Source organism: Schistocerca piceifrons, chromosome 6, assembly GCF_021461385.2.
Source record: "Schistocerca piceifrons isolate TAMUIC-IGC-003096 chromosome 6, iqSchPice1.1, whole genome shotgun sequence".
Taxonomy (NCBI): domain Eukaryota; kingdom Metazoa; phylum Arthropoda; class Insecta; order Orthoptera; family Acrididae; genus Schistocerca; species Schistocerca piceifrons.
The window spans coordinates 186,219,582-186,363,760 of NC_060143.1; positions in this window are offsets into that span (position 1 = coordinate 186,219,582).

Below are 144,179 nucleotides of genomic sequence, written 5' to 3' on the forward strand. Positions count from 1 at the left end.
CTGTCGGTTAAATTTCACGTCTGTAGCACGTCATCTTCGTGGTGTAGCAATTTTAATGGCCAGTAGTGTATGTAACATGAGACCTGATACTCAAGAGAAGGCAGGATTCAGTTACGATTGTGGACGGGGCCGTAATCAGTTACTATTGGTTGCCTTTTTCAGGTACACATTTCATTTAAAACATTAATTTCAGACGCAACAACAACAAAAAAAACACCACACGTTATAAATGAAGGAATAAACAACTGTGTAAATAATAGTGTTTTCAGTGCGTTACAATTTAGCAAATCACCATAAAACAGATACAAATAATGTTTGATAAAAACAAGCCACTGTGATCACGGCTGAAGGCCTTACACGCCAGGAACGGCAATTATATAAAAAGTTTAGAAACCTGCTGTAAAACAGCAAATACAAGCAACGGTTAATTAAAAGTAACAAGCAACTGACCACCAAACGGGTGAAATATGATGATGGTAACCTTGTAACACAACTGTTATAACCAGGAATAACACAATAACCTCTTCAGTCTCGTTTATTAAATCACAAATCACTTTTTAACAATTATGTTAGCCAAGCGTCTACCCAAGCTCACACTCAGAAGTAATGCATAATTAAAATTTGGTTATACCAATGTCCAAAAGTGCATGGTGGGGTGCACGTTCCGTAATTATTCCCAAGTCCAGTGAAGTTCAGTCTCTCCGAGTGAAGTCGCAAGATTTCCGCCGAGCAGCCAGGTAACCTCGAGTGGCGGAGAGTCATCCAGAAGCAGCTGGAACACGGCGTACTGCACTTCCCGATGAGAACTGTCGTTTGCGGCGGCGGCCGGGTTTATATAAGGCTTGCTAGTTAATGGAGCCGTCGGCTGGGGTCGCTGTTTTGCAGGGAAAACCAATCGCAATGTTTCCTGGCGTAACCAATTGCTGTGTGCTGACAAACGCGCGCGCGCGAAGGCGGCCAGCGATGGTAGCCGCGAGCCGCCCGGAGAGGTGCGGCCAGCGATGTATTTCTCGGCCACGTAAGGGAGCGTGCGTGTGAAGACGGCTAACGATGGAAGCAACGGGCCGCCCAGAGAAGTGCGGCCAGCGATGTATTTGGCGGCCGCGTACTGGAGCGCGTTGTTCGGTGTTTGTTAGAAGTGGTGTATACCACAACAACCTTTACACTGCTAGATTTATTCCAGAAGGCGGCCGGAACTATTAACTAGACATACATAAGCATTTATGTAGGCATTACAAGGTATGATAATAAATAATACAATAATAAAACCCAAGGACCAGTCACAAAACGGTGCTCCAGGAATGGACATCTGAGAAGGTCCAGCGACAAACATCACGAGCGATGACATAGGCAGCCAAGAGCTGCATTCACTTCACAAGATGGTAACTCAGACTAGTGGCAGTCCAACGAGTGACTAATGATAATCTTACTGAAGCTACCTGACGTCCGATAAGCAAAATGCAAGAACGGAACAACACGCCAAAGCCGGAACTGGCGGAGTGCACTACGTCCAGAAAACTGTGCTTAGAGCGCCCAGAACGAGAAAGGAAACACTACCACCAGAGTAGAAGAATCACAAACGTCCTAAAATCAAGAAAGCTGTCAAAACTACACGCCTTACCAGGCAGCAGGGGCAAGGCGAGGAAACACATTGCTGTTACATACACTAATCCCCAGGGCAGGCAACTGGGGCGTTAGCGGCCACCAGGCAGGAAAAATAACGGTGGTTGAATTTAACAAATGGTAACAAGCTGAACGCAGTAAATAGTAATAAGAAGTCGAGGAAGCTAATCAGATCCGCTTTCCCCAAGCACTCCCCTCGCTGCTCTTTGCCTCGGCTACACTACGAGCTGCAACATGAACCCGAGTCACTGGAGAATCGTGAGATGTCACAATGTTGGAGGTTTCCCTACTTGAATTTAAATGCTCTCATCTTAAAGCCTGCAGGATCTGAGTTACGACGAGGTCGTGCACCCTCGTGACCATATCCGCCGCCCGAAGTGGCCGTGCGGTTAAAGACGCTGCAGTCTGGAATCGCAAGACCGCTACGGTCGCAGGTTCGAATCCTGCCTTGGGCATGGATGTTTGTGATGTCCTTAGGTTAGTTAGGTTTAACTAGTTCTAAGTTCTAGGGGACTAATGACCTCAGCAGTTGAGTCCCATAGTGCTCAGAGCCATTTGAACCATTTTTGACCATATCCCTTCCATCCAGCAGCCCATGCGTGCCGCCAGCAGTCCCGACATGTTCTCTCACTGCGCGGACCTGGCTCCTCCTGAGTGCCCAACCGAACTGGCCACTCACCCGACCCGGAAATACAACGACGTCGTTCCAAAGATAGGGTAACAGTTACCACATATCGAGATCCGCCGCTGTTGCCACTAGCGGACAGGCAACTCTTGCGAAACCGAGTGGCGCCAGTCAACACGAGAAGAAGACAAACAACCGCAACCATGCCAACTAAACGATACCGTCTAGCCTCCAACAGAGGACTGAAACCTACAAACAGCACCAACGTGAGTCGCAGCACAGCTCATAACTTTTGTACGAAACATTTCTTTTGTTTCATGATAGATGGCGCTGTAATCGGCACACACGAATTAGGGGTGATAATTGTAATACGGTAATATTTCACAAACGGTAATATTTCACAAAAATACACATACAGTTAGGGAAATAAACGTACATTAATTGATATCTGAGAAAATGGTATCATGTTACACCGTGTACCCTCCCGCAGTGCATTATTAGACTACATTTAGCGCTACCCATGAACAACTACGTGGACGTAGTAGTAATGTATTCCCTTCGAAAAGCTTGATTTGAGTGAGTCCCCTGGCCTCTCAATATCTCGGGGTGCTTGATTAGTTTGCCTCCCCTTGCTTCTCACAAGTGTTTCAGTGCAGAAAATGTTCGAAATGTTCTCCATTGTTTCTAATGCGCATTGCAGCTCTGTGAACGACAATCCGACATGTATTAGTGTCTCTGCGCTAATGCTTCCACATTCATTACGAATTCGCTGCGCATATCTTCGGGGGTTGTTGGTACATCCATGTAACCTCTCTCTTTTAGCCATTCCCACATGAAAAAATCTGCAGAATGTGACATCTCCTGGCAAGACATACACAAAATCATCGAAATATATGTGAAAAAAGAAACATTTATCTCGATTATTATTATTATTATTTGATCTCTGTGTGAACGGTTGTCGATTATGTAGACTGTGTAACAAGGAAATAATCATTTTTCATTTTTATGTTTGTGCAATAATTATGTATCTATATTTTGCAAATAACGTCTGTGGTCGCCGAGTATAGAAATCTAAGCAGACAATGATAACTTAAAAAGATAACAAAGCTGCATGTTAACTTGCCTATAAATAGAGGAAGTTGAAACATTAATTTCTCTGTCTTTTTCGTAGCCGTCAAAGTTGTAAGAGCCTGTAACGCTCGATTAAATGCTTGGATAGCTTTATTTTGTCCCTTGTTCGAGTAAGACGCCATTGGAGGCTGATGAACGTAAAAGTTGTGTACCTTAGATTTATGTTGATTTTTAAATATAGAAATTGTTAAAAATAGTTGTAGTAATTTATTGCTAGCTTGCTCAATATTTCATTCCACGTTTTAGCCGTTTACAGCATATTTAGAATTTTTCATGACGCAGAGCTGTGCACAGATTGCGGAAGCCGCTGGCACGGGAAATTCAGTTTAAATTAAATGAAAGCAGTTTTTCCGGCCGGAATGGCCGTGCGGTTCTGGGCGCTGCAGTCTGGAACCGAGCGACCGCTCCGGTCGCAGGTTCGAATCCTGCCTCGGGCATGGATGTGTGTGATGTCCTTAGGTTAGTTATGTTTAATTAGTTCTAAGTTGTAGGTGACTGATGACCTCAGAAGTTAAGTCGCATAGTGCTCGGAGCCATTTAAACCAATTTTGAAAGCAGTTTTCCCGCAATTAAGCGGACAGGTAACGCTACATTAAAATTATTTCTTTCAGCTTCCCGGAGACCTCAGAGGTGACTGGTGGATTTTATTATGTCATTTTCAGGTGGACATGGGCAACTGCTATTACAATATCAGTGACGTAAATAATTTAAGTAAATAGGAGCAATAAAATTTTACTTGTGTGATATCAGAGACTGCTGTGATGAAACCTGTTCTGGCTAACAATACAAAAACCAAATTTCATTTTTGGTTTCATGCTCTCGTATCAGTCGTGGCAATCAATAGTGTTCCTATATTAAAGAATCCACCGCAGCTTTTACGTTTAGCGAATATACACACTGTAATTTTTGTACGTGTAATAAGAGTAATTTTCAGCGCGTTTCAGAGATGGAAGTAGCGAAGGACATGTTTAATTTCACACTTAGTTACAGTAATGATTTCGTGCTCCATTTATAACAAGCCAGATCAAGGTTATATAAAAATAGTTTGCAAACTAAGGATCATACGGGCACGGCGTCTCCCCACGTAATAGATCAAGGTGCACGAAGTTAAAATACTTTCAACTACAGAAACTAATAGTCAGAATCGCATTTTATCAGTTGTGCTCGCAACAGTAAGCAATACACAGTTCATTAAAATGTTATGCCATGTAAACTGCGTATAAAGTCAAAAGCGCGTTGGGGATTACGCGACAAGGCAAATCGGGTGAAGGTGCGGGCCACGTTTGAGGTCCTCTTCGTCCAATCCATCGACCCTTATAGTTTCGATTCAAAACTTCTCGAGCTAGTCGTGAATAATGCGCTGGGCATCCATCGTGTTGAAACCCCACATTGTCTCGTTTGAAGTGGAACATCGTCCATTAGCCCTTTCACGCCGGCACAGCGACTGTTGCGTCGCGCGCTGCGGGCGAGCGCCAGTACCCCCCCGGCCGTGCCCGCTGCACGGCGCATTTCTCGCGCTCCCCGCTATGCTACTCTGCCATGCTTTCACACTTGTGGTGTTATCGGAATCATTGGACTTTATACTATATATTTATTCGGTAAAATATTTATACAAATCACACATGTTTCTGATATTGTTGAACTAGGTCTGTGCACAAATCCAAAACTGGGGATGTCAATGGAACAGCTGGAGCATGCCACGTGTACCTGATATAAGAGCAGCTGCTATATGTGTTTCATGTTCATCATCAGATTCGGACGATGATTCGCCTTCATCTCCAAACCAACGACCCAGTATGAGAGAAAGAGCTTCCTCCCCAGTATATGGCTTCTCTGCCATTTCACTTCTACTAGAAACTAACTGAGGTTAACAACACGTCACTTCAGATTAGAAACAATGCGGCAAATGAGGAGCGCGACTCAGGCGAAACCAACTCATTGAAACTAAATACAACTGTCGTCTAGTGGCTCTGTTGTTAACTACAGACTCTGAACAAAGCCACTCGATGGTGCATGGGTCAAACTTCCATACGAATCGAGCGCAGTGAAGCGGAGAAATATGACGCGAGGCGGGATTGTTGCAGCACATCACCGGATGAGCGGCAGATCCGTTCCCATAGCGAAACTGTTAGTATGAGTAAAACATTATCGACAATGTCGCTGTGCAGTTGACCAGTCAGATTACCTTCTATAAAGTATGGGCCAATCATTTGCGTACCCGAAATACCGTACCACAGTTTGACACTCCACGGGCGTTGCCGTTCAACTTGCCTTACCCAGCGGGGATTCTCCACTGACCAATTAGGTATATTACACTACTGGCCATTATAATTGCTACACCAGGAAGAAATGCAGATGAAAAACGGGTATTCATTGGCCAATTATATGATACTAGAACTGACATGTGAATACATTTTCACGCAATTTGGATACATAGACCCTGAGAAATCAGTACCCAGAACAACCACCTATGGTCGTAATAACGGCCTTGATACGCCTGGGCATTGAGTCAAACAAAGCTTGGATGGCATGTACAGGTACAGCTGCCCATGCAGCTTCAACACGATACCACAGTTCATCAGCGAAGTGACAGTCGTGTTGTGACGAGCCAGTTGCTCGGCCACCATTGACCAGACGTTTTCAATTGGTGAGAGATCTGGAGAATGTGCTGGCCAGGGCAGCAATCGAATATTTTCTGTATCCCGAACGGCCCGCACGGGACCTGCTACATGCGGTCGTGCATTATCCTGCTGAAATGTGGGTTTTCGCAGGGATTGAATGAACGGTAGAGCCACGGGTCGTAACACATCTGAAATCTAACGTCCACTGTTCAGAGTGCCGTCAATGCGAACAAGAGGTGACCGAGACGTGTAACCAATGGCACCCCATACCATCATGCCACGTGATACTCCAGTATGGCGATGACGAATACACGCTTCCAATGTGCGTTCATCGCGATGTCGCCAGATACGGATGCCACCATCATGATGCTGTAAACAGAACCTGGATTCATCCGAAAAAATAACGTTTTGCCATTCGTACACCCATGTTCGTCGTTGAGTACATCATCGCAGCCATGGTCCCCGAGCTGATAGTCGAACTGTTCCTGCAGATGGTTTTTGTCTTGCAAACGTTCCAATCTGTTGACTCAGGGATCGAGACGTGGCTGTGCGGACTGTTACAGCCATGCGATAAGACGCCTGTCAACTCGACTGCTAGTGATACGAGGCCGTTGGGATCCAACACGGCGTTCCGTATTTCCCTCCTGAACCCACCGATTCCATATTCTGCTAACAGTCATTGGATCTCGACCAACGCGAGCAGCAATGTCACGATACGATAAACCGTAATCGCGATAGGCTACAATCAGACCTTTATCAAAGTTGGAAACGTGATGGTACGTATTCCTCCTCCTTACACGAGGCATCAAACAACGTTTCACCAGGCCATGTCGGTCAACTGCTGTTTGTGTATGAGAAATCGGCTGGAAACTTTACTCATGTCAGCACGTTGTAGGTGTCGCCACCGGTGCCAACCTTGTGTGAATACTCTGAAAAGCTAATCATTTGCATATCACAGTATCTTCTTCCTGTCGGTTAAATTTCGCGTCTGTAGAACGTCATCTTCGTAGTGTAGCAATTTTAATGGCCAGTAGTGTATATCGCTTCACTTGACGACGATTCGTAAAATTTGATTCATCGGTGAAAATATCTGTGAAATGAAATTATCATTGACTGCCAGTTGTTCCTGAATCCAGTTGCAAAAGTTTAGGCGATTGTTAAAATCGTCACCAAGTTGTTTTTGATGCAGTGATAAATGAAATGGATGTCATTTCTGTGCATGCCGTATGCTTAGAACACTTCTTTGCGAAATTTCTGAACCTCATGTATTTTGTCGAGAACTAATGTGAGGATTTGCAGCAGTCACAGCTAAAACATTCACTGTGTTATTTTCGTTTGACACAGGCCGCGGTCGGACTCTTTCCCCAGGTTTCACACTTCCCGTTTCAGTAAACAATACTGCGAAACGTCGTTGCAGACAGAACATTCCTATCAGGGAACAGAGTAGCGTACCTCTGACGAACTTCAACAACATTTCTGAGACGTGGGACTTAGGGAAAGCAGGGAAACGTGTGGACGGGGCCTAATCACTTGCCGTTGGTTGCACAGTAAACACATACACTTTATTTAAGGAAATAATTTTTTTAAAAACAATCATTTTAAAAAATTGACTGGAACACAAGCTACACCGACGGCTGAAGGCCTTATTCATAAAGAATTCAAAATTATTTGTCGGCTGAAGGCCACAAGCAATACTTCAGAACAATTAGCGGCTGAAGGCCTGAAGTACGTTGAAAATACCAAATAATTTTTAAAACAATCATTAAAAAATGGACTGTAACACAAACTACACTGACGGCTGAAGGCCTTATTAAGAAAGAATTCAAAATTATTTGTCGGCTGAAGGCCATAAGCAATAGGAATAATTTAACAAAATATTATTTTTAACAATTGACACAATCAGACCAAATAAAAAAGGGAGTGATCAATAGACAGTGTTCCAAGGATCGACCTGAGAAAAGTCCCTACAACTGCATAGGCGGTGAGACAGGCAGCCAGGAGTTATGTTCACCTAACAGGATGGCAACTCAAACTAGGGTCAGTTTAAACGCCGATCAATCCTCTTACCAAATCCACCTAAGATGGGATAACCAATACCTCGATAGAATAACAGTTAGGATCGTCAAATGACAAGCATTTAATTACACAATTTGGCTCCACCAAATCCTAGTGCGCAGACAGGGCTAAGACCAAACTGCCTGTTCAAAATTTGACTAGATGCACATTGAACCGCAAAAGACAATTCGACAAACAACTGAAACAATGCTAAAACAGTCACTGCACAGCAACAAGATGAACTGCGCGTACACATGAACGCTAAGAACACAGAAACGGTCGACAGGCCAGATACACGTCGTCCACTGAGACGACCGACTGAACGATCAACCATCCGTCGTTGCCAATCAAGTCATGCAAGGGAAACGTCGGAGTATAAAACCGCCAACTGACAGCTTGATGGCATGAAGTCACTTCGACAGGCGGACACACACACAAGTGAAAGTTACACTACTTGAATATAACGAGCCATTCAATTTAAAGTCGCTGAATCCGGACCTCGACGTGGTCGTGCACTCTCGCGACCACATCTTTGCGTCGGGAAGTTCATATATCGCCAGCTTCCTCGGCGGGTACTGGCGCTGTCGGACCTCACTGCTGCTTCGTCCCAACTGAACTCCGGTACACGACGACCCGCAGATACTAGAGGTCGCTCCAAAGATACTCGCTATCGATAAACGCCTCTGCTGCCACTCTCGGACAGACAATGCGAGCAAACGTAGTGGCGCCAGTGAACGGGCAAAGAAAACGAGAGGTCACAGTCCGAATACACGACGCCTAACTATCAACGGCACAAAACACGAGCCGGAGTACGGCTCTATTTCTATGAGCCTCAAAAGTACGCGGGAATGATATCGACTCTTTCTGTAATCGTTAACATCGTGGAACAATTGCGACGAGACGTGTACAGTCCGAACCATTGAAGGGGAGGGGAGGAGGGGGGGGGGGGGTTCTGATGAAAGCTGGGTCGCATCGGTGCCATGGATAGCCGTTTGTTGGTCAGCAGATGGCCAGTTGAGGGACTGCTACCAACCTGTATGGGTGCTTGAACACTAAACCCATAGCTGGTGATGGTCTGGGATGCAATTTCCTATGACAACTGGAGCACTCAGATGGCTATCCCTCGCACCCTGACTGTACGTCAGTTTGGTGATTCGACCGGTAGTACTGCCATTCACGAAAAGCATTCCATAGGATGTCGACTTGTTACCTTCACCTGTCCGATCACGAGATCTGTGTCCAATCGAGCACGTTTTGGACAACATCGGACGACAACTCAGATGGTTCAAAGGGTCGTCAGTCCCCTAGACATAAAACTACTTAAACCTAGCTAACCTAAGGACATCGCACACATCCATACCCGAAGCTGTATTCGAACCTGCGACCGTAGCAGCAGCGCGGTTCCGGACTGAAGCGCCTACGACCGCTCGGACACAGCGGCCGGTGGACGACAACTCCAGCGTCATTCACAACCAGTTTCAACTGTTCTTGTATTAGCCGAACAAGTGGAACAGGCATGGACTTCCATTCCACAAACTGACATCCGGCACGTCTATAGCACAATTCATGTACGTTTGCAGGTCTGGCGATTACAGCGGTTATAAATGTACCAGCATTTCGCATTTGCAGTCACTTATTTCGGGCTTACATTAACCTCGGATCTGGCAGCGTTAATCATTTCAATTTCTTACCTAGACAAATGTATTCCCGAAATGTCATTATTTCACGGTAATTACAGGGTGGCGCACTAAATGTGTTACCATTTTGTATTTGAATATAAACTTTATTCTCAATCCAATGTGAAAGGAATATGTACTACAATGAAGAGCCGTCCATGGAGATTTGATCCAACTCAGCACATGCTCAATATGTCCACCATTTCGTTTCCTAACTTCCTTCAAACGAACACTGAAGTTAGTGATTACCCTACGGCACATGTATTCCGTAATTTCACTGCAAGCTTGATGAATAAGTCTTCTGAGCTCCATTAAATCACGTGGACGTTTCGGGAAAATTTTCTCCTTTAGGTACCCCCAAAGAAAAAAGTCACATGGATTGAGGTCTGGACTATTGGGGGGCCAATTTTGTCCGTCATTGAAGCGACCTGGAAACCTGAGTGAAACAATCCGCATGTCGAAATGCTCGTGTAAAAACTCCAACACAGTGTTTGCAGTATGTGGCCTTGCTCCATCTTACATGAACCACTGCGTGTTGAAGGGCAAGGCAGTAGCAAGTAGCTGTGGAATGAAGCTATTGCGAAGCATGCTCAAATAACGCTCGCTGTTCACAGTTTCTTCAAAGAAAAAGGGTCCAATAAGTCCTTGACGATGTAATCCTCGGAGCATAATGTTGTCGTTCATGAAGCACTTGTGGGTTTTCAGTGGCCCAAAAGCGTACATTTTGTTGGTTAACCACACCGTCTAAATGAAAATGCGCCTCGTCTGAAAACCAAACGTTGTTGAGTGTTTCTTCCCTATCCTCCGCCCACTGAGCAAACAGTAGTCTCTGCTGCGTTGGTTCTTCAGTGAGCTTCTGTGCACAGGTCATCTTGTATGGGTACATACGGAGGTCACTTTTAAGAATGCGTTGAACGGAGAGTCTTGATATTCGCAGTTGCACTGCTGCCTTTCTACACGATTTCCCGGGACTTCTCTGTACAGCGAACAAACTGGCTTAGGCCGAGGTCGCTTCGCTTCCAATACTGTTCCTCCCTGTACAAATTTATCGTACAACCTGTGGATGGTCTTCTTGCAAGGGACCCATCGTGTGTTAAACTGTTGTCGGAAACGCCTCTGAGTCACAACAAGGCTTTTCGTTTCATGAAAAAATAACACAATTGACGATCGTTGCTGTGTCGTCAGTCTTCCATTGTCAGCCATTGATGCTTACTAGTCTCCTAGCGGCAGTAGCGTGAATTACACGTCTTTTCGTAACTCATTTGTTTTTCCAAGCTCTGCTGGTACTGCTGTAGAGATCCCAGCGGATTATCTTTTTTCCGTCATTGTATTTACAAATGTTGGACAAAGCACAACCTTATGCACAGGAGCAACAAAAGCTGCACAAAACTGCCTTTGGCGGTCTTTTCATGTGATTCTATAATCAGTCACTAGAATGAAGTACTGACCAACGTACCCTATCCTCTAGGTACAACATTCTGCTCTACACGAAGAACACTCAACTTCAGTTTGACGAGAAAGCATGGCAATGATGTAAAAAAGTTCTGAATAATGGTCTGGTCTAACTTAGAGATCAATGACAAACTAATCGAATAATTCAGTCTGGGTTGCTGTCGGTAAACGAATATAAAATCAGGTTGTTAATAGATGTAGACTTTGATCTATGACTTCTCAACTTAGATCACTGACAACGGCGCAGCAACTGGAAATGCTGCGATTGAGACTTGTCGGCGACTGCCCGAGTGATGTGGTGCAGCAGCTACAATCTACAATCATTGAATCAATCTATATTTGCGATCGGCATGGCGGACGAAGGACGTAGTTACATTAGATATTCCAGTCGGAAGTTATACGGGACAATTTGAATGTCTTATGGTGAAAGCACAAAAACGTTCCTATTATGCGCGCCATCGGTGTGGCAGCTGACCATGAGCAAGTGGCGCCACGCAAGGTACTGTCTAGCGTACGGCGTTCTCTGTTTGTACTCGAATCGCTGTATGCCGTACCAGACGGCAGACAAAGCAGAGCTTTGTCGAACTAGTAGCTACTGCACATTTCGCCCATCATCACTGGCAAGATAAAACTAACACTGCGTGTTATACATTCTTGTATTATCATACTTCAGCAAAATACAAGATGTTTTCGAAAAAAGACCGAACTTTTGATTCAGCGCGTCAACCGGCAGAGTGAGAACTCTGCGGCTACTGAACGCATGTAGCGACAGGTCTAGACAACTGCCGTTGGCCTTGTTTCTGTCACCATTAATAGTCCGAAGAGAGCAGGCACACAAGCTGTTAGTCAGGCCGGCCGGTGTAGCCGAGCGGTTCTAGGTGCTACATTCTGGAACCGCGCGGCCGCTACGGTCGGAGGTTCGAATCCTGCCTCGGGCATGGATGTGTGTGATGTCCTTAGGTTGGGTAGGTTTAATTAGTTCTAAGTTCTAGGCGACTGATGACCTCAGAAGTTAAGTCGCATAGTGCTCAGAGCCATTTGAACCATGTTTTTTTTTTTTTTTTTTTTTTTTTTTTTTTTTTTTTTTTTTTTTTTTTTTTTTTTGCTCAGAGCCATTTTTTGTTAGTCAGGTTATTGAGAAAATGACAGTAAAAGAGTCTGAAGAACACGGTTTGTCTGTGAAATTTTGCTAAGAACTTTTATAGAAACATTTTGATTGGTTAGTTAAGAGTATGAGAGAGATGGCAGAGGGGAAGAGGCCTGTATGAATCGGGCGCAATGCTATGAGTGGTTTATGCAATTTCAACGGAGCACAGTTTCGGTTAACAGATGATGACCATGTCGAGAAAGTTCGTGCTGCAAACCACGAAAACCGTCGTTAAAATGTTCTAGAAGATGCTGATAAAGTGGTCATCAGAGAAGTATCACTTCATCCAAATTTAGAGCGATTAGCAGTCTGGGAATGGTAAAGAAATTGCAGATGTGTTGGATGACGATCAGTTTTTAATAATGGAAGGAAGACTAGAGGAAAATCGTGTTCATAGGATATGTCGACCTGGAGAAAGCGTTCGACACTGTCAAACGGAGCAAGATGTTCGAAATTCTCAGGAAAACAGGGGCAAGCAATCAGAATATGCACTACATCTCCGTCATGTTTCTGATGTAAAAACTTTACTGTAGCCCTGATCCAATTTGGTTAGCGTTGGACTGCACCACATACCATAATAAGGAAACTGCGCAGTTCTTTTAATACCTTGACGAGGGTATTTACCTGCTGGGATATTTTATGGGCGGTAATATACCCATAGCTATCAAAATAAACCAATCCGAAGATGACTAAATAATTGTGAAACGTGTCACTGGGAAATAAAACATTTTAACCCTGCAACCAAGACTGCTTGTTCCTTCATAAGGAATAAATCATTTATTTTACGATAAGTATATTGGGCTTAAGAAAGAAGGAAGCCATTAATGCCGAGGGGGGCCAAGTTTTTCCCTTGTCGTTCCCCTTTGGTGAACGCCTTTCCTGCAAGGGAAAAGTATATGAAGGCAGACCCGATGGACAGCGTTGAGATGGGAGTGGACCTTGTCGAATTCCGTTCTGGGGAATGCCTTTTATGAGGAAAAATGTTTACCGCAGACAGACTGAGCTGTGTGGAGTAGCCAGTCGGCAGTACTATTGACAGGTTATGTTATGGCGTACTCTGCATGATATTATTTTGTGCTGTCATATATACCTCAGTGGAATACTGATGTTTATTAATGCCTCTGGATATAGAAATTGTCTCTGGCAGTTTTTAGCTTTGGTTGCAAAATTTACCGGTTTGAATGATGATATTGCGACAGTCGTACAATTTGGCTTCAAGCAAGTTTAATGAAGTCGGTGTTTACGACGCCATTTTCATGTCATTTTAACCACAGTATGAAGAACTTGCAGGATTGGTTTTGCTACCATATTCTCAAATGGACTGCCCAGAACCAGACAATTTGCAAACAATTTATCTGTTGTACTTGAAAAAGAAGACCCAAATTTAATTCAACACATACTGTGAACAAGTGAGTTTTTGGTCAATGTGGAGACATTAATGTCTTAAGTTTGTGACTTTAATTTCAAGTACCCATTTCATTTTTTATTATATCCCACATCAAAATTTATCAAAACTGAATGCAACAGCACCAACAGTAATTTCTGTGTTACAGACAAGTTATTGAGACAGAATCATCTTTGATGGGTCACTTTGTTGCAGCACTTGAGTGAAATTTGTTTACATCAAATCATTTTCTTAAAGTTTCAAGAGTACGTTAACTTCATTCAAATGACAAATACTAACCTTAAATAGTTTTCGGAAAGATTTAAAATAACGAAGTTAAATATCAAACACAAGAATTTTAGGAGGAGTAGCTGAAGGTGAGTTTAATCACGATCCCTATCGCGTTGGTGAATGCAGTCACTGTGTTTATTTGGAAAACACAAATTACCAGAACGAGAATTCAAGGTAAGCAGTGTAGTGCTAGAGAATACTTTGTTGCCAAATACAATGATCCAATATAGGTCTACTGAACGCTTCAAGAAAGTTGGACAGCGAAATTAAAATCAGTCAGGTAAATACTCGGTAAAGATTAGTCAAAGAGTGCATTATAGCATAACATAATGTTCAAAGTATTGATATTGTTGCTTGGATTCGAGAGTCCAAATTTAGAGAGCTGTAGTCCTAGGAAGGTCAATCTGCTTCACAGACGCGACCAGACTTTCGTAAAAAATGTATAAATAAATAAAAACCAACAACGGAGCAAGAAATTCATACCGTCAAATCACTCAAAAACAACGAAGCAAGTGGTGAAGACTCCATTACAGCAGAATTCTGGAAATTGTGAGAAACAAGTATTAGAAATGATCTATAACGGCTTTTTGTGGATTGGAAAACTGAAAAGATTTCAGAAGAGTGGAAAATAGCATTAATCCACTCGTTACATAAAAAGGGAGACAAACAAAATGTCAGCAGTTACCGAGGAGTGTTACTTCAGACAGTGACAAAAAAAATATTATCAAAAATTCTTCTGGACCCAGTTGTAGGAACTTTTATATAAAACAATTGGATAATTATCATGGAGGTTTTAGAAAGGAAACATCCTGCACAGTTCAGATTTTTAACTCAAATCAATAATTCGCCACCTAATGTAAACCAACAAACTTGTGATAGCATCATTTACTGATTTTAAAAAATCATTTGAGTCTGTAGACACTGAAACGAGAGACAAAACCATTAGAGAATCTAGTGTTAAACCAAAATCAGCTAACATAATTCATGAAACTTTAACAAAGTCTACTCTCAGAAAGGTGATTTTTAAAGCTGAATTTATGGGAGAACTATCTCAGCGATTTGAAATAAAAACTCGAGTTAGACAAGAGGATGGTTAACCACCTTTATTGTTTAACTGATTTCTAGAAAGAATTGTAAGAATGTGGAATTTGGATCTAAAGAATCACAAAATTGAAACAATCCTTCTACGAAGGAAAACAAATGGAACTAAAGTAAAATCCCTGGGTTTTGCAGACGATTTTGTAATACTTAAAGGAAATCTAATAGACCGATTTATTCAAATAAATCTTCTGAAAGAAACAGCAGATAAAACTGTCTCAAAATTTGAGCTGAAAGAATAAAATTGACGACAAACATGAAGAAATGCACCAAAATTCATACGTACACAAACAGGTGAAATAGAGCGAGTAAGTAAATTCAACCGTCTTGGAGAAACTGTACAACAGAATGGGCTAGAAAAATTTTCAGTGGATATAACAGTTAACGAAACTGAGAGAGCATATGGTTTGACGAAGAATATTTGCAACAAGAAATCCATATCTAGGGAAATCCATATCTAGGGAAACAGAGCTAAAACAGTATACCACAGTGGTACGACCTTACTGTTTATATGGATGCGAATACCTAACAGTGAGAGAACTGAGGTACTTGCAAGATGGATAGTTAGATGAATTATAAACTACAGATTATTGGAAAATGAGAAGTACTGAAGAGATCTACGGAAATACAGAGAAAATATCAGAAACAATAGCTACAAGAAGATTAATATTTTTCTGTACACCTCCACCGAATGAATGGGAACAGTTTCACGAAACAAATATTCCTGTATTTCTGGTTGGTTGGTTGATTAGATTCAAGGGACCAAACAGCGAGGTCATTGGTCCCATAGGATAAGGGAAGTCCGTTTCCTTTCAGGGAACCATTCCGGTATTTGCCTGTATCTGTGGATGAAGTAAGCGACAGTAGCATGGATTACAGAAACAAGGAAAGATCTAGACAGAAACAACAGCAAAGTATCGGAAATCACAGAAATCTTTGAGAATAACATATGAAATTTAGAAGGCTTTCAATGCAGAAGAAAGAATAAATTGGGAACAACATGGAAAGAAGAAAAAGAAAAGACATCATGGCAAAAAGATGAAGCATTATTGGAAAAACAGAAATTAACAAAAAAAGAAGAGGAACTTAAGTTCTTACGTGATCCTAGTTGGTCAATACGAAAATAAAAAAAATAAAAAATAAAAGAATTAAAAAATAAAAACCACATAAAGAGAACAATATGTTTTGAGAACTAGAAAGAGGGCGATAGGGTTCTTGTACAGTAAGTAAATTTCATTTAGTCCAAATCGGTCATCACTGCCAAAATAGAAGCCATACGGAACCTTACTGCCAACATACACTACTGGCCATTGAAATTGCTACACCAAGAGAAATGCAGATGATAAACAGGTATTCATTGGACAAATATATTATACTAGAACTGACATGTGATTACATTTTCACGCAATTTGGGTGCGTAGATACCGAGAAATCAGTTCCCAGAACAACCACCTCTGGCCGTAGTAACGGCCTTGACGCGCCTGGGCATTGAGTCAAACAGAGCTTGGATGGCGTGGACAGGTACAGCTGCCCATGCAGCTTCAACACGATACCACAGTCCATCAACAGTAGTGACTGGCGAATTGTGACGAGCCAGTTGCTAGGCCACCATTGACCAGACGTTTTCAGTTGGTGAAAGGTCTAGAAAATGTGCTGGCCAGGGCAGCAAACGAACATTTAGTGTATCCAGAAAGGCCCGTACAGGACCTGCAACATGCGGTCGTGCATTATCCTGCTGAAATGTAGGGTTTCGCAGGGATCGAATGAAGGGTAGAGCCACGGGTCATAACACATCTGAAATGTAACGTCTACTGTTCAAAGCGCCGTCAATGCGAACAAGAGGTGACCGAAACATGTAACCAATGGCACTCCATACCATCACGCCGGGTGATACGCCAGTATGGCGACGACGAATACACGCTTCCAATGTGCGTTCACCGCGATGTAACCAAACACGGATGCGACCATCACGATGCTGTATACAGAAATTGAATTCATTCGAAAAAAGTGACGTTTTGCCATTCGTGCAACCAGGTTCGTCGTTGAGTACACCATCGTAGGCGCTCCTGTCTGTGATGCAGCGTAAATGGTAGCCGCAACCATGGTCTCCGAGCTGATAGTCCATGCTGCTGCAAACGTCGTCGAACTGTTCGTGCAGATGTTGTCGTCTTGCAAACGTCCCCATCTGTTGACTCAGGGATCGAGACGTGGCTGCACGAGCCGTTACAGCCATGCATACAAGAAGCCTGTCATCTCGACTGCTAGTGGATATGAGGGCGTTGGGATCCAGCACGGAGTTCCGTATTACCCTCCTGAACCCACCGATTCCATATTCTGCTAACGGTTGTTGGATCTCAACCAACGCGAGCAGGCTACAATCCGACATTTATCAGAGTCGGAAACGTGATGGTGCGCATTTCTCCTCCTTACACGAGGCATCACAACAACGTTTCACCAGGCAACGCCGGTCAACTGCTGTTTGTGTATGAGAATTCGGTTGGAAACTTTCCCCATGTCAGCACGTTGTAGGTGTCACCAGCGGCGCCAACCTTGTGTGAATGCTCTGGAAACTAATCATCTACATATCACAGCATCTTCTTCTTGTCGGTTAAATTTCGCGTCTGTAGCACGTCATCTTCGTGGTGTAGCAATTTTAATGGCCAGTAGTGTATTTCAGCGGTAATTCCAGCAGCTATACGGACATTGGCAGACGTGCATATCGGCCAATGGCTAGTATTTTGAGGGAGTATGTGGAGTTGTTTAAGTGTACGTCGTGGCCATACAGCCTTCGAGCCGAAGACAACAAAGAAATGAAAACAATTGTTCGCCATGTTACGTGGCATCTTATGAGACATCCAGGTTCTTACGAGTGCCGACTCTCCTGGTGTTATTATGACTGGCTGCAAATGGAATATTCTCTCAGAAACGGTTACTTCACGGCTCGCTTGCGTGATGACGACGCTGCATCGACGTGATTATGTGGGAACCAATAACGCAGAGACCAGCCGTTGCACAGGGCGCCCGTCCCAAGTCCTTGTGCCGGGCTTCGCTGCGCAATATGCCGCGCCGCGCTGCGCCCGGCCGGACTGGAGGGTAGTCGGTCCACAGTGCATTATTTCGTGGCTGTACACACAGCTGGCTCCCTTGTGAGCAGCGGGTACCACTCAAGATAAAAGTCAAACTAATTAACTTCTCGCGGATGAGGGAAAAAATGAGCTCCCTTTGAAAGACTGCGTTCCATTTTTAGCAAAAAAGCGGGCGGACCGTTACTGGATTGAAACGTTGGTGTCTTAATGAGATCGCGTCGGAGTTGAATGACGTCATTAGAGTTTAGTTTCACGCTTAATTCCTTTTCGCCCTGAAAGGCAAGCAGGAACGGGAATGGTGAAAGATGACAACAGGGAATGTAATAGTACATGTGCCTAAATCCACCTGGGGGCAGGCAGTGATAATATGGGTGTGGTAGGTTCCTGTTGTGTTCAAAACAGCCCTTTGTATAAAGGAAGATCTGTCTGATAGGGGAACTATACAAATAGTACTGACATTGTGGCATATACTGGAACGAAAGTGCGAAAATAGCGTACAAAGCGGAAGATGCAATCCGCAAGTAACCCCTTAGGTTATGACCAAGCCATTTCTTCGCTATTTCCTTCCTCGCGTGATCCCGGAACACGTCTCTGAAATTGAAAAATGAAGGGGAAAGGCAGCACTACTGCAAGGGCGGTTAAGAATTTAGTTGTCCGAAGTGAAGGAAGGATCCGTGTTAGCGACCTACCACGGCACTCAGTATCAAACTGACACCAAGTTTTGATTTGGAAGTACCGTTTTCTTTTTCTTTTTGCATGTTTCGTTGTTTCTGAAAATACATTTGATATATTCGGGAAACAAATTTCTCAGGTTGACACAGGTATGCTGTTCATGCGATTGAATTTTCTTATTGTTTTTGTACTGGCTGCCCAGAAATGTAAGATAAGTAATAACGCGATCTGTGATGTAATTATCATTATTTGACTCATTAAAGTTGTCACGCTGTATGCGCATCAGCCATGAGGATAAAGGAGCTACAGTATTGTCACGTTATCCCGAACTTCTTTGATTTTGTTTTAGGCAGCTGTAACTAAAATGGAAATTCGTCCAAAGTTGATGAAGTTATGGAGACTCTTCCTGTAGTCTACAGGAAGAAATGAAGAAAAGTTAAAAAGGTTCAACGTCCCATCGACAGTCATGTCATTAAAGGTGGAACACAAACTCGGATTACGAAGGAATGGGAAAGGAAACCGGCCGAGCAGTTTTCAAAGGAACTACCCAGTGTTCACCTGGATCGATTTAGAGAAATCACGAAAGTCCTACCTAAGGATGGATGGACGTGGATTTGGACAGTCGTCCTCCCGAATACGAGTTCAGTGTGCTAATCTGTGTTAAACATTTGAGAAACGAGTAGCCTGTACAGATTTTTTGCTGCATGTGTAGCGTTCATTAAGCACTACACGTCACCAATAGTGTCTGTACTCAAAGCTGGAAGAGGAAGTTGATTGCCCCTTACCAAACACAGCGTATTCGATTTGACTCGCCGGAGCAGTTGTGACCTGTTTCATCAGATACGAAAGGGTATCACCTTATTCATTGTCTTCCAGAGATTATAGCAAAACCCGGTCCATGCTGCACAAGTATTTTCGAAACTTGTTGAAACAACACTTCCGCAAAGAACTAGACTCTCAAATAATTTTACAATATTTTATCGCGAGACGGTCTTCACAAAATATATTCAACAATATACAGCAAACATTAAGGATAATTGCTTGTAATAACATGTACTAAATGTACTCTAAATGCTTGATTTGCAACGGGAATGGTTTTCATGAGATATATTTACTTAAAATTTTGGTTACTTTTCGGTTGTCGTATGTTTACAAATGCTTCAAGAATCTTTTCCCGTTAGAACTACCATTATACACAGCATTCAAATATAGCTACCTTTACTTTTCCAAGTATGTACTCTCGATTAACCAACTTCCGACAGTAAAAGTACAGAATTTTTCTGTTAGATACCACCCTATGTGGCAATAAGAGCAGTAATTGATGAAAAAGTATAACATAGTATGTCTAAGATAAAATAAACCCCAATCTATAAGCAATATGTAGTCGTATTACTCTTTCCCGTAGCCCGATCTTTCTATGACTTCATTAATGCTCACAACTTCAGCTGTTGTTTGTTACTTGAATGAGCTGTGAGCGTCTTTCCGTCTTTCTTTGAACTTCTGAAGTAAATTGTCCTGCTCATTTAAGTTGATATATGAAATATTTCTCGAACTCTGTTACTGTTGCTAGAAGTTGTATTTAGAAGTTTATAACAAAAGAATGATCCAGTGACTATGTTTAAAATTGTAGTCTTAGTCTTTCAGTTCGAACTCTGGCAGCGGTTGAATACATTTAGCAGGAAATGAATACTAGCCAGCAAAATATATGCAGTGAAGCGCGACAGAAATTGATATTCACATGCGTATTCAAATACAGAGACATGTAAACAGGCAGAATACTGCTCTGCGATCGGCAACGCCTATATAAGATAACAAGTGTCCGGGGGCAGTTGTTAGATCGGTTACTGCTGCTACGCTGGCAGGTTATCAAGATTTAAGTGAGTTTGAAGGTGGTGTTACAGTTGGCGCACGAGCGATGGGACACCGAATTTCCGAGATACCGATGAAGTGACGATTTTCCCGTACGACCATTTCACGAATGTACCGTGCATATCAGGAATACGTTAAAACATCAAATCTCCGGCATTGCTGCGACTGAAAATAGATCCTGCAACAACGGGATCAACAACGACTTAAGAGAATTGTTCAACGTGACAGAAGTGCAACTCTTCCCCAAATTGCTGCACATTTCAGTGCTTGGCCGCAACAAGTGTCAACGTGCGAACCGTTCAAGGAAAAATCATCGACAGGGGCTTTTGGAGCCGTAGGTCCACATGTGTACCCTTGATGACTGCACGACACTGCTCTCTTGGACCCGTCAACAGCAACAATGCACTTTTGATGACTGGAAACATGTTTAAATAACTTACGGGTTTGCTACCGGGTGACGCCGTCGACCACCGCCGATATTTCGACAGGAGCACACCCTACCATTCTCAAGGCACAAATGCATGGAGGAAGCAATGTGCAAGCGAGTTTAATACCTCGGTTCACAGAGGAGAAACAAGGAAGACACCACACACAGAACAAGTGTCAACACAGACAAAGATAACCAACATCAGAAATATCGATAGTGACTATTAATCAACAGGTGAGGTAGCACTAATTCTGTCCCTCTGTTTTTTGATGAAAGACAGAGCCGGATTCCAAGCAGCGTTTAAACAAAATCCACCGTCTCTGTTTATGAGGTTGCTGGATACTTTGAGTTCAACAGCTTTCTTAATAACACTATCCCAATAGCTTGATATGGAAGCCAGAATCTTCATATTGTTGTATTCCATAGGATGACCGGTGTCGAGGCAATGTTCTGCAATAGCGGATATGCTCGGCCGTTGTAAGCGTGCGTGACGCTTATGTTCAGTACACCGGTCTTCCACAGTCCTGATTGTCTGACCAATATCTGACATGTCACAACTGCAAGAAATACGATAGACAGCAGCCTTACGCAAACCACGATCATTTCTTACGGACGCCAAGAGGGCCTTAATCTTAGAAGGTGTTTTTCGATCACCTTTTGTTGTTAGGGAATTTTCGGAGAGTTCACCGGGAGTTGGCATCCTGACTCGAGGTATGAAGTTGCGGAAAACTGCCCAGGAGGAATCGTCTATTGGCTGGCACGGATATGTTGTCTGCCAATGATAAAATATGGTGACAAAATTTCAGCACTCCGCAAGTGCGACACAGGAGAGAGCTGGAACAAAACCGATGAGGTGGAGAGTGGAGGAACCGTCTCTCTGATTGAGTGATGAGATTCCGTGAATGCATTCGGTGGACTTTTTCAGTGGAGTCACTGACTGAGCAGTGAAACTTCGTAATGGTCGTTTTGAGACTTAATGCTGGAACTTCGTCTAAAGACTTGGTGGTCGTGACATAGTCTGCAGGTTCTTTTTGAGCTGATCCAACCCGTACTTTAATCTACTCAATGTTGTTCTGATTGTCATTCCAGTCTTTGATCGATTTAATTTCAGTCCAGTGCTTATTCTCACCAGCATTCGCCTTCTTTTCTGAAGCCACTCATCTGTCCCGTAATAAGTGTTTTCTTTGCAGTCTCATTCGAATAGTGATTAGAGTATTTATTCTGCTTGCAACGAGTCATTCTTTTGACCACGATCATCTGGTTCAAAACCGACTCCTTGGGTGCCGCCACTGTAATTCGGCCGCATGCAAATCTTCACCCCTTTCAGGGAACCGAACTGTCGTAACGCTATTACCAGAAAGCCCTGGCTGCGGAATGCGATGCTAATCGTCTCGACCTGCACAAAAGGAACAGGCCAATGAACAGCCGACAGCTGTCAATCATCCAGCCAGCCCAAGGCGGGCGCAGGCACAGATCGACTTTCGCCGACGCCAACGCCGCTCATCCGACGGCTGATTCAAGACTTTGGTGATACCTAACTGACAAGTTATTTGTTCAAAGCTTTTTGGCTTGTCTACGCAACCCGAGAGCCCAGGGACCCTGTCTTCAATGACGTTTCTGGATTCTTTCTGTTGCTTTAATTAACTATTTTCATGTGTTCATCTGCCAGACGTTTCTATATTTTGCACACATTAATTGAAAAGTGTCATTTAGCTTCATTTATTATGATCAAGCCAGCCGCCCAACATACATGAAATCAATTAACTTTTCCCTTCCCTCCTCCCCCCTGCCCCCGTCAGAATTACCCATTAACCTCGTCGGGTCTATGTCAGGCGAGTCACCATATTTTTACCACCCAACGTGGGGCTCTGTATTTCGAGAATTACTACACTGTCTTCCAGTTTTCGAGAAAGCAGTATTATTTTTCCAGAAAAATGGAACAATGTTCCACACGACTGTTCAGTCACTGTCTCGTTTTCATGAAGCGTTCATAGGAGAAAGCACAAGAGGCAAACGTTTGTGGCCACATGTATTTTTGGTATTTTCACCTAAGCGAATATTCGAAAACGGAAGTATACCGTAACAGCCCAGAAGCGGTAGATCAACTGAAAGATAAGGCAGTGTGGTGAAACTACCGAGGTTACAGTCCTGCGTAGAAAGAGTCTGAATATGATTTCACGAGCACAAACAGGTGTAGAGGCGTAGGGCGACTTTATCAAAAAATTAAGTAATTCTCTTTATTGCTTCTAGTTGAAGTTATTAAAATTATTTTCTGGTTTTGAGTAAAACAATATCTTTCTGTGACTGAATGTGTTTCTTAATGATATAGGGTCGCTTTTATTTGGACATACAGCTTTTCTTAATACGAAACAGTGCAAGCGTCCGAAGATTGTTACTGACAAGATTTCACCAAACACGAAAAATCGATTTGACATTTTGAGGTGAACTGTAGCGAAGGATATGGATAGCATTTGATCAGACAATAATTTCACTGTTCTAATTGTTAATTAACACTACAAAAACAGTCTTTGTATTAACCAAGACTGTTTTAAAAATCAGAGACAACGCAACCATATCTTACCAGCGGACAAATACAGTCGACGTGCTGAAAGGCATCAGTCAATCGAGCTTTGGTATAATTTGTGGTTTTTACCTAGCTCTCCACAGTTCGTTTTCTCTGCCTGTGTTTTCTCATATTGTTCCGATGCAGGAACAGAAACAGAGTGTTACATTTTCGTTTGACATTCAGCACACCATGTACCTCCAACCACCTTCGCTAAACATTGGTGATCGTTGGGTTGACTGAATATGCGGGCAATTGCAAACACATGTAACTGGTTGAATTCGGGTGGACTTTCTTGACTCTGCTTTGCAGCAGAAGCCTGAGAGCAGGAGCTAAGTTTTGCTTTCAAAGTTGCGTGGAGGCGCAAAAGAAGGTTCTCTCAAAGAATCAGTACGAATTTAAAAAATCATACGTGTGGACAATAGTTCGAAAACACTCGATGAAGGAGAACATGTAGATTCCGTCTTCTTTGATTTCTGAAAGAGGTTTGTCCCTGTACACATCGACGACCTATAACCAAACTATGATTACGCAAGATATCCTCGCAAAGACGCAACTTTCTCTATGAACTTAAGATTAACAGATTACAATGCTTTATACTGGGTGACGAATTTTGTACAGAAACGAAGTAACATGAAGTGTGCCTCATGTAACCGTTACGGAAACTCTAATTATCTCGAGATATACAAATGGTTTATCAAATGGTTCAAATGGCTCTGAGCAGTATGGGACTTAACATCTGAGGTCATCAGTCCCCTAGAACTTAGAACTACTTAAACCTAACGAACCTAAGGACATCACACGCATCCATGCCCAGGGCAGGATTCGAACCTGCGACCGTAGCGGTCGCGCGGTTTCAGACTAGCGCCTAGAACCGCTCGGCCACACCGGCCGGCAACAGTTTATCATAACGGTTTATCACATAGTGTCATCGGCAGTGCGAAATTTTTCGTTGACGATGCTGTTATCAGCAATAAAGTATCGGCACTGGACGATCGTTAGAAAATGAAGAAAGACCTGGACAAAATTTTCCGTATGTCACCTCTTATCAATATCGATGGAAATAAGATAATGCCTATCGCGAAGGAAAGAACGCGACATTATCCGATTACAAGACAAGTGACGAACATTTGGAGCACACACATATTAACGTATTATTGGCTACTTTACGTGAAGACTGCTGTTCTTAAGGGGATAACTGTCCGCATAGGAATATCGCTGGAAGCTGCGAACCCATCCGGAAGACAGACGAACACCTAAAGTTGGTCAAGGTTGCTGACAAGAAATGCTGTAACAAGCAATAATTTACGGGATATCATGTACATGTGTACGTAGATACTAGTAAAAGAATTATCAAAAGCGACTAGAACAACACAAGAGCGACTGTAGAAGGGGACAGTCAGACAGACAGCTGTTGCGGAACATGCTTTGCAGCCAGAAGACCACCGGATTCGATTTAATAAGACACAAGCAATGGCAGCCACATGCGCAATACAGGGAGGCCTTAGAGATTACTGACCACCCCAGTAATTTTAACTGCAAGGAGGACGGGGTATAATTGAATAATTTCTGGCTTCCAGTGTTGAAGAAGCTGTATGCCACTCTTCCATCTCGGTATGATGACTACAGCGGACGACAGCAACTGACAATGGCCAATTGATTACAAGTATTCACAACAAATGACGTGTCACCTTTGCGCAGTAGCATGCGGAAGCGGAATATACTTCATTCAGTAGCGAGGCAGGGTGTGCATCGGGCCTTCAAAACGCTACAACCATTCTGGAAGCTGTCTTCCACAGACGAGGAGGTAATATTGTTTGCCCACATCATAACAGACTGGAATAGTTTAATAAGTGTGACACGACCGCAAAATATTACATTTTAAGTTTGAAGCACGTAATATCGTTTCATTATTTAGGTGAAATACTAAGAAGCGATACGAAATGGTATTAACACGCAGTCAGTAAAAGAGAAGCTGAATGGAAGAAGTAGACTTGTTGGAAGGAGTCTGGGAAATAATAGCAGATCATGTACAAGACGTTAGTGTCAATAATTCTAGAGTACTGCTCTACCATTTGGCGTCATTATCACGTTGGCATGACAACACACATCGAACGATTTCAGAGGGGCGCTGCTAGGAACATAATAGATCTGGATAGTCCTTGTGAAAGTGTAACAGACATGGTCTAGAAACAAAAATGGGAATATTTGTAAGAAAGGGGTCGTGGTTTTCGTGAAACTCTGTTGAGTAATAGTAGAGAATCACTATTCAAGGAAGAGTGTGCGACAACCATTCTGCTGTCACCATCGTACATATCGCGCAATAATCATGAGGCTACAGTAAGAGGAATTCGGGGGCATACACAGACCTACATGGACAGTCATTTCCCTTAAGCTGAACACGCATGTGGAACAGGACGGAAAATCGCTAATAATGTACACTCCTCCAAACAGTCTGTAGCAGCTTGCTTAGCATATACAGGATGTGTAAAGTACAACTGGCTCGGAAAATATTTCACGCGCCTATAAAGGCAACCCAACATACATCATCATCACTAGGTGTGGCAGGACACCCAGCTACACCATCAGCTCTAGGTGTTGATGATGTTACTTGGGTTGCCTATCTTCAGGTGCGTGAAATATTTTACAAGCCAATTTCATTACCCTCAACCTGAATGTGTACGTAATCAAAAATATAAATTAGATAACACAAGAAAATCCTGGCACACTCTACGCACAATTGTTGCTCGGTGATAAAAGAGACAGTTGAGATCCGTTTGTGTCCAGGAAATTTGTGGACATACCTGCTTTACCCTACTGTGGACCATGGATGAAGGTTCTGTCAGTGGAACTGAGTTCGAGATAGCGACACAGACTTCATGCGGATGCATTTAGCAGCCTTGCCGCCACTTCTCCGTTGTCACAGCTGATGCTGAGACGTCACGAGCCGTTGGTGATCTTTCCTAAGTGGTCAGATCCCTATGCAACTGGCTACGGAGAAACGCCTGGTAATCATCTATCTGACGTCCGTGGGACGTAAACCAGTATTCATGTTTTTGTGTTGAGGACGCCACAAGGATGTAATAATTTTCAAACGTTTTGCTTATTTATCAAGAACTTTATATTACTGATTGTCACCGCAGAAAGCTCCTTGATTGCACTGATATTTCTGTTGGTGAAAGAGGAAATAACTCCATACGTTTCCACCACACAGCCATTCACACACACACACACACACACACACACACACACACACACACACACACACACAGATACATACACTCATGACGGAATAGAGAGGGAAGGGGAGGGGGGAGTAGAGAGAGACGTGCAGACAATAGGTGGAACGTAGGGTGGGAAACGGAAGATTTCCTTCTGCGCGCCGAGCCAATTTGCATTCAAATTTGTATCTGAGAATTCAGGTGCAAATGAAATTGAGCGGGATAGCTTGTGGGGCTGGATCGCCAGCGGTGTTCTGGAAAAATTCCAGAATAGTAGGCATATGCCTGCATCCTACACATCTGTACCCACATACAACATGCGTAAAACACTGTACGTTGTATACTGGAGAGTCCTTTGTACCATTGTTAACAACTTTCTGTAATAATAATAATAATAATAATATGTTATGAATACACCAACACGAATTCTTTATAGACGAATGGAAAAACTGGTAGAATCCGACCTTGGGGAAGATCAGTTTGGGTTCCGTAGAAATATTGGAACACGTGAGGCAATATTGACCTTACGACTTACCTTAGAAGAAAGATTAAGGAAAGGCAAACCTACTTTTCTAGCATTTGTAGACTTAGAGAAAGCTTTTGACAATATTGATTGGAATACTCTCTTTCAAATTCTAAAGGTGGCAGGGGTAAAATACGGGGAACGAAAGGCTATTTACAATTTGTACAGAAACCAGATGGCAGTTATAAGAGTCGAGGGGCATGAAAGGGAAGCAGTGGTTGGGAAAGGAGTGAGACAGGGTTGTAGCCTCTCCCCGATGTTATTTAATCTGTATATTGAGCAAGCAGTAAAGGAAACAAAAGAAAAATTTGGAGTAGGTATTAAAATCCATGGAGAAGAAATAAAAACTTTGAGGTTCACCGATGACATTGTAATTCTGTCAGAGACGTCAAAGGACTTGGAACAGCAGTTGAACGGAATGGACAGTGTCTTGAAAGGAGGATATAAGATGAACATCAACAAAAGCAAAACGAGGATAATGGAATGTTGTCGAATTAAGTCGGGTGATGCTGAGGGAATTAGATTAGGAAGTGAGACACTCAAAGTAAGAAAGGTGTTTTGCTATTTGGGGAGCAAAATAACTGATGAGGGTCGAAGTAGAGAAGATATAAAATGCAAACTGGCTACGGCAAGGAAAGCGTTTCTAAAAAAGAGAAATTTGTTAACATGGAGTATAGATTTAAGTGTCAGGAAGTCGTTTCTGAAAGTATTTGTATGGAGTGTAGCCATCTATGGAAGTGAAACGTGGACGATAAGTAGTTTGGACAAGAAGAGAATAGAAGTTTTCGAAATGTGGTGCTACAGAAGAATGCTGAAGATTAGATGGGTAGATCACATAACTAATGAGGAGGTATTGAATAGAATTGGGGAGAAGAGGAGTTTGTGGCACAACTTGACAAGAAGAAGGGACCGGCTGGTAGGACATATTCTGAGGCATCAAGGGATCACAAATTTAGCATTGGAGGGCAGCATGGAGGGTAAAAATCGTAGCGGGAGACCAAGAGATGAATACACTAAGCAGATTCAGAAGGATGGACGTTGCAGTAGGTACTGAGAGATGAAGAAGCTTGCACAGGATAGAGTAGCATGGAGAGCTGCATCAAACCAGTCTCAGGACTGAAGACCACAACAACAATATCATGAATACACCGTCCGTTCAAAAAGTTCCGAGACTGATTGTGTTCCTGGAGTATAAGTGACGTCCGCAGCGATATATGCAGATGGTCATATTCTGTCCGGAAATTGTAACCGTTGCAAATACATATTTTGTTGCGGTGAAGACTGTTTTAATCTATTTTTAAAGTATTTTAGCCAGATTTCTATTTTTCTTAACGAAAAATGTTCTCAAAAATTACAGATGTGCACGTGACCAGTGAGTTGTGAGCAGGCAATGTTAAGTGGTGGACGTGTGGCCATAATGTGTCAGTGTTGTGTCACAAATCGCAAAGTAGCTACGTCTCTAAGTCGAGTGTTAAAAAAGATCTCCATAATGTTTCGAAGAAAGGAAAGGTGTATGCAAAGTTTGTTCCACACAACTCGACTCACAGATAAAATTCTATGACGCATGGACGACTGTCGTGATTTGATTGAAATGAAAACCGAGGAAAATGTTTTCTAGATAAGATCATCAGGCTTGATGAGACCTTATGTTACAAGTAAGAAACTACTACAAAACGACAAAGTCCAGAATGGTTTCCAGACGTTTCGCCCAGGTCGAATAAAATGTGAATGTGACGAGCGAGCAGGACAACACTCCAAAACAGAACTTTTCAGTTTCACATGGATATATGAACGTTCTGTGCCCTGTACCCTACTTTTTTGTGGGAGGGGGACACTTTTTTTTATTAATCCAGTATCGAAACTTTATATGGTATTTCAGAGGTGGTAGTTTCATTAACTAGATGTAAGTAATTTCCTCGATATATCTTTGACGAATATGAATAACGACATCCACCGGAAATGATTGGTGGAAGTACAAAAGGAAACAAATGTGCAGAAGGAGACTGATCCAGAGACGATCGAGAAATTTATATTCAGAAAATATCGAGATTCCAGATTGAAATGAAATGATGATTATGAGGTGCCGTGTTGCAGTGTTGTAAAGTCAGCACCATAACTTTTAAAGTTGTTGCTTAGCATCAGCTCATGTCGCTATACTCTTGTGGTCAATTTTGCTATTGTGTAATGGGTGAGCGGCTATTTCGCTTCCACACACCTCTGGTAGAAATATTCTTAAGTCTGGCTGTAATAAATGGTTCACTTTTTCATTCTGCTTTGTCTATCAAAACTCCATATCACCGTTATCTTTTATTTTCAAAATAATACCACCCTGCTTACAAAGAAGTATAGCTAGTTGTGTAGGTGGATTAAATAGTAACGCAAAAGCTGGAAGGCGTGTTACATTTCGATCCCGGCCATCGCTGGAGATTTCACCAGGTGACCCTTGCTCCCTTTCGCCGACGCAAAACAGTCGACGGTCGTCAGCAGAGACGTCGTCGCTAATGAAGATCGATACGCAGGAGAGCCGAGATGGACCGCAGAGGGATCACTGATTAGGCCGCGTATCAATCCAGGCAGGCCGCGACGCGGTGGCTCTCCAGAGCTCTCGCTGCTCGGGATCCACACGGTAACTGATTAGCTAGCAGCTCGTGGACGGGGCGTGTTCTAAAAGTAACAGGAATAATTTGGTAAATTCACGTGTTGCGTTAGTGAGGTTCCCGCATATTTTTCATTCCTGTCTGGATTAGGCATATCGGAAATTTTGTCTGTTGTCAACTGTCCAAAGGTTTTGGTAGTATCAGTGATTAGTTACTTTGTATAAAAGGAATGAAGTGAAGCAAAATTTTAGAAATGTTAAGTATTGCTTTTGGTAGGTCTGTTGTGAGTAAAGCAAGGGTTTACAATTGGTATAAGCATTTAGTAGAAGACCTTGAAGACGTTGAAGATTGGGGACTTATGACCTCAGCAGTTAAGTCCCATAGTGCTCAGAGCCATTTGAGCCACGTTGAAGATTATGACGATCTTGAATCCTACACACATCATCAAATAGTGGAAATAGGGAAAGAAATAGTTTCACAAGTTGACAACGGAATTTTTTCTATAGGTAAAGGGCTTTTGGTGTATTTTTATTTGCTGATTTAAAGTACTTAGAATGTTAAATCATGTGCTACTTTGAGAGAAATTTAGGATTCCTTGAAGTATGCGAAACGTAATAATGCAAAACGTCATAATGCCGACAGTATTGCTCTTCGAAGATTTGCAATGCATCCTGCAACAAAAACGTGTTTAGTTTTAAAGTCTATAATACAAATATCTGGAAACAGGCTGCAACGTGCAGTTATCTTAATATGTAACCACATCAGTGTGTTGACTACTTTCCCTCTACATCAATCGATCACACAGACAATTCGACCTAATGCTTTTTGCACCACTAAGTTAACTACGCCTGTCAGTATACAGTAAAGATTTTAAGTCCACGCGTGCATATCTGACCTAAGGGAAAATAAACGTTAATGACTTGCTCTTGGCACTTGTACTTGGAGGTAATATTCAACCTAAAAGCATACCACTTCTAATAGCTACAATTGTTAGTCTGCAAATGACGTAAATACTGATGTAATGTTGTTCAGTACTCCTCTCTCAGTCTCGAATAGAAGTATTTGCGCTTATGCCCGTTGCACCAGGTATATATGCAGCGTTATTGTAACGTTAAAACCAGTATGTTTGTTTTACAAATCGTTTTTCACTCAAACTTCAACAGCGAATGATATATCGACCGGTGCGTACGTTTGCTTATTTCAGGGCTTCAAGAGGTTATATTAATTTTTCTGAACACGTCTTATACAGGGTTATTACAAATGATTGAAGCGATTTCACAGCTCTACAATAACTTTATTATTTGAGATATTTTCACAATGCTTTGCACACACATACAAAAACTCAAAACGTTTTTTTAGGCATTCACAAATGTTCGATATGTGCCCTTTTAGTGATTCGGCAGACATCAAGCCGATAATCAAGTTGCTCCTACACTCGGCGCAGCATGTCCCCATCAATGAGTTCGAAAGCATCGTTGATGCGAGCTCGCAGTTCTGGCACGTTTCTTGGTAGAGGAGGTTTAAACACTGAATCTTTCACATAACCCCACAGAAAGAAATCGCATGGGGTTAAATCGGGAGAGCGTGGAGGCCATGACATGAATTGCTGATCATGATCTCCACCACGACCGATCCATCGGTTTTCCAATCTCCTGTTTAAGAAATGCCGAACATCATGATGGAAGTGCGGTGGAGCACCATCCTGTTGAAAGCTGAAGTCGGCGCTGTCGGTCTCCAGTTGTGGAATGAGCCAATTTTCCAGCATGTCCAGATACACGTGTCCTGTGACGTTTTTTTCGCAGAAGAAAAAGGGGCCGTAAACTTTAAACCGTGAGATTGCACAAAACACGTTAACTTTTGGTGAATTACGAATTTGCTGCACGAATGCGTGAGGATTCTCTACCGCCCAGATACGCACATTGTGTCTGTTCACTTCACCATTAAGAAAAAATGTTGCTTCATCACTGAAAACAAGTTTCGCACTGAACGCATCCTCTTCCATGAGCTGTTGCAACCGAGCCGAAAATTCAAAGCATTTGACTTTGTCATCGGGTGTCAGAGCTTGTAGCAATTGTAAACGGTAAGGCTTCTGCTTTAGCCTTTTCCGTAAGATTTGCCAAACTGTCAGCTGTGGTACGTTTGGCTCCCTGCTTGCTTTATTCGTCGACTTCCGCGGGCTACGCGTGAAACTTGCCCGCGCGCGTTCAACCGTTTCTTCGCTCACTGCAGGCCGACCCACTGATTTCCCCTTACAGAGGCATCCAGAAGCTTTAAACTGCGCATACCATCGCCGAATGGAGTTAGCAGTTGGTGGATCTTTGTTGAACTTCGTCCTGAAGTGTCGTAGCACTGTTATGACTGACTGATGTGAGTGCATTTCAAGCACGACATACGGTTTCTCGGCTCCTGTCGCCATTTTGTCTCACTGCGCTCTCGAGCGCTCTGGCAGCAGAAACCTGAAGTGCGGCTTCAGCCGAACAAAACTTTATGAGTTTTTCTACGTATCCGTAGTGTGTCGTGACCATATGTCAATGAATGGAGCTACAGTGAATTTATGAAATCGCTTCAATCATTTGTAATAGCCCTGTACATGTACTGCACGTTCGTCGCCAAAAAGCAGCAGCGGACAATCTCAGGCTATGACAAAGAAGTGTATTTACGTATGTAACTCACTTCTTGCGTTTTGGTTTTTCTGGAAGAAAGGACTAGGTCAAAAGGGATCGAAAATCATTGCTAACGTTAACATATCCAACATAATTTATTAAATTCACAACTACTATAATTAAAGCAGATCACATTGATTAAAAGAAACAAAAGAATCAAGTGCCGATTTCTGAGACTTTCCAAATAATTTGAGGCTAAATTAAATTTTAAAATTCATCAATTATTGAAGAGTGTTAATAAAGAAAAAATTTCGTGATTCACGTATTTAATCGAACTGAATAAAACTAATCAATAGGAAAGAGTCTTTAGTGACTTCAGGCAAGAATTTAAAAATAAGTTCCTAAGGTTCTTCCTTGGGAGAATATCGAATAACAGAAACTAGCTCCTTGCTGACCCGTAGTTGAAATGTGGCCGCAATTTTACAAGCGTGAAAGAATCAGGAGGAGCAGCGTCACCCAAAGACCACCCGAAAAGATACATCGCGACTCCTTACAACACGGGCTAATTTCTTACCACAGTAAACAATTTTACACAAAGGCAACAAAATGTTATACAAATTTGAGTAAAATTTCAGCCACAAAGGGAGGCTACGACACTCAACTTAAGAAAACACTGACCAAGCGGTATCAGTAAACAGTACATCCAAAACAACAGCTTAAGGCCCCTGGGCGTAAACAGAAAAGGACTAAGGTTGGTTGGTTGGATTAGAGTGGAAGGGACTAAACTATAAGGCCATCAGTTACTTTTTGAACACGCCTCCTCACGTTGTACACTTTTCGTGTCTTCTCCTTTACTTTAGTCTTCTTGTTCTTCGTCTTGCTCTGCATATTTCTCTATTTCTCATAATTACTTCTCAGTCATATTTCACACAAACACAAGACTATCTAGCTCCAAGGCTATATGTCGAAGTTAGTATTTGCAAGTCTTGATGGCTGCTATGTATATCACCGTTTTCATTTCACTGCATTGGAATGTGCCTCCGAATTCAGCAAAGAGCCGGCCTTGGTGGCCGAGCGGTTCTAGGCGCTTCAGTCCGGAGCCGGGCGACCGCTACGGTCGCAGGTTCGAATCCTGCCTCGGGCATGTATGTGTGTGATGTCCTTAGATTAGTTAGGTTTAAGTAGTTCTAAGTTCTAGGGGACTGATGACCTCCGACGTTAAGTTAAAATGGTTCAAATGGTTCTGAGCACTATCGGACTTAACATCTGAGGTCACCAGTCCCCTAGAACTTAGAACTACTTAAACCTAACTAACTTAAGGACATCACACACATCCATGCCCGAGGCAGGATTCGACCTTGCGACCGCAGCGGTCGCGCAGTTCCATAGTGCTCAGAGCCATTTGAACCATTTTTCAGCGGAGCAACACGTTTCGTCACCGCAGGAAAAAATGAGTTATGGATCATTTTGTCACCTGTCTACTTTATTTTGAAGACCCACATGAAACAAACGGTTTAAGGGCTGACATAGAGCAGTTCACAGAGTAGCCTGCTCTACAAATCGTAAAATATTTTGTGTATTATAGACGTAGATACAGACCTTGTAAGGTAACAGGATGAACATAATCGCTGCAGTAACAGTAGAACCGTAACATCTTTCTGTATGTAATATTTAACTTTAAAAGGACTTGTACAAAATCGGGTTATTCGAATTGTTCAATAATGATCATTAAATTATGTGCCACATGTTGTATGAATTTGGCCAGACATTGCGGTTGAAATCTAGTGGTGAGTTCGTTATAATTACTGCGAAGTATCATCATTAATTCACAAAGGCGAGTAGAGAACGAGACCCTGAACATTCCCGACCTCATACATCTTAGAAACTGAGGAAAGAATGAGATTTTCACTCTGCAGCGGAGTGTGCGCTGATATGAAACTTCCTGGCAGATTAGAACTGTGTGCCCGACCGAGACTCGAACTCGGGACCTTTGCCTTTCGCGGGCAAGTGCTCTACCATCTGAGCTACCGAAGCACGACTCACGCCCGGTCCTCAAAGCTCTACTTCTGCCAGTATCTCGTCTCCTACCTTCCAAACTTTACAGAAGCTCTCCTGCGAACCTTGCAGAACTAGCACTCCTGAAAGAAAGGATATAGCGGAGACATGGCTTAGCCGCAGCCTGGGGGATGTTTCCAGAATGATATTTTCACTCTGCAGCGGAGGTAGGAGACGAGATACTGGCAGAAGTAAAGCTGTGAGTACCGGGCGTGAGTCGTGCTTCGGTAGCTCAGATGGTAGAGCACTTGCCCGCGAAAGGCAAAGGTCCCGAGTTCGAGTCTCCGTCGGGCACACAGTTTTAATCTGCCAGGAAGTTTCAAACTGAAGAAACGTACAATAGCGTCCAGGATAGCGATTACGGATAACGAAAATTCATGAATAAGCTGACGACTGGAGTACGTTAGAAGTAAGGTGCAAATTAAGTGAGCGCTGTTCAACTCATGAAAGAAGACGATGGACACGGACTGCAGCCTCATCATCACGTATCACGTTGACTTTGCTGCTATCCCACCTATGGCCATGACCGAAATTATAAAAGTTAATACTTGCAGTTATGTTTAATGTCCTAATACAATAAACATAATCACTCATGCAACTTCACTTCAAAACTCTCTGACGGAATATGTGTATTAGCAACTGAAGTATACATTATTGATGTTCCACAATAATATTTGTTTTATAGTTTGTTGTGAACTAGCTTTCGCCCTTTTAGCCCACCATCAAATCGGATAGTTTACACTTGTCAACGGCAGTTTATAGCTGTGCAAAATTTTTCAAAGACATGTGACCTTTCATTACTACATATCTATACGAAAACATAGGAATAATCAAATACACAAAAAAGATATGAGGAAATGAACCTTATATTGTACTGAAATTGGCTGCTGCAACTTTGGCGATGTTAAATAGTGAAAGTGTAATTCGGCATTAATGACTTAGTAAGGATTCAGTGAACAGGCGTTTATTGATAGGCAGACTTACAAGTAATGTTATTTTTCCGTGTTTATTTGCTGTATGGAGAACAATAGATTTCACGTCATAAGGATGACATTCATTCACAGCATGTTCAACTAAAGGTGGAATCCTGCTTTTTCAGTCTCCAGAGCCTTTTATGTTCTTCACTGAAGCTGCCACAGCCGTACCATCATACGGTTTGCGTCAAAAAGTAAAGAAAATCTTACAAATTCCACTCTCTTCAAAAGGTGGAATCTTGTCTTTATTGCTGAACAGAATGTAGCTACAGTATTCCTGCAGTACGAAGCTGGTATATATGTCATGGATTTTACATTGTTGGCAAGTACCTGTCAAGTCCTGCCTACACATAGTACTATCAACCTAATGTGAATAAGTGTACGTTACATGTGGTGAAAAAAGCCTTTGTACGACTGTCTTATTTAGTCCGGATTCATAATCCATGATCTTCTGTGTTATTTGTTAGTTATATTCCTAGTTAAAGATCTAAACACATTAACTGGAAACCTTGAATAATATTTTCAATATAGTTAATGCATGTATGTCTATTTAAAATCGAAAGTTCCGTGATGCATTGCACAGAGCAGCTTTCTATGAGTTTGAATAAAAACCGCAGTGCACCATTATTGCCAGTCATAGTGATGTGATGTGCACAAATGAGGTGAGATGTATATGCTGATTAGACTATGTGAGTGAGTGCTTTTAATTTCGTCTTACTAACTCTACATGTTTGAAGCTGATCGGTGTGTCAGGATACGAGAGCGTTATGGTACAGATCATGATTTCACCGTTCCATTATTTTGTTTTTTCCTTCCTTTTTTTCCAGACATCAAAGTGAATTTTGAAAGCGTTTCTGGAGAGAAAGTATTTGAGCTTAAGTATGAAGCAATTACGCTAATGTCTCCCAACAAAGAGCACAGTATTCTCAGCCACACACAATATTAACTGGTCCATGTAACAGCGAAATTGTTTTCAAAAGCTTATAATTTGCTTGTTGAGTAATTACTAGCTCCAAAGTTACTGACTGTGACTACAGACAGGCTTAAACATATGCTGGTACATTCTGTATTTTCATTGACGTCATCACATAATTGGTTTGTTCTGTTCACCGATATCGACCACCATCGCCCATCATCAGAATAATATAAGCAACGTCAGAATGGGCTCCAAGTAATGTTATGTCGGACTCATTATTTCTAGGTCATTGCTGCCATAGCGGGTTCAATTGCTCTGATGATGGTCGTTAGTGGACGAAACCAGCGAGCAATGTTAAACTTTCATTTGATTGCTTCAATAAAAAGATTGACCTCTCATTCCACAGTTTTTGTAAAAGAAAATTAATACAAATTTTAACGTTCAGGATTTCTCAGGGAATGTAGGGAAAATGTTTAAAAAATATATCAGTTATAGTTTTTTGAGTAATCTTCTTTGTAGCATTGCATACCTGTGAAAATGCGCCTATGTGGATACGTCCACCAGTACAAAAACATAAACGTCACCAAACAGAAACATTTTAATACTAAACAAATGCTTAGCAAAAAGAGGTATAATAAAAAACGCCCAACGCTTAAGACAATGTGTTCCCACATTACAAATTAATGTCTCACAGTCAGATACGGAATGAACGGGAGCATTTTTTATCTCTATTGAAGTATATATTCAGTTGGCATTTTCATATACGACGTACGGATATCCTACTGTGGGAAAGCTTACATGTTGTTCTCTTCATATTTCAAACTGGTCAGTAATTATTTATCAGGATATTTAATGTTAATTACGAAGTTGCGAGCACTGAAGATTACTAGAATATGAATGCAATTTAGAATTATACGTATTGACACTCGTAACTCCACATAATCGCCATACAGTGAGGGCATCGTGAGCCAGAGTAGAGAAGGACCGCACAAGGATACGTGATGTCTTGTGATATCGAAACTATCGGCGACTGGTGGCCAGTCCTATTTTTTCCCGTTTAGAGCCATGTCTATTATAAGTAAAACCAATGAGCAACGTTAAACCCTGTTCAAACTCTGCTTTCTAAATGTACAACGTAGCGTAATGAAGAGTTCAATTTACAAAAAAAGATGGTCAGCCTCTCGACAATATGTCATGTTTTTTTTCTAAAAATAAGCATCACAGCCTAATCATAATGGATCGAAATTAAGTCACTTTTTGACATACGAGTACACTCTCTTTGACTATATCGAGACTAGTTGCGGAAGAATAACTAAACACGTAAGTCGCCAACGTAATAAACGCATAATTACTTGAAAATCATGACCAACGTGTAACATGTCTGTAGAATGGCGTATGACTCGGTTTTATACACAGTGAATATACCTCGTAGAGCTGGGAAAAATTTGTACTAGAAGAATGGAAGGCTATAGTTATCACGGAACGTGCAGAGCATATGGAAGTGTTAGTCGCTAGAAACATTTTTCTTATCTTCCACGATTCTGTCAAGAATCGTAACGTTACAAAATGTTACTTAGTGTATGTTCGTAAAGAGGTACCGTATTGGTCACGTCATCATTTCCAACACAAATAAAGAAATTTTCTGAAATATTTGTAAAAAGGCTTATGCTATTTTATTCCAGAGACATATAATCGCTGCGAAAGTGAGATATTTTGTATGAATGTCAATAAGAAGACGATATTCACCGTCTTCCTCTCTTTAAATGTGGGAAAAATAAAGCCTTGGAACGTCTTTATAGTAGGTGCTCAGACTGTCACGTGAGACCGGTAGCATAAAACTGATGATTTTCATGCGTTTCGTACAGTCTACGTTACTGTTTTCCACAGAAAATGCGATACCGCATTCTGGACCCCCCCCCCCCCTCCTTCCCAACGCCCTAAGACACACACAACAACAGGTGACACCATGTCTAACATTCCACAACCCCCCCTTCCCACCCTCCCCTCCCCCCACTCAACTCCATTTGACAGTCACCCCATCACTGAACAGTGTGCACCTCGTTTTAAGTGAATTAAATATACACTGAACCGCTTAAGATTCTGTAAGTCTGTGAAAATTAATTGTGGAAAAGTCCTCACTAAATGACTTGTAATGTATTTAAAGCTGTGTTAAATACGGGTATATCGATATAAATTTCGCTTTTTGAAATGGAACGTTTCGCTCTTCAATATCTGATTAGTAGATTAGGAGGAATTACATTATTTAAAATCTAGGATTTATCCATTTTGAACACGGAACCGGTAGCTGCTCTGTACGAAATCATTGTTGTTATACGGAACTGTAGTGTGAAGCTGATAGGCGCTGCAACTTGACGAAACTAAGAGAGTCCACTTGCAAAATGAGTAAAGTTAAATCTAAAACTGACACTAATCACACTTTATTACATGTGGCTGGACAGATTCACCAATAGGAAGCTAAAGGAGGTCGCATCTAAGGATGTTTCACACACTATCTACGGTAACAGTTCTGCTCTTTTTTCTGCCTCTGCCAGGTATTGAGGCATAAAGATTGTTAAATAATAATTTTACTATTTAAAAGACATTTTCACAGTTTCAAGTTCACGTTCTTAAATATCACATGAAGGGCCAGTTTTCGACTTACTGACTATAAATTTTCAAGTGCAGTAGGTGTCAATACATTGTACTATCATCTGATTATAAAACGGCGGACGTAGCCGATCCCAGAGCGAGCACATAACTTGCAAGCGTCAAAATTTATACTTGAATACTCACTGAGTGCAGTAACAGTCTTCTTGATACTAATACTACTTTATAGGACACGGTATCTGCTCGCTTCCGTTTTTGAATACCAAACTGATCCCTCTGTTCACGCGAGTCAAGTGTTGCATACGAGTTGCTTCTTACTATAAACATAGCCGCTTGTAAACTGAAAAAAAAGACATATTTCCCAACTGCGAATAACTGCTTATAAAGTAATTCTTCTTTTTGAACAAGGTCATATAGACTGCTCAATATAATCCTAGTTGATAACTTGGTTTACGACGGCATTAACCGAAACGATGTTGTAAACAAAGGCATGTATTAAGCGACCTAGAAATATTTATTTACAAAATATCCACAATGAGTGCAGACTCGCTCAGAAAATTTATTTCCTTGATTAATAAATTTTTAAAACATTTTCTACATTTTAATGACGTTCACGTACCACAAAGGTATTTTCAGTAGACTGCAAGCCAAAAACATTTGTGTGACTTCACAGGGCCACTACCTATGCATCTCTCAACATGGCTTATTGTTCTGCCTGTCAGAAAGTTCATCTCACATCCACACCGCTACAGACAGCAAGATTTATTGTGGAGTACTGCTCATTATGAAAGTTTCTGAGTGCGTAGCTAACACTTGTGCATACACTGAACCGTATCCAGTAGTATCGTTTCATGAGGTAATGATTTCCTATATGTAAACTGAAGGGGGATCACTGCTGTGAGCTGCAGTGGGACATTAAGCGGAATCAACGGCGACGAGCGAAAATATGTACCAGACCGGTATTCGAACCCCGGGCCTTCTGCTTACTTGGCTGATGCGATAACCACTGCGCCATCCGGGACATCGCGTTATTGCAAATGCACGGACTGTCCGGGCACGCATCACGGCCGAACCACACTCCCACTGAGTGCCACATATACGCAGTCACTGTCCATTATATTCCCGTTCGCTACTCAGAGATTACCACAGGAACATATCTGAAATAACAGACACCACGCACTCATATAAGTAATTATTTCCGCCTTACATTCAAACAAAAACAGAAATAATTAGAAAAGACAAGTGGTTAGAAGTTTTCTTACCCCAATTTCTCCTAATAATTAGTTGCACTCCTTGCGGGGCCGATGCATGAGCAACATCTTATTTCTAATAAAATAATAAGTTCTGCCATGTAGTCAAATTGCAGTCGCCTCTCATGCAGTGGGGCGACGACATCCAGGGGCCCAGACCGACATTTGCCAATAAGGAGACTCTTGGCTTGTGCGAGAGCGGCTACTCGCTTATGTTTGGAATTTTCTGTGATGAGGAGATTTTGAGGGCAGTCACATCTCACGCCATGGGGATGGTGACGATCCAGGGCCTTGTCTGGCCGTTACGTATTTAAGGTGCTTTCTTTTCTTTCGCGGGGGGAGACTTATCTACTATCTTTGAAATTTTCTTAGCAGGAGAACTTCGTGGCAGTTCGGCCCCTGGCCTGTTGGTTACCAGCGAGACTGTCTCTTTTTTTCGTTGAGACCCTTGGCTAGCTACTCGTATTTTCTGTTTGGAAGGTGAATTGCGATGACCATCTCCTCTGTTGTCATTGTGTGACAACAGGCCGTGTGCATTAACTGGCCAATGCTAATCCAGATGCTTTTATGTTTTTCGCGGGGACGCCAAGAGTAGAAGGAAGTAGAGCCTTTCGTCACTCTGACGCTGATGGTGGATCGGGGAGTGCTACTTCGCTCCGGTGATTAGCCTGGGCAGAAAGTTTAGAGGCAGCTTCAAGTAGGCACTACTGGTTTTATGGGTCCTACCATACAGAAGATTAGATGGGTATATCACATAACTAATGAGGAGATATTGGATAGAATTGGGGAGAAGAGAAGTTTTTGGCACAACTTGACAAGAAGAAGGGACCGGTTGGTAGGACATGTTCTGAGGCATCAGGGGATCACAAATTTAGCGTTGGAGGGCAGCGTTGAGGGTAAAAATCGTAGAGGGAGACCAAGAGATGAATACTCTAAGCAGATTCAGAAGGATGTAGGTTGCAGTAAGTACTTGGAGATGAAGAAGTTTGAACAGGATAGAGTAGCTTGGAGAGCTGCATCAAACCAGTCTCAGGACTGAAGACCACAACAACAACAACAACAGCAACAACAACAACAATACTTTGACGCTTCACGTATTTAGTACCACATAAATGATTTGTTTTTCTTCGATTCTAAGTGAACAATACCTCAGTGAAACTTTATTCACATGCTTCCACGTCATTGATCATTACAGTGCCAAGTTTGTATCATTAATTCCTTTGCAAGCCTGATTACTTCCCCCCTCTCGCAGCATGATCATTGCAATTACTTGTCTAGTATCAATGAATGTAGATTCGAACTTGATCCCTGGAGAGAACATTCTTCGTTTCGTTTCTCCAATACCAAGCAGCCCACTCAGAAGAGTCTAAAGTATGGCCCCAAAGTCTGCTACTGTTTTCTGCTTTTTGCACCTAAATTTTCTATCTATTAAGTTTTCCATGTGTGTACTGATGAGAGTGAGTGGAATTTTTCTATTATTTCTGTAGGTAAGTAATCTCTGCTCCTACAAGTTAATGATTTGGAAGGATGATACCAGTTGTTTATCAACGAGGATCATTTTATTTTAAACCGTTGGGCGAACACTGAACTGCGTAACGGTGTTAGAATTAATGGGGAGCGCCCTGACTACTGAAAGTCCAGCCGGCTTCAAACATCAAAGCGACAAGTTTCGTCGATGCTCACGACAGGCATCTTGCAACGTGGAACCAAATTACGATAAATCGTAATGACATGTCAGTGTCGCTACAAGAGGATGTATTTGTGGCGGATTGCTCTTTGTGATTTATAGTGGTCGATGAAACATTGCCTCCTTTGTCTGGGACAAATAAATGAGACATTTACGTCACCATATTTCGTAGTTCATCATTCTCGATGATGGAGGTCAGAATGCAAGACTTAGCGGAGTGACATCTTCCACTAAAGAAGTTATTGGTGCCATTACACTATTGGGATGCGTGGAAATTCCTTCCTTTTCGTTTCTCCCGTTGCTAGAGTATTTCAGAGACTGTTTCTTGTCAGTTGATTATTGACGCCTTTTCCGTAGCTCCCTTAGAAACCTGAAGAATATCGCTTCATAACGCTTAAACAGTTCTATCTCTTACATTCTAATTATTGTAGAGACGTGTTTTGAACACTAGTGATATCTATTACCTGAAGTAAGGTATAACAATCTTGTCGTATATCTAATTAAAAAGATTAAATTTATCTCTGAATAGTGGATTCTGAATTCCCAGACAAATAAACCAGATTTCCTAAGGAAAGGACCAGTGTACTCACAAAGAAAGGCGAACGACGATTCCTCCGAAGTTCAGAAAATATTTGAGTCTTATAAAGCTCATTAATTAAGAGCCGAGGGGAGAAAAGATGGCTCTCTTTAGAAAGCTCTCGAAATCGGTTTGTGCAAAACTTCTCCATTAAACCGCTTTTTTGTTTTTTCTCCTCTGGGACGACCAAAAGTCTGAATGATTAATGAGGGTGCGATATGTTTTGTTTTCCTTTTTCCCAATTACAGATTATTAGGAAAAGTCTCGAGAACTCTTGCTGTTTCCGGGATGAAATTACAACTGATTACCATCGTATATAGCACACGAAAGAAGACATTAGAATGTGGCTTACTGCACAAACGTCAACTTATAATTAATGCAACCACTTTTTTGGGCTTTATTCTTCCATGAACTGAGTCATCTCAGTTCATCTGCGAATGACCTAGGTGATGGTAGTAAAAATCTCTCCCGGAGAAAGAAAACGAGTGTGCACACTGGATTTTCCAGCTTTGAGAATAAGTGCAACTGCAGGGAACTCACGGTCACTGCAGGAAGCCAGACGTACCGCTGTGACACGGTATTCATGTTACCCTTCTGTTTCAGCGTTTCCGACGTGCTGGCGAATTTTTTCATGGGGAATGATTGGCCTAATCTTGAGCATATACGGTTTGTGTTTTGAGCGTTTATAGGGGCATGAGTACGATAATAATCTGCGCTGAAGCTTATTGCACTTGATAGAATGTCAACTCACTTATTAGTCATCAAAAACAAGGACCATCACGTATTTGAATCATTTCATCATAATTCGTTTGACCTTAACCTATTGGGACTCAACCAGGTGGCATACTGATAAGATAATGGACTCGCATTCGAGAGAACAGCGGTCCAAATGCCCATCCTTTTATACAATTTTTCCGTGGTTTCCGTAAATCGCTTAATACAGGGGCCGGTATTGTGTCGTTGAAAAAGATACAACCGATTTCCTTTCGCAATTCGAGTTTGTCCTTCGTCTCTAATCGACAGGAGTTTTAACCCTAATCTTCCTTCCTTTATCAGTTCTTCTTTTCATTCATTGGACTGTGGTTTCATCCAAGTTATTACTTTCAAAGCCACGTTTCGAGACGATAGTGCTTCGCCCTAGACGTCATATCAGTGTTTCATCACGACTGCGATATCCGGTTATTTATGGCAAAGTATTTCCTCAACATGGAGGCAGTTTTGGGATGTCTTGTGCGTCTGTCATCTTTAAGAGAAGTTCATCCGGGTTTGAATCCATCAATTAATTTCAAAATAGTTAAAAATGAATGGCATACTCCGATAAACCTTCATTAACTCTGAATATAGATTTTACAGTCCACGTGTATACTGCCTGTCCACAGTCTCATGTGTGCTGATGAACTGTTCGTCCGAGCACCTGATGAAGACGACATTGTCCAAACTTGGCAGCGTACTATGAACTGCCAGTACACTCGTGCCCTCTTAGATCAGCAAATACGCCGCGAGATATCGAAGACTCGTAACATTTAATTTATTTTAGATGTCTATAAACCGTCAGAGACAAAAATTTTCAGATGAAACATTATTTCAGTTTATCCATTTTAACGTACACATACAGCACGGAGAGATATAAAATGTTATAGCCAAATCTACTCCAGAGGTAATGTTAACAGGCGAGTGCCGTTATTATACCAACATAGCAGAAACAAAAGTTGGTCACTATCAACACTCTACGTAATTTCATCCTACAGTTGTTCACGCGATCAACGTCGCCTCTCTTTCAAAGCTCCCGTTTCAGTTCCCTGCTCACCACCCTTACCAACCGATTATAATCCTAACAACTCTTTTCTGTATTTCTTTTCATGTTTGTGTCGTCAAATTATAATAAGTTGCATGAGCATTTTGATGCAGTTTGCCTTACATTTTACCAGAACTATTCAAAGATAAAAACAAACACCTCGAGAAATGCATGCTGCAAATTAACCAAACTACTGGTATGTCTTGCACAAGAGTAATCCACAGGAATATAATTTTCATGTTCTTTAAATTATATTATTACTGAATAGCCAGCAGAATCCTTAACTTATAAACGTAAGCACATGTCTGTATGTTTTACTTGTATGGATTACTCTACTGTAAAAGCTGCAATAGTTTGGCTTCTCTGTTTCAAAATGTATGATTCAGACACTAATGTCCTAAGATACAAGGCATTCTCTAATTCTGACCCGCCAGCAATTAACGGATTATTTTCCAATATTTTGTGAAATTTGTTCTTATTTCATATATTATTGTTAATGTACTGTATGAAATATTTTATTATGCCCTTTCGTGTGCCCTTAAGCAATCTTTGGTCGCAGATTGTCTGATAGACAACAAATCAATTAAGTCTGGCAACATATGTAATGTGGCTCTCATATTTACTGTCGATAGTCTTACATTGTTTGGGTGTATGTGCATCTTTGATAACAAAATATTAACTGCTGTTAGTTGTCAAGTTCGTAATATGACATTTAAAGTTGTCACGTTAATGTGAATCCATACACAGAGTAAGGATCGAATATAATGTCTACTTCCCAAGTGTAGCGCAGAAAAATTGGACAATTACGAAGTGTAGTACGAAATATTACACTTGTAAGTAGGAATTTTGCACTGCAAGGTGTTACGTTAATATGAGGTGTGTAATGTGTTAATTATACATGGCGAGGTAGAGATGTGTGCAGATAATGTGAAACTCTTCCACGTAGGTTATAAGGGTGCTCGAAAACGACAAGTCGTTGAAAGTATTAGTCCCACGAATTAAATAGAGATCTCTACATTGCAGCCTACTATGGATAATGTATTCTTTTATTCGGCATTTGAACGCTGTGGATCCCCATAAAAACAAAATTTTATAACGAATTTTCTTTTAAAGATCCAGTTGCATGAAGTGCATTTATTACAGCAATCTGTAATGAAGGCGAGGGACAGATGGGTCGCAGGAGCTAAAAGGTAATTTATTAAAGTCACCGGGTATTCCATGCGACAACCGTTTACCATCTGCTCATCTGACGATCGTTCCATGTAACTAGCCGATCAACAGGAATCTGACAGATATGTTGCGACTGATCTTGGATTAGAGAGACTCGCACATATGCCGACGCGTTTTACAGTGCCTGAGACCATTAATCAGTACCTTCCTGGAACACTCCATGCCAACCATGCGAATGCGGAAGTGACGGATCGAAAAGAACATGCTATTACGCGGTGTGAGGCCTTTTATTGGCTGTGTAAAAATCTATATAGGGCTTATTAAGAATTCTTGCGTCTTTATGATCCTCTTAGGTTTTTCAGTACTGGCTGAGGTAGTGCGTTAGTTAAAACAGCAGAACAGATTTCTGGAGGGTGGCGGCAGCAGTCAGGTTGTTTGTACTTCCCTAAGCCGACTAAGGCAAATGCTTAAATGATTCCTTTGAAAAGGACACTTCCGATTTCCTTCTCCATCCTTCTGCAGCATCATAGAGGTTTGTCTTCAATAACTTGCCCCATTAGTCTGCCTTCCTTCCATCCTAAGCTGCTTTTCTGTTATGTCTCAGAGTTCGTCTTGCGTTGTGCTGTCGTGGTCCATCGGCTTACTGACGCTCCTTTTGATTGACAAGGATATCGCGGTTTTTTCTTCTGCAGTGTCTCGTCCTGCTTCTTTGAGTAGCTTTTCTTTAGATGACTTAGCTCTTGACAGAGACTTCACAGATCTTTGCCTTACGTTCTCCTCGGCAGATGGCGGCAGTTACTGTAACGTAGTTCTCTCAGATTCAGTTGTGATTTCCATCAACATGCGTTTAGATGTGAAGTTGGTCCTTTGGTTAAAAAGACAGCAGTTCCATGACAGGTTATTGGAGAGGCTGACCACCGTCAGTGACAGTTCGGGTATTCTTATTCTCGTTTTCTAGCGAACGCTGATCAGTTTTTGCTTTTGATGGCTGTAAATTCTCATGCACTTTCTGATAGCTTGTTGGAGAACAGCATATCAATTCTTCCAGTCTCATTAATTCTTCTGGTTTGTTGTATCCACGATTTGGCCACGAAAGGTGCAACCACGAAAGGAAGGCTTACTTCGAATGTCTTGCGTCCTTTCAGGTTGCAAAACCCTGCTCTTCCGCAGAACAATAGTCGTCGCTGACAGTTTCTTCTTTTATTTTACGCCTATAGTTCCGTAAGACCAAACTGAGGTGCAATCGACTCGGTATATGAAATCAATACCATAAAAGTTAATAACAGACAAAACTATATTTTGCTCTAATCCTATTCAGGCAACGTATTGCTGATTGTATACTAACACAGTCAGCAGTGCGACATAGGAAACCTGCTTTGTTTTTACCAGCAACTCCCCAACAAAATAGAAGTAGTGGGGCATAAGGATATTCTTCAGTTCAGACTGGAATGTGCGTGGGTTTTCTGCTAAGATATTTCATAGTTCTGATAGCTTACTGAAAATGAGTGCAGCAGCGTCAGTGAGGGGCTATCCAGATGCAGACTGGATTTCTGCCCAGTATTAACTAAATCAGAGCTGCTAATTCTCGGAAATAACCTCGTATTGTTAACAACAAACGACATTAAAGAAAATCTATATTGATAGCTAATGCCAGAATCCCCACCCTCCTAGATAGGGGTACACAAAAGTTTCGCGAACTTACACCACGCATTTCTCAAACGGTCCGTTTCCCAGCCAAAAATACCCTTCGTGAATGGGAAGAGTCACCCCTGAATATAATCTCTTCCGTCGTAAGTGAATGAAAATAAGCAAATCAGACTAATTGTCGTGTTAGACTATCACTCATTGCAGATACTGCTCTAATTGCAAGTACTGCAGTTACCAGTGTTTGGGCAAGATCATGAACATGGTCTTTCCATGACTGCTTACCATTTAGCTGAATGCCTGTAAATCTCGATTCTTAAGACTCAGGAATCATACGCTGTTCTATCTAATTAAAGTATTGTTTCAGTTGAATTGTGAGTTAGAAACTGTAATACCTGAGTCAAAGTCTTTGTCAGTTTCGTAACACATACACGTGCCGACATCTCTTTACGGATGCGAGGTCGTTCATTTTTCCTATCTCGGTCCTCACCGACTTTAGCTGTATTATCATTCACTTGAGTTGCCGATATACATTAACGGACTTTCAAGAAGGGATAGGGTTTCCAGAAATTTTCATTTGTCTTATAGACCTTATCTTGTGGTAAAATGATGAACAAATGTTTCGGCCACTACAGCAAATGGCCTTCAGCAACATAATAATGCTAAAGGGGCAGTACTACAGGGATTTTCTGGTTAGAGGCTGTTAAGTTTTCGAAATTCTAAAGGAAAAAATAGTTTGTCACGTGAGTCGGGTTATTGAGAATGTTGTCCGGCGCTATACGTGTGCTGATTAATGTTTAGGTAGTTTCAGAAGGTAAAGTTTTATGCCTTATGAAGTACCGGCAGATTCTTCTATACTGTTTGCTGAATGGCTGTGTGGGCAAGATGTGTGTGTAACCTCTACTTTTTAGAGTTCTTAAGACAAAATGCATCTAAATGCTCTTTGAAACTTTTTTTGAAGCTTCTGCCATTTTTTCCAGTGTAGAAACTTAGACACGAGTTGCACAAATGATTTTCTTGGCACTTGACATTTTTCTGAAAATTTGAAAGCTATGCTTTTGATTTTTATTAGAGATTTTCAAGTCAAGATACGTAATGCCATCTGGTGTTTCATCTGCTGCACTCAACTGAATATTGTAATGCAATTTATTTTCCTTGTCTGTACTTAATAATTCTTTTACTGCTCTTTCAAAGAGAACTGCAGTGTCATGAACATAGTATTACTATGTAAGGTGTCAGGCAAATCCAACACCTTCCATGAAAACCCTGACATGATAGCAAATCCGACAGTATGTCACATAGCTCCAAATAAATCCTGACATTAAATTAACCAAAGTAATACGATCAACGAGTGAGCAAATGGAATACCACAGACTAACACAAGAACGCCTAAATGCATGTCATACCTTCCCACCGTGAAACAGACGCAGTTCCGAGGGGAGAAACTTGAACAGAAGCCGAGAGCAGAATCGTGTAGGCTAGGAGGCCCTACGATAAGGGACGGACACCCACGTCGCCAGCTGACCGCCAAAACCACCCCCCAGCCCATGCTAAAGATAGAGCCCTCCAGAAGAACAGTATAGATCTTACGATAACAGTAAAAGAGCCACACCAGCTGCAAGTTTTAGTGTGAGACTTTTTCGCGTCTCTGCTACGTTGAAAACGTTAAAAACACTGCCCGACCACGAAAAGTATAACGTTTCTCATTGGATACACAGAATGTTTGTAGGCGGAGCTTAGGGTTAACATTGGGACCCTGATTGGTCAGTTGAAAACACAGCCAGATACCTTTTTTTAAACCAACTTCGGTAAATTGTAGTAAGGAGAAGTTAGGGGAGAGTTGCTTCTGAGACGGCGAGATGTGTGGAGCTGTGCCGCTCACCCCCGCCCCTGACGCTGCCTAAACACCGACAAGGTAATGAACGCACGCGATGCCGCATTTCTGAGCGCATAAAGCTTCACTCAGAACTGCAGAAATCTCATCTGTTACACCCCCGTTTTGCGTAATACTAGTGTCGATCATCAAATAAAGCTCATGGTATTCACATTTGCTATGTGAAGTCAAAATCTGAAACGCGATGATTTTTCTGTTATATAATTATTGAGAAGCCACATCAGCCACTGTAATTTACGACAAGTTAAATAAGTAGTTTAAGATAATTGAGGGTCACTATAGGCCATTTTAATAGTTTTCTCTTTTGTGAAACTTAATTTAAACCTAAATTATAGATGTGATATGGCATAGGTCATCCTTCGATCAATTGTAGAACTTGGAAACCCATTCAGGGAATATTCGTTCATATTTTTGTTGAACGCAGTTGGTTTTTATCATCCTGTATTAAAATATTTCCTTTTATCAATAGTGCAATTTATAAACAATGTTTTGTGAGTAGAATAAAATTTCCAATGGTGAACTTAACTGCTTTTTCGACGTTATTTTACCAGCTAACTAAAAATATGAAAGTCATGGACCCTTTCCACTAAATTTAGTTAGTATTAAGATTCTTTTACAGGGAGTTCAGTGCAGCTGACGCTGAAATCATTAAGTATTTGATTATATCATCGCTAGTCTCACTGAACTCTTCTGAACTCTACATGTCATGTGTGGTCTGGCGTCTCCTTAACAGCAACAGGTCCGAGGTTCAAACTAGTCAATTCCCTAAAAAACACGCTCAGAGCGTCGTTGCGCGAAAGTGGTAGGGAGACACGATATAAAACAAACAGAAACCACGCAGAATGTTAGAACTAAAGTAGATTATCTTTCACCTGTGTTTGAAATTTAAAAAAGTTCTTTTTAAGACTTAAAATATAAGTGTACCAACAAGCCTACAAGACTACTTCCTATTCCCAATTCCTATTCCTCATTGTAAACCTGGTTTTTAACAGGTTGTGGTTGTATGATTATATATGTTCTAGAATCTGTGGGTTGTTGCATGTTTTTGTGTTGTGTCTTATCATAATGATCGGATTAGTTACTGGTATACCGTTATACACTAAAGAGCTAAATAAACTGGTACACATGCCTACTAGCGTGTGGGTCTGCGATGAGCACACAGAAGTACGTCAACACGGCATAGAATCGACACGACTAATGCGACTAATGTGTGAAGTAGTGCTGGAGGGAATTGACAACGTGATTCCTGCAGGGCTACCCATAAATCCGTAAGAGTATGTAGGGAAGGAGATCTCTTCTGAACAGCACATTGCAAGGCATCCCAGTTATACTTAACAATATTCATGTCTGGGGAGTTTGTGGCCAGCGGAAGTGTTTAAACTCTAAAGATTGTTCTCGGAGACAATCTGTAGCGCCTATGGACGTATGGGGTGTCGCATTGTCCTGCTGGAATTGTCCAAGTCCGTCGGAATGCTCAGTGGACATGAATGGTTGCAGGTCATCAGACAGGAGGGATACGTACCTGTCACCTGTCAGAGTCGTATCTAGACGTATAAGGTGTCCCATATCACTCCAACAGCACACGCCCCACACCATTTCAGAGTTTCTATCAGCTCGAACAGTCCCCTGCTGACATGCAGGGTCAATTGATTCATGAGGTTGTTTCTATACTCATACACGTCCATCCGCTTGATACAATTTGAAACGAGACTCGTTCGACCAGGCACCATGTTTCCAGTCATCAACAGTGTAGTGTCGATGTTGACGGGCCCAGATGAGGCGTGAAGCTTTGTGTGGTGCAGTCATCAAGGGTACACGAGTGGGTCTTCGGTTCCGGAAGTCCAAATCGATGATGTTTCATTGAATGGTTCGCACGCTGACAGTTATTGATGGTCCAGCATTGAAATCTGCAGCATTTTGCAGAATTGCTGCACTTCTGTCACGTTGAACGATTCTCTTCAGTCCTCGTTGTTCCTGTTCTTGCATGATCTTTTTCCGGCTGCAGCAATGTCGGAGATTTGTTTTACCTTATTCCTGATATTCACGGTACATTCGTGAAATGGTCGTGCTGGAAAATCGCCAGTTCATCCCTACCTCGAAGATGCTGTGTCCCATCGCTCATGCGCCGACTATAACACCACGTTCATACTCGCTTAAATCTTGATAACCTGCAATTGTAGCAATAGTAACCGATCTAACAACTGCCCCAGACACTTCTGTTACACAGTCGTTGCCTACCGCAGCGCCGTATCCTGTTTGCTGACATATCTCTGTATTTGAATACGAATGCCTGTACCAGTTTCTATGGCACTTGTGTGTGTAAGTTGACTATATCACGAGATGAAAATTGACTTTTTGCACGAACAAGGATATCTATTACGTTACTGATGGGCTCGTAACTGTTCTTGGCAGATAAAGTAAAGCTTCCTGGTGATTTCATCACTTGAACTGTTGCTCCATACTGATCATAGTGCCATCACTTTTTGTGACTAGCTTAGCACAGTCTTTCTGCAGCAAGTTCTGACAGAATCACTCTCGTCAAGCTCTGGCCACATTTGTCCTCCCGTTTCACTTCGCATGAATAAATCTATAGTTTTGCACACTAAGGATAATATTTAATGACAATCGACATCCAAGATATTTTGTAACTCTTTAATGATGAAATGGATGTGTTTTAGCCCCCTTAGTATTATATCTAGTCTCACGCCATGTTATCTTTTTTTGAAGTTTCACAGGCATTATTTCTGCTGTCTAGTCCAGTAATTGATTTGTACTCGGGAAAAGCATACAATAGAAGCAGTAACATCTTCCTTATCCTACATCGTGAACAATTTCGGTGAGAGGTATATGCGTGAATGAGTGATTTCAGATGTACAGGTGGATGTCATAGAACTTCCCTTCCCCAGAGCATAGTAGTACCAACCTCACTAAGTCCTTTCCAACGATATTCATTAACATATGTTCAGTAAAATACTATAGATTCAGAGCTTACACGCTTCATTTTAGTCTGTCCGATTGGCTAGATCCACTCAACGGAGTCTAACTCCAATAGCCACCTGTGGGCTAGTTTTGTAAGGCACTCATGTTCCAGCCATCGACTCGTGGCTATCTCTGTTCTTCGTAGCATGGTTCTTTGTAAGTTCAGAGTACTTTATGTTTTTTAGACTGTAGACTACAATGAGGAAACCAACACGCTAAAGTCTGTTTAGTAAAATTATAGTTTCCTTGAAGATCGCATTTTAACTCCAATAAAATTTGAGGGTGGTGCTCTTACTTGTGACTGGGCTTTGTTCCTGACCCCAATTAGGCCACGGCCATCAGCATGTCCTATTTGGTTAGGTTCTATGTTTTCGCCGCTGTCTAATAATCAATGCATGCTACTTCGCAGAGTGCAGTTTTTACCTGAATGTGTAATATGAATGAAATTTCTCAGATATAACAGAGTTAGAGTATCGTGAGTGATGGTGTACCTGTGCTGATTTACAGAGTGTTAAGTCCCCTAATCATTCTCTTAGTTGCCTACAGCAGTTTACTGACAACATTTGCATCCGATACCCGCAGGATTATAGTGTTTCACTGCCATATTTTCTAGGTTGAGCTTGTTCTTTGCGTGGTTCCAACGATCTCGTGTAACTGAATTGGTGATTAGCTGTTACAGAACATTCTGGTCTGACTGGGTTAGGGTTATTCAATAAAAACGAGACCCTATACTCATGGTATCATTTACTTCATCTATATCTACATCTACATCTACATGAATGCTCTGCAAATCACATGTAAGTGCCTGGCAGATGGTTCATCGAACCGCCTTCACAATTCTCTATTATTCATATCTCATATAGAGGGCGGAAAGAACGAACACCTATATCTTTCCGTACGAGATCTGATTTCCCTTACTTTATCGTGGTGATCGTTTCTCCCTATGTAGGTCGGTGTCAAACAAATATATTCGCATTCGGAGGAGAAAGTTAGTGATCGGAATTTTGTGAAATGGTTCCGTCGCAACGAAAAAAGCCTTTCTTTTAATGATGTTCAGCCCCAATCGTGTATCATTTCTGTGACATTCTCTCCCATATTTCACGATATTACAAAACGTGCTGCTCTTCTTTGAACTTTTTCGATGTACTCCGTCAGTCCTATCTCATAAGGTTCCCATAGTGTTCTAAAAGAGGACGGACAAGCGTAGTGTAGGCAGACTCCATAGTAGGTCTGTTACATTTTCTAAGTGTCCTGCCAATAAAACGCAGTCTTTGATTAGCCTCTCCCAACACATTTGCTATGTGTTCCTTCCAATTTTAGTTGTTCGTAAATGTCATACCTAGGTATTTAGTTGTATTTAAAGGTCTCTGTTGGATTCCTTTCATGTTAATTTCTTAAATCTGTTGTCATTTACGGCATAAATTCCTCTTCTAAATTTACTGTCGTGTTTCTGACTATCTGGGAGGAGACTGAGCAGTGAAACGTGTTACTTTTACACATAAACAAGAACGATCTGTCACACTACTACACTTTAAAACACAGTTTATATGTAATTCATGTCACACAGTCTCATACGGAACCCACATCTGCGTTCTTTTATATACTGTATATGATAAGATACTGTCATCCCCCTTCCCTTCTGTGTGAAAGAATGAATGAGCAAATGTATTTCTAGTTGCATGCTGGATGGTAGCAGACAAGCCTGTCTGCTAGAGAACAGTAGGACCAACGTCGGAACAGGTAGCTACGCTTTCTGAAAGCAAAGAGGTTTCTATCCTTAGTACAATCTTGTCCGTCCCTTGCCAAGTTGGTATAGGAAGCTGCCTCTCTGGTCACTTCCGTTTGTATTTGTGAGGCACCCCTCAGGAAGGGACCACGGCAGTCTGTCCGTGGCGAGCGTCTGAAGTGGTAAGATCTCCGGCTAAGCGCGTGTCTGCTAAGTCCGTAGGACAATGCATTTCTTAAGTTCAGCCTAACTGAAAATTTAATCACCTTTATTTCAGGTTTATCTCTAAAATATCTAATGTTATCTTAAATTGCAACGCAGTGTGATTCGAGTGTGAAGTTCAGAATTTATTCCGGTAGTTGCTTTGTCACTACTTTGTGAGTAAAGTGGAACCACGTGTTGATCAGTAACTCTAGCATCATCATTCTTCAATGCGAATGTGCGTGAGATTATAACGTCTCGTCTTGACAATATTTTTCAATATAGCAACTTTTCTTTATGTTCAACCCACATGGGGAGTACTTTGTGAGACCAGTACCACGTGCTTATACAATTGTTTGACCCATCAGGTTAATAGTAAGACGATAGTAACCAGTGCGAGGTTTTTCTTTTGTAAATTGCTTTTCGATCTAATTTATTTTAATTATCAAATTTATTGTGGAGTTACACTCTTTGTGTAAACCAAGTTGACCACGTGAAGCATGTGGTGTAATCATCAAAGTAGCCCTCAGCTATTCTTTTCGAGAAGATTTCACAGAGAGTTAGTATGAATTTAGTATACCAGTGTGTGGTACTTACATGACGGGCAGGATTGTGCTATGAACGTAATTTCTTTGTGTGTAAATTGAATCGGTTGGTTTTGATTAATTTCCTCTTGCATATGTTTCAACGTTCTTTGTGTGTTATTTTATGTATGCAGTGTTGTATGCAGTCTCCCAATCTTGGCTCCATATTTGATGTGTTCTGTAAGATTACAATCTCACATTTTCACAATCCTAAATAAGGCACCAGCTTAGTTACGACTCAAGTTTAATATGCTGAAATTTCAATGATCAATGTTAAAATAAATTTTCAAATATAAACTGATTTATTTCTTTTTATTTAAATTCTCTTTTTTATATATATATCACCGGTTGTCGTATGAGTATTAAAAGATTATAAGTAATGTTAGTCTGGTTGGGAATTTGGTAAGCTAGACTGAATTCCTGGTGAAACAGTTGTGCAGTAATGCAAGGTTAACTTCCCCAGACAGCTCACAGCTTTTAACCCACTTTTATTGTCTATCTGCACCGCTTTCAGAACAAATTAAAAAAAGAAAAACATTACACATGGCGACCCTGTTCTGTGATTCCGCTACACCCTGGAATCTCTGAAACGTTAGATTGCGAGCGTTGTATAATCTTAATTTTTTTTTTCCATGCAGCGCTCAAACAACTTCTGCGTTGTTTTTGAGCAGACTTTCAAAAGATTCATGGCGTTGTTGAGCAGCGTTGTGTTGTTTGTCTTGTTTTGTTTTCTATATTTGTGTGTTTTATATGTATGTGTTTTTCTTCTCGCTTGTAAATTGCGCTGACTTCGAGCAAAGATATAAATCTGTTTTGCGTGTGAAAAACTGTGTACTAGGTTGGGTACCTTCCGTGTGACTGTCGTAATTTTTGGGGGATAAATTTATTCTGATTAGTGTGTTGCATACCGGGTATAAACTGAACTAATGCAGACACGTAACCAAGCTAAAAGTAGGTGGTCCAATAACTTAATGGAAAACAGGACGAACGGGCTCACATCAGAGCCAGAAATTAATTTGCCTCCAACTAACCAAATTGATTTGGCAGAACTCATGAAAGCCTTATTGCAACAAAATAAAGAAAACGCAGAGAAATCTGAAAAATCGATCTGAGAGCTAGGCGATCAAATGACGCAAAAATCTGAAAAATCATTCCGAGAACAAAAAGAATCATCTGAAAAATCGATCCGTGAGCTAGGCGAACAAATGACGCAGAAATCTGAAAAACCGATCCGCGAGCTAAGTGAACAAATAGACGAAACTAATCCAGCCGTAACTAATCCAGCAGACAAATAAAGTCGACAAGTCGATGCAGATAGTGTCCGATGATATCTCACAAATAATAAACAATCTAGCAAGTGAAATAAAAAGTGATATTATGAAAGAATTAGGCCGTACATTTGAACAAGTCGATGACCGTCTGCAAGCCTTAGAACAGGGCAAGCGGAGTCGCGATGCGGAATCTAAAGAGAGCGAAGAACAGCTACTTAGGAATTTCCAAGCGCTGAGAGAAGAATGCCAAAGAGAACACCAGCAGGTACTCTCGAGGGTCCAAGAGGCGGAAACGCATTGTCCCACGTCCGTTAGCAACACAGTAGCGGACAACAGACAAGCGATTCACGCACTGGAACAGCAAGTAGAACAATTGAAGCAGACTGGGGTGGAGGACAACAGACAAACACATGATAAGATTGCGGCATTAGCGGACATCGTAGGCACGATGAAGGTGACGGAAAGCGAGAACAATACTACACCAGTAGCGGCCGCAGAGACCGAAGAAGGGCGTTCGCTTCTTAGATTTCAGAAGGGACCGTTTGAAGTGAACAGGCAGCACAAAGCTGTAACAGGCGAATTACAAGAACGCGAGGCGCATCTGGAAAACCGCATGGCGTGTGATTACGAACTCGCCAATAGCACTAAAAATAGCCGTACGAACAGTGCAGAGAGGGACTCCGGCCATGAGGGAGATTTTGACGACAGGGAAGAATGTATTTTGAGGGGCAGACATGAGAAAAATAGAAACATTCAAGGGCCTCGCCGGGAGGAAATGCGGGGATTTGATTTCAAACATTTCCTTATGGTGAGAAAGTGTGAGATATTTCGAAATTCGCAAAAAGGAATACATCCACGAGCATGGCTCGAGCAATTTGTGTTCTGTCTTCCCCCCGACTGGGCAAGTTCACATAAGATAGAATATATGTGTGGCTATTTGGAAGACGAACCGGCGATTCACATGAGGTCGGCAGTGCGTCACTGCAACTCCACTCGGGAGTTTCGACAAGCCTTTCTCTCCGCCTATTGGTCGGAAGCGGCACAAGATAGGGTCAAGCATGGCATAATTATGCTGCCAAATTTGAACCAGTCTAGTTTTGGCAGACCAGCACTCCTATTCGACCACATGCTGCAGGCGAATCAATTTCTATACGACCCATACGGACCTGTGGAACTAATTTGGATATGCATCACCAAATTGCCGATGCACTTGCGCCACGTCATTCTTGCGGGACGATGCAAAGAGGACGTGGAAACGCTTAAGACACTTGTCCAGGAATTGGAATATAATACAGCAGAATGCCCGCCTAATCAGGCACAAAGTTATTACGGGGCACAGCAGTGCGATCGCAGTCGTGGCCATAGTACTAATCAACGGCGTGACTGGTCGTCGCGACGCGAACGGAACAATATTTGGGACCGGCCGTATATAAACTGGGGTAACAGTCGCGAACACAGGCGGAACAACGGAAATGATCGAGGATGTGGACAGGATCGTGAACGTTACAGGTACGGCAACCAGAATCGATACTACGATGAATACGGTGGGAATAGGACTGTAGGCGGAGCACCTCATGATGTTGAAATTCGGCCGGCTAACCCTAGACATAATCCAGCAAATGGAAATGAACAAAACCGGCAATGACAAACGATCAGCGCAGAAGGCGCCCAATCGGAACAAATGAGCGACATGGCAAATGAGTAGAAAGGACAGTGAGAAGTAGAGAGGACGATGAGGAGAAAGAATCGATTAGCTTAAATTTGTGATGTATGCATTTTGAATAATATGTTGGTAAAAATAATGATAAATATGTTTCTATGTGATTGATTGAAGTGATGTTTTTAAATTTTTTTCTTTCCTTGTGCAATTAGGATTTAGTTTGGTTCAAATGTGAAGATAAAAGGTTTCTTTGTGAACGAGTGAAATGCTGTTTATGTTTTTCTTGTGTAAATTGAAAAGAGTCGCTCCTGAGAGAAGCAAGATCTGTGTTGAATTAATGCAAAACTCAGGGGAATATCCGATCTGTGGGTATTATGGGTCTGGCAAACCCAGGTCCCCAGGTGTTAGTAGCCTTGTTTCCGATTTTCTGCTTTCAGTGCTACTATCTATCAATTACTATTCTATATCTGTCAGTATAAATGAGGATCTCTTACTATAGTATGCGTGCTGTATGAATATTTTAAGACAGGAGAACTCTGAGAAAGGAATGAGTAAGTTTAGAATCTTGAAAACAGGATTCAATAATACGATTGTTTAACAATTGGCTTCCCAAGATGCGATGATATGTTAATATTGATGATACATGTCTTTTTTGTTCTTTATAGCTATGTAAAGTGCTGTCTGTGGATTTCGTCAGTATATTGATTCCCTTCAAGGTGAAAGAAGAATTGTGGGTTGTGTAATTTATGTGGCCCTGAAATATTATTGTGGTAGTCAAATACGAGCAGTTTTTTCAGCAAATGGAGAATGGAACAGAAATATGGATCCTTTCTGTAGTCTTGATTGATGTTGAGCCAAAGCCTGAAAAATTATTCTGCGTTAATACTTGTCCTAGAAGAGCGACGTTTATGTGTTTTGCTGATGCTGTGAGCATTACAGCTTACTGTTTTCGCTGGTGCGGGATGCACTGCAGCCTATATGATTTGTACTGATGAAATTTCCCTCTTGAAGGTAGAGGAAGATTAAATAATTTTGATTAAGGGACCAAAGGAAAGCTTGGTTTAAGGTAATAAGGATGAAGCAAAACATTTGTCATTTAAACTACAGGATGATACGGATCTTTTGTATCTGTTGTAAGTTCAATGTGTTAAGATGAATCTGTTTTACAGAATAGAGGAGACCACAATTTTGCCATTCATGAGAAATGAATCCAGAATAACCACCACAGGCGAAATAACTGATTTGGAAGCGAAAGGTAACTTAAAGAAGGAACGAAATGGGTAAGAAAATGTAGTATAACCTGTGTAATGAATATATTTTTACCCTGCTCAGAGTCATCTGTGTGATTAATTCTTGTGATAACGTAATTTTCGATGAAATTTTCTTACTGTTTTATGTGTGAATATATGAGTATGATAAATGTATAATTGTGAGTCTCTTATCAGGTGTGCCAACTGGTATAAATGTTTTGGCGTGCAAATAACCATTGTTGTTTTTACTGTGTATGTTTAAGGAAAGTTTCTCCATATTTATCATGTGACAAGACATGTGCCACGAGCGTCAAGAAGAGGACGAATTAGAACAATGTGGTAGTGGTATAAACACTGTGTTGAAGTAGCATTGAAGTAGCTTGTTGGATTAACTAGTAGTGGATTGAAGAAAATTTTGAGTAATTCATGTTTATGGGTAGTTAGTCTGTAGTATAGACAACAGGTGTGCATGTGTGTGTGTGTGTAAACAACATGTGAACCCTGTGCTGTCCTGACCTATACTTCCACAAGGCATAATCCTTTTCATTTTAGTGAATTAATAAGTAGCATTTCATTTATTAAAATGCAAGTGAACCACTTTAGTGATGTGGATTTAGATATTATATTGTCAGTTCATTTTATTTTTATTTTTATACTGTCAAGTCATGAACCATGGACCTTGCCATTGGTGGGGAGGCTTGCGTGCCTCAGCGATACAGCCACAACGGAGGGGTATCTGTTGAGAGGCCAGACAAACATGTGGTTCCTGAAGAGGGGCAGCAGCCTTTGTAGTAGTTGCAGGGGCAACAGTCCGGATGATTGACTGATCTGGCCTTGTAACATTAACCAAAACGGCCTTGCTGTGCTGGTACTGCGAACGGCTGAAAGCAAGGGGAAACAACAGCCGTAATTTTTCCCGAGGACATGCAGCTTTACTGTATGATTAAATGATGATGGCGTCCTCTTGGGTAAAATATTCCGGAGGTAAAATAGTCCCCCATTCGGATCTCCGGGCGGGGACTACTCAAGAGGACGTCGTTATCAGGAGAAAGAAAACTGGCATTCTACGGATCGGAGCGTGGAATGTCAGATCCCTTAATCGGGCAGGTAGGTTAGAAAATTTAAAAAGGGAAATGGATAGGTTAAAGTTAGATATAGTGGGAATTAGTGAAGTTCGGTGGCAGGAGGAACAAGACCTTTGGTCAGGTGATTACAGGGTTATAAATACAAAATCAAATAGGGGTAATGCAGGAGTAGGTTTAATAATGAATTAAAATATAGGAGTGCGGGTTAGCTACTACAAACAGCATAGTGAACGCATTATTGTGGCCAAGATAGACACAAAGCCCATGCCTACTACAGTAGTACAAGTTTATATGCCAACTAGCTCTGCAGATCATGAAGAAATTGATGAAATATATGACGAGATAAAAGAAATTATTCAGGTAGTGAAGGGAGACGAAAATTTAATAGTCATGGGTGACTGGAATTCGTCAGTAGGAAAAGGGAGAGAAGGAAACATAGTAGGTGAATATGGATTGGGGGAAAGAAATGAAAGAGGAAGCCGCCTTGTAGAATTTTGCACAGAGCATAACTTAATCATAGCTAACACTTGGTTCAAGAATCATGAAAGAAGGTTGTATACCTGGAAGAACCCTGGAGATACTGAAAGGTATCAGATAGATTACATAATGGAAAGACAGAGATTTAGGAACCAGGTTTTAAATTGTAAGACATTTCCAGGGGCAGATGTGGGTTCTGACCACAATCTATTGGTTATGTACTGCAGATTGAAACTGAAGAAACTGCAAAAAGGCGGGAATTTAAGGAGATGGGACCTGGATAAACTGAAAGAACCAGAGGTTGTAGAGAGTTTCAGGGAGAGCATAAGGGAACAATTGACAGGAATGGGGGAAAGAAATACAGTAGAAGAAGAATGGGTAGCTCTGAGGGATGAAGCAGTGAAGGCAGCAGAGGATCAAGTAGGTAAAAAGACGAGGGCTAATAGAAATCCTTGGGTAACAGAAGAAATATTGAATTTAGTTGATGAAACGAGAAAATATAAAAATGCAGTAAATGAAGCAGGCAAAAAGGAATACAAACGTCTCAAAAATGAGATCGACAGGAAGTGCAAAATGGCTAAGCAGGGATGGCTAGAGGACAAATGTAAGGATGTAGAGGCTTGTCTCACTAGGGGTAAGATAGATACTGCCAACAGGAAAATTAAAGAGACCTTTGGAGAGAAGAGAACCACTTGTATAAATATCAAGAGCTCAGATGGCAACCCAGTTATAAGCAAAGAAGGGAAAGCAGAAAGGTGGAAAGGTGGAGAGGGTTTATACAAGGGCGATGTACTTGAGGACAATATTATGGAAATGGAAGAGGATGTAGATGAAGATGAAATGGGAGATAAGATACTGTGCGAAGAGTTTGACAGAGCACTGAGAGACCTGAGTCGAAACAAGGCCCCGGGAGTAGACAACATTCCATTAGAACTACCGATGGCCTTGGGAGAGCCAGTCATGACAAAACTCTACCATCTGGTGAGCAAGATGTATGAGGCAGGCGAAATACCCACAGACTTCAAGAAGAATATAATAATTCCAATCCCAAAGAAAGCAGGTGTTGACAGATGTGAAAATTACCGAACTATCAGTTTAATAAGTCACGGCTGCAAAATACTAACACGAATTCTTTACAGACGAATGGAAAATCTGGTAGAAGCGGACCTCGGGGAAGATCAGTTTGGATTCCATAGAAATGTTGGAAAACGTGAGGCAATACTAACCTTACGACTTATCTTAGAAGAAAGATTAAGAAAAGGCAAACCTACGTTTCTGGCATTTGTAGACTTAGAGAAAGCTTTTGACAACGTTAACTGGAATACTCTCTTTCAAATTCTGAAGGTGGCAGGGGTAAAATACAGGGAGCGAAAGGCTATTTACAATTTGTACAGAAACCAGATGGCAGTTATAAGAGTCGAGGGGCATGAAAGGGAAGCAGTGGTTGGGAAAGGAGTGAGACAGGGTTGTAGCCTCTCCCCGATGTTATTCAATCTGTATATTGAGCAAGCAGTAAAGGAAACAAAAGAAAAATTCGGAGTAGGTATTAAAATTCATGGAGAAGAAGTAAAAACTTTGAGGTTCGCCGATGACATTGTAATTCTGTCAGAGACAGCAAAGGACTTGGAAGAGCAGTTGAATGGAATGGACAGTGTCTTGAAAGGAGGATATAAGATGAACATCAACAAAAGCAAAACGAGGATAATGGAATGTAGTCAAATTAAATCGGGTGATGCTGAGGGGATTAGATTAGGAAATGAGACACTTAAAGTAGTAAAGGAGTTTTGCTATTTAGGGAGTAAAATAACTGACGATGGTCGAAGTAGAGAGGATATAAAATGTAGACTGGCAATGGCAAGGAAATCGTTTTTGAAGAAGAGAAATTTGTTAACATCGAGTATAGATTTAAGTGTCAGGAAGTCGTTTCTGAAAGTATTTGTATGGAGTGTAGCCATGTATGGAAGTGAAACATGGACGATAACCAGTTTGGACAAGAAGAGAATAGAAGCTTTCGAAATGTGGTGCTACAGAAGAATGCTGAAGATAAGGTGGGTAGATCACGTAACTAATGAGGAGGTATTGAATAGGATTGGGGAGAAGAGAAGTTTGTGGCACAACTTGACTAGAAGGAGGGATCGGTTGGTAGGACATGTTTTGAGGCATCAAGGGATCACAAATTTAGCATTGGAGGGCAGTGTGGAGGGTAAAAATCGTGTAGGGAGACCAAGAGATGAATACACTAAGCAGATTCAGAAGGATGTAGGTTGCAGTAGGTACTGGGAGATGAAGAAGCTTGCACAGGATAGAGTAGCATGGAGAGCTGCATCAAACCAGTCTCAGGACTGAAGACCACAACAACAACAACACTGTCAAGTCATTTCACTTTTATGTTTTATATTGTCAAGTCATTTAACTTTTATTTTTATATTGTCAATTCATCTAACTTTTTTTATTTAAAAAAAATTAAGTCTCACTTTTGTTCTTAAAAATTATGAAAGACAATACTAAGTGGTATTATGTATGACATTTTGTAATCACATAACATAACTATGATCAACAATTTCTGTGAATGCAGTTGAGAACGTGAAAGCGAACCAAATAAACTCTTACGTGACAGCGGGAGCAGCGAGGAGGAGGGCTAGTTGTAAACTGGTGGGTTTCCCAACAGGACACACTGTCAACCGGGCCACTTCGGGAGTGCGATCGACAACAAAAGAAGGGCACGCAACAAACACTTTCCCTTGCACCTGGAGCTAATGGGCGGCCGCACCAGTGCGACCCTTCGTGGAGGCAATGACCTGAGTTGGGCGTGCGGTCCACCGCTCGGAAATCCATCTGCTGGCAACGCACCACACACACGCGACCGTGGCGAGACAGGTGCAGTGAAACGACAGAAGACAGGGGATAAAGGGGCGTGGAGCCTTTTGACAGGTACTGTCCAGAGAAAATGGCAGACTTCAACGACGCCTATCTACATTTCATAACGCATGCCCACTGTCAAGCGACAGTAAATCATAGTTCGATGCTCTCTGGTAGCTAAGGGTGGCACAAAGAAGAGCCATTAAGTGTCATCCTTGCCCAGGAATATCAACCTGGCGTGTCAAACGAGGATACCGCACGAATTTGACAACACAAACATGGAACCAAATCGAGATGTACGTGACACAGGCCACCAAGAGAAACTTCATGAGAGGGCAGAGACGGCAGGATTGCACGCAACAGATGGACGAAAATCCCTGACAGCTGCGGCGACGAATCTTCCCCCTCCCCTTATATTGTGCCTCAGAACAGTGGAACTACTGAGTGTGTCAGTGAACAGTCATTATCCGGTTCTTAGTTCAATGGATATACGTGTGTTTCTGTCAGAGAAACTTTGACTCGTGTGTTTTGCAGGGGTTCGATTTATTGGTGTTTATTAGACTGACTCTTGTATTTCGCAGGTGTTCTGTTTATGGTCTTTTTATAGACTTTGACTCTTGAATTTTGCATGTGTTTTATTTATTGGTGTTTTTTTTTTACTATTGTACTTTCAGAGCTGTTTTATTTCTCAATGTTTGTGTGTGTGTGTGTGTTGTATTAGATTTGTGATATTTTGTTTCGTAAATTCATTCCTGTGGCATTGCTTCGTTTATCAGTCAGATAGCTATTCATGCTCATTGGACTGTGATCGATTAGCCATTGCATGGGGCATATTTACAGTGAGGAACCCCTTAAGGGTAACAATCACATAATTAATTGTAGTTTCAGTATAATGACACAGTGATCATTGTTTGCTAACTAACTGAAAGATAGTAGAGTGATTAAATTAGTGCCACAAAGTTATTTTAATTCTACAAATTATTAGTTTTATAAGATATAGAATTTTTTTGCGATAACCACTTTGTAAAACATGTTTTTTTTCTCCTATCACTTTTTTTGCTTTTGCGGATTGTGCATTGTAATGTTCTGCTATATAATACCGATGTTATTTTCATGTTTTTTTAATTGCTGTGCCACCTTTGCTATTTTCGTAAATTTTACTTGTTAATAAACAGTCATAAATTTTCCTGTGATCAGTTGGCTCTTGCAATGAGCAAATACTGGTGAACTCCATAAGGGTAACAACCAGATATTGTTTTCATATTAATGACACAGGGACCATTGTTTTCACTTCCTGACCGAATTAGGTCTACACGATCTTTTAAATAGGTGTCACAGATTGTACTCTTTTTCTGTTTGAAATTGGTAGATTTTAAAGACTTGTTGAAAGTATTGTGTTTTAGCAAGTAGCTGGTGACCTTTTCCCTCTTCTTTAGATTTTTGATTTAAGTAGGGTGTGAAAAGCCTGCTTGGGAATGTCCTAGCATGGCCAGAAAATTCCCTGCACAGTCTTTTCCCGGAGCGTTGGGGTTATGAAAGGTCTCTGTTGGATTCCTTTCATGTTAATTTCTTAAATCTGTTGTCATTTACGGCATAAATTCCTCTTCTAAATTTACTGTCGTGTTTCTGACTATCTGGGAGGAGACTGAGCAGTGAAACGTGTTACTTTTACACATAAACAAGAACGATCTGTCACACTACTACACTTTAAAACACAGATTATATGTAATTCATATCACACAGTCTCATACGGAACCCACATCTGCGTTCCTTTATATACTGTATATGATAAGATACTGTCATCCCCCTTCCCTTCTGTGTGAAAGAATGAATGAGCAAATGTATTTCTAGTTGCATGCTGGATGGTAGCAGACAAGCCTGTCTGCTAGAGAACAGTAGGACCAACGTCGGAACAGGTAGCTACGCTTTCTGAAAGCAAAGAGGTTTCTATCCTTAGTACAATCTTGTCCGTCCCTTGCCAAGTTGGTATAGGAAGCTGCCTCTCTGGTCACTTCCGTTTGTATTTGTGAGGCACCCCTCAGGAAGGGACCACGGCAGTCTGTCCGTGGCGAGCGTCTGAAGTGGTAAGATCTCCGGCTAAGCGCGTGTCTGCTAAGTCCGTAGGACAATGCATTTCTTAAGTTCAGCCTAACTGAAAATTTAATCACCTTTATTTCAGGTTTATCTCTAAAATATCTAATGTTATCTTAAATTGCAACGCAGTGTGATTCGAGTGTGAAGTTCAGAATTTATTCCGGTAGTTGCTTTGTCACTACTTTGTGAGTAAAGTGGAACCACGTGTTGATCAGTAACTCTAGCATCATCATTCTTCAATGCGAATGTGCGTGAGATTATAACGTCTCGTCTTGACAATATTTTTCAATATAGCAACTTGTCTTTATGTTCAACCCACGTGAGGTGTACTTTGTGAGACCAGTACCACGTGCTTATACAATTGTTTGACCCATCAGGTTAATAGTAAGACGATAGTAACCAGAGCGAGGTTTTTCTTTTGTAAATTGCTTTTCGATCTAATTTATTTTAATTATCAAATTTATTGTGGAGTTACACTCTTTGTGTAAACCAAGTTGACCACGTGAAGCACGTGGTGTAATCATCAAAGTAGCCCTCAGCTATTCTTTTCGAGAAGATTTCACAGAGAGTTAGTATGAATTTAGTATACCAGTGTGTGGTACTTACATGACGGGCAGGATTGTACTACGAATGTAACTTCTTTGGGTGAAAATTGAATCGGTTGGTTGTGGTTAATTTCCTCTTGCATATGTTTTAACGTTCTTCGTGTGTTATTTTATGAATGCGGTGTTGTATGCAGTCTCCCAATCTTGGCTCCATATTTGATGTGTTCTGTAAGATTACAATCTCACATTTTCACAATCCTAAATAAGGCACCAGCTTAGTTATGACTCAAGTTTAATATGCTGAAATTTCAATGATCAATGTTAAAATAAATTTTCAAATATAAACTGATTTATTTCTTTTTATTTAAATTCCCTTATATATATATATATATATATATATATATCACCGGTTGTCGTATGATTATTAAAAGATTATAAGTAACATTAGTCTGGTTGGGAATTTGGTAAGCTAGACTGGATACCTGGTGAAACAGTTGCGCAGTAATGCAAGGTTAACTTCCCCAGTTGGCTCACAGCTTTTAACCCGCTTTTATTGTCTATTAGCACCGCTTTCATACCAAATTAAAGCAACATTACAGTATTTACGGCCTTTAGATTTGACTGATGTATCGTGTAACCGAAGTTTAACGAATTCCTTTTAACACTCATGTGGATGACCTCACATTTTTCGTTATTTAGGGTCAACTGCAAATTTTAGCACCATTCAGATATCTTTTCTAAATAGTTTTGCAATTTGTTTTGATCTTCTGATGACTTTATTAGTCTAAAAACGTTAGCGTCATTTGGTAACAACCTAAGACGGCTGCTCAGATTGTCTCCCAAATCGTTTATATAGGTAAGGAATAGGAAAGGGCCTATAACACTACCTTCAGCTGCCCGTGGTGTAGGGGTAGCGTCTTTGATTCATAAGCAAAACGTCTTCGGTCCCGGTTTCGATCTCCGCCACTACCTAAATTTTGATAAATAATCAGCATTGGCGGCCGAAGACTTCCGGCATAAGAAGTCAGCCTCATTCTGCCAACGGCCTTGTCAAAGAGGGCGGAGGAGCGGATAGAGGTTCAGGGCACTCTCTTGTCCTAGGGGTGGGAAATTGCCCCTAAAGGCGGAAGAATCAGCAATGATCAATGACAAGAGGATTCAGAAGGCAATGGAACCACTGCATTAAAGACACGTAACGTGTATCCACAGGACATGTGGCCTGTAATTGAAGAAGTGTCATGATGATCTCTCCATTGGCAAAAGATTCCGGAATATTCCCCCATTCGGATTTCTGGGAGGGGACTGCCAAGGGGGAGGTTACCATGAGAAAAAGAATGAATAATCAACGAAAGGATAACGTTCTACGAGTCGGGGCGTGGAATGTCAGAAGCTTGAACATGGCAGGGAAACTAGAAAATCTGAAAAGGGAAATGCAAAGGCTCAATCTAGATATAGTAGGGGTCAGTGAAGTGGAGTGGAAGGAAGACAAGGATTTCTGGTCAGATGAGTATCGGGTAATATCAACAGCAGCAGAAAATTGTATAACAGGTGTACAATTCGTTATGAATAGGAAGGTATGGCAGAGGGTGTGTTACTGTGAACAGTTCAGTGACCGGGTTGTTCTAATCAGAATCGACAGCAGACCAACACCGACAACGATACTTCAGGTATACATACCGACGTCGCAAGCTGAAGATGAACAGATAGAGAAAGTGTATGAGGATATTGAAAGGGTAATGCAGTATGTAAAGGGTCATGGGCGACTGGAATGCAGTTGTAGGGGAAGGAGTAGAAGAAAAGGTTACAGAAGAATATGGGATTGGGACAAGGAATGAAAGAGGAGAAAGACTAATTGAGTTCTGTAACAAGTTTCAGCTAGTAATAGCGAATACCCTGTTCAAGAATCACAAAAGGAGGAGGTATACTTGGAAAAGGCCGGGAGATACAGAAAGATTTCAATTAGATTACATCATGGTCAGACAGAGATGCCGAAATCAGATACTGGATTGTAAGGCGTACCCAGGAGCGGATATAGACTCAGATCACAATATAGTAGTGATGAAGTGTGTGCTGAAGTTCAAGACATTAGTCAGGAAGAATCAATACGCAAAGAAGTGGGATACGGAAGTACTAAGGAATGACGAGAATCGTTTGAAGTTCTCTAACGCTATAGATACAGCAATAAGGAATAGCGCAGTAGGCAGTACAGTTAAAGAGGAATGGACATCTCTAAAAAGGGCCATCACAGAAGTTGGCAAGGAAAACATAGGTATAAAGAAGGTAGCTGCGAATAAACAGTGGGTAACAGAAGAAATACTTCAGTTGATTGATGAACGGAGGAAGGACAAACATGTTCCGGGAAAATCGGTAATACAGAAATACAAGTCTCTGCGGAATGAAATAAATAGGAAGTGCAGGGAAGCTAAGACGAAATGGCTGCAGGAAAAATGTGAAGACATAGAAGAAGATATGATTGTCGGAGGGACAGACTCAGCATACAGGAAAGTCAAAACAACCTTTGGTGCATTAAAAGCAACGGTGGTAACATTAAGAGTGCATCGGGAATTCCACTGTTAAATGCAGAGGAGAGAGCAGATAGGTGGAAAGAATACATTGAAAGCCTCTATGAGGGTGAAGATTTGTCTGATGTGATAGAAGAAGAAACAGGAGTCGATTTAGATGAGATAGGGGATCCAGTATTAGAATCGCAATTTAAAAGAGCATTGGAGGACTTACGGTCAAATAAGGCAGAAGGGATAGATAACATTCCATCAGAATTTCTAAAATCATTGGGGGGAAGTGGCAGCAAAACGACTATTCACGTTGCTGTGTAGAATATATGAGTCTGGCGACATACCATCTGACTTTCGGAAAAGCATCATCCACACAATTCCGAAGACGGCAAGAACTGACAAGTGCGAGAATTATCGCACAATCAGCTTAACAGCTCATGCATCCAAGCTGCTTACAAGAATAATATACAGAAGAATGGAAAAGAAAATTGAGACTGCGCTAGGTGACGATCAGTATGGCTTAAGGAAAAGTAAAGGGACGAGAGAGGCAATTCGGACGTTACGGCTAATAATGGAAGCAAGGCTAAAGAAAAATCAGGACACTTTCATAGGATTTGTCGACCTGCAAAAAGCGTTCGACAAGCAGACTCGCTATGGCAAAAATGGCATTTCTGGCCAATAGAAGTCTACTAATATCAAATACCGGCCTTAATTTGAGGAAGATGTTTCTGAGGATGTACGTCTGGAGTACAGCATTGTATGGTAGTGAAACATGGACTGTGGGAAAACCGGAACAGAAGAGAATCGAAGCATTTGAGATGTGGTGCTATAGACGAATGTTGAAAATTAGGTGGACTGATAAGGTAAGGAATGAGGAGGTTCTACGCAGAATCGGAGAGGAAAGGAAAATGTGGAAGACACTGATAAGGAGAAGGGACAGGATGATAGGACATCTGCTAAGACATGAGGGAATGACTTCCATGGTACTAGAGGGAGCTGTAGAGGGCAAAAACTGTAGAGGAAGACAGATATTGGAATACATCAAGCAAATAATTGGGGACGTAGATTGCAAGTGCTACTCTGAGATGAAGAGGTTAGCACAGGAAAGGAATTCCTGGCAGGCCGCATCAAACCAGTCAGTAGACTGATGACAAAAAAAAAAAAAATACCACTACTACCTTGGGGAGCGCCAGAAATCACTTCTGTTTTACTCGATGTCTTTCCGTCAATTATTACGAACTGTGACCTCTCTGACAGGAAATCACAAATCCAGTCACATAACTGAGACGATATTCCATAAGCACGCAAAATCACTACAAGCCGCTTGTGTGGTACAGTGTCAAATGCCTTCTGCAAATCCAGAAATACGTAATCAATCCGAAATCCCTTGTCAATAGCACTCAACACTCCATGTGAATAATGAGCTAGTTGTCATTCACAGGAACGATGTTTTCGAAACCCATGTTGACAGTGTGTCAATAGACCGGTTTCTTCGAGGTAATTCATAATGTTCGAATACAATATATGTTCCAAAATCCCGCTACATATCGACGTTAACGATATGGGCCTGTAATTTAGTGGATTACACCTACTACCTTTCTTGAATATTGTTTGACCTTTGCAACTTCCCAGTTTTTGGGTACGGATCTTTCGTCGAGCGAACGGTTGTATATGATTGTTAAGTATGGAGCTAAAGCATCAGCATACTCCGAAAGGAACCTATTGGTATACAGTCTGGACCACAAGACTTGCTTTTATTAAGTGATTTAGTTGCTTCACTACTCTGAGGATATTTACTTCTACGATATTGATGTCGGCAGCTGTTGTCGATTCGGATTCTGGAATATTTACTTCGTCTTCTTTTGTGAAGACATTTCGTTAGTAACTCTGCTTTGGCAGCACTGTCTTCGATAGTATCTCCATTGCTATCGCATAGAGAAGGCATTGATTGTTTCTTGCCGCTAATATACTTCACATACGACCAGAATCTCTTTGGATTTTCTGCCAGGTTCCGAGACAAAGTTTCGTTGAGGAAAGTGTTATAAGCATCTCGCATTGAAGTCGGCGCTAAATTTAGAGCTTCTGTCAGAGATCGACAATCGGGGATTTTGCTTCTGTTTAAATTTCGAATGTTTGTTTCGTTGTTTCTGCAGCAGTGTTCTAACCCGCTTCGTGTACCAATGTGAATCGGCTCCGTCGTTTATTAATTTATTTGGTATAAATCTCTCAATTGCAGCCGACACTATTTCTTTGAATTCAAGCCACATCTTTTCTACACTTATACTATTAATTTGGAATGACTAGATCGTCTCTCACGAAGGCGTCAAGTGAATTTTTATCTGCTTTTTCGAATAGGTATATTTTACACTTATTTTTGGAGGATTTGGGGATTACAATATGCAAGCTCGTTACAACCAAGCGTCTGTGGGATCGAATCCTAGTGGAGGCTGTATGGATTTTGACTCAATTGTGTGAAAGAAACTCATGATCTGATAAGAGTGCATGAGCTATTTTCCAGCAACCTTTTATCTATTTAATTATTTAGGCAATTAATGTCATATCAAAAGTGGTGCAGTGTTTTTTGGAGGCGCGAAGGCTGGGCCTTTGCTGGAGGGGGAGGAATGACATGGAAAACCGTTTAACAGAACAATAGGTTAAGGGCGATTATAAATTTGGCAACTATGCAGAGTGGGATGAGAACTGAGCAATAGGTTAAGGGGAAGGGAGGGGTTATGACATGAAGCACAACAATAGGTGGAGGGTGGATTATAAATTTGGCAACCATGCAGAGTGGGATGAGAACTGAGCAATAGGTTAAGGGGAAGGGGAGGTATGACATGAAGCACAACAATAGGTGGAGGGCAGATTATAAATTTGGCAACCATGCAGAGTGGGATGAGAACTGAGCAATAGGTTAAGGGGAAGGGGAGGTATGACATGAAGCACAACAATAGGTGGAGGGTGGATTATAAATTTGGCAACCATGCAGAGTGGGATGAGAACTGAGCAATAGGTTAAGAGGAAGGGGAGGTATGACATGAAGCACAACAATAGGTGGAGGGCGGATTATAAATTTGGCAACCATGCCCCCATTACCCTGCTACTCATGGATGTTGTTATATTTACAGGAAGTGAGACAAAAACTGGCTTGGTGGATATAAGAAACTGCTTTGTTCAGTTGTACTATAATAGTATTCACTAGCTTGCTGATAAATGTTTATCCATCTGATTTAGAGCAGAAGCTGTAATTTGGGCTGTACATTTGTGTGACAGTGATCAATTAATGGACTATGCTTTGTTTTAGATATGTAAATGTATAACACTGTTTGACATATGTTAGGCAGAGTGGTAATTCTGATTCCTTCACAATGTATAATTCAGTGGGATTGAGAGCTCTGATAAATACTATTCAGTTTTCTTTGTATTCTATTAGTTATTTTTATGTGGTTCTCTGATTATATTAGCATTCACTGTAATGATGCATATTGATTTTCAGCTACTGATACTTTAATTATTACTGATTACATATTGTGTACAACTGAATACTTTTGGCTTCTGTCTATTTTTAATAGCGTAAATTCATTACCTGGTTTTAATATTTTCAATTTTAATGTGTTCACTCTTTCTGGTATTTAAATTACTCGCTACTGTCTCTCGCATTAGGCTTCTCTTGAGGAAGCATTCTCTTGTCAATAAATTCTTGTAATTGATTTGGCGACTGATTTTAAAATTAAAAACATTTTAACGATATTTTGAAAACTGAGATTTTCTGTGGTTAGTATATAATTGGTCAAATGTATTTTCACTCAAAGCTCAACCATATCAACCACTATCACTGCCACTATCACCATTACAGTGGTCGAAGGTCTTCCTTGTACTGGTATAGAGTGTGGTAATTCCCATAGTTTCCTGCCTTGTGAGGGATGCCTCAAAATGTGGTACAGAATTATTCATTCCCCATTTATTCCGGAATCTGAATCTTAATCATCTCGTTAGGTGCTCAAGCTGATTATTAGATTATGGAGTTTCATTAGTGTTTCCTCGTGTAAGTATGTAAGGGGCCAAATGGAATCAATATGTATTTCACAATGCAGCCACTGCGCTTTGTATAGCAAAATGGTTCAAATGGGTCTGAGCACTATGGGACTTAACTTCTGAGGTCATCAGTCCCCTAGAACTTAGAACTACTTAAACCTAACTAACCTAAGGACATCACACACATCCACGCCCGAGGCAGAATTCGTACCTGCGACCGTAGCAGCCGCGCGGTTCCGGACTGAAGCGCCTAGAACCACTCGGCCACCGCGGCCGGCTCACAATGAATCGATCGTTACCGTACTTGTGGCGAAGTCATTGTGATTTCGGTTACTCATCTTAAACGCTAGGTTATCAGTCTGCCAGGACTTAGTGACTAACTTCACCACGAGCTCGCGCTACAGTTCACATGCACTCCCCGTCTTTCGAAAGATTCTAACAAGTTCAAACAAGCTCATTTTATACGGGCAAGGAGGTAGTTTAACTAACGACAGTCGGTGTAAAGAAAATATAGAATTAAACATCTATTTTTCCGACCTCCTATCAAAGTATAATCATTAAAATTAAAATAGAAACCTTTTTTAATGAATTTAATTTTGGCTTAAGATATCATTATACGCGAAGAACTTCAGTATGTTTCATCACCATTCACCTTGGGTACCTACAGTCAATGAAAACTAGAATTCCCGCTGTTAATAACATAGATTTTAGATTAACTTTTTGCTTTGTTCGCTTCCTGTAAGTGTTGGAATTTAATATCGTGTCGCTGCCCTTTGAGGGTGAGGTGTCACAATTCTTATGCTGGGATCGATCTATTACTTCGATAAACATTAACCATCGACGCTCCGCATAGCCGGTAGCTTTTGGCTAATTTTTGGTGTCCAAACCCGATCATAAATGCTCTGTTAACAATAATCTAAATTCTACGTACACTTCTGCACCAACGTTATCGAAACCGCCCATGTAGCTCTTCCATAAACGATGCTTAGATACCATTGAGTAGACTTGGATGTTCCCAGTTGCCTTAATACTTCCCCTTACATTAACTTTGGGAGAACTGCAACATCTTGCACAATTTTACACCGTCAAACGCATTATCCTAGTTTGATAAATCGTATGAATGTTTTTTTATCTTCGCAACTCTTGCTTTCCTTATCAAGCCAACGTCTCAACTGCGTTTCACATGGCTTTACCTTCCCTAAATCCGAACTAATCGTCATTTAACGAACCCTCAATGTGCTTTCCGTTCATCTGCATATTCTTTTTAGCAGCTTGGATGCCTGGACTGTTAAGCTGACTGTGCGATATTTCCCGCACTTACCTGCCATTGTTGTCTTCGGGCTTGTATGTATAACACAGGGAGTTTCAAAAAGAATATACGTATTACAAAGTTGAAGAGGTTGAAACAATCAGCCAAACAGTAGCAAAATAAATGTTTATTTAGACCTCCACCTTGGTTTCGATACTTCTAAAAATATCTTCTTCAGAAGGAGAGGGCCTTGTTACAACACATGGTGGTTGTGGCTCTCTCCTTCTGAAGAAGATATTTTTAAAAATATCCAAACCTAGGTCAAAAGCTAAATAAACCTTTCGTTAGCAACTTGTTGGCTGATTTATACCAACCTCTTCAAATTGATACAGTTGCTGAATTGCAGCCATGTTTAGGATTTTGTATTACAAAGTATTAAGTTGTCAACACTACCGATTGCTGCACCATGATTCGATTATTGAAGGAGCGAATACGTTTTGTAGTTTATATTCATTGACACTAGATGATGGCTTAATTTTATCCGTATTTTGCAGCTTCATACGTGACTTACGCAATACGCTCGAGGTATGAATTAAAAAACCCTTTCAGTCACAATTTTTCTTGTTTTATTTAGTACACGATGCATTTCGGAACCTGTGGGTCCATCTTCAGATGTAATTCGTCTTAATACATGATTTATTTGTTCTCTTGAATGAGATGAAATGCATATTCCTGTCACGAAAAGGTTTGATGTTAGGTTACGAACTTCGTAAGTCAGACGCGGAAAATATGTGTGAAACAGGGAAAAGATGAATAGTGTAAACTTACCAAATAATCCAAGAAAAGTGATTTTAACGTCCTAGTAACAGTATAAATTTTTCCCTCCATCGTTTTCAAGCATATCACTTCTTACGAAGTTCGTAACCTAACATCAAAGCTTGTCGTGACAGGAATGTGCATTTCATCTCGTTCAAGAGAACAAATAAGTTATGTATTAAGACTAATTACACCTGAAGATGGACTCACAGGGTCCGAAATGCACCGTGTACTAAATAAAACACGAAAAATTGTGACTAAAGGCGTTTTTTAATTCATACCTCGAGATGCCGATTGTCTTTTGTTTGCTTGGTTACCATCACACGTCGCAAAGTGGTTACTCCGCAGCGGAAATCATTTTGTATTCTCGAGCTTTCGAAGCGTAAATCCGTGATTACTGCGCAGACACGTTTCAGGCCGAGGAACCAACAGGTTGCTGCAAATGCATGGGACATTCGCCGACAGTATCTATGTTTCGTAGACACATGATGAGTATGTAGAGAAAAGAGTTCTGCCCGCCCTCGCGTTTCCGACTAAAATGTCGCACGAATTAAAAACACTTTCCAAGTAGTCCTACAAAATCAACTCGTACCGACAATTCGGAGATACAACTACTTAAAACAACAGTTCGGCGTGTTTTGAGGGGACAGTTGGCAATGAAGCCATACAATTTACACCTGTTACAAGGTCTACATCATGATGACATCCGAAAACGTGTGGTGTTTTCTAGCAAGCTTCAGAAGGCTATTGACAAAGATAACACTTTCGCACAAACAATCGTTTTCAGTGACGAAGTGACTTTCTACCTTATTGGAAAAGTAAACAAACACAGTGTTCGAATTTGGGCCACCGGAACTCACATTCAGACGCTGAAAATTACCCAAAGACAATATGTTTTGTGCGATATCCAACTAATCCGTTACGACCCACTCTTCTTTGACGCAAACTCGGTTTACGGTTAGCAGTATCTTGTTATATTACAAAACTGGTTATTTCCGCGGCTTAAGGCGTAAAATTTCATTTCTTCATTACTCGGGGTACACCTTGACTGGAGTCGCCAAGTGCATGGATATCAGAATGAAACTCTACCGAGCCGTCGGATTGGTCTTCGAACAGTCGGCAACTTAATACCCTTCAGCTGGGCTCCACGGTCACTGGACCTGAAACTCTGTGACTTCGTGCTGTGGAATTTCAGTAAATACAAAGTTTATGCACCAACACCACACCAGAAGAATTCAAGAACCGAATCCGTACTGCCATGATGTCACTGATGATGGACATGGAGGAATTCGAGTATTGATGTGATACTGTTCGTGTCGCTAGAGGCAGACACGTTGAATATCGGTAATAAAAGCTTTAGAAATTCGTAAATATGTGTCCCAAGTTTCGTCTGCCGTACACGTTAATAAATTTATGCGTGCGAAATACGTACATTCTTTTTGAAACATTCTGTATTTTCCCGAAAGTCTGTTGATATTTCTCTTAGACCCGTACATTCTTCAATCCATCTTGAATAATCTTTTAGTTATCACTTTAGATATTCTGAAGGTATGTTATCACTGCCTTCTCATTATTTTTATCGCTATTCTTTGAAATTTCTGAAGCTCTGCCTATAATACTGGATTTCCTGGCTCTGAGAATGATGTATTCAGTAAGTCAGAACCACTGATACGTACGTACCACTCTGATGCAAATCGTCATCATATCATCATCATCACATCATCACTGGCGAGTGCCCACCACTGTGACCCAATCTATTCTGATTTTTGTTACTTCTCCATGTTCATTCATTACCTGAGATTACAAGTTTTTCTTCGTATGCAGAGTTGCTGTCTGCTGCTCTGTATCCCAGTCTCTATTTCTGTGTGCCTTACATCCCGTTGGTTCCACGCCTGCCTTCTTTATGTTTTGTGTAAGAGGCACAGCGCCACATCAAAGAGGCGCACGGCACACCTGTTGCAAATCAAAGTTGAAAGCCTCTTTTCTTCAGCAATAACCGACATTTGCATCAGCTACTTTTTCTGTACAGAAATCTACCCGTCTTCGTGAAATGTACCACAAAGACCACGTAAACAGGAGTACGTTCAAAGCAGTGGTAAATTTTTTGTGAAAGGGGAACTTTTCGCATTTATAAACTTTAAGATTATACTCTTTTTCATCGTCATTACAACCTGACTCCGTGGCGACTTTTCCCTCATTAGTGCCACAAAGACAATTAGAAACTTGGGTTCTCCGTAATTGCTTACATGCAGGATGGCTGGAAAGTTCACCGTCTAGCGTTGCAAGTACGCTACAGCGTTTTATAAATGTCTCCCAGTTCCTTTTTATTTTCTTATTTGAGTCACATTTTATAATTTTGATTTAATTAAACTGCTGTTAAGAACAGATAACTACTAAAGCCTTCACCAAAATTCAATGACAAAAAAACTCACTGCTATTAACGTCACGAAACTATTCATTTGTAACGTTTTTTTATTAAATTCAATAGTATAGTGATAAAGAGCACAGTACTAACGTTGCGCAAGAACACGTTAATCTTTGCGTAGATAACGCACTGGTGTGTTATACGATGGCATGGCTTTCGCAACATCATGTAGCCAGGGGCGATTAAAATATATGATGTGGGAGAAAACAGCTTCTTTCAAGAACGTTATAGAAGACTCCTAGCTTGTATAGACCTTCCTCGGCTTGAAAAGCTCGTGGTTTTGCTCTGTCGTAAGGAAACACTCGGAAGAAGTCGGCTGTCTAATATATCGAGATATCTCTGACGTGATAAAGTACACTACTGGCCATTAAAATTGCTGCACCACGAAGATGACGAGCTACAGACGCGAAATTTAACCTACAGGAAGAAGATGCTGTGACATGCTAATGATTAGCTTTTCAGAGCATTCACACAAAGTTGGCGCCGGTGGCGACACCTACAACGTGCTGACATGAGGAAAATTTCCAACCGATTTTTCATACACAAACAACAGTTGACCGGCGTTGCCTGGTGAAACGTTCTTGTGATGCTCGTGTAAGGAGGAGAAATGCGTACCATGGCTGTGGTTGCCCTCAACGCTGCATCACAGACAGGAGCGCCTGCGATGGTGTACTCAACGACGAACCTGGGTGCACGAACGACAAAACGTCATTTTTTCGAATGACTCCAGGTTCTGTTTACAGCATCATGATGGTCGCATCCGTGTTTGGGAACATCGCGATGAACGCACATTGGAAGCGTGTATTCGTCATCGCCATACTGGCGTGTCACCCGACGTGATGGTATGGGGTGCCATTGGTTACATGTCTCGGTCACCTCTTGTTCGAATTAACGGCACTTTGAGCAGTGGACGTTACATTTCAGATGTTTTACGATCTGTGGCTCTACCCTTCATTCGATGCCTGCGAAACCCTACATTTCAGCAGGATAATGCACGACCGCATCTTCCAGGTCCTGTACAGGCCTATCTGGGTACAGAAAATGTTCGACTACTGCCCTGGCCAGCACATTCTCCAGATCTCTCACCAACTGAAAACGTCAGGTCAATCGTGTCCGAGCAACTGGCTCGTCACAATTCGCCAGTCACTACTCTTGATGAATTGTGGTATCGTGTTGAAGCTGCATGGGCAGCTGTACCTGTACACGCCATCCAAGTTCTGTTTGACTCAATGCCAAGGCGTATCAAGGCTGTTATTACGGCCAGAGGTGGTTGTTCTGGGTACTGATTTCTCAGGATCTATGCATCCAAATTGCGTGGAAATGTAATCATATATCAGTTCTAGTATAATATGTTTGTCCCATGAATACCCGTTTATCATCTGCATTTCTTCTTGGTGTAGCAATTTTAATGGCCACTTGTGTAGTTCTATTAGTTTATTAACTCTTAAGATTACAGAGAATTGCGTTAATCAAAACTAAAAGGGAAAATAAGGACTGAGATCTGATGAGGTAAATTTCATTAACAAATACCCGCCGATTAGTGAGACTGGTATATGTAATTTGTCGCGCTGAGTGCTGCTAAGGTGGAGACGGTCGCCTGATATCGCCTTGATGCGCTCCACACGGCCTCAATCAATGTCAACCAAGAATTTTAATGAATGCTAAGCGTTTCGGACACTGAGCAGAGTGTTCGAAACAACTTACGGATAGCTACAGGCTGTAACGTTCGCGCAGATGTGGGTGTGATGTGTCGACCAGGCAACAACTTTTCCTATGTGAAGAAGTATTATTTTAGCCTATTAAGATATTTAGAACTACAGTATTTGCACGTTCCCAAATCAGGATGCTCATACATTAAGAAAGGTGAGTGATTCTGGTACTTGATTTCACATTTGCTCGATTTTCGACGTTTTGTTTTTGTTAGCTCACGCTGATGACCGGCTGGTCGCGTGGTCTTTTTAACTCCCGATCATTTATTTTCAGACCTTCCGTGTGACTAAGCCTTTCATTTAAAAGCTTAGTTTCACATTGTTTTTCAAGGACAATCTTCATATCCGCGTCACAGTGTACTTTTCACTTCATATTGTTCGTCAGCTTTGTAGTCCCTGATATATTTTTAAATTCAGAGTGCTGCTGAACGTTACTTTCAGTTATAATCCGTCTGACGAGTTAATGGTTATTACTTAGTAAATATTGTACTCATGATGTTTGAAGGATGATCGACGGACGTTTCAGACGTATGGGCAGATGTACGCCAAGACCATTGCGTCGTCTAGCCAATTTAAAAAAAAAATGGTTCAAACGGTTGTGAGCATTATGGGACTTAACATATGAGGTCATCAGTCCCCTAGAACTTAGAACTACTCAAACCTAAGTGACCTAAGGACATCACACACATCCATGCCCGAGGCAGGATTCGAACCTGCGACCGTAGCAGTCGTGCGGTTCCGGACTGAAGCGCCTAGAACCGCTCGGCCACTGCGGCCGGCGCCGATTTCAAGACGCCAAATGCGACTAGAGTTACTAGTCCCTTATGAACACGTATTGCCATTCAGAAGAAGACTACATATCTTTTCATTAAACATCATGTGCGTTGAAACTCCGTGGCAGATTAAAACTGTGTGCTGGACCGAGACTCAAACACGGGACTTTGCCTGTCGCAGGCAGGTGCTCAACCAACTGAGCTGCCCAAGTACGACTCACGAGTCGTCCTCACAGATGAATAAGGAAACCTTATCACCATTCCAGAATAAAATGCGGAATGACACAACAACAATGCCCGTCATGCACACTATCGGTAAAATTTCAGACTACACAGATACCGCACGTTACCCAGCCCTACGATGAAAATTAAGTTTATTAAGGAAAGTGGCTTATTCTTTTGGCTTTTTATGATGACTCCTGAATGGTAACAAGAAAATCTTGGACCCGCCATTCTTTTACAATTAACACTGAGTACTGAAATACATTTTTCAGTAGTTTCATTGTACAGGATGAATCACAATCAATAGTTAAAACTGACATGGGTGACCATACACGTTAATAGAGGCAAAAACATTCCGGTAAACAAGGGTCCGCAAATTAGCCGTTTATGAGACAGCTGCAAATGTGTGGTTGCGAAATGCCACTGATTTCAGCATTAAATGTTGTCCTAGCCCCAAATGTGTCTGTAATTCATGATTTAATCGCACTGCATTTGTACTCAGATTCCACCCATGGTGTGCTTCAACAATATATAAATGCTAGGGGAGAATTTTCTATATCTTACCAGCTCCTAATTTGTACATCTACCATGAAATTAGCTCCTCTTGTACTACGCGATATTTAGTAAGGTTAGCGTGGACTACATGCTTCTTGGAGCCATATTGGCAGCTATGAGTTCCGTGTGTGGAGGGACAGGTCATCTGAAAAAAAAACGTTGATTTTGTTATAGTTTTTATCTAACTTTTTGTGAAGAGAATTATTGTTATAAGGTAAGTTTTAACATAGTGTTTTATTTATGGGCGACTGTGCATGAAATAACCTTACTTTTCAGACAGTCGCAAATCGGTATTGATTTTGTTTAATTTGTAGAAATTTGACGAAGAGAAAACCGTGATGTAGCCCATAATGTCTGGTTTCTGTTCGTAAAAGATGAAAGATCGCACCTAGCGACAGAATACACTCCTGGAAATGGAAAAAAGAACACATTGACACCGGTGTGTCAGACCCACCATACTTGCTCCAGACACTGCGAGAGGGTTGTACAAGCAATGATCACACGCACGGCACAGCGGACACACCAGGAACCGCGGTGTTGGCCGTCGAATGGCGCTAGCTGCGCAGCATTTGTGCACCGCCGCCGTCAGTGTCAGCCAGTTTGCCGTGGCATACGGAGCTCCATCGCAGTCTTTAACACTGGTAGCATGCCGCGACAGCGTGGACGTGAACCGTATGTGCAGTTGACGGACTTTGAGAGAGGGCGTATAGTGGGCATGCGGGAGGCCGGGTGGACGTACCGCCGAATTGCTCAACACGTGGGGCGTGAGGTCTCCACAGTACATCGATGTTGTCGCCAGTGGTCGGCGGAAGATGCACGTGCCCGTCGACCTGGGACCGGACCGCAGCGACGCACGGATGCACGCCAAGACCGTAGGATCCTACGCAGTGCCGTAGGGGACCGCACCGCCACTTCCCAGCAAATTAGGGACACTGTTGCTCCTGGGGTATCGGCGAGGACCATTCGCAACCGTCTCCATGAAGCTGGGCTACGGTCCCGCACACCGTTAGGCCGTCTTCCGCTCACGCCCCAACATCGTGCAGCCCGCCTCCAGTGGTGTCGCGACAGGCGTGAATGGAGGGACGAATGGAGACGTGTCGTCTTCAGCGATGAGAGTCGGTTCTGCCTTGGTGCCAATGATGGTCGTGTGCGTGTTTGGCGCCGTGCAGGTGAGCGCCACAATCAGGACTGCATACGACCGAGGCACACAGGGCCAACACCCGGCATCATGGTGTGGGGAGCGATCTCCTACACTGGCCGTACACCACTGGTGATCGTCGAGGGGACACTGAATAGTGCACGGTACATCCAAACCGTCATCGAACCCATCGTTCTACCATTCCTAGACCGGCAAGGGAACTTGCTGTTTCAACAGGACAATGCACGTCCGCATGTATCCCGTGCCACCCAACGTGCTCTAGAAGGTGTAAATCAACTACCCTGGCCAGCAAGATCTCCGGATCTGTCCCCCATTGAGCATGTTTGGGACTGGATGAAGCGTCGTCTCACGCGGTCTGCACGTCCAGCACGAAAGCTGGTCCCACTGAGGCGCCAGGTGGAAATGGCATGGCAAGCCGTTCCACAGGACTACATCCAGCATCTCTACGATCGTCTCCATGGGAGAATAGCAGCCTGCATTGCTGCGAAAGGTGGATATACACTGTACTAGTGCCGACATTGTGCATGCTCTGTTGCCTGTGTCTATGTGCCTGTGGTTCTGTCAGTGTGATCATGTGATGTATCTGACCCCAGGAATGTGTCAATAAAGTTTCCCCTTCCTGGGACAATGAATTCACGGTGTTCTTATTTCAATTTCCAGGAGTGTAGTTTCTGCTCGCAACACTTCGAAAATGACGCACAACACTTAAGACACTTAAACACTGCACTAAAGAGTAGACACGCAGATGACACACCACAGCCTAAGGCAGATGGGGCGGGGGGAGGGGAGCTGGAGGTGTTCTGCCACAGTTGGCCGCCTGTATATAATGATGGGTAGCCGCCCAACCCCGCGACGTCTGGACGTAGCTTCACCTTGGATTCGCCACGTGCTGAAGACATTCACCAAAGCACTCCTCGAACACCCGACAAGTGGTTCAGTTTCCGAAATAGTCACACCGAGCCTCGCGCCACAGGAATCCGCCCTCGGTTAGACATCGACAGATCGTGCGCCTTCTCCATTCTACACACGGACATCACACTCACTATATGCACCGTGCGCGTGTCTGACTAGCAATCATTCCCCGCCAGGTGACGCTATATCGATGGCAAGTCGGTGGCCACAATGTTCTGGCGGATCAATGTAAATTGTGCCCGAGCCAACAATTAAGGAGCGTGCTGAAAACAAGTACAAATGCGGAAACTGGGATGTAAAACATTTTGGCCGCAGTAAAATGTTTTCTAACAAAGTTCAAAACCAATCGGAAGCCCATATAAGGGTAGCCGAAGCAAAGGTGAACGTTTCTAGCACTACATCTTAACCTACGATAAGGGAATGTTTAAGGAACCAGAGAAATGGTATTGCGAGCTGTGCGAGGAAGATTTAATGGATAAAATGATCAGAGGCACGAAATTCAAAATGTCGTTTCATGGAAAGTGTGCAGGGATGGATGAAAGTTATAAAAACTTATATTTAATACCTCCAGACAGTGCTGTAAGAACTAAAATATGGAACATCTCCCTATACCTAGACTAACAATTAGCCTCCAGGTGAGGGACATAACTTATAACAAATTATTATTACATTAATACCTTCAGGTACTGACGGGCGTTGTTATAGATCAACGAGGACAGGTGAAAATGTGTGCCCTGACCGGGACTCGAACCCAGGATCTCCTGCTTATATGGCAGACTTTCTAACCATCTGAGCCATCGAAGGCACAGAGGACAGTCCGACTGCAGGGACGATCACGCGTACGGCACCCGCGAGATCCACATTCACACCTTGTATGACCACACACTACATTCGTAGTGTCCTACCCCAACGGACTCATTACTCGTGGAAGACATACCTACCAAGTGCCGTAAGAGTTCGGGGAATATGTGTGCATCCGCACAGAAGAAGAAGGTATTGTCAAAACTATATACTGATATGGATATGGTGTCCGAAAGAACAGACACAATATCCATATGAGTATATAACTTATAATGGTGGTACGTTTTGCGCACCCTCTGTGCGAATAAGGAAACCATATTCCTCATTTGTATCGCTTCTAGATGTTTAGAAAATTAAGGGTAGTGTGTTTATTTTTCTCAATATTCGTTCCTTATATCAGATGTCAAGAGCTGCGAGTACATCCTCCGGTTGGAGACGGGATCGTTTAAATAATTTTGTAGCTTATTGTTTAGTCTATGTTAAATGAAATCTCAAAAGTAGTACAATTAAGGCAACTCTTCTCCACGTTATAAGATGTTTCAGTTTATTGTACACTCTTATGTGTTAAGAGTATTCCACGCATCATCCTTACATTTGGATGAAATACAGCACATGACTTTGTCGTGAGTTACCATTTCGTTCAAACGCCTCTCGTTAAGTCACATCGAAGAAGAGTTCCAGTTCTCGCTATGTCACTAATAATGTGCATTTTGCATTTACCGAGAATTCTTGTCATTGTCCTGTCGAAAGCGAGGTCATTAGAGACGGCGTACAAGCTCGGATTGTATCAAGGCTGGGGAAGATAATCGGCCGTGCCCTTTCAAAGGAAGCATCCCGGCATTTGCAGAAGAGATTTAGGGAAATTACGGAAAACCTAAATCTGGATGGTCGGAAACCCATTTAAAGTGTCGTCCTCGCGAATGTTAGTCTAGTATGCCAGCCACAGCGCCACCTCACTCGGTGGTGTCTGGAAGAGAAAAAAAAATTATATATATTCCAGAAAGTACTCCTTACGTAACTTGTACAAATGTAAATAAGAAAAGCGAAGTTAGGCTGGTAGCTGACATCTGGCTGGCATTGCGACGCAAGCTCGACTTGCACTAGCCCGCATGGTGCCAGACTGGAGGGGAAGTCCCACGTGACACCCGCCGTAAGTTGGCGGCACTGAGCGCTTTCCGATCACTCCTGCCGTAAGTTTAGGCGCTGCGGCGCCATCCGCTCCTCTGGCACTCGATAAGCAGATGCATCCTGCCGGTGGTGGTGCCTCTGGTCGGGTAATTCAGCGAGAAATCCCTGATAGCACAGCTGACGTCTAGGGCCCTACTGGTTACCTACGTACCGTATTGACCAAACAGACATTACACTTAAATTATACTAACCGAGGCAAATGATGTCCTGACTTCAGTGTTATGCCTCACTTAGTACACTTTGGTTCAAGTGAACTAATTAACTCGAAATGTGCCACTATTTTTTGTATCATTGTGAACTTCGCTTTCTAGCACGAAATGTTACACAGTTACACAGTTTTGCAGTATGCTTTCGTCAGAATAAAATTGGCGTAAATTTATTAGTGTTACATTCTATACTCACGGAAAATTAAGTAAGAGATTCCATTGTGCCCAAAAATTACTAAAGAATCTCTATTAATTCGTGAGTGAAAACATTTGAATTTTAGTTCTGTTTAGACGGCGACCGACAGTTGATAATACACGGAAGCGCCAAAGAAACTGGTAAAGGGATGCGTATTTAAATATAGAGATATGTAAACAGTATAACACGGAGCCGCAGTCGGCAACGCCTATATAAGACAATAAGTGTTTGGCGCAATTGTTAGATAGGTTACTGCTGCTACAATGGCAGGTTATCAAGATTCGAGTGAGTTAGAGTGTGGTATTATGGGCGGCGCACGAGCGATGAGACACAGCATCTAACAGATAGCGATGAAGTGGCGATTTTCCCATACGACAATTTCACGAGTGCACCGTGAATATCAGGAACATGTTAAAACATCAAATCTCCGACATAGCTGCGGCCGGAAAAAGATCCTTCAAGAACGGGACCAACGACAACTGAAGAGAATCTTTCACCGTGACAGAAGTGCAGTCCTTACGCAAATTACTGCAGATTTCACTGCTGAGACATCAACATGTGTCAGCATGCGAACCATTCAGTGGAACATCATCGATACGGGCTTTCGGAGTCGAATTCCCACTAGTGTACCTTTGATGACTGCACGACACAAAGCTTTGCACCTCGCCTGGGCTCGTCAACACCGACATTGGACTGTTGATGACTGGAAACATACAGCCTGGTCGAACGAGTCTCATTTCAAATTGTATCGAGTGGATGGACGTCTACGGGTATGGACACAACCACATGAATCCATGGACATTGCATGTCAGCAGGGGCTGTTCAAGCTGTGGAGGCTCTGTAATGGTGTGGGGCGTGTGCAGTTGGAGTGATATGGGACTCCTGACACCTGTAGATACGACTCTGCCAAGTGAGACGTACGTAAGCAACCTGTCTGATCACCTGCATCCATTCATATCCATTGTGCTTTTCCGATGGACTTGGGCAGTTCCAGCAGGACAATGCGACCCTCCACACGTCCATAATTGTTACAGTGTGGCTCCAGCAACACTCTTCTGAATTTAAACACTTCCTCTGGGCACCAAGCTCCCCAGAGATCAACATTATTAAGCATATCTGGGATGCCTTGCAACGTGCTGTTCAGAAGAGGTCTTAGCCCCTCGTACTCCTACGGATTTATGGGCCGCCCTGCAGGATTCATGGTGTCAATTCCCACCAGCACTACTTCAGACATTAGCTGAGCCCATGTCAAGTCGTTCTGTGGCAGATTTGATTGCTTGCGGGGGCCCCTAGACGATATTAGAAAGATGTTCCAGTTTCTTTGGCTTTTCAGTGTATAACGATGTTTCACAGTTATAGAAGTATTTATCCTAACTCTTGTAAGTGAGTAGGCGAGACTGTTATACGTTACTACACTTCTCAAACTTTTTCCTTCAGTTAACCCTGTTTTAAAGTATGATATTCACTTTTTAGGTACAGCAGTTTCTTTTCTGAAACAACAAAAATTACGCCGGAAAATTAAGGCTTTTCGAAATGTCTAAACATGTTCCACGGTATAATGTGATCATGTGTCTAGCATCAAATATTCAATTGAAATTTAAAAGCGTTACAATAAGGTTAAACTTGTCAACACTGTATTTAATAGTTCATTCGTTACGTTATTACTCCACTACAAGCTAATAATCAGTACGCGAAATCAAATTAAGCGGAAGCATTTTCAAAAACCATTTACAAATTACATATAATTTGAAACAGACACTACTGGAACTTGCTGAGATTCCCATTTTCATGACTGGTAAAATTGTTAGGACGTTAAAAAACCTTAGATGATTTCCAAGTATCACGTTTTCTTTGGTAACAGACATGTTTCGAGGTACATGATGGTGCACGACCAAGGAAGGACGTGTTAACCATCCACATGTGGTATAAATAGTTCTAAAAATACGTAGCATTTTAACACCACAGAATTCTGTATTTGAAAAATTAACAATAGGATTATGTACCAAATAGCTTTAAAAATCATAGAGCACTTAAATGTGTAGAGTATGAAACAGTTACAAGTGCTCGCAAAATACAACTTCATGTCTAACAACAAGAAAAACTGCAGACAACGTCGGAAACTGCCTATGGCGGTTTCTAGTGCGCATAAATTGCTCAAAATTTTCGCAAGAATGGCGATTTCCGTTATAATGAAGTCTTTTCTGGGTAAAAGCCTGCCTTCACGCATAGAGTAGCAAGATGAAGCTGGCGGTAAAACGTGGACTGCCAGTGTAACAGGTCACAGTGGTCCTTTCAGATATTGATACAAAGCGTCATATAGGTTGTCCATAAAAATGGGTGCCACTTTGGTCGATCGTTGGTTTTTCTTGTGGGCAGAGATTTTAAGTAGGACCAGAGAATGCCGTAAAATTCAGCAGGCATTAGACACAACAACACATGCTTCCACATCTATCCCAATGATTCCGTCGCGCACAAGAACTTGTAATTTAGACATCATGTCTATAGTTACTTGAGGAAGGCTACAGGTTTTCCACGAGCAACAAGTTTAATTATCCTCCAATCACATCACTGGGTTGTGGGACGGATGTACAATCCCGAGTAAGCGATACTTCTTTGTAGGTCTCTAATGGGGCATCATACAATTACACGTCTCTGTCACTTTAATAGAGGTCTAGGCTCACTAATCTGTAGACTGTAATGATACAGTCCTCCAGAGCAGCTATTAAAACACTACAGTAGAAATGCACTTGGTTTCTGTACGTCTGATTTTAGTGCTGAGCAGATTGAGAGCAACAAGAGTCAAGCTGCATCAGTTGCATATCTAAGACACAGCAGATGCTCTGAAATGACCATCGAGAAGGACATTACTATGGCTTACATGGGTAGCCACGAGCACCGAGTGAGTGTACGACAGATCTACTTCGGTAACACAGCTTAAGGACAGTCCGCCAGGGTATCGCCTGATGTTGATATCTGGCACCGAAACCGGCGGCCATTAGAAAGCAATGCAAGTGTGACTACAGACTAAAGTAACTAATCCTTTTCTGAATGTATTTGTCGCTGTTCCAATCGACGGTACGTCAGGCGAAAATTTGGAAATTTGTGGTGAGTTCCTATGGGACCAAACTGCCAAGGTCATCGGTCCCTAGGATTACACACTGCTTTAATCTAACTTACGCTAAGAACAACAAACAACACATCCATGCCCAAGGTAAAACTCGAATCCGACGGGGTGAGGGGGGGGGGGGGGGGGGAGGGTAGCCGCGCGAACTGCGACAAAGCGCCTCAAACCGCTCGGCTACCCCGCGCGCAGTATGTCATTTACGTATATAATCTGCTAGCCACCAAGCGGTGTGTGGCGGAGGGCAGTATTCGTGCCAAAGTCATATACCCCCCACTGTTCCACTTACGAGCTCTAATTTCCCTTAGCTTTGAATGATGATCATTGCGCGATATGAAAGTTGGTAGTAATAATATATGATCTACATCCTCGGCGAAGATTTAGGAATATAGTGAGCAGCCCATTCCGTTTAGCGCGTCATCTATCTGCAAAAGTGTCCCACTTCAAAATTTCTTTTGGTCATCAGTCTACTGACTGGTTTGATGCGGCCCTTTCCTGTGCTAGCCTCTTCATCTCAGAATAGCACTTGCAACCTACGTCCTCAATTATTTGCTTGACGTATTCCAATCTCTGACTTCCTCTACAGTTTTTGCCCTCTACAGCTCCCTCTAGTACCTTGGAAGTCATTCCCTCATGTCTTAGCGGATGTCCTATCATCCTGTCCCTTCTCCTTATCAGTGTTTTCCACATATTCCTTTCCTCTCCGAGTCTGCGTAGAACCTCCTCATTCCTTACTTCATCAGTCCACCAATTTTCCAACATTCGTCTATAGCACCACGTCTCAAATGCTTCGATTCTCTTCTGTTCCGGTTTTCCCACAGTCCATGTTTCACTACCATACAATGCTGTACTCCAGACGTACATCCTCAGAAATTTCTTCCTCAAAGTAAGGCCGGTATTTGATATCAGTAGACTTCTCTTGGCCAGAAATGCCATTTTTACCATAGCGAGTCTGCTTTTGATGTCCTCCTTGCTCCGTCTGTCATTGGTTATTTTACTGCCTATGCAGCAGAATTCCTTAACTTCATTGACTTCGTGACCATCAATCCTGATGTTAAGTTTCTCGCTGTTCTCATTTCTACTACTTCTCATTACCTTCGTCTTTCTCCGATTTACTCTCAAACCATACTGTGTACTCATTAGACCATTCCGTTCAGCAGATCATTTAATTCTTCTTCACTTTCACTCAGGATAGCAATGTCATCAGCGAATCGTATCATTGATATCCTTTCACCCTGTATTTTAATTCCACTCCTGAACCTTACTTTTATTTCCATCATTGCTTCCTCGATGTACAGATTGAAGAGTAGTGGCGAAAGGCTACAGCCTTGTCTTACACCCTTCTTAATACGAGCACTTCGTTCTTGATCGTCCACTCTTATTATTCCCTCTTGGTTGTTGTACATATTGTATATGACCCGTCTCTCCCTAAAGCTTACCCTTACTTTTTTTTCAGAATCTCTAACAGCTTGCACCATTTTATATTGTCGAACGATTTTTCCAGGTCGACAAATCGTATGAAAGTGTCTTGATTTTTCTTTAGCCTTGCTTCCATTATTAGCCGTAACGTCAGAATTGCCTCTCTCGTCCCTTTACTTTTCCTTAAGCCATACTGATCGTCACCTAGCGCAGTCTCAATTTTCTTTTCCATTCTTCTGTATATTATTCTTGTAAGCAGCTTCGATGCATGAGTTGTTAAGCTGATTGTGCGATAATTCTCGCACTTGTCAGCTCTTTCCGTCTTCGGAATTGTGTGGATGATGCTTTTCCGAAAGTCAGATGGTATATCGCCAGACTCATAGAGGCTTTCAATGTATTCTTTCCACCTATCTGCTCTCTCCTCTGCATTTAACAGTGGAATTCCCGTTGCACTCTTAATGTGACCACCGTTGCTTTTATGTCACCAAAGGTTGTTTTGACTTTCCTGTATGCTGAGTCTGTCCTTCCGACGATCATACCTTTTTCAATGTCTTCACATTTTTCCTGCAGCCATTTCGTCTTAGCTTCCCTGCACTTCCTATTTATTTCATTCCTCAGCGACTTGTATTTCTGTATTCCTGATTTTCCCGGAACATGTTTGTACTTCCTCCGTTCATCAATCAACTGAAGTATTTTTTCTGTTACCCATGGTTTCTTCGCAGCTACCTTCATTGTACCCATGTTTTCCTTCCCAACTTCTGTGATGGCCCTTTTTAGAGATGTCCATTCCTCTTCAACTGTAATGCCTACTGCGCTATTCCTTATTGCTGTGTCTACAGCATTAGAGAACTTCAAACGTATCTCGTCATTCCCTAGTACTTCCGTATCCCACTTCTGTGCATATTGATTCTTCCTGACTAATGTCTTGAACTTCAGCCTACTCTTCATCACTACTATATTGTGATCTGAGTCTATATCTGCTCCTGGGTACGCCTTACAATCCAGTATTTGATTTCGGAATCTCTGTCTGACCATGATGTAATCTAATTGAAATCTTCCCGTATCTCCCGGCCTTTTCCAAGTATACCTCCTCCTCTTGTGGTTCTTGAACTGGGTATTCGCTATTACTAGCTGAAACTTGTTACAGAACTCAATTAGTCTTTCTCCTCTTTCATTCCTTGTCCCAAGCCCATGTTCTCCTGTAACCTTTTCTTCTACTCCTTCCCCTACAACTGCATTCCAGTCGCCCATGACTATTAGATTTTCGTCCCCCTTTACATACTGCATTACCCTTTCAATAACATCATACACTTTCTCTATCTGTTCATCTTCAGCTTGCGACGTCGGTATGTATACCTGAACTATGGTTGTCGGTGTTGGTCTGCTGTCGATTCTGATTAGAACAACCCGGTCACTGAACTGTTCACAGTAACACACCCTCTGCCCTACCTTCCTATTCATAACGAATCATACACCTGTTATACAATTTTCTGCCGCTGTTGATATTACCCGATACTCATCTGACCAGAAATCCTTGTCTTCCTTCCACTTCACTTCAATGACCACTAGTATATCTAGATCGAGCCTTTGCATTTCCCTTTTCAGATTTTCTAGTTTCCCTACCATGTTCAAGCTTCTGACATTCCACGCCCCGGCTCGTAGAACGTTATCCTTTCGTTGATTATTCATTCTTTCTCTCATGGTAACCTCCCCCTTGGCAGTCCCCTCCCAGAGATCCGAATGGGTGAATATTCCGGAATCTTTTGCCAATGGAGAGATCATCATCACACTTCTTCAAATACAGGCCACATGTCCTGTGGATACACGTTACGTGTCTTTAATGCAGTGGTTCCATTGCCTTCTGAATCCTCTTGTCATTGATCATTGCTGATTCTTCCGCCTTTAGGGGTAATTTACCACCCCTAGGACAAGAGAGTGCCCTGAACCTCTATCCTCTCCTCCGCCCTCTTTGACAAGGCCGTTGGCAGAATGAGGTTGACTTCTTATGCCGGAAGTCTTCGGCCGCCAATGTTGATTATTTATCAAAATTTAGGCAGTGGCGGGGATCGAACCCGGGATCGAAGACGTTTTGATTATGAATCAAAGACGCTACCCCTAGACCCCTAGACCACGAATCTTGCCGCTTTTCTTTGGACCTTCTTAGTGTCCTCAACCAGACCCAACTGGTAAGGATCCCATACAGACGAACAATACTCTAAGACTGGAAGAACTAAAGTATTGTAAGCAATTTCCTTTGCTGAAGGACTGCATTGCTTCAGGATTCTACCAATAAACCGCAATCTAGAGTTCGCCTTACCTGTTAGTTGTGTAATCTGATCGTTCCATTTGAGATCATTTCGAATAGTCACACACAGATACTTGACGGATGTTACCGCTTCCAAAGACTGGGCATTTATTTTGTACTCTTGCATTAATGGGGATTTTCGCTTTGTTATACGCAGTAGGTTACACTTACTAATATTGAGAGATAACTGCCAGTCATTACACAACGCATTTATTATCTGCAAATCCTCATTGATTTGTTCACAGATTTCGTGTGATACTACTTTCCCGTAGACTACAGCATCCTCGACAGATAGTCTAATGCCACTGTCAGTACCATCAACGAGATCGTTTATGTAAATCGTAAAATGCAGCGGACCTATTACGCTGCTCTGGGACGCATCTGATGTTTGGCCTGTTTCTGTTGAAGTCACCCCGTTCAGGACGACATACTGCTCTCTGTCTGTTAGAAAACTTTCTGCCCAACCGCATATATCACTGGATAGACCGTAAGCGCGCAATTTTTGTGGCAAGCGGCAGTGCGGAACTGATCGAACGCCTTTCGAAAGTCGAGAAATGTGGCATCAACCTGGGAGCCGGTATCTAGAGCCTGTTGTATATCATGCGCAAAGAGGGCCAGCTGTGTCTCGCACGACTGCTCGTTCCTAAAACCGTGTTGGTTTCTGCAGATGAGCTTCTCAGAGTCTAGAAAGATCATTATGTCTGAGGGGTGTAAAGCTAGTTCGCGTCCGTAGTTGAAAACTACACGTGCACCCTGGATAACGATAAATGAACTAGCACCACATTGGCGACCAGACAATCGGTAAACGATCTCCTAGTCATAATCAAATCACGATGACTCACAGAAAACGGAATACTGAGTGTCCTTCTGAGGGCAACTTGACTAGACAGCTCGGACCGATCGTACGAGTCAGCCAACTTAATATTGAAGGCATAAGTAAAGCCAAATGCCAATACATGCATAAAATTTTAACATTGTACAACATTGACGTAGTTGCAATCCAGGAGACCCACACAGAAAACGATGAGCAGCTAAGATCAAGAGGTAAAATAACGGGCTATGAGCTGATAGGTGCTACACATCACAGGCATTATGGTACAGCAACGTATGTTAGAAAGGACATAGAGGATGCAGTCCTTATTTCTACATCTACCACATGTGATATCCACGAAGTTACTGTAAAAGTAGGTGAACTGACAGTAAATAACATCTACAAACTTCCAGGCCACTCGTGGCCTCCACAAGTTCTACAACCCCTGCCTCACCCCACAATATATGTGGGCGACTTCAACAGCCACCACGAACTGTGGAAATACCGCACATCTGACCAGAATGGTGAAGACTTGGTGAAATGGGCTGAAGATTGCAATACACTGCTAATCTTTGACGCCAAAGACCAAAATACATTTAAGTCAGCTGCATGGGGAACTGAAACTCATCCTGATCTGTGCTTTGTTACGGCTGACACTCATAACAAACCTATACCAGCCTCCCGCAGAGTACTTGGGGACTTCCCTCACTCCCAACATCGTCCAGTGCTCATAGAAATAGGCCTTACTATCCCCCTAATCTCCTCGTATCCTCGGCCCAGATGGAACTTTGGGAAAGCGGACTGGGCTACTTTCTCAGGAAAACTTGATAAACGCCTTGGTTGGATACCTCCAACTTATAAAAATTACAAAAGATTTGTGGGAGCAGTCATCAGCTCAGCTAAGAACAGCATTCCCCGGGGATTTAGAAAAGAATACGTGCCGGGGTGGAACGAAGAGAGTGAGCGCCTCTATAAACAGTTCCTAGAGCATGGGGATAGGGAGATTGCAGATATTGCACAGTCTGGACGCTGCCAGGCGCACAAAATGGATAGAGACTGTTGAGGAAATGGACTTCACAAAATCAAGCAGAAAGGCGTGGTCGCTACTTCGGAAGCTTGGTGGCAGTAGCAGGAACCAACGACCAACCAGCTCTATTCCTCCAAACACAGTTGCGGCGCACATCAGTAAAACCTCTAGAGCTCCAGGGGATCGAGCTCATACCATAAATGTTAAAAAAGAACTTAAAAAGTTGAAATCTTTAGTAGGAAACAATTCACTACACTCGCAGCCCTTCTCAATCGAAGAGATAACACTGGCTCTGAGAGACATCAAGCCACGGAAAGCCCCAGGTTTTGATGGAATTCATCCAGAGTTTCTGATTCACTGTGGTAAATATGCAAAATTATGGCTTGCACAGTTCTTCTCCAGCATGATGGAAACTGGAAGAATACCAAATAACCTTAAGAAAGCAAAAATCATAGCGATACTGAAACCAGGTAAACCGAATTACCAACCAAATTGCCCTTCTTAGCATGATCCACAAACCACTGGAGAGACTTATATGTAACAGAATAAGTCCAGATATCCTAAAGTGTATCCCTGTGGAACAAGCAGGCTTCCGGCCAAACAGGAGCTGCACAGATCAAGTCCTCTCACTAACTTCCTACATCGAGGCAGGCTACCAAAGACAAGAAAAAATATCCGTGGTATTTATAGACCTGACAGCGACTTATGATACTGTATGGAGGCAAGGCCTGATTTACAAACTACTCCGCATCGTGCCATGTTTGAAAATGGCTAAACTTACCAACAACATGGTCTGCAACAGACCATTCCAGGTGACACCTGGAAATTATAGGAGCAAAACAATGAAGCTCAATAATGGCTTTCCCCAAGGATCAGTCCTGGCACCGCTACTTTTCGGCATGTATATAGCCGATATGCCTAATACTAAATCTGAAAAGTTTGGATATGCAGATGACTGGGCCATAGCTACACAACATCGAGATATGGAACATACTGAGACTGTCCTGACAAGCGACTTGTCCTTGCTGGGAACGTACTTTCGTGAATGGAGACTACAACCTAGTCCAACTAAAACTGAGGCTATGTGTTTCCACATGAATAATAAATTGGCTAACAGACGCCTTAAGGTATATTTTGATAACAATATTCTGCCTTATAATAAAAATCCAAAATACCTGGGAGTGACATTAGATAGAACCCTGAGCTACAAACAACACCTCATCAACACTGCTGGAAAAATCCGTACTAGGAACAATATCATTCAGAAACTATGTGGTACCAGCTGGGGCTCCTCCGCCTCTACCTTGCGATGCTCTGCTTTGGGGCTTGTCTACTCTGCGGCAGAGAACTGTTCCCCTGTTTGGCTAAAGAGCGCTCACACCAAGATGGTGGTCACAGTACTGAACCAAACTATGAGGATTATTTCAGGTACAATAAAATCAACCCCCATTCACTGGCTACCTGTACTGAGCCACATACCGCCACCTCACTTACGAAGAGAACATGCGCTTCTCAGAGAATTTAAAAAAAATACAAGACAACCCGTAACTTCCGATTCACGCTTTGAGCAATGGCATTGATAGAGATAGATTGCGCTCTAGACATCCACCTCTTATAAGGGCCAAAGATCTGGAGGAAAATGGTTTCTGTCTTGAAGAACGCTGGAAAGTGGAATGGGAAGAATCAGCACGATCACAGGTAAACACCTTACTGAAACCGTCGAACAGACCTCCAGGCTTTGGCTTACCACGTAAAACCTGGACCATCCTCAACAGGATCAGAACGGGCCACGGTCGATGTGCGGACTCTCTACACAAATGGGGAAGGGCACCATCCCCAAAGTGCGACGGCGGCGCTGAGAAGCAGACGATCCGGCACATCATTGCAGAGTGCCCTCTTAGAGCCTACTCAGGTCAAACAACGGACTTCCTGGAGGCGACTCAAAGTGCAGTTCAATATATTAAAAACCTAAATGTTAATTTGTAATTATATATATGTTGTTCATGACATAACTGTATTTAATTCGTTATGTCTTGCTTTTAGTGCAAAAGTTATAAAGTTATTGTAGCAGCTTATTTCTCTATAAACGTGATTTGTACTTGCCATACGCTAAATAAATAATTATGTCTGAACACAAAATATGTTCCGTGATTCTACAACAAATTGATGTCAGTGAAATTGGCCGGTAATTATGTGCATCCGATTTTCTACCCTTTTTATAGATTGCTATGACCTGGGCCTTCTTCCAGTCCCGTGTTGCAACACTCTCTCATAGACGATGGATAAGAATGGTGCTCTATTTGTAGCATAGTCAACATAAAAACTTACGAGGATACCGTCTGAGCCAGATGCCTTCCTAGTGTCTAAGGATCTTAACTGTTTCACAATCCCAGATACACAGAACATTATGTCAGCCATCTTTGCGTTTGTTCGTTAAGTGAAAGGGGGAATGGTGCTGCAGTCCTCCACCGTAAACGAATTTTTGAAAGCAAGGTTTAGAATTTCGGCCTTTTGTTTATCATCATTCGTTACCTTCTACAATACATACAGCTGTTGGTAAATTATTGCATCAAGAAATACATGCCATCAGTTGTCCCACGGTCCTTAATGGATCAACAAAGAATTATTTGTAGCTCTCATAGATTTTACGTATAGGCCAAAATTTATTGGGGATGTTTTTAGAAACTGCAGATAAAATATTGCTTTCAAATTCGTTAAAACAATCTCTCATTGACCTTTTGACAGCTGCTTTCATTTCGCATAATTTCTGTTTGTCAGCGGGGCAGTGACTACGTTTAAAGCAACTATGCAAAATTCTCTGCTTTCTCAGCAACTTCCTAATATGTTTGTTGATTCAAGGTTGATCCTTTGCCTCCCCTTTATTTTGCTAGACACGCATTTCTCTAACACGTGGTGGACAATACCTTTAATTTCCGACCAAAGATGCTCAATATATTTGTGTTCCGCGGTGAATGCTTGGAGCTGACTATGAAGATATTCATTAATGACACCTTTCCCAAACAAGAAAACTCTACGCTGGTTTTTTTTTATTTATTCTTTCCCTACTTCCACTGACACAGAAGCCACAACGACATTATGGTCGCAAAGATCAGATCTGTTTGTCGCCAAGATACCTAATATGTTCCCATCTCGAGTTGGTTTTCTAACCAATTGCTCAAGGCTGCATGTTGAGAGTGCTCCTAGAATAACTTCACATGAGTCTTTGCTTCTGCCCCCTGTGATAAACGTGTAACTTTCCCAGTGAATGGACGCCAGATTAAAGTCTCCATCTATAACTAATGGATAATTTGTGTATTTATTTCCTGTCTACTCAAGACTTTCCCTAAAAGGTTCTGCGACGTTTGTTGCGGATGCTGGTGGTCTATAACAACATCCTAATACAATGGTCACTCCTTGTCTGATTGACAGCTTTATCCAGACTATTTTACAGTCCGACCCAGTATTGATTTCAACTGCGTTTAAACATCTTTTAACTGCAATGAACACACCAACTCCCATAGCATCAGTCCTATCCTTCCTAAACATGTCAGGTGCATTAACAAAAGGACATGTCGTGATGAGGATTTTGGGATAGAATTGTTGTGGAATCTATTTCCTCATTATGAAACGTTCCTTAAGAACGTCCGTGGAGCTTCGGTGATGCTGAACAAAGTCCCATTACTAGGTAGCCAGTTTGGATGTTCCAGTCATCATGAACCCAGGATGGAGCTACATTTATTGCTCCAAAGATTTACTCTTCAACGCTTATTGGCGATACTATCATATCAGTCTGAATCAGGGTCACCAGCATCGATTTTACTGTAAATAAAATACAAAAATTTCATGCTGTTTGTGGTACCATTGGCAGAACATCGGGCAATGAAGTTCAAAAATATACCACCATGAATTGCTATAAAGCAATGGCGGGTAATGCCTTATCCTGTGGAAGCGAAATTTATGTTGCCACAATAAAAGAAAATAAAATTGAAAACAGCAGAGATGAGGTCCCTGAAGAGCCCGAAGGGCTGAAATAAGAGCAGATTTGATGACAAGGGAAGATATTAGAATATAATTAAATATCTTCAACAGTAATAAAAGATTTAAAAGTATCGTGAAAATTGATGATACCTCATAAAATGCCATGTCATAGATTTTTCCACAAGATGCTGAACTGTAAGCCGAATGAGACGTGAAATGTTAGAAGACCTTGGAAAAGGTGGGACTAACTTTATTTGTGGGTTAGGAACAGGCAATAACATTATCCTTGTAAGGAATGTGTCAAGCTGTTATCAGAATCAGAGATCCGACCACTAGACTAAGTCCGCACCACTTACAGCTCAGTCTCGATCTCCAGCTGGTTATTAGCAGAAACTAAACAACATAACAGTTCAAAGTCAACAGGAAGAAGAAGTGCATAAAAACATCACCTAGGATCCGATACGAGGCCCTGAACTGCAACACGCGAGTAACTAACCGAAACATTAGTAACAATAATTCTAAGCCTGTGCACAGAAATGCATTTTTGATTTTTGTTGGTATTTCCGTAATTAGAAAATCACTTGGGGGTCACGAAGGATCACTTATACTGTCGGTCCAAAAAATTCCGAGACTGGTTCTATTACTGATTACAGAAGATAGCACAATTTATGTGGGTCTTTGTTGATCCATTAAGGACCGTGGGACAACGGCTGGCTTGCATTTCTTGATGCAATAATTTACCAACAGCTGTATGTATTGTAGAAATTTATTTTATGAACTTTGTATGTGCTACCAGTTTCGGCATTACGTTGATGCCATCTTCAGACCCCACACGCCATAGTCGTAAAATCGCTATACACGGAAGGAGCCATATAACTGGACCATATAACTGGATCCCTGAATCAAATCGCTATGCAACAGCTCTTGATGGCCAGTTATATGGCTCCTTCCGTGTATAGCGATTTTTACCACTATCACGTGTGGGGCCTGAAGATGGCATCAATGTAACGCCGAAACTGGTACCACATAAGAAATTCATAAAATAAATTTCTGCAATACATACGGCTTTTGGTAAATTATTACATCAAGAAATTTATGTGGGTGGTTAACAAATTTATAAGAATTTAAACTCCCACAATAGTGAATTGAATTGGCAAGACCAGAATTAAAGGTATTAGCCATGAGATCGTGGGATACATTCCCTAAAAAAAAGACAGTAATAAAAACTCTAACATAGTTTCTAATTCAGGTTGGCAGTTACGTAAAAGCAGCTTCAAATCCTAACCACTAGCGATATGATGGGTCACTTTAGTTTGAATAAGGACCCACAAAATATTCAAATCTAGGGTCATAAAAACGGTAATCAATTATAACAGTCGCTGTTGAAAAAATCACAGAAACGGCTATTTAATAGGCCGCACAGGTTAACACGGAATCTCTCATTATCGGTTAGTAATGAACAAAAAGTAAACAATCATCTTGTAGCATTGCAAAATAAAAGTTCACGAAAAGTCCTAAGTCCGCGGTCCTTGGTATACAACAACCTTCTAGTGGGCCAAAACCCAGCGCACTTGAAAGGCAAATGTATCAGACCTCACGTTCCAAATCGTATGGTGGCTACAATCCGTCGACGGGTCGAGACACTTAGCAAACTATGTCCACACGGCGCAGGTTGTCCACCAGCTATTTGCTTGTTGGTCGCTCGACAGAAATTGAAACCACCCCACTTGTGGCCGATGTCCACACTCCTCTGACGGCTCGCACAGGCCACGCTGGAGCCGCTGGTCGCGGGTAATCAATGCGGCTCGCAGATGTTAGAGAACAGAACCGTCACATACCTATCACAACACAAGGTGCAGAAATTCACATAATGGGACAACACTTTGAATACATAATCGACATTAAGGCAAGTGTGACACACTTTAAGAAGGAATTTTCTGACAGTTTCACATTGCTGTACGAACGTTCATTGCGTTTTACATAGGGGAAGACTACGGACAAGCGTCTACACTGTTATCGATATTGTAACCACTCTTTCGCTTTTTGGAGTTCAGAACAGGCCCACACGTCGAAGCAGCACCTCCACCGTGGAAGGGACACGACTTCCCGATTTCACGAGTTCCAAGAAAATCCACGAATTTATCTTACATCAAGAAGATTCAGCCAATGCCAGAAATTTTATTAGTCCTTTCTCACTGAGGTTTGTAAGATTCCTCTGTAAAATGCTGCTACTCGTCAGGGTTGGAAAGGATGTGTCAGGGTGCAAGAATCACTTGCCCTAAAGTCAGTGGGTCCCGACCACAACACATTTGGGGTAACAGAAAGCTCAACCCATCATCTCCAAAGTGTACAAGAGACTCTTTCCCCCAGATGCTTGAAACCGGCTTAGGTGTGCACAATAACAAAGCACACAATCCTTTAAAATGCCCAGGAAAACGGACAACGAGTATGTGACAATAGTAATGAGACTGATTTTTTTATCTACCAAAGAATTTATTTATTTTGTCTCCTTCTAAATAGTTCCCATCGGCAGCTATACACCGGCGGAGTCATTGTTTCCAGATTTGGTAGCAGCACTGAAAGGCTTCAGTTGGTAGGGTCTTTAATGTGTCGGTCACATTCTTGTCAGTTTTTCCATAGCTCTTTTTTTGACCTTTTTTTTCAATTTAGGAAGAAGAGAAAAGTCAAAAGGTGTCAGGTCAGCTGAATAGGGGAGCTGTAGAATAACAGAAATTCGTTTAGAACATAAAGTTGTTTAAAAATATTTAGTGTTTGTTACAAGTGTAACATTACTTCAAAAATAACTTTGTACCTAAATTTACTGTGTGATGTGTTGTTGAGAAGATGGTGCGGTTAGTCAGTTTTACTATAAACCAAAGAAAATTTAAACCAGTACGTAATGCCTATAATGAAATCAATGCCTCCGAAATCTACTCAGTCCCGTGAGCACCGAGTTCTATGGCCCTGTGCAACACGCTGACAAAATTCCCTATGCAAATAAACAATAAAATACATTTTCCTTAGGTCTTGAGTAACAACGGATGTAATCTTGGTATTCTGTTCTCTCCACAGTAGGCATACACAATATTCAATCTAGGTTCATCGAAGTGGAATTCTGGCCGTAAAATAGCTTCATACAAAGAAGTCATTCGACATGGTAGAGGATGAGGTACCGATAATAGGATATGCTAAGACAGAATTCTTCATTTCAAAAATTGTATTCAAAATATTCTCCTTCACAAAATCTAATATTAAAATTCTACATTAACTTCAAAATCAGTGAACTTTTCAATTGTTCTATAATTCTCACTTACTGACGTAGTTAACTATACTTGGATTGTTACATGATAAAACGTCTGACATCATTTGACAAAATAGATTCCAAAATTTAACTTATCTGTGTCAGGATTACAATATACACAAAATATTACAAATCGAGCATACCAAATCAACCTCAACATTACACCTGATGGCAAATACTTGGTTCCTATATACAAGGGTCAGTAATGCAAAACTAACAAAAGCCACATTGCGTTGCTGCGTATTTAAAACTAAATATTCAAAATTTCGTTATCTTAAAAAACTGTATTATGCTTCGTCCATTTTCCAACAGCTGTACTCTCTCAGCTAGTCAATCGATTCTGCCACTCAGGCAACATCTTTCGTTCAGTGGTGTCAAAGATACAATCTCTTTTACATGTGATAACCATTACATGTCATTTTTCATGAACTATTTTAGAAAAACGGGCTCCACGTACGAGTGGAAGCCTCACCAGAAGCCAAAAATTCCTTGATGGAAGCGTCTGTGTGACATGTGGCGTTGTTATGATGCAGCATCCACTTGTCTGCAGTGTCTGGTCTCACTAGATTCACCCTTTTCCTTGGCTTTTTAAAGACATGGTATGTGTTATCCTAGTGCTTCCAAAGGATTAGCGATTCTGTACTCTTGATCATAGAACTCTAGAAACTATAATTAATTTTCTGAGGCAGTGACTGCGGTTGGAGAACTAAATGCTACGGTATGGAATCATAAAATGAAACCAAAAAGGCAGAGGAGACTGAAAGAAATCAATGCATCAGTGATCTGAGGCAGTGACTGCGGTTGGAGAACTAAATGCTACGGTATGGAATCATAAAATGAAACCAAAAAGGCAGAGGAGACTGAAAGAAATCAATGCATCAGTGATTTTGTGGTAATGTTTCCGCTGAGGAGTGATGGAAATCAAGCAGTTCTACTTCAATGCACAGACAGAATACGAATGTGCCGTCTACGTACCGAAGCCGTTTGGGTTGTAGCGATATGGGTTAGAGCGCTGCTTCTTCGAATACCTCAACAACGATGTCTCCTGCAAATTTTTCACCCGACTGTTGGCAGGGGTCTAATTTGTAATTTGCTCTTTGGAAATATGTTTAGATACCGCCGTAAAGTTCATCTCCTTGATCAGCATTACTTGAGGGCGTCACTACCACAATGGTTGGGAGTCTAATCACTGCTAGAGCAGTGACTATGAAGTGACAGTTCGATGATGCTGTAGTAAACTACTAGAAGACTGTGTACACTCAAGGGTGACACTGCTTTTTCAATTAGCGTCCAGACACAGTTCTTAACTGACTTTTCTACCTGTTAGCAAAGAACAGGCTATGTATCTTGTCTGGATTTATTTCGTGGCATTATCGCAAAAAGTCGCTAGCAAAGCACTTGTATCTGGTAGTAAAAGATAGTACTCACGAAATACGAGTTGCTGGTTTTGTAGAGTGAAGTCATTGGTGGATAAAAAGCCACTGTAAGACACATCTCTGAGTATGGGTGAATTATAACAAAATATTCTTAAATTGCATTGCTACTGTGAGCGTGTGGTTGTTATTCTGTCATTCTACGCAACGGATTCATCTGAGATGTACCCTTTACCCTGTGGCTCCTGCAAGATGCAGTTTCCACCTCCACACTACTACAGAAGTCAGACAGACGCTCCTAACGTTCTAAAGAGAAATGCCTGAAAAACTTTCAGCAATAAATATCTTCTGGAGTGGTTCGCTGTAAATGACACAAAAATTCACAAAATTTCTTACGTAACTAGTGGGATACTTGGGTACTGGAGTAGTGCTAGTTAGTGTAAGAAAAACATGAAACTAATGAAAATTATTTTTTTTTTTTTTGCAAACCTTCTGAGAATTCACAATGACACTTTTAGTTATCTACTGAACAAGTTATTTCCGGGTTCTTTTCGGAATGTGAAGTTACCTCTTAAAGGACAGAATTCGCTAATGAAATTTCTATACAAGGTTTTGCTGCTAGGTACGGTTGACACGGTCGTGTGTGAAATGCAGTGAAGTGTGTTGTTGTGGAGGAAACATGGGGCTCGCAAGAGCTGTAGCGCACGATACCGTAAGCTGCGATGACTGCTGTCTGCGCCGTTCGCTGCTGGATTGACCTTCACCAATCAAACTCTCCCTACGCCTTGATGAAGTCAAGGATTACTACTCGCCCCTAGTCTAACTATTGGCGTGGTACACCAGTCAGATAACCAGTCCACCGCGATGCCACTCAAAAATTCGCTCACAGGCGTTTGACTATAACTCTGTCCATGAGAGACTTGTTCCTCACTCTTTGAGTACACACACGAGCGCACACGCTCTCGTTACGTGTTCTCGCACCAAGAGCGACAACGGAACGGCCCCTCTCCACGCCAGACATGAAGGGGTATATCTTTTGATCTCTTCCATTACTTCTTCAGCTCAAGGCGTCAGGAATATCGTCTGCCAATCAGCATTGCTCGGGAGAATGACGTTTCGTTTAAGGCGACCAATCCGGAAATCTGTAGCATCAGCGTTTGGCGTTTGCCGTCTTCCTGTGAAGACCTCTGAAACTGTGTGCTATGTTTGTAAAGAATGCGTAGGCTGGGCGCACCCACAGAATGTAGCGGAATTTGCTTTTAAGCGAACACAGGGTCGTTCTCCCTTTCAGTCACTGTCTGCTCTACGGGCGGTCGCCGGCAGACGTAGATAGGTTGACTTTTCCTCTGAAGGGACCGGCCTCCTGGCGTGCAGTTTTCCTCTCCCGAACTAAAAGCTTTTGTGACCGTCGTGTCTTGAATGTGTATGTGTACGCCAGCCTCGAGTATTTCAACCACGGTGCGCACTTGCGATTTACTAGTTATTTGCATGTCGTTTACATGAATTCATACAACATTGACTTTATCTTTGCCGAGGTTGTATGCGCACCAGTTCAGTTCATTGGCACAAACCCCTCCACTGATGTGCGGAATATAATTGTGAGGGCGGAATATGTAAGCATTGAAGGTCAGGAGACCACGACGTCTTACACTACCTACAGATTTTTCCCCACTGCCCCAACACCACTTCTGCTAAATGTCTCTTTTGCTCCATTGAAGCGAAATCAGTAACTCTCAGACCACAGAATCGCCAATGGTCTGACAGCGCCTCGCAAGCCACACCCTCATACAAGGCTGCTGGGACTTAAAACTATTCCAATTCTAAGTAAGAGAGACGTCCAGGCTCAGGAACAGCTCTAGCATGCTTAGGAAATTTTATTTGTAGCGTTGTCACCTGGACTATATGTTACGAATAATAGCAACAATAGTAAATTCACTCGCTGTAAGCATACTTTTCCTTAAACTGAGAGTAACATTTTGATTATATCCACAAATCAGTTGGACAGTGTACATTAACATAAATCTCAGGCAACTCATGAAGTTATACCACTAATGGCCACACAGGTGAGACCTTACACCTTGCAAGAAACAGCAAATTACCAGCTCAAAACAGCATTTTCTATACACATTTATGCACAAGAGCTTCCTAACCTGAGCTGATGTCGATTTACAGCTTTTAAATGCATACAGTATTTCAGATAATAAAGAGATCCGAATTTAAGCAAAGCGAAATGAAAGAAATAATGAAGTATAATATTTATGGAGCCTAAGTGATGTCAACATACGCTTAACAAATAAACTTACTAGATTATTTTAAAAAATTAAGAATACCTGAAGCCTTCTGAGAAAACCATTATCATTCAACTATAAAACTTATTTTACTTTATTAAAATTCGTCGGTTTGTAGTATATATTGCTATCAATACTTCACTATATTTTGGGGTATCTAGACACTGTCATTTGGAGCCTGCGGTATAATTTATTGAAATATTTCCAGTAAAATTTCCATGATCGCACAGATTATAATAAAAAACCTGACCGGTTCCGACTTCTATGTCGCCATCAGAACTTAAAGATAACTAGAGGATCAATAGTACAACAACTGTTGTTAAATATAAAATTAGAATCTGCATATTGCTAGAAGGTAGTGTGTCACAGTCATGGTATGGATATTTCGCTCATATCATGGCTGTGACACGTTACTCTGCAACAAATTGGTTGGGTATGTTTATTGATCACATTTATGAGCATATCAGTTTCATATTTACAAATATTTTTTGTTGTTTCTGTCACTTCTGTTTTTGGTTGTTGTTGTTGTTGTTGTGGTCTTCAGTCCTGAGACTGGTTTGATGCAGCTCTCCATGCTACTCTATCCTGTGCAAGCTTTTTCATCTCCCAGTACCTACTGCAACCTACATCCTTCTGAATCTGCTTAGTGTATTCATCTCTTGGTCTCCCTCTACGATTTTTACCCTCCACGCTGCCCTCCAATACTAAATTGGTGATCCCTTGATGCCTCGGAACATGTCCTACCAACCGATCCCTTCTTCTGGTCAAGTTGTGCCACAAACTTCTCTTCTCCCCAATCCTATTCAATACTTCCTCATTAGTTATGTGATCTACCCATCTAATCTTCAGCATTCTTCTGTAGCACCACATTTCGAAAGCTTCTATTCTCTTCTTGTCCAAACTATGTATCGTCCATGTTTCACTTCCATACATGGCTACACTCCATACGAATACTTTCAGAAATGACTTCCTGACACTTAAATCTATACTCGATGTTAACAAATTTCTCTTCTTCAGAAACGCTTTCCTTGCCATTGCCAGCCTACATTTTATATCCTCTCTACTTCGACCATCATCAGTTATTTTGCTCCCCAAATAGCAAAACTCCTTTACTACTTTAAGTGCCTCATTTCCTAATCTAATTCCCTCAGCATCACCCGATTTAATTTGACTACATTCCATTATCCTTGTTTTGCTTTTGTTGATGTTCATCTTATATCCTCCTTTCAAGACACTGTCCATTCCATTCAACTGCTCTTCCAAGTCCTTTGCTGTCTCTGACAGAATTACAATGTCATCGGCGAACCTCAAAGTTTTTATTTCTTCTCCATGAATTTTAATACTTACTCCGAATTTTTCTTCTGTTTCCTTTACTGCTTGCTCAATATACAGATTGAACAACATCGGGGAGAGGCTACAACCCTGTCTTACTCCCTTCCCAACCACTGCTTCCCTTTCATGTCCCTCGACTCTTATAACTGCCATCTGGTTTCTGTACAAATTGTAAATAGCCTTTCGCTCCCTGTATTTTACCCCTGCCACCTTTAGAATTTGAAAGAGAGTATTCCCATCAACATTGTCAAAAGCTTTCTCTAAGTCTACAAATGCTAGAAACGTAGGTTTGCCTTTCCTTAATCTTTCTTCTAAGATAAGTCGTAAGGTCAGTATTGCCTCACGTGTTCCAGTGTTTCTACGGAATCCAAACTGATCTTCCCCGAGGTTGGCTTCTACTAGTTTTTCCATTCGTCTGTAAAGAATTCGTGTTAGTATTTTGCAGCTGTGACTTATTAAGCTGATAGTTCGGTAATTTTCACATCTGTCAACACCTGCTTTCTTTGGGATTGGAATTATTATATTCTTCTTGAAGTCTGAGGGTATTTCGCCTGTTTCATACATCTTGCTCACCAGATGGTAGAGTTTTGTCAGGACTGGCTCTCCCACGGCCGTCAGTAGTTCCAATGGAATATTGTCTACTCCGGGGGCCTTGTTTCGACTCAGGTCTTTCAGTGCTCTGTCAAACTCTTCACGCAGTATCATATCTCCCATTTCATCTTCATCTACATCCTCTTCCATTTCCATAATATTGTCCTCAAGTACATCGCCCTTGTATAGACCCTCTATATACTCCTTCCACTTTTCTGCTTTCCCTTCTTTGCTTAGAACTGGGTTTCCAACTGAGCACTTGATATTCATACAAGTGGTTCTCTTATCTCCAAAGGTCTCTTTAATTTTCCTGTAGGCGGTATCTATCTTACCCCTAGTGAGATAGGCCTCTACATCCTTACATTTGTCCTCTAGCCATCCCTGCTTAGCCATTTTGCACTTCCTGTCGATCTCATTTTTGAGACGTTTGTATTCATTTTTGCCCGTTTCACTTACTGCATTTTTATATTTTCTCCTTTCATCAATTAAATTCAATATTTCTTCTGTTACCCAAGGATTTCTTCTAGCCCTAGTCTTTTTACCTACTTGATCCTCTGCTGCCTTCACTACTTCATCCCTCAAAGCTACCCATTCTTCTTCTACTGTATTTATTTCCCCCATTTCTGTCAATTGCTCCCTTATGCTCTCCCTGAATCTCTGTACAACCTCTGGTTCTTTTAGTTTATCCAGGTCCCATCTCCTTAAATTCCCACCTTTTTGCAGTTTCTTCAGTTTTAATCTACAGGTCATAACCAATAGATTGTGGTCAGAGTCCACATCTGCCCCTGGAAATGTCTTACAATTTAAAACCTGGTTCCTAAATTTCTGTCTTACCATTATATAATCTATCTGATACCTTTTAGTATCTCCAGGGTTCTTCCATGTATACAACCTTCTTTCATGATTCTTAAACCAAGTGTTAGTTATGATTATGTTGTGCTCTGTGCAAAATTCGACCAGGCGGCATCCTCTTTCATTTCTGTCCCCCAATCCATATTCACCTACTACGTTTCCTTCTCTCCCTTTTCCTACACTCGAATTCCAGTCACCCATGACTATTAAATTTTCGTCTCCCTTCACAACCTGAATAATTTCTTTTATTTCATCATACATTTCTTCAATTTCTTCGTCATCTGCAGAGCTAGTTGGCATATAAACTTGTACTACTGTAGTAGGCGTGGGCTTCGTATCTATCTTGGCCACAATAATGCGTTCACTATGCTGTTTGTAGTAGCTTATCCGCATTCCTATTTTCCTAGTCATTATTAAACCTACTCCTGCATTACCCCTATTTGATTTTGTGTTTATAACCCTGTAGTCACCTGACCAGAAGTCTTGTTCCTCCTGCCAAGGAACTTCACTAATTCCCACTATATCTAACTTCAACCTATCCATTTCCCTTTTTAAATTTTCTAACCTACCTGCCCGATTAAGGGATCTGACATTTCACGCTCCGATCCGTAGAACGCCAGTTTTCTTTCTCTTGATAACGACATCCTCTTGAGTAGTCCCCGCCCGGAGATCCAAATGGGGGACTATTTTACCTCCGGAATATTTTACCCAAGAGGACGCCATCATCATGTAATCATACAGTAAAGCTGCATGCCCTCGGGAAAAATTACGGCTGTAGTTTCCCCTTGCTTTCAGCCGTTCGCAGTACCAGCACAGCAAGGCCGTTTTGGTTATTGTTACAAGGCCAGATCAGTCAATCATCCAGACTGTTGCCCTTGCAACTACTGAAAAGGCTGCTGCCCCTGTTCAGGAACCACACGTTTGTCTGGCCTCTCAACAGATACCCCTCCGTTGTGGTTGCACCTACGGTACGGCTATCTGTATCGCTGAGGCACGCAAGCCTCCCCACCAACGGCAAGGTCCATGGTTCATGGGGGGGGGGGGGGGGGGTATAATTGCTATTATGGCTACTTAGCGGTAGAGACAGATCAACTTAGTTATTATATTATTATTACCTTTTGTGATTTAGGAAAGACTGCTCACGTATATCAATCAAAACTATATTTACATACATTACTCCCATCCACACAAACTTAAATCTTTAAATCGTAATCAGAAATGTTTAGGAACATTATGTCTTTGGAAAGTGAATTTTCAGACACTAACGACTGGTGAATTAATGTTTGCCGAGGTTGTATGCGCACCAGTTCAGTTCATTGGCACATACCCCTCCACTGATGCAAATACAAACCACGTCACTAGCGACGAAGAGATGCAGAAACAGTGATACTTACCTCTTTCTTATGTAATTTCCACATGGGAAATGGCATATACCACATAAATTAATAAGTGATGGTACTGATCCCCCATGGTACACAAAACGGGTCAGATCGCTGTTACAGAAGCAACGAAAAAAGCATGCCAAATTTAAAAGAACACAAAATCCCCAAGATTGGCATAGTTTTCAGAAGTTCGCGTACTTCAAGGCGAGATGCTTTCAATAATTTCCACAACGAAACTCTGTCTCGGAATCTGGTAGAAAACCCAAAGAGATTCTTGTCATACATAAAGCATACCAGTGGCAAGACGCAATCAATACTTTCACTGCGCGATAACAACGGTGAAGTCATTGATGACAGTGCCACTAAAGCAGAGTTATTAAACACGGCTTTCCGAAACTCCCTCACCGAAGAAGACGAGGTAAATATTCCTGAATTCCAATAAAGAACAACTGCGAAAATGAGGAACATAGAAGTAGATATCCTCGGTCTAGCAAAGCAGCTTAAATCACAATAAAGGCAAGGCCTCCGCTCCAGATTGTATACCTGTCAGCTCCCTTTCAGAACATGCTGTTGCAATAGCTCCATATTTAGCAATTATATACAACCGCCAGCTCACAGAAAGTTCCGTGTCTAAAGACTGGAAAATTGCTCAAGTTACACCAATACCCAAACAGGGAAATAGGGTAATCCGCTGAATTACAGGTTCATTTCACTAACTTCGATTTGCAGTAGGGTTTTGGAACGTATACTGTATTCGAACATTATTAATTACCTCGAAGAAAACGATTTATTGACACATAGTCAGCACGGATTCAGGAAATATCATTCTTGTGAAACACAGTTAGCTCTTTATACTCATGAAGTAATGAGGGCTATCGACAGGGGATGTCAAATTGATTCCATATTTTTAGAATTCCAGAAGGCTTTCGACACTGTACCACAGAAGCGTCTTCTAACCAAATTGCGTGCCTAGGGAATATCTCCTCAGTTGAGCGCCTGGATTCGTGATTTCTTGTCAGAAAGTTCACAGATTGTAGTAACAGACGGAATGTCATCGAGTAAAACTGAAGTAATATCCGGCGTTCCCCAAGAAAGTGTTATAGGCCTTCTGTTGTTCCTTATCTATATTAGCGACGTAGGAGACAATCTGAGTAGCCCTCTTAGATTATTTTCAGATGATGCTGTCATTTACCGACTTGTAAAGTCATCAGTTGACCAAAACGAATTGCAAAATGATTTAGATAAGATATCTGTATGGTGCGAAAAGTGGCAATTGACCCTGAATAAAGAAAAGTGTGAAATTATTCACATGAGTACTAAAAGAAAACAGCTAAATTTCAATTACGCGGTAAGTCACACAAATCTGAGGGCTGTAAATTCAACTAAATACTTAGGGATTACAGCTACAAGTAACCTCAATTGGAACGATCACATAGATAATGTGGGTAGAGAAAATGAAACACTGCGATTCATTGGCAGAACACTTAGCAGGTACAACAGATCTGCTAAAGAGATTGCTTACACCACACTTTTTTTGCCCTATTCTGGAGTACTGCTCTGCGGTTCTGAAGTACTGCTGCGCGGTGTGGGATCCTTTGCAGGTGCAACAGATCTACTAAAGAGACTGTTTGCACTACACTTTTTTGCCCTATTCTGAAGTACTGCTGTGCGGTGTGGGATCCGCATCAGGTGCAACTGACGGATGACATCGAAAAAGTTCATAGAAGGGCGGCTCGTTTTGTATTATCGTGAAATAGGGGAGACAGTGCCACAGACATGATGCGTGAATTGGAGTGGCAATCATTAAAACAAAGGCGTTTTTCGATGCGACAGGATCTTCTCGTGAAATTTCAATCATCAGAAATGATCATCACGCTAAAATAAGAGAAATCAAGGCTCGCACAGAAAAATGTAAGTGCCCGTTTTTTCCGCGCGCCCTTCGAGAGTGGAACGGTAGAGAGACAGCTTGAAGGTGATTCACAGAACCCTCTGCCAGGTACTTAATTTTGAATAGCAGAGTAATCACATAGATTTGGATGTAGATGAATGTCATCTTATTTTCCGTACAGTTTCCAGAATGTTAATCTTAGTCACTCTACAGCTAGCAGTATCAACCGGATGTTTTGCACAACATTTTGTCCTGTGAAATGGAATGATGTGTACTATGATTTCATAAATTCTATTCTTGCTGCTCTAGGTTCGACAGAATACATACTTTGGCATGGATCAATTTCTTATGTTCCGTCCACGTAACACAAGCTGCCAATTGAAATGGAGCCAATGAGAAGAGACAACAAGTTGACAAAGCAGAGAAGCACGTACTCGCCAGTGTATTTTCTGCTGAGCGTCAAACAAAACGTCATGTAACACACTCGTACCGTTGGTGGCGTAGCTGGGCAATGTTTATACTTGACGCCCGGCTAAATTAACCAAACATTTCCCGGTCAATCACCCGGCTGCTTTTGATTTAGTAAGTCTCAACAGATTGACCCTATGGATGAACACAGAGAACAGTACTACAACATTTTGAACCTTTCCAGACCGTGAGATCCCAATATATGTCTACAATTGTGCCCATAGCTTAGGTATCAGAATAAAATAGTACAGAAAGGTTGATTAAATACTGTAATCACTAGACGGGCACCAGGAATTTGCGGTAAGCTTATTTCCATTTAAATTGGATTTGTGTTAAATAAACGGCCATCTAACCAGTGATGCCGCCATATTGATTTACAGTGAAGTAGTATTAGAAAATGCAAGGCAAATGCCATTTAGAAAGTTTATTTCTGACTCACTTAGAAGCGACTTCAGTGAAAGCTGAAATATCCGAAAGCAATAGCCATGATTTAATGCAAACTCACACGAGTGTACTGACAGTAACCGCTTAAACTTGTAGAGGGGCGGCATGCAACATGGGGCCAGAGGCCAGAGAGGTCAGTGTTCAATACAGCATCTCTGTATCGGTAATGAAGATAAGTTATTTGACCGCAAAATTCCGATTGCTTAATTACTTCTAAAATTCCAGAATGAAATTTTCCCTCCACAGCGGAGTGTGCGCTGATATGAAGCAGCCTTGCATATTTAAACTGAATCTGGACCCGGGTACTTTGTCTTCTGCATGCAAGTGCTCAGCCGACTGAGTTACCCAAGCACGACTTACAACATTTCCTCATAGCTTTACTTCTGCCAGTAATTTGCCTCCTACATTACTAATTCACAGAATCTCTCGTGTGAAACTTGCACTACTAGCACTCCTGAAAAGAAGGATATTGCAGAGAGACATGGTTTAGACACAGCCTAAGGGATGTTACCATAGTGAAATTATTACTCTGAAGCAAAGTGGGTGTTGTTATGAAACTTCCTGGCAGTTTAAAACTGTGTACTATATCGAGACTCGAACTCGGGATCTTTGCCTTTCACGGGCAAGAGCTGTACAGACTGAGCTATTCAACCACAACTCGTGAAATATCTTCACAACTGTACTTCGGCCACTACGTCGTCTCCTACGTTCCAAACTTCGCAGAATCTCTCCTGGACTTGCCTGCGAAAGGCAAAGATCACGAATTCCCAAACAAAAACAGGGACCGGTAGACGTCTGCGTGATTCGTTGAAATACAAAGTTCGAACGACTCCGTTTTGAAAAAATCATTACAGATGATGAGACTTGATATTTTCAGTACAAACCTACCACAAAACGACAAACTGCAGAAATGGACATAAAGTGTCAACGTTTTGACGACATATATGACATTGGAGAGAATGTGACAAGCGAGTTGAATAGCTTTCCACAGAAAGACTTTTCTGGCAGTTTCAAATGATTTTATCAACGTTGTGTGCGTTGTACTCAGGAGGCTGTGTAGAAAACGTGAAGTAATAAAAACAACTTTCCTTACATTTCTCTCTCATTTTTTTTATTTTTCCCTTATCACACCTTTTTGGGCTCACGGTGCATTTCGTTTGCTTCTCTCTTTCGTAGCTCGCTCTGTACCCTCTTTGTAGTATTTCATTGTCCTCCTAGTAACAACATTTTGCAAGTTCGCTGAACTGTCATTCTTCTTCTACACTATCGATCGTGATACATTTCTGTGTATAACTCAACATGTCTCCTTCTGTTTCTTTTACGTTGTCCGTAAGGAAGTTATCTGCTTCCCTTTGATGTGCGAATGACATTAGTTTTTCAAACTAACCAGCACTCGACACTCGTGAACGACGCAGAATGCCGATACTACGGTATCTGTACTTCCTTGTTCGGGAAAGAAATCGCGAATATCAGGGTGAAGCAGCAGTCAGTTTCAAGTTTAAGGGAGATAAATTCTAAGCTTCAAAGATAGTAATCCGATTTTCAAAAGTGAAGCGAAGTTGAATTCTTCTCTCTTAGAAGTGGGATACCAGCAACAGAAATTATTACAGTTCCATTTGAAAAAGCGTATCTCAAAACTAAAAATAACAAAAAAAGAGTCTATAAATCGATTAGCGAGGATTTTTTCACAATTCGTCTCGGTGGAAACAGAATTACGATGTCTTAAACGGATCCGGGAATATTTGAGGCGAACGGCTTAAGATCAGTATGTATATAAATGATAGGTCGATAACTCAGAAAGCTCCATAAGTTTTACCGGTATTAGTTCATCCCGCTCGCCCTTCCTGAAAGGAAATGAGAAGCGATAAAATTAGTATCAGAAGCACATGGTGGACGAAACAAGGAGGACGTAAGGAGCAGAGAAATATAGGTAAATAGGGCTTTCCGGTACTAGACAAGTCTGCTGGAGTCGAAGATTAGCCTTAATCCGAGGAAGGAATTTCTTAGGATGTCTGTGTCAGGCACGAAGTATTGTATGGTGATAAACTATGGGAGAATCGGAAAAGAGAAGAATCGCAGCGTTTGAAGTATGGCGTTATAGAAGGATATTGATAAACAAGGGATGAGAAGGTTCTCTACCCAGTCGACAAAGAAAGGAATATGTGGAAAAAACTGGCAAGAAGAAAGGACAGATTAGATGGAGTTTTTGGGGGGAAACATACTAGGTGAAGAAAGAGATTGGAATATATCTAACTAATAATGAGGGACATTGAGTACAAATGCTACTCTGAGTTGAAAAGATTGGCACGGGAGAGGAATAGGGCCCACATGGAACCAGATAGAAAACTGATGACGCAGAAAAGATATGGAAGAACACTCCGCCGCACCCAGTGTCGTGGTTCGAAGGCTGTAGATATGGATGTGTTATTTCATTCATCGCTGTAATTTTCCGCAACTCGATTACTATTTTTTAGGATAAAATTGTCATCAGTGGCAGATAAAATGTATTATGCTTTACCAGTTCCGAGAAATTAAGTTGTCATCTTCAGAAGCTTAGTACTGGTTTAGCAGATGTCAACATCTTCTTCATACAAGCATAACGCCATGATATGTCCAGAAATGTACATATTGTATGTGATTTTTTTAGACATTGATTGAAAATTCGCGGTAACCAAATCACATTAGTCTATTTGTTGTGTTAGCAGCAAGAAATATACCTGCTTCTTGATGCTAGCACAATAGATACATAGAAGTCATTCAGTTACTGTAAATTTTCAATCAGCGTTAAAATACTCACATATAATATGAACATTTCGGGACATACCATGGCATTATGCTTCTGTGAAGAAGACATTGACATCTGCGAAAGCAATAATAAGATTCTGCAAATGACAAATTAATTTGACAGGACAGGTAAAGCATAATAAAACTGGTTTGTAATTGATAACTGAATTTTACCCCGAAAAAGAAGACGTGGATGTAGTAGACTTGTAAGTGCTGAGTAGAAGTATTTGTACAACTGCACAGACTACCCTAGCGTACCTCACACCTCATCCCAAACTTCCATTCATGTCTCAGCATACTTAGTACTGCCCCTAAACTAAAACAACTGTCTCAGGCTGCTTAGTGACTAGCACATCTGCCTAGTGAGCAGGAGACCCGGGTTCGAATCCCAGTCTTCGTACAAATTTTCATTCGTCACTTCAGTCTGCAGACATACATCAATAATGGTACAAGTTAATAAAACAGTTAAACAATGAATACACTGGCGATGAGGTTGTGAATTTGCCAAGATGGTGTGGGAGGGTAAATATTTATTGCCATTGGCTAGTGCTCTTCTGACGTTGCGGTTTTCCTTCTGTAGGCGTGTTTCATACATCTCACGGTGCTAGTTTATCCTGTGCACGTCTTTTCACGTCCGACTGGCTACCACGACCTATAGAAACTTGAGCCTGGTCTCTGCAGTCAAACTTTGGTCGTCTTCTGACATTACTTTCTCGTACCAACCTCTTTCGGTGAAGGTGTACCGTAAGTGTCTTATTTTCGTGATTCGACTCCGTAGATCTTCATTAGTAGTCTAATCTATCAATCTACTCTTCAGAAATATTGTTTTGGACCATCACACTTGAAAAATTCCTGTGCCTGTCTTGCCTGTACTGGTTTGTTCCCCACGTTTCACTCCGTATAGAAATACACTCTAAATACTCTTAGAAAATACATCCTAACGTAAATATTTGTACTTGATGTTCTCTATTTTTCCCAATAAATAATAGTCTCTTGCCTACACGTTATTAATTTTTGATTTCTTTGTAGGCTAGTGATTTCCAGGTCGCAGGTCCTTAGAGAGTAGCGACCCTCTCCATAAAGATACAAATTTTGGTGAATCTGCTAAGAATAGTTATACTTAGTCATTGGTATAAAATAGGCTTATGTTAATTCAACTACACTTCTTTGATGTATTTTTGTTGATATTGATTTGAGAGCTTATTTTTACTACGCTAGCCATTCCGTTCCAATCATATTCCAAGTTCTTTGCTGTCTGTGATATAATGAAAATGATAACCACTGACTTTAATGGTATTATTTCTTATTAATCTTTAGCGTACCGTCGTAAACCCTCCTTGGCTGCATGTGCGTGTGTATAGTGGGGGGATAGGCCACAACCCTGTCTCACTCTCTTCGCAATCACTGCTTCCCCTTTCTCTCCTTGGATTACCGTAACTATAGTTTGCTTCCTGCAACGTTTCCTTCCAGTAAAAATCGCCCGCCGTTTTTTAAGCGATCTCGAATTTACATTGCTGTAACAAACGCACATGCATAATGAAATGTTAATATGTATATTTCTTTACTTTTTTATAATGTATTTTAATTTTCACTCCTAATTTCTTCTTAGTTACATTTACTGCTTGCTCAGCGTAGAGTTTGAATAATATCTGATGTAACATAGAACTCACTCCCTTCTCAACTACTGCTATATTTCAAAAATGGTTCAAATGGCTCTGAGCACTATGGGACTTAACATCTGAGATCATCAGTCCCCTAGAACTTAGAACTACTTAAACCTAACCAACCTAAGGACATCACACACATCCATGCCCGAGGCAGGATTCGAACCTGCGACCACAGCAGTCGCGTGGCTCCGGAATGAAGCGCCTAGAATCACTCGGCCACAGCGGCCGGCTCGTTATCTTTCTCTAGCATACAACAAACATGTATTAGGAATATAAACCACAGCTACGACTTTTGGATGTCAAGCTCCCACCATCTGGCTGCCTGCGCTCAACAGTATTTAAAATGAACGAAGTAATAGTAGAGTAAAAAGATAAAAGTATTCGGACATGAAGTCCACGTCTTATCTAAAGTCGGCTCCACCTCTTTCGATTTCTGCAATACTGCCCAGTCACTGGACTGCACGTTATATGTGTAGTGACACGGCCACATCTGCTTCATGTCCCACTCATAGACTCAAGAATAAGGTCACACTGAGAGGTCTCTCTGTCCCATTTCTGTCAACAAGTATACGGCTCCAACTGACTGCACTAAGCCATCAGCAGCCACATAGTATTGCAGGGATGTTATAGGGGATATAAAGAAACAACATACCAACTGTTTTCTATCCAAACTACTCACACATAATGTGCAGACACGGGAGAGAGCGCTAAAGTGAGCTTCAGCGGGGTTAAGGATATTTTATGAGGTTAGCAGTAGCGTTATGTCATGTACTTACACGTTATGTTTGAACAGCTTGCGTGTCTGTTTGCCATACTTACGCCAGGCGGTCGGGACAAACTTTGTTTCTGTATTTGGTCTATAACATTACATACGACACAGAGACAATTTGTATCGTGACTTTATATCAGAGCTCAGCAACCTGAAGATGCAAAGAACGAAGCCATCCGTAAAACAGTAAATGTGCAATAACACAGCTGAGATGATTTCCATTAATCATTAAAATTAGTGTCTATTCACCTGTGGTGTTCAACATGATCAAGATTACATTCCTCATATTTGTGTGCAGTATGCAAATTAACGATAGCGACAATCTTCACAACCACCACCTTAAATCCATAACATGGATAATAATGGGAAACTAGTTCCTTCCCTGTCCTCAGGTCTGCATAATTTTTTTGTGTTTTTTTTGTTTGTTTGTTTATGTTGCACATAATTAGAACTGTACATCGTTCAGTGTTATTTCATTGTCTATTTTTTATCCCTACGAAATAGAAACTGTATTTTATAAATAATAAAAATAGTTGATAGCGTAACTTCTACACTTTTATCTAATCAAAGCAAATACTTTTGATGTAAATGTAATTTAAATTTTACATGCACAAACATAAAAGATATATCTTAAAAGTGTTGTTATATTTTACCTTCTTATTGAAGAATTTTGCGTTCGCTAGAATTACATAATATATCTATATTGTTTTCTTTATTTTTGCAACAGTTTTCGAATAAAACCAGGATTAAACATTAACAGTTTCAGTTTTGCTGTAAATACTGTAGCCCGCAGCTCGTGGTCTTGCGGTAGCGTTCTCGCTTCCCACGCCCGGGTTCTCGGGTTCGATTCCCGGCGGGGTCAGGGGTTTTCTCTGCCTCGTGATGGCTGGGTGTTGTGTGATGTCCTTAGGTTAGTTAGGTTTAAGTAGTTCTAAGTTCTAGGGGACTGATGACCATAGATGTTAAGTCCCATGGTACTCAGAGCCATTTGAACCGTTTTGTAAATACTGTATATTCTTCAGCATCAGATATGAGGATAACTATTTAGAAGAAAAACATTCCGTGGATTACCTCACCCTTTATATATCCTCACTCAGCATCTAGAACATTCACTCTTTCCGGTTTTGGGGGAATCTAGTAGGGCATTGAGCGCATACCTAGAGAACGGGATCGTTATTAGAGAACACCCGGTACAGATGCAACACGCCTAACAACATACAGTTAGCGCAGCTGCCACCTCAATCGGCAAAACGTACTAGGAAAACTACCAGTATCTATTCAGGACTTATGGTAGTCTATGATAGTATACAGTAATTTTATAACTATACATTTATGTAGTCTACGGTAACCTACAGTAATTTTGTATCTCTACATTTATATCAATGACTGTTCAAGATGTCCACCGTTTACTGTAATACGTGTTTTCAGAGGCTGCTGTAATGGCTGCAGGGCCGACTGAAGAGATTCCTTTGATATATTTGAACTAACAGCACAGATGTGACGTCTTAAATTGACTTGGTTCGTCAGAACTTGTGCATGTAGTTTATCTTTGCGTTTACCACAGAGAAACGAAGTCTAGTGGATTCAAATCAAGTGGATGTGCAGTCAACTGATAATGCCTTCATGTCTTACCCTCTGACCAGGAAAGAGCTGGGTAGGCGCTTTTATAGTCACAAGCCAGTAATGACACATACACCCATCATGCTGGTACTACATATATATCCACTTATCGCAAGTAGTGCTTCGTGCAGGAGAGCCAGCAGCACTTCTGTAAGAAATTGTTCATTCATTTTGCTCATTAAGGATGATTAGTGAAGTGAGAATGAGTCGTACAGTCTCCAGTAATCCTGAACCAAACAATCACACTCCACTGCCTCGGTAGTTGAACATCAACCAGTGTGGACTCTTAGCAGGTCAGTTATTTATATGTCTTACGTTCAGGTTTCCATGATTAGTAAAGGTAGCTTCATCGATAAAAATATTTCTTTGAAGAGAGAACCCGTTTCCTGATGTCACATCAGAACCGAACGACAGAATATCATGCATTTCTGCAATCCTGTTGGTTATCAAGAAGGCGATGTCTTATTCGAGAGACACTTGCCATTCTCTGAAGCTAACATGTGGAGTATTAGCAACAGAATGCCAGAACAACTACAGCATCCGTCTGAAGCAGGTCCGGTCAACGTTTGCTCTCCCGGGTCGCACTCGCGCTCTCCGAACGCACTCGAGTCTGCTGAGTGGTCTGGGTTCCGCCACCACTGTGCGAGTCCCAGCAGCTGTGCGTGAGACGGCTGTATGCCGAACCCTTCACTAGCGGGAAACTTAAGAAGACGTGAAACTTCCTGGCAGATTAAAACTGTGTGTCGGACCGAGACTCGAACTCGGGACCTTTGCCTTTCGCGGGCAAGTGCTCTAGGAAGCTAGAAGACGAGGTAGTGGCAGATGTAAAGTTGTGAGGACGGGGTGTGAGTCGTGCTTCAGTATCTCACATGATAGAGCTCTTGCCCGTGAAATGCAAAGGTCCCGAGTTCGAGTCTCGGTCAGGCACACGGTTTGAATCTACCAGGAAGTTTCATATCAGCGAACACTCCGCTGCCGAGTGAAAATCTCATTTAGGAAGACGTGTTTGCAACACAGTACAGATGGTTCTAAACAACGAATATTTGAGCGTACTTTAACAAGCAGGCGTTTGTCACGGCTGCCTTCTTCAGCTCTTATTTTCCTGCCAAAACAATTACTTACATTTCTCAGTTAAATCAAACCTTTATATAGGGATAATACAGTAAGTGGAAGTATAGAATACATTATTTACAGCGATTTAACATTACAGTGTTATGTTTGTAAATTGATACAACCTCGATTTTCGAACATATAATAATTCTGGAACTATGGCTAATGATACAGTCAAGCACATGGAATCATTAAGATTATAATCCGTTAAACCGATAATTTGAGCTACTTTATCACTTTCATAAGAGAAGAAAAATCGTTAACACACATTGTTGAACCAAACACTGAAATAATTTTAACGGCTTGTCTGTGCAGTCGAGGATATTGCTCTTCGGGTAACATTTCTGGATAGGACAAACAGGTCGTTGACCTGGGTCCTCCATTGTACATCTGCTCTTCAGAATTGTTCTTCTGTAGCATGACATTTGAAAACCTTCTGTGCCCTTTTTTTCTTTACTGGTTTGTCGCCAACGTAGCACTCCATGCAAGATTCATAACCATTACATTTTAGAAAATACATCCCAATGCTTACATCTATACTGGTTGTTCAAATGTATTTTTCTTTTTGAGACAAGAGTTTCCCATTATTGCTAGCCGTAATCTATTTCTCCCAGCATTATTAGTTTAATTCGACAACTGTTCCCAATAAATAAGTTCCATACTTACATATTACTAATTATTTATTTCTTTGTTGGTTAGTGGTTTTCGGGTCGCAGCGCCATAGAGAATATTGACTCTCAGCATAAAGATACAAATTTTGGTGAATTCCGTGAAAATAGTATTTAGCTCTCTGTCGAAGAAATAACGCTTAATACGATATTAACCGTCATCAAGCATAAAATATAGTTTGGCTTGTGTAATTTGTTAAGCAAATAGCTATACTCTGGCACTGGTGTAAAACTGGCTGGATGTTAATTCGACTACACTTTGTTATGTTTGATTTATTTTTGTTGACACTCATCTAAGAGCTTATTTTTGCGACGATAGCCATTGCGTTCCGCCCATCTCTCGAGTTCCTTGCTGTCTGTGATACAATGAAATGTTATGCTTTACTTTTAAGGTATTACTTCTTCCTCATGATTTTTTTTTTTTTTCGTGATCCCGCTTTGGATGCGTGTGCTGATTGTTTCATGTAGAGTATACGGCGGGAGAGTCACAGCTCTGTCTAATCCCCTACACAACTACTACATCCCTTCCCGGTTGGTGGACCATCGTAACTTTGGTTTGTTTCCTGTAACGTTTTCTTCCAATATATAATTTCTTTTAATGTCCAATCCTTATTTCTCCTTAGCCATACTTACTGCTTGCTCAATGTAGAGTTTGAATAACATCTAGTGCAACGTAGAACTTACACCCCTCTCAACTTCTGCCTGCTTCCTTATTCCCATTTAGCATACAGCACACATATATGAAGAATGTACTCCACCGCTGCTTGTTTTGGATGTCAAGCTCCCAACATCTGGCTGCCTGCGTTCAACAGTACTTTAGAAGCGCAACGTAGTAACAGGGTAAAAAGACAAAAATACTCGGTCTCTAAAATTGGAAAAACCTGTTTCGATTTCCATACTACTACCAATTCACTGGACTGCCCCTTATATGTGGTAGTAACATGGCCACATCTGCTTCAAATTCCACTGATACATTTACTAAAGATAAGGTCACACTGCGATGTCTTTCCGTGAACTGCATAGTTCGGTAAACAAGTGTAAGTCTCCAATAGACTGCGCTGACCCATCAACAATCCCATAATAATGCAGGTATGTTGTTTGTTGCGGTCTTCAGCCCAGAGACTGGTTTGATGCAGCTCTCCATTCTACTCTATCCTGTGCAAGCTTCTTTATCTCCCAGTACTTACTGCAACCTACATCCTTCTGAATCTGTTTAGTGTATTCGCTCTTTGTCTCCCTCTAAGATTTTTACCCTCCACGCTGCCCTCCAATATTAAATTGGTGATCCCTTGATGCCCCATAATATGTCCTACCAACAAATCCCATTTCTAGTCTCATTATCTAATCTAATTCCCTCAGCATCACCCAACTTAATTCGTCTACATTCCATTATCCTCGTTTTGCTTTTGTTGATGTTCATCTTATATCCTCCTTTCAAGACTCTGTCCATTTCGTTCAGTTGCTTTTTTTGTTTTGTTTCCTTTACTGCTTGCTCAGTATACAGATTGAATAACATCGGGGAGAGGCTAAAACTCTGCAACCCTATCTCATCTCTTCCCAACCACTGCTTCCCTTTCATGCCCCTCGATTCTCATAAGTGCCATCTGGTTTCTGTCCAAATTGTAAATAGCCTTTCGCTCCCTGTATTTTACCCCTGCCACCTTCAGACTTTGAAAGAGAGTATTCCAGTCAACATTGTCAAAAGCTTTCTCTAAGTCTACAAATGCTAGAAACGTAGGTTTGCCTTTCCTTAATCTATTTTCTCAGACAAGTCGTAGGGGCAGTATTGCCTCATGTGTTCCAATATTTTTAAGAAACCCAAACTGATCTTCCCCGACGTCGGCCACTACCATTTTTTCCATTCGTCTGTAAAGAATTCGTGTTAGTATTCTGCAGCCGTGACTTATTAAACTGATAGTTCGGTAATTTTCACATCTGTCAACACCTGCTTTCTTTGGGATTGCTATTATTATATTCTTCTTGAAGTCTGAGGGTATTTCGCCTGTCTCATACATCTTGCTCTCCAGATGGTAGAGTTTCGTCAGGGCTGGCTCTCCCAAGGGTATCAGTAGTTCTAATGCAATGTTGTCTACTCCCGGGGCCTTGTTTCGATTTAGGTCTTTCAGTGCTCAGTCAAACTATTCACGCAGTATCATATCTCCCATTTCATCTTCATTTACATCCTCTTCCATTTCCATAATATTTTCCTCACGAACATCGCCCTTGTATAGACCCATTATATGCTCCTTCCATCTTTCTGCTTTCCCTTCTTTGCTTAGAACTGGGTTCCCATCTGAGCTCTTCATATTCATGCAAGTGGTTCTCTTTTCTCCAAAGGTCTCTTTAATTTTCCTGTAGGCAGTATCTATCTTCACCCTAGTGATATAACGCCTCTATATCCTGACATTTGTCCCTTAGCCATCCCTGCTAAGCCATTTTGCACTTCCTGTCGACCTCATTTTTGAGACGTTTGTATTCCTTTTTGTCTGCATCATTGACTGCATATTTGTATTTTCTCCTTTCGACAGTTAAATTCAGTATCCCTTCTGTTACCCAAGTATTTCTATTAGCCCTCGTCTTTTCACCTCCTTGATCCTCTGCTGCCTTAACTATTTCATCTCTCAAAGCTACCCATTCTTCTTGTACTGTGTTTCTTTCCCCTATTCTTGTCAATCGTTGCCTAATGCTCTCCCTGAAACTCTCTGCAACCTCTTGTTCAGTCAGTTTATTCAGGTCTCATCTCCTTAAATTCCCACCTTTTTACAGTTTCTTCAGGTTTAATCTACAGTTCATAACCAATAGATTGTGGTCAGAGTCCACATCTGCCCGTGGAAATGTCTTACAATATAAAACCTGGTTCCTAAATCTCTGTCTTACCATTATATAATATCAGTCAATCATCCAGACTGTTGCCCCTGGAACTACTGAAAAGGCTGCTGCCCCTCTTCAGGAACCACACGTTTGTCTGGCCTCTCAACAGATACCCCTCCGTTGTGGTTGCACCTACGGTACGGCTATCCGTATCGCTGAGGCACCCAAGCCTCCCCACCAACGGCAAGGTCCATGGTTCATGGGCGGGTGGGGAGGGGGGGGGGCGTGAGCGGGGAGGCAGGTATGCTATAGGACAATATATAAACACTGTTGCGTTATAGTGGTAGGAGCTGGAGGAAGGTGGTAAGATTACAGAATTTGCTTAAAATAATTTGCCACCCGAAATTCGAGCTTCAGTATTACAACCGAGGAATCTTGTTTTACCTGTACGTTACCTGTACGTTACGTTACAATTTACGATGACATGGTACACCAAGAATTAGTAGTTTAACAGTGTGATGATGGTCGACCTGAAACCACGAATTTTACGCATTAACCATAGCTTAAGAATAGAAGATTTCAAAACAGACGTAAGTATCATAGAGCTTGGGTAACAACTATAAAAGTTAAACCCTTAGATAGAAAATTTCGCGAATTTTGACTTAATTTAGTTCCAGAAAAATGAACTTGAAATTACCCTATAAATTACTGAAACCTGTAAACGACGTTACAGTAAAGTCCACTGTAATGTACAGAGGAAGCTAGTGAACACTTTAAAATTTAAACATTAAATAAGTAAATACCAAATAACGTAAATCTGAGGCACACAGCCTTTTCAAACAGTATCTACCTACTATGAGTGGGTGCATCACATTAGAAACAGTAGTAGTTCCAAGGAAAACATTGATTAGCTTACAATACAACGAAATAAAAGCCAGATTACTTAAGAGCCTGGCTCCAAAGGATAAAACTCAGTTACAAGCCCTGCTGTCAAATGGCTCTTTCCTGGGTTTTCAACAAAACGTCAGTCATCAATGTGGCTTTGAAAATGCGTTAACAGGGAAGAACATTTGGGTATAAATACTTGAAACATAATTTCGTTACCAATAGAAACTAACATAACTAAAACATAAGGGATGACCTACACACTTGTTATGTGCTATAGCTGTTCATTAGAATGTAAACGAAACACGACCGACTTGGGGTCACGACACTGTTCAACGCTGACATGAGAATAAACATAACTCGGCTTTCATATGTAACCAGCGCGCGGGAACAGTATAAGTAGCACAGAAATTCTCACCGATTTCTGAAGGACTCGGCAGAAGGAAACTAGAGGCACCTACCTTAGCTCTCCAGACCAGCTAGAATCAATAGGGTTGCGACAGTTTACCACAATAACAATAACTGACTAGACTCCCACAATAGTCTCGCACCATATCACCAGTTCATTGCAGACTTCGTGAGAGCCTGCTCGACAGAATACCGAAATAACAGTCTACTGATCTGCTTTTCAGGAAGCTGATAGAGCCCTTCGAGACACAGTTGCCTCTAGAAATGTCAAGCAGGACAACACTACTACCCAAGTAACAGCCACCGTAGACATACTACAGCCGTCCGCGTCACTCGCGACACCTCGCTGAGGGCCATCACACAGCCAACACCGTTACTCTCCCAAGAGAAACACACAGCAACGCGCACAAGACCAAATAGCATCGCGCTCACTGCATGAGATATCACGTGACGGAAGAATTTCGAGAGAACGATCAAATTATCCAAGAAGTTAGAAGGCGCAGAATTTGGTAAAAGCAGCTGGTCAGCCCAAACCTTACGATATATACAGTATATATTGCTCGCCATAGTTCCGCCAGGTGGTCGGGGCAGTGTTTATGTTTCTGGACTTAGTCTTTAATACTACATACGACAAGCAGACCATTCATATCGTGACTTTATCACAAGTCAGCAGCCTGAAAATGTTCTAAGAACGAAGCCAGTCACAGCACAATAATGTCTAATAATACAGTTGAGGTGACTTTCACTAACCATTAAAATTAGTGTCGTACACACTGGCCAAAATAAATGTTTCATATTGCTTTATTGTTAATGCTGGACATACAAGGAAACGAAACTGGTTTTCTTCTGTAAGATACAGTCAGAAGAAAAAGAAGATAAACACATTTCCGCCTGAAAAAGAAAGAAGAAAAAAAACCTTATGAAAAATCCTCTTCTCACTGCCATCTCTCATAACATATTGTTTATGTACAAATTGGTCTTCAAATGTTCAAATGTGTGTGAATTCCTTAGGGACCAACATACTGAGGTAATCAGTCCCTATACTTACATACTACTGAACTAACTTACGCTAAGGACTACACATACACCCTTGCCCGAGGGGGGACTCGAATCTCCGGAGAAAAATTGGTCTTCCTCGTGATTGGAGACACTTCTGAATGCGGTTAAGTATACTCTTTACCACACTGTCCAGTTAAATCTTATATTGCCCCATTCCTCCACAGAGGATCTGTTGTGACGCAGGATGATTGATAATCGCTTGTTTTAGCGTGCATCATTCATTTACAATGCAGTTCAGATCTGGAGCACATGGGGGCCATTCCATCCCACAGTTTGTTTGCTCCACTTGGAATCTGTTCACAAGATTGTGACGATGGAAGTATGCATTGATGTCCATCAGCGTGTCTTTCGCTCCAATATATTCACCAAGTGGAGCCAGATTGGGTGGAAGGATTTCGTCCCGATACTTCACATCAGTCATGTTCCATGGCACAAGGGGTGTCCTACTGAATATATACGACTGCACCCTAAAACATGGCTGAGCCGTCTTGATAAAGGTGGCCATCTTCGATACAGTTGGGCTGTAAACGTTGTCCTCGTTGCCTCCTCACACGAGTGTCAGTATTGTCAGGGCTGAGACTGACACGGGTCTCATCAAGAAAGAGCTTTGCATTCCACTGCTGCGTTGCTCACAAAGAATGATTACGTGCATATGGGACACGAGCTCCTCTTCGAACCTGATTTAGAGGAAGGGAGTCTAGAGAGGTCTTCTGGCCGTGGAACCTACTTCGAATCACTTGTGCAGACACCTGCACACCTGTAACTGTCTGGAACCATAGACGTGTCGCGTTGTGTTCAGGGTGTCTACTTGCCGTTATAATCAGATATCGGTCTTGCACACCTGTTCTTTTTCCTTCCGTGGCCACTACTGTGTCGACCCTCAGCTGATCCTGTGGCTGTAAATTTGTTCCCGATTCTAAATACATTACTACGGTATGTTGATGATTTATTACTTTGACTCACAGCGACATTCACTGCAACGTACCACTGTCTCATTCGCTGCCCCATTGCACTGAGGTGACAAAAATCATGGAAGAGCGATATACACATTTACAGATGGCGCTAGTGTCACGCACACAAGGTATAAAAGGGCAGTGTAATTGCAGAACTGTCATTCGTACTTTGGTGATTATTGAGAAAAAGTTTTCGAAGTGATTGGAGCCACACGAGGGGAATTAACAAACTATGAAAGAGGAATGGTGGATGGAGCTGCAGGCATGGGATATTCCACTTCGGAAATCGTTGGGGACTTCAATATTTCGAGATCTATAGTGTCAAGAGAGTGCCGAGAATATCAAATTTCAGGTGTTATCTCTCACCATGGACAACGAATTTGCCGAAGACCTTCACTTAACGACAGAGGGCAGCGGCGTTTGGTTGAATTGTCAGTGCTCACACACACTTCGCGAAATAGCTGCAGAAATCAATACTGGAAGTATGACGAACGTATCCAGCGCTAGCGGGCTATGGCAGTAGACGACCGAGGCGAGTGGCTTTGCTAAGAGCAAGACATCGCTGGCAGCGCCCCGGCCATATCGGCTGGACTCTTAGACAGTCGCAGTGGCCGAACACATTGTCGACGCGCCGCTGGAGCGTGAGAAGGCACCTTCCGTTGGAAGGATGAAGACGACCAAGGCACTCCTTAGGGGGTTACCTTGGTGCTGTGATGAGGCAGCGGTCCGGGAAGTGCTGCTGGAAGCCGGGTTTGGAAATGCAATCGCAAGGTTGCACAACCGGACCGACAGGAAGAGGGCGCCGCTCTACGCCGTGACCGTGCGGAAGTTGCTGGGCTTCCCGGTTACGACAGAAGCTCTCCCGACCGCCATGGACCCCCAGCCCCAGTGCTTCAGGTGCCAGGGCGAGGGCTATGTCACGAAGTATTGCCGCAACGAGGCGCGGTGGGTCAAGTGCTCAGGCGAGCCTGCGACCGCGGCAGTAACGTTCTGCCGACTAGCGTCTGGTGTGGCGGCCCGCACGTCGCCAGCTGGCGCGGTTACCCGGCTTTCTCGAGCCGCAACCATGCCGGGGGTGGCGAGGCGGCCGCGTCCGCACCGACGCAGCGGAAGAAGAGAAGACGACGTCGGAAACGACGTAGGGCACAGACCAGCCCGGCGCAGTTGAGGGACGACGCGGTAGCAGCTCCACCTGCCAGGGGCAGGGCCGACCGCCCGGAAACGGGCAGTCGGGATGCAGCTCGCGCCCCTAAGAAGAACTCTGGCCTCTAACTCGGCACCGCCTTGAAGGAGGCCACGGCAGCCCTTAAAGCCGTCATGGCGGCGGATAGGGCTGCCTTCGCAGCCGCCGTGGCTGCAGAGAAGGAAGAGGCCTTGAGGCAACTGTGTGCAACCTTCGCCCAAGGCCTCTGTGCTGCCAAACCTGCGAACATTCCTGCGACCTCGCAGACGGACGTTCGCGTGCCTGTCCCAGCGGCTGCCCCAGCAGCAGCACCGCGGGAGAGGGGCACAAAGAAGACAACCGCCGCCCCGGCGGCATCGGCGTCGCCGCCGACCGCCTTGGTGGCGGCCCCCGCAAGGGACCGAGAAGCCAAACAGGCAGCCCTTCTCGCCGTTATGCGAGAAAGCGGCGCCCACGTCTCTGAAGCAGTTCACCCAACAAACGGAAGTCCTCGAGGCTCAAATGCGACAGAGCTGCGCCATGCAGTAGAGGAGGACGACGCTGAATGGCGGCAGGCTACCGCTGTTCAGCAACCAGCCTGATGAAGCTGTGCCAAGTCACTGACGACACGGCGCGGCAGAGGGCGTAATGGCAAAGCGCGCGTTGCCGCACTAATTTCTTTGTTACAGGGACGAAGCCACTGCAACAGGCCAGGGAGAATCCATACGAGCCCAGCTGCAGCAACCGGGACACGCATCAACTTAGGAGGAGCAGCAGCAGCAGCAGCAGCAGCAGCTGGCCCAGGAGACGACGTCGTCGGCCCAGCAGCAGCAGCGCTCACCTGCTCGACAGGACTGATCATTCCATGACCATCTGGCATTGCTCTATGGTATTGACGCATGATACCCAACCACTAACATAACCTTACCTTGCACGATCTGTCGCACATAGCAAGAAACCGTTACTGCCCTTACTACCAAACCTGACACTGTCGCAGAGGTTTTTTTTCCCTTGGCACTTGCCTTGGCACTTTATTCCCTCTGCCCTTAAAAACCGCTCTTCTTTCAAGCTTGACTCTGTCGAGCTTTCTCGACCACTTCTATCACCTAGATACGCCCGTATTAATTGGTAACCTTACCCAGATGTACGGATAACATCGCAGTTCCTTTCTCCTGCGATCTCCTCGATTATAATTACTAACAATGCAGAGGTGACAGTAGACCCTTTGAGTTGGTCACCATGCTTGTACGAGCGTCGAGGGGCTCCCACCTAAAAAAATATGACTTTAGGCGACTGGACAACCGTAGCAGCAGATGAGTGCCGATTTCAGTTAGTCAGAGCTGATGGTAGGGTTCGAGTATGACGCAGGTCCCACGGAGTCTTGGACTCAAGTTTTCAACAAGGCATTGTGCAAGCTGATGGCTGTTCCATAATGGTGTGGACTGTGTTTACACGGAATGGACTGAGTCCTCTGGTCCACCTTAACCGATAACTGATGAGAATGGTTATCTTCACAGTAAATGATAACAGCCAAACAGCTGCAGGATAAAGATTTATTGAAATCCTTAGCCATGGGTTACCCGTTAGCTGGTATCTTAGCTGACATCTTTGTGAATGCTTTAGAGGAAATTTTTTTCAAAACTAATCCTGTGTTGTGTAATATAATTTCATTCTATGCTCCTTACGTTGATGACATAAGCATAATATTTCAAGGGAGTGACCAAGGATTGCAACTAATGTTTCATGTTTTTAACAGTTTTCACGAGAAAATGAATTTCACAAAAGAGATGCAAAACGATGAGAGAGAACCCAATTTTCTTGATTTGAAGCTTAACTTATTTGACAACACAGTTAGCTTCGACATTTCTCATAAAAATACTTTTTCTGATAATATTATCCCAGCAGATTCTTGTCATCCACAAACTCACAAAATTGTATTCTTTCACTCTGCAGTTCATGGTCGCGTGAACACACCTTCAGAAAGGATTGTTTAGAAAAAGAAATATCATTAGTAAAATCCATAGCTACTAACAATGGATACGTCCCTATGTTGATTGACTGAATTGTTAGGAAAAAGAAACAGCTGTAAATGTTCAACCTTAGGAGATAACAGGGCGAGAAAGAGTAAGGGTAATAACATTAATCCTGTTCCATTTTTGGAGAACGTATCATACAAGAAAAGGAGACTCCTGCAGAAGCAATACTGTTACTGAGTTGCCTGTTCCGTAAATAACAGCTTAAAACAGAGAGTGATTCATACTACTGGGGGACGGGAAGAACTTGACACTAAATCCGGATTTTAGAAATTTACTAGTAACGACTGCCCCGACTATAACGTTGGACTGACAGGTAAACCCATTAACGTAAGATATAAAGAACATATGCTAGGTAAAAAGGGGGGAAAATGTAAAATCCCACGTTTGCTGAACATCTATTGCTCTTACAGCATACGCTACGTAAACTGGATGACGTAGAATTCCTACACGAAGTGAGTAAGAGTTACAAACTGGACCTGTTCGAGGTATTAGACATTTTCAAACATCTATCTCAAAACGATGGATTTATTCCTAACGAACAGGTGCAGCTTAGAAACAAAAAATTTTTCGATAGTTTCAACTCCTCCTTGCTCTAACGTAATATATATATTTTTTTTCTTTATTGTAATTTTGAAACCTGAACAACCAGGTAGGCTGGCAGCAGCACAATACGCCGCTCTTCAGCCGAAGAGAGTACATGGAGATAAAACAAAGAAGAGACATTATATAGAAAAACGGCGGGAAAAACAGGAGACACAAGAATATAAAAGCACAAGAAGCCGTTCACACTTGAGGACAATCCACACTATGAACTGGAGACCCGACGCACAAACACTGAAGAAGACGATGTCACTGGTGAACAATGGAGCGTGACGGCGAAACTGAACACTAAACATGACGGCACACACGATACACTGATGGCGGTGATCTCCGGCGCGCGAATGTCCACTGAGCGTGTGCGAGTCCGGGGACCTGCCAAGAGGGCAACAGGGATGAGGAGGGGGAGAGGGGAGGAAAAGAGGATGCCATGGCTTAGGAGACGGGGACAGGAGGATAGGGACAGGGGAGGGGGGGCCCGGGGGACGAGGGACGAGAAAAGGAGGAGGGAGGGAAAAGGGAGAGAAGGGAGGGAGGGTGCCCTGAGGAGCAAGCACAGGAGGAGGGCGGGAGGATCAAAGTTGGTAGGAGGGGTAGATGGAGGGGAGGAGGGCATCATCAGGGAGGGGGAGCTGGCGGAAGCCACCTTGCGAGAGGGTAAGGAGGGTGGAGAGATGGAGACCGGGTGGGACATGGGAGTACAGGCGCGGCAGCGGGCGGGGGTGGGAGAGGATCGGGGAGACGAGCGGGTGAGGAGGATCGAGTTTACGGGAGGTGTATAGGATTCGTATCCTTTCGAGGAAGAGGAGGAGGTGGGGGAAGGGGATAAGGTCATACAGGATCCGCGTGGGGGAAGGGAGACGGATGCGATAGGCAAGGCGGAGAGCATGGCGTTCAAGGATTTGGAGGGATTTATAAAAGGAAGGGGGGGCGGAGATCCAGGCTGGATGGGCGTAACAGAGGATAGGGCGGGACTTATAGGTGTGGAGGATGGTGGAGGGGTCCAGACCCCACGTTCGGCCGGAAAGGAGCTTGAGGAGACGGAGTCGGGAACGTGCCTTGGCTTGGATTGTCTGGAGATGGGGAGTCCAGGAGAGGCGACGGTCGAGGGTGACGCCAAGGTACTTAAGGGTGGGGGTGAGAGCGATGGGACGGCCATAAACGGTGAGATAGAAATCAAGGAGGCGGAAGGAGGGAGTGGTTTTGCCTACAATGATCGCCTGGGTTTTGGAAGGATTGACCTTGAGCAACCACTGGTTGCACCAAGCGGTGAACCGGTCAAGATGGGATTGGAGAAGGTGTTGGGAGCGTCGCAGGGTGGGGGCAAGGGCAAGGAAGGCGGTGTCATCGGCAAACTGGAGAAGGTGGACGGGGGGTGACGGCGGCGGCATGTCCGCCGTGTACAACAAGTACAGAAGGGGGGAGAGGACGGAGCCTTGGGGCACACCGGCGGAGGGGAAAAAGGTGAAGGAATCGGTGTTATGGATGGTGACATGGGAAGGACGGCGGGAGAGAAAGGAACCGATCAGACGAACGTAGTTAATGGGAAGGGCGAAGGTTTGGAGCTTGAAGAGGAGACCGGAATGCCATACGCGGTCATATGCGCGTTCGAGGTCAAGAGAGAGGAAGATTGCGGAGCGACGGGAATTGAGCTGTTCGGAAAGGAGATGAGTGAGGTAAAGGAGAAGATCGTCGGAAGAGAAGGACGGCCGAAAGCCACACTGGGTAACGGGGAGGAGGCGGTGCTGGCGGAGATGCTGGTGGATGCGGCGGGTGAGGATAGATTCCAGGACCTTGCTGAAGACCGAGGTAAGGCTGATGGGACGGTAGGAGGAGACGGCGGACGGCGGTTTGCCAGGTTTGAGGAACATGAGGATATGGGAGGTTTTCCACAGGTCGGGGTAGTAACCGGTGGACAGGACTACATTGTAGAGCCTGGCCAGGGTGGAGAGAAAAGAGACAGGAGCTTCACGAAGGTGACGGTAGGTGACACGATCGTGACCAGGAGCGGTGTTGCGTTTGGTGCGGAGTGTATTGATGAGATCCTGTGTGGTGATGGGGGCATTAAGGTCCGTGTGTGGAATGTTGTCCAAGTACTGGAAACCAGGAGCGAGGGGAGGGACAGAGGTGTCAGTTCGATCGCGGATATCTGGGAAGAGGGAGTAATCGAACTGGGGATCATCAGGGATGGAAAACACATCGGACAGGTAGGAGGCAAAGTGATTGGCCTTACTAAGGGCGTCAGGGAAGGGGTGATCATCGTGGAGAAGAGGATAGTAGGGGGAGGGTTTAGTTCCGGTAAGGCGACGGAAGGCGGTCCAGAACTTGGACGAGTTTATAGGGAGGGTAGCATTTAAACGGGTGCATGTCTGTCGCCAGTCCCGGCGTTTCTTGGCCGTGAGCAAATTTCGAATGTGTCGCTGTAGTTGCCGGTGGCGTCGTAGGGTGTCCGGGTCACGCGTGCGGAGGAAGGCACGGTAGAGACGACGGGATTCACGGAGGAGGAGGACGGCCTGTGGTGGTAAGGTAGGACGGTGGGGGTGGATGGCAACAGTAGGGATGTGGGCCTCCACGGCCTCAGACAAGGTCTGCTGGAGAAAGGAGGCAGCATGGGTGACATCATCGGGACGGCGGTAGGCGAGAGGGTGGCTATCGACCTGAGTGGAGAGGGTATCCCGGTAGGCATTCCAGTTGGCACGGGAATAGTCATGGATGTACTTAGGGGGAGGGTCATGACGAGGGTCGGGGCGGGGGCGACGGCCGTCTGAAACGGTGAGGAGGACAGGGAGATGGTCGCTACCAATAGGCTCCAGGACATCCACCGTAATGCGACCAAGGAGGTTGAGGGAGGAGAGGATAACATCGGGAGTGGAGTTGGATTCGGGACGGGTGTGCTGGGGGATGGGGATGAGGTCGCCGTGAAGGGAGGAGAGGAACCGATGCCACCGCCGTAACTGGGCAGCGGAGCGACTATGGATGTTGAGGTCGGCGGCGATCACATAGGAGGAGAAGGTACGATCGATGTGGGAGAGGAAGTCGAAAGGAAGAGGGGCGTTGGGGCGGACATAGATGGTGGCACAGGTAATGGTAAGGCCGGGGAAGAAGAGACTAAGGATCAGGTGTTCGGTGGGGTCGGGAAGGAGAGGCTGGAGCCGAACGGGGATCTGGCGGTGGTGGCCAATGGCAACTCCGCCACGCGCAACTGGGAGGGGATTATCGGAGCGGTGGAGGAGATAGGGGGAGGTGTGGATGGAGTGGTGGGGTTGGAGGAAGGTTTCATTGAGGAGGAAGGCATCCACACGGTGGGTAGCAAGGGTGTGCAGGAAGAGGTTCTTGTTGGCGGGAAGGGAGCGGATATTGTTGAAAGGGATACGATGCTGTCGCGCCATGATAAGGACTTATACGAGGGTGTCAAGGCGGGAGAAGGTGAAATGGGCCTGGTTATTGGAAAAGGTGGCGTACATTTTAAGGTGGAATATGGAACGGGCGGCGAGGGAGATCTGTTGTAAGGTGTGGGGGCGCTGAAAGGGATGGACATTTTGGAGGACAATGGTGAGGAACCTGATGATGTCCTCAGCAGTGGGGGGGGACGAAGGGAATTGCCAGGAGGGGTGGGGGCGTCCAGGGGACGGACAGGTACGGTGAGTTCAGGAGTGGTGGGAGGGGGTCGGGCTTTACACTTTTGGGAGTAGGTGGGGTGGGGGAGGCTGCAGGACTGCCCGCACCTCCAGGGTGGGATGGGCCTTCAGCTCCGCCAGCACCTCCTCCTCCGTGATCGACGGGCTAAGCCGAGTGAGGGTCGGTGAGGGTCGGCGGGCGACGCGGGGGTTGGGGTTGGCGGGTAGGAGATGGGGAGGGAGCAGGGGTGAGGGAGGCGTGAGGACCAAAACGGGTGATGGGGAGGCGGGAGAGGATGTCAGTATGGAGGGTTGGGCTGGGGGAGGAGATAAGAACAGAATCCCGTCTGGGAGTAAGGAGAGAGATGGGGGCGCCAGGGAAATGTTGGCGGAGGAGGAGGGAGAGATTCCGGGCCTCGAGGAAGGAAGGATCGGGACGGGACAGGAGATACTTGTAGAGACCGGGTGGGGAGGAGGAGGAGGAGGGAGCGGGGCCTGGTGGGGAGACGTCCATGGCATTTTGGGGTGGGGATGGGGGGCGGGGTGGAGCCTTTTTAGGAGCAGAGGAAGTGGAGGCGCCACTAGGGCGTTTGACAGCGGCAGATGGGCGGGTGGTGACATGAGGGACGGGAACGATGGGGAGGTGGTGGGAAGGGACAGGTCCCGGCACGGACGCAGCAGTCGGCGCCGGAGATAGTGACTGTGACGGTGCAGGCGAATATGGCAGTGATGGTGATGGTGACGATGATGACGGTGGTGGCGGTGGCGGTGGCTGCGGTGATGGCGATGGCGACGGGGAGAGCTGGGCGTGGGCAGTGGCCCGACGGGCCACCACCCTAGCCGGAGCTGCAGTGACAGGCTGGGGGAGTGGGGGGAAAGGATCAGAACGAGAGGAAGATGCGGGAGAGGGGGCGACAAAGAGCGAGGGCGAAGGGATAGAGAGGAGGGGAGGGATGGAAGGAGGGGGGTGGGACTGGGCACACCAAGTGATAGTGGTGGAGGCGGCGGAAGGGGACGTATACACGATGGCGGTGGTGGTAGTAGTGACGGTGGTGGTGGGGGCGGACATGATGACAAGAAGAAGAAAGAAAAAACACAGCACTAAAAGGACAGGACACACACTGGGAGACGACGGACGGCGACGGCGACGGCGACGGCGACGGCGACGGCGACGGCGACGGCGAGAGGCAGGGACGCTGCTGCCGCGGACGGGGCCGGGGCGGCGGCGGCGGCGGCTGCTGCTGCTGCTGCTGCTGCTGGCTGGACTGCTGCTGGCTGGACTGCTGCTGCCACCGGAGGGCTGGCTGGCTGGCTGGCTGGCTGGCAGGCCGGCTGACTGGCTGGCTGGCTGGCTGGCTGGCTGCGGGACCACTGCTGCAGGCCGGGACCGGGAACTGCTGCTGCTGCTGGCTGGCTGGCTGGCTGGCTGGCACCTGGAACCCCTAGCACTGCGATTAGCGCGAAAATGGCACTATCGAAGGGTGGTAACCTTGCGGTGTACCGCCGGAGATGAAGAACGTAATATATTCTGGCCGACTAGAAGCTAGTTTTCTTGTCTCTTGATACTGGTGAGATGCTCCTTTCCTGTCTTGGTGGTATTTTACGTACTTTTCATGTTCGTTGTTCGCGGTTTTCAATGTGTGTGTGGTTTAAATGATTCTGTTATGTTCTTTATTCACGACGACAGATGGTTTCGATTTACTACAACATTTTGTTCGTTTTCGCTGGTGTGTATCCTAGTATTTAATTTACGCGAGATCCTCGTATTATTACTAGTGCCCTCTCTCGTTAGATGTATTACTTACAGCAACCTTCACCTGCTTGACACTAGGACACAGGCAAATTGGTTTCATATTTTCTATTGTATGTAGGTCTTTTAAATGGTCTGGCACGTTTTATTTATTAAGACAAAGGGTTTGAATTAGCACAGCCTTTAAAATTTTGATGCGCATGGGTATGAATCCCTGGGTTTTAATGCGCGCGAGTGTCTCGCTCATACCACAAGTGCCCTCTCTCGGTGAAACTGTCTGCCCCAGGGCTTCCACACCCTCTTCACGCTAGTTCACAGGCTTTCACAGGCTAAGTGCTGATAATATGCCGTGTTCACATCGACCTTCTCTTCATAATTATGTTGTGCATATGGAGGTGATATTTTAATTCTGACGACGCCTTTGGCAATATTGTTTCATGTATTTCCGCTGGAGGATGGGATTTTAGTGACTCACTAAACGTTTTTGCGCTTGTAATACTTTGGTAATTTTCACGGATACTTAAAGCTATGAGTGTTTTTTATTTATCTCAGTTATTGTGCTAAGTTTTTTGCTAATGAAGATGTCTTCCTGTTCATGTGTATTTCTGCTTCTGATGAAGGTATATTTAGATATACCGAAACCTTGGTCAAGGCTTTCAATAAATCTTTATTCTGCAACTGTTTGGCTGTTATCATTTACTGTGAATATTTTCAACAGTTGCTGATTCAGCCATGTTTAAAATTTTGTAGAATGGTTAAGTTCGGCTACTTGGAAACCATTTTCTGCCATTAATGGACTTTATGTTTGTGACAACGATATAATTTCTGTTGATAGTAATGCGCTATGACACCGGGGCACGATTGTTTGCGACTGGTTTGTAGAAAATTCTGGACTATTCGCGCGAACGATTGGACCACCCACATCACCCGACCTGAATCCCGTAGAACATTTATGGACACAACTGAAATGTTAGTTCGGCCACAAAATCCTGCACCGGAAATACTTCCGCTGTTATGGGCAATTATAGAGGCAGCATGGCTGAGTATTTCCGCAGAGGACGTCCAGCGAATTTCCACGTCGAGTTGTTGCACTACACTGGGCAATAGGGAGTCCTATACGATATTAGGAGGTATCCCATGAATTTTGTCACTTCGCAGTAGAGTGACTGTATGGACTAGCATTCCAAACCAACGAATGTATTGACATCATAACTGGATCACAGTGTTCAGTTTTGAAATAGGCAAGAGACAACATTTATTTTGACCACTGTACGTTTTCTTCCTCCAACAGACCAGCTGCTGCATGCAGCGGCAGATAGCCCCGCACTGAACAAATTTGGCGAGCAGGAGCGTCGCGGAGCAGATTAGTGCTGCAGGCGCGGCCTGACGCCCCCGCGCCCCCGCCCCCAACCCCCCACGCCCCCGCGCGCCGCTATTGTCGCGAAACAAACAGGCGGCAGGCGCAGGCGGAGCCAGTTAGCAGACGAGTTGGCGCAGATTGCTTGCATAGCGGCGCCGCACCGCACGCGCGCTGCGTTCCCGTGCGCAGCGTCTGCTCGTTAACACCGGAGCCCGCGCTGTCGCGGGCTGCCGGCCTCAAAACGCGTCACGCCCTTCACAACTCACGACGGCGCTATTCAAAACATTCCTGACGGTATCACGTCTGAATGTCATGCGCTCCGAAATGACGCTTTCCAGGCGCGTAACGCGCCGGTAGCGTGCTAAAGACGTCTAATGCAGAAAGTGTGTTATACTGCCGGGTGAAACGTTGCAGACAGTGGCCTGCATGGATGAGGGTCAAGATGAACCGATCCCTGAGTTATAAGATAACATTTGGACTTACCTCGACAATGTTCAGCTGTTGTGTACCTACGCGCAGCTGAATCAAACTAATTTTAACGTCAATTCATTTTTCGTTTTTATTTTGTCAAAGGCATCACCAGTGGCCTGCAATATAAAGTGTGTTTCACAGTTTCTATTACAGTCTTCTATTGATAGTAAAGCTTGCAAATGTAATAAACTCTAAGACGAAATAAACAACGCGTTATGAAAGAATTATCCGAATTGGGTGAGAATCGATAGATGTAATCCGCGTGTACACACAAACAAATAATTACAATTTCAGACAAATTGGATGATTGATTCAAGAGAAAGAGCTTCACGAATTGGGGAGGTAAATAAAGCGATGGTCCAACTCTGGCCATTATGAAAGCAGTTATTCGACGTGGTGTTGGTTGATAAAGTTTCTAGATGTCCTCCTGAGAGATATCGCTCCAAATTCTGGCCAATTGGTGAGTTGTGTCGTTGAAATCGCGAGATAGTTGGAGGGCTCTTCCCATAACGCTCCACTTGTTCTAGGCGCGCAGTCCGGAACCGTGCGACCGCTACGGTCGCAGGTTCGAATCCTGCCTCGGGCATGGATGTGTGTGATGTCCTTAGGTTAGTTAGGTTTAAGTAGTTCTAAGTTCTAGGGGACTGATAACCACAGCAGTTGAGTCCCATAGTGCTCAGAGCCATTTAAACCATTTTTTTCCACTTGTTCTGAGTTGGGGAGAGGTCAGCAACTTTGATGGTCAAGGTAGGTTTTGGAAACAAGAAGATTTCCAGTAAAAATTCTCGCTATATGCAGGCGTTCATTACCTCCATGAAATGTAAGACCAGGATACCTAGACATGAAGAGCAACAAAACATGATGTAGAATATCGTCGAGTACCACTGTGCTGCATATGAGAATTAAAGTGGTCGTGCTATTAAAACAAATTACACCACAGTATTTTGTAGTTGTTGGGCTGTATGGCGAGTGAAAGGCAGATTGCTTTCCATTCACTGGCCACGACGTCTACAGATATGTCTTTGGCCTGGAAGCTTATTGACTAGAGTAGAATCATTTTTAGTAATGCCACGTCGAACTGAGCCCCAATGACGAGGACGATGGGTTTGGAGGAGCCCCAGACGGCAGTGGGATACCAACCTGACAGTCGCTCGCTATACGGCCCAACAACGAGGAGACGTGGTCTGGGGTCCTATGTCTTTTTGCAGTGGAATCTCTTTGGTTATCATCCGTGGCATCCTTACAGCATAGCGTAAGTCGACGATATTATACGCCACTTTTTATTGCCCTTCATGACAAACCTTCCTTGGCTTACATTTCAGCAAGATAATGCCCGCCGGGATAGGCCGAGAGTTTCTCCTGCTTGCCTTCGTGCTTGCCAGACACTACCTTGGCCAGCAAGTTCGCCAGATGTCAATTGAGAACGACTAGAGCATTATGAGCACAGCCCTCCATCCAACTCGAGATTTTGACACTCTAACGAGCCAGTTGGAGAGAATTTGGTTCGATATCCTACACGAGTACATCCAACAACTCTATTAATCAGTGCCAAGCCGAATAACAGCTGGCGTAAGGGCTAGAGGTGCACCAACGCGATGCTGACTTGCTCAGTTTTCGATGCTCTTTCTTGAGAAATCATTCATTTTTTCTGTGATTGTAATCATTTGATTGTCTGCACATGTACATCACACCTTCTGATACGCACCCAATTCGGATAACTGCTTCGTGGTGCCTAATCTTCTTTCCTTAGAGTTTGTTTCGATACAAAATGAGTCTGAAAATTGGATCACTTTCAAATCTCCCGCTTATCAGTACGGTACGTAGTGGTAGAGCTGCACAGCGCGTGTATGGGATCGCCTCAGTCCATCGCAGACCACATTCGTCCGACTACAACAATAGCTGCGAGAAACTGGGTCGTTTGCAACTAGGAGGATTGAGTGTGATGCTCCAGGGAAACGCACGAAAGTTTTGGACATTGTGTATGAAAGCACGCGCCGCAGACGCAACCTGTGCGACGAACAGAAAGGGTCGCCACGTTAAGCAGGTCATGTAAACACAGATTAGAGTTCGCTGTCTCCACTGTATGTGGATCCTGGAGAGGGAGATTTGAAAGAAATTCGATCACTGAAGTGATTTTACCTCCGAACGCTTCATTTTCGTCATGGATTCATAATCAAAGATTCATTAAAAATTCACTTCTACAAACCCTATAAGCCAGTGATAGAATCTGTTGGACACACTGTACACATGCTAGCGTCCCGCTCTGGTTTCACCTGGGCACCAGTATCTGCAGCCGTAGACTTTTCTACTGTGCCGCTGTTTTTTATTATGGGCCTTTGCCTACAGTTATGATTAAAATTCAGAGAAGAGCACTAGGTAACTGAATATGAACTCCAAACGCTGGCAAATTTATAAAATTCAATAGCGTACGTTTTTAATTGTTATTTCATTCTCCTTGTTCCATGTGTAGCTGGGGTAGGCTGGCAGCGATACAATCAACCCGCTTTTCAGCCAGTAGACATTCATCTCTAATCAAACGTTAAAATATAGTACAAGGAGATATTTACCATGAATTGAAAGGTGATGTGAATGGGAGACTGTAGGAAATAATGATATCTTCACGAAAAATTTAAAAACAATGTTAAAAATGTGAACAGACAGCACAGTTAAAAACATATGAAAAATATTTGTTCGTATATTTCAGCTGTATCTCTAGCGAAATTAGTCACGCAATGACGTCGTATCTCCTGAATTATGTGCTTTACAGTGATATAATTTTGCAGCTGCATCCAGTACTATATGTGGCTAATACCCGTTACGTGTGTTGTAAATAGAGTTAGTACTAAAGATGTAATAAATTAAAACGTTATTCATGATGTGGAAGTTTTTAACGCATCTCATTGTGTACGAGGCTATATCTCCTGAAATATCTGTTGCACAATGAAATGTGTTTTTAGGTACATTGAGTGGAAAATATGGGTACTCTCTAATGTCTGCAAAATATGTAGCGAGTAGAGTTAGTAGTAAAAGAGTAATCAACTAAAACACCATATATTTTGCGGCAGTTTCTCACGCATCTCAGTATTTGAGGTCATGTCTCCTGAACTAAGTGCCGTACAACGATTTATTTTTGTGGCCACTGACGCGATGCACCTCAGTTTTGATCTACGTCTACAGCTACATGCATACACCGCAAGCCACAGTACAGGGCATAGTGCAGGGTACTCATACCACAACTAGCCGTTTCTTTTCATGTTTCACTCACAGATAGAGCGAGGAAAAAACGACAGTCTATAGGATCTGTATGATCCCTAATTCCTCGTATCCTCGCAGTTGCTCCGAGAAATGTATGTTGGTGGCAGCAGAATCGTTCTGCAATCAACTTCATACGCCGGTCTTCTCAACTTTCTCAGTGGTCTTCTTGAAAATGGACGTCTTCTTCCCTCCAGGGATTGCCACTTGAGCTCTCAAAGCGCATGTGTAACTCTTGCATGCTGATTCAAACTACCTGTAACGAATCTAGCACCTCGCCTCTTAATTCCTTCGATGTCATCTTTCAGTCCGACCTGGTGCGGATCCTAAACACCAGAGCAGTACTGAAGCACAGGTCGCATTATCGTCCTGTATGCAGTCTCTTTTACAGATGTACCACACTTTCGCAATAATCTCCCAATAAACCTAAGTCGACGATTCACCTTACCTACCACAATCCTCATATGCATCTTCTATTTAATGTCACTTCGCAATGTTACGCCTATACTTTTAAATGCTGTAGCTGTGCCAAGCAGGACACTACTTAGGTTGTATCTGAACATTATGGGTTTGCTTTTTGTGCTAATCTGCATTAACTTACATCGGGACCGATGACCATAGCAGTCTGGTCCCTTTACTCCCACAAACCAACCAACTAACTTACATCTTTCTACATTAAAAACCTATTGCCACCCAACCAGAAATTTTGTCTAGGTAATCTCGTATCTAAGTTTAAATTTTTTGTTTTTATGTTTTAACCTCGCCAGAGATTAAGGCATCATTGTAAGATCAGTAACCACCTAATTATTCAGCATGAGGCAAGTGACTAACAAAGCCAAAGACTGACAGCGCCATTGTCCAGAAACAAATAACTGAAACTTTTGTAAAGTCTCTTCTATGGAATCGTTGCAAGATAGATTAAAACTATCAGCATAAATATAATTAACATAGATTTTTAGGTTTAACATTAAAATTTGTTAGTTATATTTATGTTAACTTTCGTTAACGTTTCATTGGTGGTTTTATTGTCGTTTCGAATTTAATCGATCATTGTTATTAATTTATCTAGTTTTGACTTTAATTAATTTATCTTTGCTTTGTCTTAATTTACCTCAGTTAATATAGTCTCTATTCCAATATGAGAATTTGTTAATCAGTTTATCTTCGTTTCGAGTTTATTTTTTATCGGTCGATTTTTCCGACCACTGTATTGTGCATTGAATTTTTGAGGAGGCGCCCAAGGAGAGGCGTCTTATATTTTTTCTTAGGACAGTCATTATGGAAATCCTGAGATTACAAATTTAATCATTACAGATCTCGAACAAATAAAACAACAAATGAAAATTAAATTCTTCTTCGGTAAATTCGATCACAATTGTGCTCTTTTACAGTTACTTCTTGTGAAAAATCGTCTTTATACTGTTTACCGTCATCTATTTCGCTTTCTTCACTAGAATCCGAATCTTTTGCTTCCAAATAACATTTATTAATTCCCTTAAGAATCATTTTTATATGTTTCTCTCTACAGTCTTTATTTAAATCTTTTAATTCTACAAATTCATCTTTTCCTTTACTGTAAACTGTAATATCTGTACAACAATTTTTTAGTCAAATTTAATCCAAACTTTCTACTTGGTATTCTTCATCTAACAAATTATTCAATTTTTCTCTCGTATCTTAGTAACACATTTTATCCTTGTAGAATAGATCTGATATTTTAGCATTTCAGTCTTTCTTCACTTATTACTATAAATTTGTAGTAAGTTACAAATAATTTTAATTAAAATAAATATAAAAGATGATTCTTTTTAAAGAAATTGCGTCTTGGGAAACAGATGTATTCGTTTATGTAAGTAAGGAGACTACAAAAAAAGAATGGTTTCTGTTATTATTTAATTATTTTGGGTGTAATGTTCACCATGTTTGTTGTGCAGAAGATGGAAATTTAATTCATCCTTGTTATATTTTTGGAAATTATTATATTTGTAAATATTTAGAAAGTTGGGTTGGACTTAATTACAAATATCCAGCATTGATGTTAGACATTTTTAAACAGTATAATATAGTTATTCCAGAAAAATTCGAAACAGTTAAAATAGATACTTAAAAATATGAATCGGATTAGACATCGGCCAGTCACTGACACCTGGTAATATGTACATAAAAATTAAACAACAGACACTAATCTTTCTTGGCATTTATTTGGTGTTGTTTTACTTTTATCAGTCTTAACTTTAATCTAGTAATTTGAATATATTTTAGTATCCTGTATTGTTTTTCTAACCAATAATTGGGTACATAATACCTATCTATATTTCCAGATTCAAAAATATATCATTTCCATGATATTTTTCAATGGTAATGTTGGAAATATTTAGTTCTAATCCATCTTCTAGTTCTTCTAGTCGTTTACTATTTTACTTATATTTTCTTATATTTTTCCTAATATATTTTTCCTAATATATTTTCAATTATTTCTTTATCTTTTCCTTTATACAATAAACTGTCTTTGTTTTCGAAAATTGGATGTATTTTTAAGTAACCTATTCAGGGGAAAGAATTTCCATTATAAGTAGAAAGATCATCATGTTTTATTTCTAAAAATGGTTCTTACTTGGGATAATAAAAAAATTTCTAATGATATATATATATATATATATATATATATATATATATATATATATATATATAATTCTAAGCATGAATTAGAAATTTTGTTGTTTGTATATATATATTGTACAATTTGATTCCCCAGTACACCTATATATGGAAACTTATTTGCATCATTTACCACCACAAAAGCATAAATTTTATACACTCACCTTGTTGTAAAATCTATCCATTGTCATTAAAAATGATTTTCTCTTCCTTTTCACTTATTTTTTGTTCCTTCTCCAAAATATTTTTGTATTCTTCCCCTAAAGGTTGTGTTTAGCGAAATATACTAGTTTTCTTCCTTGTGTACTTAAATTTTCTATTTCTTGCTCTCATTCTGGACTGTGGACTGTAAATATACTGCTTTAAACCAATTAATTTCTTTAATAGGATATGGGCAGAGTTTTCTGGAAATATTTATTCCTTTACAAGACACAATGGAATAGTTTTTACTAATCCTAATTCTCTGATATTTTTGTTTTTGGGTATCAAAAAAGCAAGCTATGGGATTTAAGAAATATGATTCTCCAGATAAATATATTTGGGTTGCAGATATTATATTATGTGTCTCTTCGAAAATTTCTGTACAGTTAACAGGTATATAGTTAAAACGAAGTGCAGATAATACAGCTTTAACTGATATTTCTCTTTATTTGTATTCCTGTTGATTTTTTAGTATTTTATTACCCAAATATACATTTTGTAGAAGATAATTAAAAAAATACAAGTATTTTGTAAGGAATCCATTAATTTTTCCCACATTTTCAATATTGGAACAAAATAAAAAGGGGCTTTCTCGCAATATTTGCTGTTACTAGTTATTAATTTTGAACAATATTTTTATGGATCAACATCTTGTTCATTTTGGCAATCTGGATTTATGTAATTATAAACTGTTAGTCCCAGTTTTATAATTTCGTTTTCCTTACCTAATGAAGAAGCAAGTTTTCCTTAATCGTTTACTGGGACAATTTAAAAAAGCTATAATATGGTTGCCAAGTTGTTTATTAACTCCTGGATTCCATAATTGTCAAATAAATTTATTTTATATTTTTACTCTAGAATTGAAATAAATCCAAGTTAAACAGTGTTTTCCTTAGAATTATCATTGTTTACTATTACATTACAATCTTCTTTATATTATCCTTGTTTGCAAAAGTTAAAATTATTTGTTAAATATTTCCTCATTTCTTCTTTACCAAAATTACCTGCAACATCTTTTGTTACATGTAAAGCTAGTGA